The 141,345-nt window shown below is 43.9% G+C and overlaps 5 protein-coding genes across 17 annotated transcripts in view; 4 read left to right on the top strand and 1 right to left on the bottom strand.

Annotated features, from left to right (window-relative positions):
- Positions 1-6,253, top strand: part of KLHL38 (kelch like family member 38) — an 11,726-nt gene extending 5,473 nt beyond the window's left edge. The window contains exon 3 of one of the 2 annotated variants that reach the window (XM_058815869.1): positions 5,951-6,253. In XM_058815869.1, coding sequence (XP_058671852.1) covers positions 5,951-5,982 — 32 coding nt within the window. In that variant the 3' untranslated portion in view covers positions 5,983-6,253. Of the gene's footprint in view, positions 607-5,950 lie in introns of those variants that run through there. The other variant, XM_058815879.1, reaches the window with a different exon arrangement.
- Positions 6,254-29,972: 23,719 nt separating this feature from the next.
- FBXO32 (F-box protein 32) lies at positions 29,973-62,851 on the top strand. Of its 4 annotated transcripts, XR_009274847.1 has the most exons (10): positions 29,973-30,267; positions 33,468-33,580; positions 35,283-35,332; positions 36,003-36,095; positions 42,933-43,026; positions 43,821-44,005; positions 46,940-47,122; positions 48,295-48,438; positions 49,113-49,339; positions 62,683-62,851. XR_009274847.1 is itself a non-coding variant. In XM_058807476.1 (9 exons), exons 1-9 carry the CDS (start codon positions 30,152-30,154, stop codon positions 49,200-49,202), a joined length of 1,068 nt encoding a protein of 355 aa, XP_058663459.1. In that variant the 5' UTR covers positions 29,973-30,151; the 3' UTR covers positions 49,203-54,162. The 4 variants fall into 4 exon arrangements, 3 of the variants coding, with proteins under 3 accessions (XP_058663459.1, XP_058663473.1, XP_058663481.1); XM_058807476.1 differs by lacking the exon at positions 62,683-62,851 and having other exon boundaries at positions 49,113-54,162; XM_058807490.1 differs by lacking the exons at positions 29,973-30,267; positions 62,683-62,851 and adding an exon at positions 30,363-31,115 and having other exon boundaries at positions 49,113-54,162.
- Positions 62,852-67,764: 4,913 nt separating this feature from the next.
- On the bottom strand, positions 67,765-79,960 carry NTAQ1 (N-terminal glutamine amidase 1). Of its 5 annotated transcripts, none has more exons than XM_058804028.1 (7): positions 79,732-79,960; positions 79,463-79,562; positions 78,766-78,816; positions 76,650-76,798; positions 76,162-76,291; positions 74,385-74,429; positions 67,765-68,057 (listed from the first exon to the last, which is right to left on the bottom strand). In XM_058804028.1, exons 1-7 carry the CDS (start codon positions 79,803-79,805, stop codon positions 68,046-68,048), a joined length of 561 nt encoding a protein of 186 aa, XP_058660011.1. In that variant the 5' UTR covers positions 79,806-79,960; the 3' UTR covers positions 67,765-68,045. The 5 variants fall into 5 exon arrangements, with proteins under 5 accessions (XP_058660011.1, XP_058660037.1, XP_058660002.1 ...); XM_058804054.1 differs by lacking the exon at positions 74,385-74,429 and adding an exon at positions 77,235-77,292 and having other exon boundaries at positions 76,167-76,291; positions 79,732-79,867; XM_058804036.1 differs by having other exon boundaries at positions 67,953-68,057; positions 76,167-76,291.
- ATAD2 (ATPase family AAA domain containing 2) lies at positions 79,834-110,261 on the top strand. Of its 3 annotated transcripts, none has more exons than XM_058804008.1 (28): positions 79,834-79,921; positions 84,458-84,597; positions 85,076-85,125; positions 86,465-86,618; positions 87,635-87,731; positions 88,173-88,221; positions 88,522-88,632; positions 89,102-89,180; positions 90,114-90,206; positions 91,132-91,240; positions 91,470-91,585; positions 92,267-92,441; positions 93,071-93,159; positions 93,499-93,658; positions 95,028-95,118; positions 95,540-95,854; positions 96,802-96,907; positions 98,143-98,326; positions 99,829-100,014; positions 101,285-101,420; positions 101,571-101,767; positions 103,012-103,171; positions 103,518-103,640; positions 103,733-103,873; positions 104,979-105,332; positions 106,017-106,141; positions 107,828-107,956; positions 109,359-110,261. In XM_058804008.1, exons 2-28 carry the CDS (start codon positions 84,509-84,511, stop codon positions 109,395-109,397), a joined length of 3,657 nt encoding a protein of 1,218 aa, XP_058659991.1. In that variant the 5' UTR covers positions 79,834-79,921; positions 84,458-84,508; the 3' UTR covers positions 109,398-110,261. The 3 variants fall into 3 exon arrangements, with proteins under 3 accessions (XP_058659991.1, XP_058659982.1, XP_058659976.1); XM_058803999.1 differs by lacking the exon at positions 79,834-79,921 and adding an exon at positions 80,232-80,414 and having other exon boundaries at positions 103,772-103,873; XM_058803993.1 differs by lacking the exon at positions 79,834-79,921 and adding an exon at positions 80,232-80,414.
- An 18,082-nt stretch (positions 110,262-128,343) lies between these two features.
- Positions 128,344-138,956, top strand: ZHX1 (zinc fingers and homeoboxes 1). 3 transcript variants are annotated; one of them, XM_058802912.1, is made up of 2 exons: positions 128,344-130,745; positions 138,132-138,956. In XM_058802912.1, exons 1-2 carry the CDS (start codon positions 128,575-128,577, stop codon positions 138,145-138,147), a joined length of 2,187 nt encoding a protein of 728 aa, XP_058658895.1. In that variant the 5' UTR covers positions 128,344-128,574; the 3' UTR covers positions 138,148-138,956. The 3 variants fall into 3 exon arrangements, with proteins under 3 accessions (XP_058658895.1, XP_058658894.1, XP_058658893.1); XM_058802911.1 differs by having other exon boundaries at positions 128,344-131,745; XM_058802910.1 differs by having other exon boundaries at positions 128,344-131,745; positions 135,973-138,956.
- Positions 138,957-141,345: the final 2,389 nt, after the last annotated feature.

The raw sequence follows: 141,345 nt of genomic DNA, 5'->3' as shown, positions 1-141,345 counted from the left end.
AGCAGAGGACACATAGAGGAAAGGGGATGTAAAAGAGAAGAGGTATTTGGGAGGAACAATTTCTTTTTCCCTTTCTCCTCTCTCCAAACCACTGGAAAAAAGCCCATGAGACAAAGCCAGTGACAGGAAGCCAGCTTTCCAAGAAGAGCAAGTCTAAATCTGCCACTTGGCAAAACAGCTCTGCTCCACCAATATTTTCGTGGGGTTCTGCCACTAAGTGCATACTTTGAAAGGGAGGGGATTAATCATCAGACACTGAAGAGGCTGTGAACTGCTGTTAGGTCACTGGGCTTGGTAAGATTGCTGAGATAGCAAGGAGCTTTACAGATGACCACTATCCAGAGAAAGGCCAGCAGAAACAACACCCCTTTTTCTTCATATTTGAAAAAAAAGTGGAACTTTTCAAAGGATACAGGATGGCACGAGGGAAACCGTGCTCAACTTCCTCTTCACAAAAGGCTGCACAGTCATGTGGTCACCACCACGTTGCAGAAAACCAGCTCCAGACACTAAGATCCCGTCCCATAAATTGAGCAGAAGAGTGACAGAAATAGTTGACAAAGTAGAGGGCTGGAAGGAAGTATTTAGTATCAACTGCTGGTTTAATAATGGAAAATAAAAGGGCTATTATTGTTTGCATGAGCTTTGTGTTCAGGAGTCCCCATTGTTCCCTCCCTTTGTTGATAAAGGGAATTGTTTTTGCACCAGTGGGTATTGCCAGGGTTTCCTTCTAAGGGCCTGAGTAAACCTGTGAAAAATGAGTGGGAACTCAAACTCCTCTCCCACCTCAGAAGCCTTTGGCTAGATTTCTCTTCTGTCCTTCAGTCTATATCATCATCTCCTCCCTGTGCAGAGCAGAACGAAATCATGGCATTTGCCAAATTGAGCGGGAGCAGTGATTCATCCTGTTTCCTCACAGACCAGCTCCAGCTCTCTGGAGAAAGAAGCCTTGTCATGGCCAATTATGGAAAGTCTGCCCCAGGGAGATGTTTATTCCTAACCCTGCAGTGCTGCCTTCCCAAACTCCATCCTGTTGTGACCCTACTCAGCTCCAAACTCCAGGAGACGCCAGTTGCTGCCATGCATTTTAGCTGACACATATTCCTGCCAGGCTCGTGACTGTACCCAAAACTGAGGGGAAAAAAAACTTGACTTGGGGCCATAATCCCATGTTTGCAAACCATTGCCTCAGTCATAGGTTTACACTTAGAAGCAAAGAGATTTTTTTTTAATTCCCATATCATATAACTAGTGATTTTCTCTGTGCTCATGTGGGACCAAGCAGTACCTTGCAGAGCTGGGCAGGAAATGGGGAGTGCAAAAAGAGGCAGGGTTGTGGCAGGATTGAGCACAGCATCTTTCCCCCATCTCTTGGGGAGCCCCCACTCGACCCAGAGGTACTTGGAGATGCCAAGGGCTATGGCCAGCTCTGCTCTGGCTGCAACCTTGTGCTCCTTTCCTTCTCAACCTCTTGCCTCGTGCCCATAATTCAAGGAATTTGGGATTGCTGGGCATTAAATTCAAAACCTGGTTTCTAATGTGCTTTTGTCTTGTGGTGAGTTTTGATGCAGACTCTGCATCAACTTTTGGGGCTCTTTGAAGAAGAGGGGTTGAAATCAGAACACAGTGTTGAGCCTTTCCAAGACAGACAAGGGATAACAAAGTTGCTCAGTCACAGGTGGGGAGAAGCACACACAGTTCCAGGATGGGATACTCAGCTCTGGGTGGGCACGATGGGGAGAAGGGATGTTGCTTTTCTGATCAGGTGCTGAGCACCACCTGGACCAGTACCTAATACCATCCTCACTGCTCTACAATTGTAAAAGCACTCCTAGCAAGGGTTGGCCAAGGTACCTCTTTCTCCATTGTCAGGAAGGGAATGTTTGGAGCAGGATCTGCAAGGTTGTCACCACCTGGTGCACTTTTACATGCTTTTTCAGAGGTCTGATCATCTAAATATTCAAGCATTTGAGTACTCACCTAGATGGGAATCCCCTATGGGAGAGCAGCAAGGTTCTTCACAATGCAATGATTGCCCCATGAAAAGGTGGGAATTTGTTGCTCTTCATTTAATAACCATGGAAGCCATGGAAAAGAGGCTTTTTAAAAAGATTTCTTCTTGCAACTTCTATAAAGGTTGAGCACCTGACACATTTTTTCAAATCAGGGAGTGCTCTAAAAGTTCATAATCTCCAAGGCCTTGTCCTCAGGTACCCTGACACAGTCACTAGATAAAGGAAACTGTAGGACCACATGGCTGAAACCAGTCTGTTCCATGGGACAGTGAGTTACCCAGTCCCTCATGGTACTTGTCCAAAACACTGAAAATCTCCCACGAGATGCTCTCATCCTTCCCCAAGTAACAAACTTGAGGTATTTTGGCCTCAGAGCTTTTAATACTATCTTCTTTGTGCTGTACCTTCTGCCACAGAGATAAAGGGCAATTGATTACCCCTTTTAGATGCGAAATATTTTTTACATCTTTAGAGTTTATTAGAATGTTTCAAAGTCTGTAGACTAAACAAACCCAGCCCTTTCAATCTTTCCTCATAAGTCATGTTTTCTAGACCTCTGATCATTTTTGTTGCTCTCCTCTGGACAATTTTCAGTTTGTCTGTTGGTGGTTTTTATATTTATTTAATTGCAGGTCCATGGCTCAGCTTTGCAGTGCTGAGAAGGGCAATAAACCCTTTCTGCATCTTACCTACAGCATTCCTGCTCTCAGAGCCCAGAAGGATTTTGCTTTTCACAGCAGCAGCACAGTACTAACTGGGGCTCAGCTGTTAAGGAATGTTTGCAAGTTTGGGCAAGGTCACGTGGAAAGACTGCAGGACATCCAGAATCTCCCAGGGTTATTCCCTAACTACATCTTTGCTTTGGCTCATCAGGATCCCAAGTCAGAACCTGTCGAAAACAATGTCTCTCCATGGCTTCAACAAGGGGCTTTGGACATGACCCTAGTTATTGTGTTCACAGCTGGGTTCTTCACTAATTCTATTAATTTTAACAGCAAATATTTAATGGTTGAGTCATTTTTAAAATTTTTTTTTGTTTTTAGTACTAGGGGAAAAGTTTCAGGCAAAAAAAGAAAAGGAAGGGAGGAGATTGCATTTTCTTTTCAACTTTCTTCCCCTTGCCTTGCTGCATACCCAGAGCTGAGTCCTGCTGCACAGGGACCCTGTGGCAGCAACTTTGCTTTGATCTCAGCAAAGAGTCGTAGGTTAAGCCTGTATTTTTTCACTGTAACCATTTATCAAACAATGCAGTCTTTTCCAAGGGCAGCCTTTTTTTCTGCAGTAATATGTTTATAATTATAATGCATTTCCTACTTCTTTCTGATTAAACACACCTGACAAAGTAGGAAAGATGTCAATGCATAAATAAATGGGCACACCAAGTTTATTTCTTTGTCAGTCCTCTTTTTCCAAATGCCAAGGAGTTCATTGCGAGGTGAATCCTGTAGTTGAGAAGGAAACAATTGGTAGAACATATTTGAATAGCATACAGGGTAATTTATCCCTGGCATTGTTCCTTAGCCTGACCTGAGAGCCATTAATAATTGACAGCAGCACAAACAATCCCTTTTTAAAAACATGAACATCCATACTTTTTTCCAGCAGCTTGAATGCTCCCCCAGCAGAAGTTGAAGTCATATTCTCCATGGCACAATGAGCGTGAATTCCTCAGTGCAAAGTTTCACCTGCAAAGGAGCTGAGATCTGCTAATTAGTGGACTGCTAATGATGTTTTCAGTGGCTAAATTCGATGAGTTTGCCCACAGTCCAAATGAAGCAGAGTTCTTATGGACAAACTGATGTCTCAGGCTGCTGGTGCCACCAGTGTCCACAGGGCTCCTCAGAGTTTGTGTTGGAGCCCTGAGAGATTGGTGTGGCCTCTTCTGTTTATTGATGTTTCCAAAATAGTAGCAGGGTAGCGAGGAGCCCAACTGCTCTGTCACTCTGCAAGTCACCCACTGGCTCCAGCTGCTGCCTGTCAGTTCTCTCCCCAGAGCTCTTTGTTTGCCTGCACTTCTTTCATGTTGCAAGAACCCTTTCCCAGAAAAGCAAGCAGCAGCACATCTTGAGCAGCCCTGGGCCAACAGGCACATGTCTTGTGGCTGCTTTAAACACAAGGCATCTCTACAGCTTCTGGAAACTTCTGCCTTAAGAATTGGGGGTGAGCCACGAGGTAAAACCCTGCTGGAGGTGGGAAAAGGCAGAATAATCTGGTCCACTTCTTCATCTGGTCAGGAAGATGCCTGTAACCATCCTCCTATATCTAACCTTCCCATGTCCAGTTCTCTGAAGTTTGTTTCTTGACCAGGCTCTGCCCTCTGATGAATGAGCCATGTCCCTCCACCCCTCCCTAAAGCAGGCATGCTGGGACAAGGACAAAGGCATGTCTGCCTCCTCAGATCCCCCAGTGCCACCTCTGTAATGACATCCCCTGAGTTTTGCCCCGGTCTTGGCACATTTCTGAGTTTTCTCTCTGCTCTTGGGTGCCTTCCTAGGCTCTGCAGTTGCCCTGAACCAACATTTGGAATTGGCAATGACCGCCCAGAGCACCAGGAAGTGACACCAAGGGCTCTCAAGTCCATATTTTCAAACTGATGGGATGCTTCTGGTCTGGAAAATTAGCCCAAATCAATCTGGGCCTCAGAGCTGAACTCTGGCACTTCTCTTTAAGACCTGGGAGACCATAGGGGAATGTGTTCAGCCCCAAGGAGCAGAGAACAAACTTAATGGAGAATGCTGCATGTGAAACTTGGCTACAAAACTTCAGTGCTGGGAAAGGGCAGTGTTTTATCCAGATCAGCAGCAAGCCCTGGAATTAATAGGCTTGATTAAACTATTTTGATGTGCATGGTATGTGGAGATAAGGGCCCAATTCCCTAGGGTTTCCAGTGAAAATCAGATGTTAACATAACAGTACGTGACATTCCCTGACAGGAGTAAGGAACACTGCTGGAAGACAAGAGACAAGTACAGACCAAGGGGCAAAAGAGGCACTTCTGCAGAAAGCAAAGTTGCCATGATCTTGCTGGATCTGTTTCAATGCTGAAATGACGTGGACCCTGGCACCAGGCAGATCGAAAGCAAGGGAACTGTGCCTGCTTTGTGTTGTTATGACACATATATTTCCCTGAAAATGACATTAAAATGTTCCAGAGGCTCAAACATTGTTCTGTTTATCTATTCCCTGGGTAGGATCTTGGAGACAGCCTGAGCACTGCAGAATATAGCCTCTGTGAAGGAAACTTGGCCTCTGGCATGAGGACCATCAGCAGATGTGAAATGGGAAGCCAGCGCGTCCGGGCATACATGACAGTGTCCCACAGCCTGTCAGGGCTGTGTCCCTTGGAGACACACAGGGGGGTGAGCCACGGGAGGACACTCCCTGCCATGCACTGAGGTTTGCCAGAGAGGGAGCAGATGGCACAGAATGATTCCTCCTCATCCCACTGACCCTGAGTTCATCCTGTGCAGAAACATGGAAAGGCTCCTCATCACCCAGGCTGTGTCAACAACACCTCAGTGCTTCAGGGCACATTTCAGCCCTGGCACTCCCTTGCAGTGGAACTTGCAGCTGAATTAATTCATTAACTAATGAATTAATTCACAGTGTGGACTAACTCATGTGTGTGCACGCAGGGCATCCAACAGAGAAGACTCCCAGCAACTTAACAGAGTGCCAGCTCAAACCTTGACCAAGGAGGAAAGCAGAGAGGTCCTATAGATGTTCTTCAAGCTGCTGTGATATTTAATGGCTAATTCATTTAATGGCTAATTTAATGGCTAATTAATGGCTTTTTAAATGAAGGAAGTCTTTGGCCTTGGTAGGTTCTGACTGAAGGCTTGTGGCTGAGAGATGCTGTTTATAGCCTACAAGAGTTGTCTGCTCATAATAACTTGGAACAAATGTCAGTAAATAGAGCCTGTTTTTTCTTCCAGGGGCTCTGGAAATTTTTTCAGGGGAAAAGTAGCAACACACAATGGAAGAAGGGTTGCAGGCAAACTGAACTACAACTGGCAGAGAAGTCAAAAGCATGTTTGTCCTTCCAACCTCGTGCGTATGTTTTTTATGGCATGAAATGTGACATGCACAGTCAATCACGGATATCAAGCTGAGAGTGTGTTATTTGTGATGGCAACATAAAACACACAGGCCCTCACTCCAAAGAGCTTATGAGAAACTGGGAGCTGAGGACACAGATGGCCCTCAGAGCACCATCAGCTGGACTTCCAAAGCATCCAGCTCATTCATTAGGCAAGAGCAACACCTTAAGCTATAACCTTCATAACTGAAGTAGAAGTGAAATAAAATGAAACAAAATGAAATAATAAAATAAAATAAAATATAAAATAAAATAAAATAAAATAAAATAAAATAAAATAAAATAAATAAAATTCAGCTCTTCCATGTGTCTCCCTGGTCCACAAATCAGCACACAAGTATGATCAAATACATGCCAAGGCCCAGGACTTTCTGGAAACTTGGGCAAAACTGGCTGCATCAACCTTTCTATTCCCAGCTACCTCATAGCCAGAAGGGAAGCATTACCCTTCACCTAGAAGAAGAGGTTTTTCCCTTAATTTTCAATGTCAAGATTTTTCCCTTTCCCGGGAAAAGTAGCAGAAGGGGTGGGACAACTGTAGGAATGGGCACACACCTGGGAAATTGGATCCCTTCTGCTTCTAAAAACAAGTGATTTATAGAGTAAGGACCAAACATTCAGACAGCTCAGGGAACTGTGATTTCCAGGAACAAGCTATAAAATAATTTAGATTGTCTGAAAATAATTTGACATTTCTCTTTCAGATTTCCAAAGCAATTTCAAAGGTAAGGTAATAGGTAGTGCAGACCAATCTTCCTAGGACTGCCACTGGTGAAGGGAAATGCAGCTGGGAAAATGATTACATGGATCAATAGGATTTTGCCTTTATCATATTTGTTTGACTCTAGAACACATTTTCCTCTACTGATTTGTGGCTGGACCACTGCAAATGCATGGATTTTCATGTAAGTACAACACACTGATTTGTGGCGTCAGTATGTTGGTGAGGAGCTTGATGAGAAGCAAATCCCTGCCCAGGTTCTAGCAGAAACCTTCAGCCACACTGATACTGCCAGGCTCAGTGGGATAGGCACTTGCAAACAGCATGAGTCATTTGCCCTGAAGCTGTAGGAGCAGGAAAGATCTGAAGATCTAGATCAAATTGGCGAATCTGCAGCATCTGACACAGTTTAAGAGGTTAAGCCTATTTATAGACAAATGAGGGTAATTTTCATAGCTGAAGGGATTGTATTTTTTTTTTAATAAATTCATAATAAACTCTAGGGAGGAGAATACTGAGATCTTTACTCAGATAACTCTTTGGAGATGAGAGGAAGTTTGTGCAAGACAAGGATGAAGGAGTCAGTAACTCAAGAGTGCATTATCCTCTCCCTGGATTAAGTTTTGCTTTCAGGACAGTACAAAGCATCCCTGTGGAGCCAGATCTTGATCTCCCTGCCTGGTGCATAGGTGGGACCTACACAAGTGCATTTGAACAGGGAAACAGGGAGAGACAGAATAGATTTGCATCTGCCAGGAAACAAATAGCTTATTTTCAGAGGCATTTCTATCATCACTTCTTGTCTTACTTCTTCTTTAGTGAAATATAATGTTTATTATTAAAAGGGGACAGCATTTTGCTCTTTTAGTGACATGAAATGAAGTAAACATTCTTGAACAGACAAATTGTGAGCTATTAGCCCTACAGTCCTGTGGTAGATCACACCCCTTTTCATTCTGGTCATGTCATTTGCCTGTGGATTTTGACTGAGGCCACACACCCCCCACCACCCCAGGGAAAAAAAAAAAAAAAAAAAAAAAAAGAAAAGCTAGCAGGGCTGGAGTGCTGAAGTCAGCCCCCATCTCCTTTTCCTAAGATGTAGGGGTTTCAACACTGCTTTCCATAGAAATCGAGGATGTATTGACTATGGACTTGTAGACCCATGGGGAAAACAGGACCTTACCAAAAGGACACAAACACTAGCAGGATTTGCAGGAGGATTGGGCCCATGGACTAGTGATGCTTTCACTTAAACAAAGGCTTTCTTGCTTGGAGGCAAGCTCCAATAAGCTTGAAGATTTGAAAATCATCCCTTGGAGGTCATCTGAAACTTTTTCCAAATTCAGCATAATGATGTATGGATGTATGGAGCACTCCATACACGCAATTAATTCCAGAATCTGCAATTTCTGATCATGCCAAAACATGGCATTTCCATAACATCCATTTCTACATCCCAGGTCTGGAGAACCAGATCCCTGCTTGTCTTCCTGGAAAAAATCAAATTTCTCTGTTTTTTCACTGTTTTTACACCAGCATTTCTGAAATGCCTTCTTATAACATCCTCTCAGTGTCTGTTTTATTTTATAAGGATAAAAATGCATTGAAGTCTCATACATTCTTGCTGCTTTCAAGCTTCTCTAATTATGTTATTTATATGAATTCATTCCCTTTTTTTTGGGGAATTTTTTTTTTGTTTAAATTTCATATACTCAATGGCAAAGACAGAGACCTGCAGGGTGTGTTGTTTTAAAAACCATTTTATTTTGTCTGCTCTGTGATGAAAACATCTCTGCAAATGTAGGATTGCAAAGATGTTTGGGCACCTGCCATCACTCTATTAACTTTAAGCTGATCCTAGGAACTGGCAGTACTCGACTATCCAGTTCCCAAGTAGCATTTGTGAACTGCAGGAGTCCTTCAATCTTGTCTTCCAAGTATGATTCCTTGGGTGCCTGCACTCACCACCTGTCTTGGTAAGCTCAGCTCAGCCTGAAATCTTACAGCTAACATGAGACATCTTCATTCTTTGGCCTCTGCATGTGTGTCTCAGTACAAAAGGGGACACAGTGTGAAGATGCCCAAGCTGGAAACCCAGGGGGCTCAACAGCATAAATTTCGTCAGCGCTTGTGCAAGTCAGAATTCCTACTTTTTGCCCTGCAGCTTGACCTGACAGTAGATAGGTCAAAGGCTTCAAAGCTGCCTTGTGGCCTTGGCTAAGTCTCCCAGAACTAGCATGGGGGTCCATGGATCCCCTGTTTTTCATAACTTCCCAAAAGCAGCTCCAGTCAGTGTGCTTCAAGCAGGGCTAGCAAATCAAGCAACTGCCTTTGAAAACTCTGGCCTTGGTCTTTGTGACCAGATCCTCTTGATAACAGCACTGCCTGGAGTGAGCAAAGAGCTTTCCTTGTTTTCCTCAGTCAGAATTCAAGCAAACTTTTGCTGACCTCTTCATTTTGGCCATTTGATTTCAACGGGAAATGGACTGCACAGGGAACTTGGACCTCAAGCCTTGTATATTTTCTCTAATATTCTTTTATCTTCACTAAAAAACAATTACTAATATATTAAGCTAATGTTTCTCTACAGAGGGTCACACACAGTTCAGCATGCATCTTGCATCCAAGGATTTCTCCAGGTCTCCAGTGTTAAGTTTTTCTAAACAGGTCGGCTATTTACTTGCTGTTACTGAGGGGAACAAGCAGAACCCTTCTAGGTGACATCCAAACTAATGAAAGGAAAACCATATGTAAACCATACTTTCTGGAAATAAACTAACCCTTCTACATTTACAGGGTCAGGGGAGTACGAGTGACCCCATATATCCCCATGTGACTGCCCAAGTTTCTACATAGCAGGAGAAAACAGGTCACACAGATGTAGTTACAGAAGTTGAAATGGGGATGCAGGGAAGATGAGGAAACACTGCCAGATTTAGAGTAACAGGTGGTTCCTCTGTGGCACCCACAAGGAACGAGTGGTGCAGGGTGCTGAGAGCAATCTCTGCTGAGACGCCTGCACAACACGGGGTGGAAAAGTGCAGGGATGGGGCACCATGGAAAATAAACAGAGGAACCTGCACATGGAGCATCAGCCCTTTCCTATAATTGGTCCTGCAAGGAACTTGGGAGAAATCTGACCTACTGATAAAGACTGTACTTTAGGACTTTGGAAAAACGTGATTTAGGCACCTGCTGCCCAGACTATGTCTTACTATCAACAAACAGCTTGGCCACGATGCATGGATCCCAACAAGTGCTTAAATACCTTCACAGACGTGGGTGTTGCTGTCTCAGTTCTCCTGTTTCCATGCTGAGCAGAAAATAGCTGGTCTCTAGTTTGCATGTTGGAGAAGACAAATGCACTCATCTGTATCAAATGCTATTTGAAATGAGGTTCGTATTTTAGGGGCCCACTCAATTCAGAAGAAATAACCCATCCCCATTTCCAGCCCAGCAGAGGCACCTCATGTGACCCTGCAAGTTTCTGCCTAGCAGAGGACAGGTCACACAGAGACTGTGACAGAAACCCAAACAGAGCACTGTGATCCAGAGATTATCAAGGCCTGGCAGCTCTGGGAGTGAACTCAGAGCAGTCAAGAAGAAAACAATTAGCACAAGATTTGAAACAGTCTCTGGGGAAGCTCAGAAAGACTTTTCATAGGCATTTCAGTGTCTCATATGGACACTGAGCTGGGTTCTCCACCATTCCACCCCTCATGTGAGCACTGGCACGTAAAGTAACCACAAAATACTGCAGTCATCATTGACCTCCACTTCATGTTCTGAAGGCTGCCCAAGAGAAGGAAGAGCTGTATTTTAACATACTAAGCTTACAGGATTACACTGCTGCCGTGTATCCAGAGCTTTCAAAAGGTGCAGCCAGACCCTCCCTAGTCCCACTGACCTTTTCCTATTGATGACTAACATCAGGCCTGCCTGTAGGAGTAGAGACCAAACCAGCCCAGAGTGGCAGTTCCTTGTCAGGAACTTTGTTCACCTTTTGGTGCCACATTTAATAACTCTGGGTTGCACTTATTGGAATACATTTTCCAGCAAGTGGCATGCCAAAGCCTTGATGAAATCAGGCCTTCTGTCTCATGTCAATCACCTACCCTTTCCCAGTTCAAAAGTACTATCCATGCTGCAAAGGCAAATCCCAAGGAGTGCTTCAGCCCAGAGCATGCAGATAAACCTGGCCTAGCAATATGCTGTAGTAGAAAGAAGTCATAATCCAAAGCCTTCAACCTGTTTTCCTACACTTTGTGTTGAACTACAGACTCACCAAATTACTGGAGGTACTTCCAAGTGTCCTCCTATCTGTTTTATGGGAAATCTTTCATGGACAGTGGAGCTGGAATGTGCATCCAGGCATGGGTATCTACTAAGGGGCATCAAGCTGGAAGTGCATCCACCACCTTATTTTGCAGATAATACATGGTCGTTACAATAGATTGATCCAAACAGCTGATTACAAAAATATGAAAGATAAATTATGGTGTGGGCAAAGTTAAGCCTCAGCTCATGGCCCAAGGCTATCCCTGCTAAATATGCAAAAGTAGACATTGTTCTCACCCTAGATTAGGTTATACTTTCAGTTCTTGTTGTTCCCTGCTGTCAATGGGAAGTATGTTCTCTGGCATCTGCATCAGGCCCGTTTGCACCAGTCCCCGATGGCTGCAGAGCTGCAGATTCTGCTCGTGGGTGGTGACTTTGCCTCCTGATCCTTTGTTTTCAAAATGCAGCTGCAGAGGAGAGGAACATGGCATCATTATTGCTATGAAAGGTCTTTTCATCCCCTGTGGTTTCCGGGTTAGAGCTGTGTTGGCTGAGGATTCCTCCCCCAGGGTGGAGGAGTAATGGAAACGCAGCCTAAAAGAGGATCAGGAGGAAGATGTGAAAATGAGCACAAATTTACAGTGTATGAGTCAGTGCCACAAGGAATCTCTATCTCCTAAGTCAAGATCACACCTCCTCTTGGTACAGCAGAGCTGTTCCCACACAAGGAGAGGGCATCCTGTGGTGTTCAGCATCTTAAAAAAGACTTATGTCCTGACTGAAAGTTTAATAGTGGGAAAATACTTTCAGGTCAGTAAAACTGCAATTTCCGAGAAGGGTAAGAAAAGCAAGCATGGCATGCTGCATTCATTATCTGCTGTAAAATAATATAGACCAGGCACTGGGGCCAAATCCTCTGCATCTGCAAATCAACAAAGCCTTACTGATGCTAAATTGATGCTGCTCTGATTAATTCTGCTGATGAGCTGGCCTCTGTCATCCAAACCAGCTTGTATTGTACTGTAAGGAGTCCCCCATGGCAAATTATATTTTAAAATTTTCATTAACAGCCTCACTTTAGATTGTTCAGAGGAATCAAACTGTAGCTCTAGAACAAGGAGTAGACAACATGGCCTGAGAAACACCCAAGACAACAGGTCCAGTGCTGAGTGTCTCCAGACTTCCTGGCCCTATAAATTCTGCAGTCCTTGGCAGACTGGGGCTGCCAGTGCCTGGAGCTCCAGCCTGAGCCTGTGGGTTCTCCAAGGCAGATACCAAGTCCTCAGAGTGGGAAGAATTTGTCCTCCAAGGAAAGAGCCATGGCCCAACAGAGAAAGACGTTCTCTTTTAAGTCTTTCTAAGCAGAGTGAAGCTCAAAGAGCAGGGCCAGGATTGAGCCAGGCAGGATTAGGAGGCTGACATTCAAGGCAGCCACAAGGCTGACCAGAGAAGCTGCAGTCTGCTCTGAACCAAAGGTCCAAGTGATTGGCACAATTGTGCTAAAGAAGCAAATGGAAAAAGAGTTATTTTTATTCCTGTATTTGTCTTGAGAATCAAACACTTAGCTAAAGCAGAAATGTGATGTAAGAGGGCAGGTCAGAGCAGAGCAACAGGGGTTGGGACAGCTGGTGGGACTGCTACAAGGACCTGACCATGGGCTGTCCCTCCTGCTTGGCAGCAGCCCATGGCTGCTCCGATGGGCCACACCAGTGCAGAGAGCAGCCTCATGCCACACTGCCTGCTCACCTGTCACATGCAGGCACAGCAATGCACGGGCAGTGCAGCAGCAGTGCTGAGCCTGCCCAGGCAACCTGGCAGCCCAGGGAGGTGCCTCACATTCCTCTGCATTCCTCTGCCATGAGCACAGCTCGTCCGGCCGCACCCAGCTCCTGCCAAGGCACATCTGTCCCAGTGCCAGCCCTCCCACCAGCAGCTCCCCTGCTGGGCAATGCAGGAGGAGCTCCTCCAGGAGAGAAGGTGCTCACAGAGGTGGTGGACAGGTGGTGTTGCTCCCCATCTGTGGGCAGATGGTTTTGAGACAGCTGCTTCCAAGGAATTGCAAGATGAGGATTACTCATGCTCAAACATCTACCAGCCCGGGACACAGCCCAAAAAACCCTGGACAAGGGAGGCCCAGGACTCAGACCAGGACAGAAGCCTGGACCACACCTGTGCCCTTGGCACCCACTTCCCAACCAGGTCCCCAAAGGTGTCTGTGCAGATGTGCACCTGCACAGGCAGAGGGAACACTTGTCACCCCCTGGATCACCAGGACATGACCACAGGCAGGCCCTGAGCCACAGGGGTCCATTCGCCACATCTCCTGTTTTGGGGGGGCTGTGGCACTGTATTATGAAAGCCTGTGTGTAATTTCTCAAGTAGCTCAAGGTCTCTGCTGCTCTCAGTTTATAGGTGCAATGCCTTTTTCCCTAATGCTAGACTGAGAAAATGCTGCTGGCATCCAAGGTTCAGGATGTTCCCAAATAAATATCCTGTTTCCAAGGGCATATGAACATCTTCCATGAATTTGCATGGCTAGAGCCTGGTGAACTGCTGACAATGCACTAGGAAGAGCAGGATCAGGTCATCCTCTGGAATCCATCTGGGCTTATTTGGAAGCAGACATTGTTTCAAATACAAAAAGCTGAGTAGAAAATGCCATTTGTCACTCTTGGGAGCAGATTTTCATTGTAGAGGCCCCAGTCTTATTTAGATTAGATTGCCTCATAATGTGCAGGTGATTTATGCCATTCTTCATCTATAAATTATATTTACATCCACTCCATGGTCTCTTTGTATTGCTAAAGTGTAGTAATGTAACCGTAGGGTAAGTGAAAAGGATAATTTGTGTACAAGAAGAAATTAATCAGAATAAATATTTGCATGAAGAAGAATCTTTTTCATCTTGGAAAATATTCTGCCTGGTTTCCTCATGTGAAAAAACCCATTCACAACACAGATTTGCTCTGCAGGCATTGTTTCCCGTGACCCAAACACCACAGATATGTGCTGCATCTTCCTCTGAAATGGGGTCAGAAATTATGAATCTCTCCTGTAACTAGTGCAATTTTTATTCACAGTATTTATCCAAAGATACCAAGCAGAGAGTAAAGAGCAATCTGAATTGTGAATGAGGATAAATTTGTCGTGCTTGCTTTTTCTTCATTCACTTTTCCAGCATCCGGAAAACACATCTCTTCCTATTCTAAGCTATTTTTCCAGGATGATTTTACTTACAGTCAAAAATGAGCATTGTGAAACCAAATGTTAAATTTAGATCTTCAGGCTGTTTTCATCAGAACAAAAACACAGGGATTTGTAGCTGTCAGCTTCCCTAGAGCTGATTCACACAGAAAGACCAAATCCTGAGCTCAATTAACTTAGGGTGGTTTCCAGTGACACTGGAGACAAAGGCATGAAACCAAGGTGCCTTTGGACCTTAGGATGAGGAATATTTTGAGTGTTTCAGGCAATGCCCAGACTGGGAGAGGTAGCTGGGAGAGAGCCATTTTAGTGGTTTCTCATTGCTAGCTTCCTGCTGAAACTTTTGAAAGAGGAAAATAACATTTCTGCTTTCTCATTTTTCTTTCTATTTTAGGATATTATTTTGGCTACAGTTGGAGCTTTCTAGCTTTGAGAGCCAAATTCTACCATTAGATCAGCAGGGCATTTTATCTGGGAGGGAATGAAAAATATCTGGGACACATAATGGAGGATCAGCAGGATTCTTCTCCAAATACTAAACACTGAGACAATTGGTCTCAGTAGATTGATGCCAATTTTGTATTGGGCATAATGTTATCTCTTCTTTGAGAGGGGACAGTTCTGGTGCTACCTGTACCACTAAAACACACACCATGTTTGCCTGTAATAGGGGCTAAGTCCTCCCATGAGCTGTCTGATGGCTTTTAAGACCAGATTGCTTAATATGCAAAATTGCAGACAATTACCTTATTATTCTGGATAGAGTATTTTTGTCCAACATGTCAGAGAGATGAGCACTGGATATAACACAATGTCTCTGAAGTTTACAGCAGTGTTTTCTGAGAAAAGATGTCCTGGTTCACTGGTAAAAGCAATGTCTTTCCAGAAGAACAAACCAACCTGTTACTGGATAAGCTCCTGCCTTTTGACACTGTACTTTAGTCTTGGAATTTAGCCCAAGAAGTACATTCTAGGCCATAATGTGGTGTCTGACACTTGAGTTTTCATCTCACTCTGTTAGTCCAGCAAACCAGAACGATGGTCTGACTGATACAGTTTATTTGCAGGAATTATTGCATCCTTTAAAACTTTTATGTTCAGGCTCATTTTTTTGTTGTTTTGAATGTCCTTTGCATCAGGTTAGTTTGTCCCAGTCCTGTATGTAATCTCTGTGTAGCTTTTTTTAAGGAAAAAAAACTATAGCCTCCTACCAGACTGACTGCTGCTGATAGCATGATGAAGTAAATTAAAACCATGAAGGTGGTTAGTCAGAAAATTAGATTTCCATGTGAAGAGGCATAATTCCAGGACTACCTTTCAGTGTCCCCATTAAACATTATGGAACCTGTTGTTAATGCATTTTATGCTGCCAGTTGTATGAGCCATTTCACTGGTTAGGAACAAAATCCCCAGGGAGCACTGGAGTTGTCCTCCCAGAGAAGAAAGATGGTATGTTACGAGATGGTATGTTATGCTGGTGCACCATAGACCACTTTAGGTGTCTCATAAGGACAGCCCATAGAAAAGGACAGAAAGGCAGAGAAACAAAAAACCTGCATCCTGGGGCATCCTGACATAACATCACAAGTGTAGCAACCTCTTAATGTTTCTAACCCCAGAGTTTCCCTGGAAAGCAGGTACTTCATGAAAAATGTCATACAGTTGAATGTAGCCTTTTCCTGGTGGAAATATTGCAGCCAGACCTTTTGCCTGCTGAGAGAATGCCCCTTTTCCTTTTCCTTTTCCTTTCTGTTGTTAATGATGGAAATATTTAGGCACATTGTATAGACAACACATAGGCTACAGATGGAGGAAAGAGAAAATCTGGGAGACGATGTCCTCTTCTGCCCTTTGTGATATCCGTGTCTGGGAAACAGGGGGATATTTTTGGAATATTATTTTAAAAAGCAGGGAGGGACTATCAGGTTTCGTTTCATCTGTTGGTTCTGATCTGTGGTGCCAATCACAATTGCTACAATTTTAAATTATAAAATGAAGTCCTGTGTGGTGAGGAGCAATAAGAAGAGACAATGCCCTTCTCCACATCTGGGGTGTACCTGTAGCAATCTGTGCTTTCACCACTAAGCCCATGTTACTGCAATTACTGTCTGCCTCTGAGGTGAAGCCTATTATGTGGGCTTAGTCAGATCAGGCAGGATCCTCTGCTCTCCATATCTCAGTCCCTGCCAGGACAGAAAATGGGCTCCCCTTTCTAGAGGGACTGTGGTTTTCCTAACAGTGTGCAGCAGCTCACAAATTCACAGCACAATTGACATCATCTAAATCCTCAAGGCTTTACCCAAGGCTCCCTCAGGAAGGTCCCTCCGGACCCCATACACCTCAGTAAAGAAGGATCAACATGGAGCACAAATTCCCCCCCAGGCACTCCCCTCCTCTCTGGGAATAGCATCCATCTGTGCTTTGCATTTTGTCCCTTCTTTACTGCCTACAAATCTTTCAGCCATTTTGGTGTTACACTGACTTCTGCTGAAGCAGCTGATGATGGTACAGTGTGACCATGTGGGGAAGATGGCCCAGAGATGCACTGAGCATATCTGTTTATATCCAGATAAGGCTGAGTATTGGGATGGAGAAAGGCTTTGAAGGTCCATCAAGATAAGGGAGTTGAGTGCTATCCCCAGTTGACTTTTCCTGAGAAATACATTTGACTGTGATCTTGCACAAATCCCAGCACCGGGGAAGGTTGAAAAGGGATCAAATGTTCTCATGGGATCAGTCATTCTTTAAGCTTTCAGCTACAGTGAAACCACACCAAAAGATAAGGTGGCTTCCTACTCTGATGACATGAATGCTTTGGGGCTAATCTTGGGTCTGAATATTTTAAATTGAATTTACCTTCCCTTTCTTTCTTCAAATGAAATGCTCTGTATTAAAGACAGCAAGGATGCTTGCTCCAAAGACATTATGAAATTAGTTTTATGGGAAAATGGATAAATTTATGTTCTGGCTTGAGGGGCTGTATATTGTCTACACTGCTACAATGATCTAATTTAGCTGGAGGATATGATGACAAAGGCTGTTTCTGCACAGACTAAACAGTCACAGCTTTGTACAAGGTAAAAGGCAGTGCCTGGGAACTGGGGGGGGGGGGGAACTGGTATCAGGCAGCTTAAGGTAGCTGTCTTATGATGTATCTTTGCATCTTAAATAGCTCAGAGAGATGTAAAACTTCAGCTGTTTAATCAGCTGTCACCTCTTCAAGGTTTCCTAATTCTCCTACATTGCACACTGCCTTGGATGATTCGTATTTTCCACAGACACATGACAGGAGCTCTGTCAGGGCCCATGTGTCTGTCATTACCCTCCCACACCAGAGCTAATGTCCTTCCCATAATGGATATGGATATATAGATACATGCAACACATCCCCTTCCAGAAAAGTTTTCCAGGCTTTTTCTCCATTAAGTTAGCCTCAGTTGTATTACTTCAAACTAGTTTTGCTGCAATTCTTGCTGGATATTCAACCAAAAGATGAATGCTATAAGCACTCACAGGAGTTTCATGTTCAATGGAATAGCTGATCACTAAACCTGGATCCAGAAGTATTTCCCTTCCCTGTGTTCCAGCTGGTGAACTTATAGTGGTCACACTTTAAAAGTCAGCACACACTGCACAGTGCTCAGCACCCTCCAACACATAGCACAATATCTTCTGGGAAATCTTTTTTCTTGACCACCAGCTCTGCCTCAGGCAGCAGGGTTGGAGGAAGGGGACTGCAGCCATCAGCAAAAAGCCTCATTTGACCCACCACAGAGTTTCAAGCTAGAGTATTCTTTAGGGACACACAGAGCAAATTTAAGATCAAAACCTGCTGCACTGATATCAGTGGGAAAGTTGCCAACAGCAGCTGCAGATGCCACATTAGCTGTTCTGGCAGCTGAAGAGGAGAGTGTTTTGAGCTCTCAGATGGATACAGATACTGTGTCCCACCTAGCCTGGGCAAATGCCTCGTGAGTTAGAGCAGGAAAACCACAAAACTAAATGCAAACTTATGAGAACTCACCTTTTTTTGATACAATATGGGTGGGAAATCCAATTAGAGAATATAGCTCTGAAAAAAAAGCTACTCCTGCTCCCAGGAACCTGTAACCTAAAGAGCAGGCTGGGACAGACTCAGCTGATAATTTTGTTCTTGAAGTTAGTTACTGAAATGTAAGAATCTCCATCCTGTGAGCTGATTCAGGATAACTGCCCTAAGAGCAGCCTTCTGACTCCAGTGGAACCAAGGTGCTCTGATTGAGTGGGAGGCTGATTCCATCACTCTACAGCTGGTGCACACAAGAAGCATGGAGCCACAGCATTCCTCCAGCTCTCCTTGTGCCCAGGGACTAGTTAAACCCAGGCCATTTTGCACCTTGGCTATCATAAAACAGAAGAAAAGTCCTCTTCTGGGCCAGATGGTGCATTTTGGATCAGAGGAAAAAAATTTTCTCCTCAACTGGCCTTTAATTGTAATGTGGCAGCTCACATATCTTACCATGAGCAACAAAGAATGACAGGTAACTTTTTCTCCCCTTTAAGATTGGTTTGCAATGGCTGAGTAAAGCACCTAACTGCTTCTGCAGAGCTCAGAGGCTCTTAGTGGGCAGCAGCTCTTGCCAAAATAAAAGCGAAAATCGATGTTCCAGCTATGCAGGTGGCCTGTTTGGACATCTAAGTTACAAACCCACTGAGTTTGCTGAGTTATTAAGAGTCCTGCAGTCCTGTATCACAATTTTATTATGGCCAGAATTAATAATTTTTCCCATCAATCTCAACCCCTGCAGAATATAAAGGGCCTTTTGTGACCTTGAGGTATTATCATGGCTTGTTCCTCAGCCTTTGTGAAAGGAACCTGTGATACTCTCTAAAAAAAGCTTCTGCCCATCATTCAAGTGTTGAGATGAGCAACTCTGCACAAGTCTGTATAATTCTTGTCTTCTGAATGGGAAGACCCTTAAAGCAGCAGGTTTTTTTTATTTCCTGCAGTTTTAGTGATATTTTCAAATTTAAAAAACAAGCCACTAGATATGTATTTATAAGGATAGATCTGGTACTAAGATGTTCCTTCTATTTTACAAGAAGAAGACTTCCTCTTTCTCAGCTAAGTCTTGGAAAAGATTTTGCACCCAAAGAAATACTCTGATTTCATTCCTCCTTTTGCAGGTATCAGTATTGTGCCCTTTCTTTGCAGCTACCAGCTCTGGACTGATGAAAAACATCTTGCAGAGTATCTCCCTTGGGTTATCTCAGGACTGCCTCCCCCTTGCCAGTGTCTTCTAGGAATTGAGTTCCCATTGCATGCAGAAAATCAAAGAGCTCTCAAAAAATGCAGTAGCCACCCATCATCATTTCAGCACAGTGTGTGCTGAAAAATCTATCCTTGTAATAACAGTGACACTGCTGTGACTACTTGGCACTTTGCTCTGCAAATCCACTTGCTTTGTGGAAAAATCAGGCATGTTCAGCTCCGTGCCTGGCCAAGAAAGTCCAGATGCTTTATTGCTTCATTCTCATGCTGTGTTGAGATTTTTAATGCTTTCATAGGAAAACACATGGGGACCCTAAGTTGATACACTATTTATTTCTTCTGTAAAGCCCCTTCATGTTGTGAGAGTTAAGGGTTACAAGGAATGAATGGCTGTTGACTCCAGGGGTTATTCCTAAAAAGCAAACCAACACTGATTTTTATTTCTGTTTGTTTGATGCTTGCAGAACACTGCACACCATGTAAACATCACAGGGTACCAAAGGGGAAGTTGAAAGCAGGGTTTGACCACTGTGGTTGTGTCTGTACACAGCACAGAGAAGCACAAAATAAGTATTTAAATCTGTTGCTGCTGAGCCCTAAAGTCTTTGCCTGTACTGGAGCAATACCAAGTTTGAGATGAAGCCAAAGCCCATAAGTTATGTCTTCAGTACCTACTGGAAGGGGAAAACTCACATGTGCAGTGGGCCTTCAGCAGGAGCTCTGGTAAGAAAAAGCTCCGTTTTACAATTGCTCATAAAAAGAGAAAAGTATTACAAAACTATCTTGTATGTATTTAGATTAGGAGTGCTGGCATTAAGGTTGTCTGTGGGCAGTGAGAAGCAGAGCAAGAGAAAGGACCCAGGCTAGTATGATGCCTCCTATCTGCTCCTCTGAAAGGTCCTGGGCATGAGAGGTAGCCCTCTGAGAAGCTGTGCCCTGCTAAGCATGGCCTAGTAGTGAAGGAAGAGTTTGTCATCTGTTCCAGGCCACCTAAATCTCTGCAGTCCTGGTTCTCAAAATTATGCCTGAACTTCTCCATAACAAAAAGGCCTGATAAACTGGCATCTTTCCCTGAGATTGCCAGTGCCAAATACTCTAGGATCACTGTGCAGCCTTAAAAAACATAATATTCCTTCTTGATTGTCTTCTTAACCAAAATACGGGGTAATTTGCATTTTCTAAGTCATGGGAGCATGCTTGGAAGTTACTGTGTGTCTTCTCTGCAATTGTCAGGGCTCCAAATGTGCATTCTGGATTTAACTGAAAGCTGAGCTGCTCACCCCAAAACTATGCTCCAGATATTGGTGCTGTCAAGAGAAAGCCAGCTATCACAAGGCTTATGATAAAAATCAGAGAGCCAGCAACTCTTTTTCCAGCAAAGCATTCTTTGTGGCTACAAACAGCCAGCTGAATCTCAGCTATGTGGCTTCAGAGACAGAAATTAGTACCTCTGGCTGCACAACAACAAGCCTTAACTATATGAACTCAAGAAGGTGACTCCACCAGTGTCCCTGGTCACTGGCACCCATGTTGCCCAAGGGACAGCCCCATACAGGGCAGTGATACAGAAAACAAAGCTGAAATAGTGGTGCTTATAAGTCATAGATACGAGAGATAAAGAATAGATGGCCTTGGGTAGGAAATGGCAAGAAGACCAGTAATTACAATACTGGTCCTGGTCTGAGTTCAAGCACATGGGCCAAGTGGCCCCATTCAATTAAAGACGTATTTGGGAGAGGTCCCACATGAAGCTGCAGTGCTATTCCTGGACAGACTCTGGGTGAGCTTTGCTGGCAAGGAATGTGTTCTTCAGGAATGTGGCTGGACAGGCTGTGTTTAGGAAAAGTTGTGTATCCTACCAACAGCGTGGAGGATCGGAACTCTCTAATAACCACAGGGTTTTTACACAGCAAATCACCCTGCTGCCCCTTGCAACCAGCTCCTGAGGCTGCACTGGGCCCTGGCCACCCATGAGATGCAGCTACCCCAGATCAAGTTTACACAGAGCTCCTCTCTCAGGCAGGGGTGCTCACTGTGCCCCACTGACACTGCCCAGGTGGTGTTGAGGCAAGCAAAATGCAGAGCAACCCAGGATGGAACTTTCTGCAGAAATAGAGGTGAGCATCCAGATAAACTCCTGTGGGGTCTTCATTGAGACTGAGCAGTTAAGCTCTGGCTTTCATGGAAGCACCTGCTGGTGCAGGAGAGGACTTTCTCACACATGGAAAATGACCAGATCTGTAAAACAGGTAGTTCTGGGTAGAAACATCTAAGGGACAAGAGGTCAGCTAAGGGGCACCTTCAAAGCCAGCCAGGAACAGCTTCTTAGGCTGCTTCCCCCACACCACCTTCTGCAGCATGACCATGAAATGTGCGCTTGCACAGCAAGAGAAACAGCTATTTCCAGAGCCTGTGAGGGAGGGTAAATGTGCTGTGTGGTCTAACAGCAAGGAGTTACCTTTGGATTTTCTCCCTCTTCATGTTGAATGGAGGCCTGGAGCAGGCAGCATGCCTGTAATTCCCGGGCACCTTCCCAGGCCTCACCTGGGGCCACCTCTCACCTTCAGAAACTGCCCTGCCCAGGGATGTCGCTTCACACGATGGAAACAGCTGCTTTCTGCAAGCTGCTGGAGGGACAGAAGGGTGGAGATTTCACACTCCATTCCCTCCATCTGTGTTCCTACCTTCTCTTCCAGGGACATCTGTCCTCTGTAACAGGCTTGCCCTTGGTTTGCACCATCTTTCCACCTCAGAAGGCTCCAAGTCACTTTAAGAGACAGGAAAATGAAGATGCAACAAGGCTGCAAAAGGGAATACTTGACATTAACCACCTCCCTGCAACAGGCAGCCAGAGAACAGAAGCAGTTGAGGTAAAAAATTGAGGATTTGGGTGGACCAAGTTGGGTGCACTGAGGCTGTGGCCAACCAGGCAGCAATGCTTGTTACACAGGGGCCACAAAAGCCACAGAAAACACTGCAGCACCAAGAACAAACTTCAGACTTACTGTAAGAGCCACAGCCCTGATCTGCCAGAGAGAGGACAGAAGAGATGAAAGGCATGGCCACTGTTTGATGTCCCCAGGATAATTAATTTATTCTAGGACATCAATCCTCACTTGCACTACAAAGCCGGGCCAAGCCAACCCCCCTGCTGACTTGATCTCTGCAGGTGTGATAGCCTCGAGCTTAGTGCCTTTCAGTGCCTTCTGCTTTCCCCAGCACTGGCAGTGCAGCACAAACACTGCTGTGGACCTTGGGGAGGCCCTGATGCTGATCCAGCTCTTGGCTTGCTTTGTGGCTGTCCCACAGAGTAACCTGCATCCTGTAGGAATGTTGCCACACTGGTTCAGATGCCACTGGCCTCTTGCCCACTACAGCTCTGTACTCCATATCCTCTGCATTGTGGAACTGAATGTCCACTACTAACAGCTCCTGACTGCAAAATTCTGGGCTTAATGCAGTGAGCAGGGGGTGGAGACACCCTTTCACATGGAAAAATATATATTTTCTATGAAATCATATCCCAAAGCCTGTTGTCAGCTACATCATGCACAGTTTACTCTAAGCAAGGAATAATTCCTAAAATGACAAGATACAAGTCCCTCGGGCTGCTCCTCTTCTCAGTTGGTTTGGTGACATTAATTTGCTGCCAGCCTCCTGCCTCCTTCAGATCTACCTACAGCACGGGGAAGAGGGAGGATGGGCTGGCCCGTTGCACACAACAAACAGAGAAGTTGGCTCTCAGACAACACCCCACTGTTTGTCTTTTGTGCATGGGGAACTGCCAGTACTATTGTGGCTTTCTCCTCTCTATTGTCAGTCCTAAGCACATCACCGTGTGTTTAGGGGTACATTCCTGTGAATCGAGGTTCAGAGAATCATCATTTTACTTCTCCTAAATGTTTTTTATTTTCACACCAAACCCTCTTACAGGTATTTGCCCAGGAAACTGTATTCCTCTCCCTCTGGTTCCCAAGGAGCTGCTGCTCAGCACTGCTCCCATTCCAGTGTGGAGCAGGCTTCTCCCCTGAGATCAGGTAACTCACTCAAGGTACAGCAGCTGCGGACTGCCCTTGGGGCCAGTGTCCTGGCTTAAGTTCCCACTAGTGACTAACACAAATGGCCCTCTCACCCCAATATCAGAGGCCTAGATCCCACCCAGAAAGTTAAAATTTGAAGCTCAGACTTTCAAAGGCAACAAAGAAAAAGTTTGTCATTCTGACCTTGCCCAGAGCTGCCTCCCTCAGCCCTTCAGCATCCTTTACTAAGTGTCCTTGTACTGCCAGACCCTTGGAGTGAGTCGCTGGAGGATGCGTTCAGCGACTCCTCGACCTCACCTAACACTGGAACCTGCTTTCAAAGTTGAGTCATGTCCCAGCACCTCCCTGCAGGCTGTGCAAAGGAGAGGCTGGCTTCTGCACTTCCTTGCATGCCAGCTACCTCCTGGATGAGTACATAAGGGCTAATGGTCATGAGATGGGCAGGCAGGAACTGCTGTGATTTCATCGCAGCTGTGACCTGATTCACCCTTCATCACATCATTTACTCTGCCACTCTGTGGAGCGAGAGTCATGAGACTTGCCTGCCTGGTATGAGGATTAATTCCCAGCAGAAAATGCTTTGAAGATGAGAAGAAGAGCAGACATCGCCGGGTGCCGCTGTTGCTGTTAGACCTGTGCTCAGCCCAGGCCTGGGTAATGCTCACATCAGGATTCCATGGTGAGAGGCATTTGTGCCATTGGTGTCTGTGTGACATCCCTCTCCTGAAAGGATCCCAAAGGAATTCACTGTTGGGTGCCTCAAAGGACTCAGATCTACCAGGAAGTCTCCAGGAGGTTACTGGGCAGGGGCATGAGGGTCGCCTCCCATGCCTAAGGACAAAGGAAGGCCTGACCCAGGGTAGAGCTACTGAATTTTTTGAAAGATAAGGCTCCACAGGACACCTCTGAGCATCCAGAGAGTCTCAGGGTAAAGCCAGTTCCCCTAAATCATCCCTGGAGCACACAGGCCAGTGAGCCAAGCTTATTTCTGGCATTTGCTCTCAGTCAGCGAGTTGTTACTTTCAGGGACAAAGAGGTGTGGTAAAATAAAGCTTGGGCCTACCATGACTCACTGACTCAAGGTGAGATGCCATTCATCATCACTGCATGGCTTTCCCAGATGGCAAAACCTCCCACAGCACTGTGAGCCACAGCACACTGGGAATGACATGGGCATGGAGGCCACCAGACCTGCCTCTTTAAGGAAGTATCTGTCAACTGGATCATTTTTAAGGAAGAGGAATGGGTATGTTTCTGAGGTTTGAGAGCACAGGCTGCCACAGCCAAACATGGCTTCCCCACCTCTCTGTGTCAGATGGTGGGAGCACACTTGGGATGGCCGGAGTCCTGAATGGGCAGGATCCTGTGAGGTGTAGCAAGTGAGGGTTTGCTGCCCAGAGTTTGTTCTGAATAAATGTTTCTGTCTTTATTCTCATAAGGGTAATGCATCCTTTAATGCATACATTGATAATGTGATGACACATCAATAATTCTCCCGATGTCCACTTACCTGTGGGAACCCACATGGGTCACAGCATCACCCATGGCCCTTCTGCAAGCCAGTGCTGCCAGGTTTTGTTCTGCACTGCCCAGTGCAGCACCCTTCACCCCCAGCCTCAGCCCATTTTTGCAACCAGAGCTGATTTGCACTGTTAGCTTTCCCCTGTGGTATCTGTATGTGCTGACCATAGAGGTTGATGTTGAGATACTGCTGGAATAAAGTCCTCACCACCCTCCCATGCAGACTGGCAGCACCGGGACTGCATGCACCACCACAGCTGCAACCTGAGACCACTTTGCAATGCCACCCTGAACCAGCTTGTCCCCAAAAAACAGGGATAGGGTTTTTTTCTGAAACTCTGGTGTGGTGAATTCCCCCTGGTTCCAACCAGCACTGGGCAATGGCAGAGCCACCCTGAGCCGTTCCATGTTTATCCTGAGATAAAACTCATTCCTTGGCAAGAGGAGCCCAGCCTTGAAGGGGTTCAAGGTGGGGGAAGTGGGTTGAAGGCTGGACTCCAGGAGGGCATGTAAGGGGCTGCTTTGATGTCTGTGCAACATTTGATGTCTGCGCACACACATGCACAGCAGGCAGCTCATGCAGCTGGCTTCCACAGCTGCCAGCTGTGATGGACATGCTGCAGCAAGGGACCCACAGGAACCACCACACTGCTGTAGGATGGGGATGTTCTTTCACAGCAAAACATTCTGCTTTTAATCCTTCTGCTGCTGATACCCAGGTCTGTAAATACGGGGCCATGACTGGATACAGGTGTATCAGCTTTGGGCAAAAACTGAGGGTGATGCCTCCACCAGCTCCTTTACAAATCCCTGCACCTTCCCAGGTCAGCACATGGGTTTGGCCCGGCTCACTAACCCCTGCATACCAATGGTCTGTGGAGAACTGAGGGCAGTGTTCAAGCACCTGTGGTAGCTGCTAAGTAAAGGCTGAAGTAAATAAAGGAGGCTGCCCTACAACACACCAGTGTGGAAGCACACTGCCGGAGACGCCCTCGAGAAAGCCACCCCTCCATGACCTGCTCCTTGCAGACCATTGCTGCTGTGCCCCACAGGAGGAGGAGGAGCAGAGCAGCTCAGCCACGACAGGATCCATTCTGGCCTGCAGGAAAAGGGTCTCCAATTTCCTTCTGTGACACCATTTCTACAACATCAGTACCTGCAGTGGGCCCAGCCTGGCCAGCCCTGGCTCTGCACCTGTATGTCTGCACAGTGAGCTTCACTCTGGGCTTTTTTCAGTCATAAACATTTTTTACCATTGAGTCAGGCTGCACTACAGTGCCAGTGGTGGCAGCTCTCCTGCCACAGCATGTTCAAATCTCTAAAGGTTTTAACACACTACCTGCTCTGTTGAACCTGTGGCTCTCACTGGGTGCTGGTCTGACACGGTGCCTTCAGTCAGCAGCTGACTGCCTGTTGCAGCTCCCTGGCTGCTCACAAGGGCTGATGGTGTTTGTGGTTACTGTGACAGACCACAATGGCTTTTTAAAAGGCAGGAGAAATTAAACCTTGCATCTGCCTTTCCTAGCACTCACTTCTCTCCTCACCCCCTTCTGCAGATCAGACCCAACTGCACTTCAGAGTTGCCAAGTGATCCACATTTTTATGATGTGTATTTTCAGTGACAGTGACATGTGACAATATTTTCAGTGACATGGATCTGCCTGGCTGAACCCACTGTCATGGTTTCATCCTAGACAGCAACCAAGCCCCAGGCAGCTGCTCACTACTCCCCCACCAGCAGCATCAGGGAGAGGATTAGAAGGGTAAAAGCCAGAAAACTTGTGGATTGAGACAGAGACATTTTAATAAGGAAAGCAAAAGCCAATTACACAAGCAAAGTAAAACCAAGAATTAATTCACTGTTTCCAATAGGCAGCCAGGCGTTCAGCCATCTCAAGGAGAGCATGAAGATGGTTCCATCACACAAAACAATTATTTGGGAAAACAAACACCATCACTCTAAACACCTCCCCCTTCCTCCTTCTTCCCTCCACTTTATTTACTGATCCTGAGCATACGGTTTGGAATATCCTTTTGGTCAGTTTGGGTCACCTGGCTATGTTTCCTCCCAGCCTCCCCTGTACACCCAGCTTCCTCACCAGCATGGCCATAGGAAAAGCAGGAACAGCCTCGGATCTGTCTAAGTCCTGCTCAGCAATAACAAAAACATCACTACATGATCAACCCTGTGTTCAGCACTAATCCAGAACACAGCCCCAGACTAGCTGCTGTGAAGGAAATTAACTCTAGCCCAGCCAAAACCACACACCCACTCTGCAGGTTAGGGTGTGGTGATAGCTGACAACCGACATTCAGGACACAAGAGATGGTCTCACCCCAAGCACCTCCACTGTTGCAGATCTGGTCTCCTCTGGAGTCTCCTGATGTGTGGAGGGTGGTGTGACCTGCAGTGATGCTGTTGAAAGATGCTTAGGGTATTTAAACTGCAGAACAAAAAAGCCAGAGATTATTTTGCAGCTCAAAACGCTCTTGCAGCTCAGGTATCTCCTGACACTCAAGAAACAGCTGGCACTGCCTGAAAGAGAAGGTGAGACCACTTCTCTGTAGAAGTGGATTAGCTGGGCAGAAGGAAGAGGCCTCAGCCCCAGGGCCTTCATATCTGGATTTTAACTTCACATGCACTGTGGCTCACCACTGCTCTCAAACACCCTCTGTACCACGGGGCTGCCAGAACCCTTCAGATATGGCTGCTTTCAGCTGCTGGCTTTTCACTCATCCTGCCGCTGAGCTATTTAACACCCACACAGGTGAGCCACAGCAGGATGGGACATGGGGTGGCCGGGGCAGCCAACACCCTGGGGTGAAGCTCCCAGCATCAGTGGATTCAGCCTTCTCCACACCTCCAGGGCTTGTTTTTATTGGTGTTTTTCTGGGTTTTTGAGGGTAAATATGTAACACTGTCACTTGTGAGCAGCAGATGTTGCCAAAGGCCCCGCGGCGGCGGCACAGGCAGAGCGGCCGCAGCAGGCAGAGCGGCCGCAGCAGGACCGGATTAGCAGAGCTTATCCCCCTGGCCCTGCCGCCCTCAGCCTCAGCCCTCAGCCCTCAGCCCTCAGCCTCAGCCCTGAGCCCTCAGCCCTCAGGCCTAAGCCCTCAGCCCTGAGCCCTCAGCCCTCAGCCCTGAGCCCTCAGCCCTGAGCCCTGAGCCTCGGCCCTCAGCCTCAGCCCTCAGCCCTCAGCCCTCAGCCCTGAGCCCTCAGCCCTGAGCCCTGAGCCTCGGCCCTCAGCCTCAGCCCTCAGCCCTCAGCCTCAGCCCTCAGCCCTCAGCCCTCAGCCCTCAGCCCTGAGCCTCGGCCCTCAGCCTCAACCCTCAGCCCTCAGCCCTCAGCCTCAGCCCTGAGCCCTCAGCCCTGAGCCCTCAGCCCTCAGGCCTGAGCCCTCAGCCCTGAGCCCTGAGCCTCGGCCCTCAGCCTCAACCCTCAGCCCTCAGCCTCAGCCCACAGCCCTCAGCCTCAGCACAGCCCAGGCCAGGCCTGTCCCCACAGCCACCCAGCCCTTCCTGGGGACTGGAGCTGCTCCAGCCACCCAGAACACCCTGTGCACACCATCCCCAAGAAACACTGGCTTTTAAAAACCAAAATGTATGTATTGAGAGACATGCACCATAGCACAGGGCAAATAGGTCACCATCCTAATACAAAATGTCCTCTATTTACGGACTGTGCAGTAGCATATTCTTAGCTGGGAAGGTACTCCCTTAGCCTGGGCTTGGATACAAAAAACTCTGTGTTTTTGACATTCAATAAATAACAGTTTTACTAAAAAGTGCTGGTACATGCATCAAATAAACTATGCGTAAACAGCATGTATATTTCACACATAACACTGTCATATATATTTATATAGCTTTCAGTCATACATATTTATCTATGAAATATGAAAATAAACAGCATGAAAATAAACATATGCATATAAATAATAGCATATGAAAATAAATATACATGAACCATTACAAGTATAATATAAATATAAATATAAATACCTATAAAGCATACGTTATATGCTTTTAAATATACATTTAGAAAACATTTCCTAATATAATTTTTTATGTAGCATTCTTTATATAGAACAAATATGTAACATTATATTTATTCTGTTTTTCACAAGGTTCTAAATTGATGTCTTCTTTTAAAAGAGACAGGAGAAATTCTGTGCCTGCCTTCCCTAGCATTTGTTTCTCTCTTTATCTGCTCCTGCAGATCGAACCCAACTGTGCTGCAGAGCTGCCCAGTGATCCTCATTAAAAGGATGACGGTATTTCCAGTGACATGGATCTGCCTGGTTTAACCCCCTTTGCAGAGCAGGATTCCAATTCCGTGTGCTTCTTTAAAGATAACTTTGCAATACTTATATTACATATTACACTAATATATACCTTTATATGGTGCAATATTGCAACACGTAAATAGCTAAAGTATATTTATGAGCCTAAGAAAACATGCCTGCATAAGTATTTATTTCTTTTGTACCAATAACTCGAATATGGGAGCCACGTATGGCATTCAGATACACTAAAACACTGTTTTTTCCGTTTGTTTGTATTCCGCACTCGACGCTTTCTACACACAACACTGAACGCTGACAGCGCGAAGGCGCCGCGCACGCGCGCGAGGCTCGGGGGCGCGCTCAGCCGGCCACGCCCAGCGCCGCTGGCCCCGCCCCCACCCGCCCCGCCCCCACCTCGCGGGCGGGGCCTGCCCCGATAAACACGGCCACGTGCGGGGGGGCGGGGCCTGCCCGCGCTTCCGGCAACACGCGCCCGCCGCCGCCACATAAATAGCGCGGAGCGCGCCCGCAGCCACCGCACCGCTCCAGCCGTCGCTCCGGGTACGGCCCCGCGCCGCTCAGGGTACTGCCCTGCTCCGCCCCGGTCTGTCCCGCACCGCTCCGGGTACTGTCCTGCTCTGCCCCGCACCGGGTTCTGCCCAGGTCTGCTACGCACCGCTCCAGTCGCCGCCGCCGCTCCCAGTCCCGGTGTTGGTCCCGCTCTGTGCCGTCGCCATGCCGTTCCTGGGGCAGGACTGGCGCTCCCCCGGGCAGAGCTGGGTGAAGACGGCCGACGGCTGGACGCGCTTCCTGGACGAGAAGAGCGGCGGCTTCGTGGGCGACATCAGCAGGTAGCGGCGGCGGCGCGGTCCGGACCCGCTGCCGGGCGGTGCCGCCAGGGGGCGCGGTGCCGGGGCGGGGGGGCTGTGAGGGGCGGACGGGGCCTCTCACCCCGGGCAGGCTCGGGGGCCGCCCCGGTGTCGGCGGAGCGGGGTCGTTGTCTGGGTGACCCCGGCCCTGCCGGCCGAAGCGGTCGGCGGCCCCTCCGGGCCTATAGAAAGCTCCGAGCTGGGGTCCCTCAGCCCCCGGCGGGGTCCCCACGTCCCTACGGAGGCTGTTCCTCTCCGGGAGGCCGGGCCGTCCTTATGGCTGTGGAGTGCGGCGAAAAATCGAGGAGAAGACGAAACCTTGCCCTTCCCCGCGGGCACAGGGCCGTGCCCCCGGGGAGCATCGCCGGGCGTCTCCTGGGGGCCCTGGGGTGGCTGCCCACCCTCCCCCTCCCCACAAATGCTTGGGGCTTCCTGGGCTCAGGCTCGGAAGGATGATGTGTCTGAAGCCATAAATCCTCCCCAGGCCCTGAGTAATGTACCTTACGTGCTGCTTGACTAATCTGGCTGCAAAACATCAACAAACCCCCAAGATGGTGCGGGCAGGAAGCTTTGCAGAGCGTGGGTGTCGTGGGCTCCGGCAAGATCGCTCCTGTCAAAAGCAAACTTTTCTCACAGAACTCCATCTTCTCCTCAGCTGTGCGCTGCCAGGGCTAGGGTTACTGCCACGTTCCCACTGCTAGGGAAGGGTCAGGAATGCCCATGACAAAGGGACTTGGAGTAAGAGGGGATTTGCTCTGAGCCGCTCCTGAGACGCTATGGTGCAAGGAGGCTTATGTAGCAGGTATCTCCTGCTCTCTTTCACGTCAGCAGTAAGTAAAAATCAAGTTTAGGTTTGTAATTTGTAAATAGGTAGAAAAGTGTCTGGCTGATGGTAGTATGTTGGGAATACTGAATTTAGCATGGGTTTATACCTTCCTTTTCCCATTTAAAAGCAAGGAGGTGACATATTGACCCCGGGCTGAGGTCCTTGCTCAGGTCCAGATGCTCAACCTGTCAAGATGCTATGAAGAATTGTGTGGAAACCTGGCAGTACATAAACAGGGTAATAATCTGCCTCCCATCCTGGAGCTCGTCCACTGCTGCTGTTATGGTGGTTTCAGATTACAGAGTCATTCAGTAGGAAGTCAACAGGCAAGCGTGTGCTGTTGACATGTGAGATTTAAAGCAGATCCATCTTGTGCTCTTGGGCTCAGATTCTGCCACTGCATGGGGCGTGTTAACCTGACCCCCTATTGATTTTGTGCAACCATGATAAAACATGAGCTTGGATATTCCAAAACAACTTCTTCCTTGCTGCCATATTCTGTTCTCAGCTTTTGATTCCCCCCAGCAGGAAGCAGCATGGATGGGGGTACATGAGCAGCTGAGATGTTCTGCTCTCAGGTTTAGGTGGTTCTGAGCCAGCTGCAGCTGGCAGAAGTGTCTGGTTCCCCAATTTGTTGTTTCTGTGAATATTGTTCACCTTCAATGCTGCTGCTCTTCCCCTTCTGCAGTGCTGTGGTGGAGCCCATGGCAGTGGTGCCTCCCCAGAGCTCGGATGCCCTGCCAGGGGGATGCAGAGTAGGAGGAGGGTCAGAGTGCTCTGAAACTGGGAGAGGTTTCTTCTGCCTCTGGGGCCATGTGCAGGTGCCAAACCAGAACACCCATCTGGATCATGCCACAGGGGATTTGGGTCTCTCCTGGCACTGAAACTCTGACTTGGTCACTTGACTTTTGCATATGCTGGTGGTGTGGCCACACAGACAGCCAGTAAACAAAGGAAACAAGAAGTCTTGTCCCACAGGTTTAATTCCTTTACAGGAGGCCATGCTGAATAGCTGTCAGAGGTGTGTTTGGTATGGTGCTTGTGTTTGGGTTTTGTTTGAGATTAAGCAGTGTAAACACATAGCCTGTACAGGAAGCTTCCTGGCTGTGCAAGGGTCCTTGTGGCTGTCTCAGAGGAAGCTTCCCAGGGGCTGAAGCAGCAGCACCATGTTTTGGCACCTGTCAGAGCTCCAGGGCTGTCTGAGCCACAGTGGCTGAGAGGTGCTTGGGACCCTTCTTTGAGTTTAGGCCTGCATGCAGCCATGCTTCATCCCTTGCAAACTGCTAGAGCAGTGGGGATGGCTCTGTTTTGTTCTCCTGGATACATGGCCTATCTTCTTGGCACCTGTGAGGCACCCAGCACGGGCAGCAGGCTGTGTGCTGGGCCTCTGCTGAGAGCCCCTGGTGCTGCTGCCCTCCCCTGCCACCCCCAGGGATCTGCTGAGAGCCCCTGGTGCTGCTGCCCTCCCCTGCCACCCCCAGGGATCTGCTGGGAGCCCCTGGTGCTGCTGCCCTCCCCTGCCACCCCCAGGGATTTGCTGGGAGCCCCTGGTGCTGCTGCCCTCCCCTGCCACCCCAGGGATCTCTGCAGCAGTGCTGTGGCTGCCCAGGGGCTTCTTAATTTCAAGTTGTGGCTTGGATCTGCTGATTTGCAGGTCTGCAGTATGTGGGGGTGTTGATGCACAGCCTCTTTATAGCTAACCTTTCATTGCCCTTGAAGGAAATGAGGGGTTATAGCTCCCTTCCCTAATAATACAGCTACAGCAGAGCTCCAGCAGAAGCAGGCAATGGGCAGTCTTGGCCAAGAGATCCTAGCTGTTAACTTGTGTAGTCACTGCTATGCAGGGTCTGGAAAACCATCGGGAAAGTCTGAACCTCAGCTAAGCTTTTCCTGTAAGCTTGAAATAGTATTTTGTGGGAACTCTTTTGTTAATAAATATTTTGAGTACATATATATGTCTTCAGGGATGTCTAAATATGTCCTTCTGTAGCAGACTAACTGGCTCAGAGCAATCTGCTACCTACACTGGGAGGATATGGTGTTACTTAAGGATAGAAATAGGTTAAAGAGTGGAAAAGAACATTGCTCAGCAGTGTCCCAGCATGAACTGTGTAATCTCTGTTACCTGCTCCTGTCATGGGTATCTTGGCTAGCCCAGAACTGAGGCACCAGAGGTTCCTTTGAAAATACCAATACTGGATGTTAAAACTATGCAGATTACTTCTCAGGGGCAGCCTGCAAGAAGGCAGCTTTGGAGGCCACAATAAAAACCTATCTTTTTTTTTCTCCATGCAGGAAACATAGTGTTCAACAGAATGCAGAACTAAACAGAATCCTTGCTTTGTGTCATTCACAGCTTTTGTAAAAAAGATGATCACAACAAAGAGAATCTCTTCAACAGCATAAACTATGATGTTGCTGCCAAGAAGAGAAAAAAAGATCTGCTGAATAACAAAGCCAAGACTCAATGTAAGACATCTTTTTGGACTTTTATTTTAAAAAAGTTGCTGCAGAAGAATGGAAAATGCTCCATATCTATGTTTTTAGCACAGTGCACGAAGAGCCTTCTAGAGCCTTGAAGGGCTTTGCGCCCATGTTTGACCTAAGTAGAGAACTTGGATTCAGTTTAACATGAAGATTTATGCCCCTGTTAGTAATCCCTGTTCTGAGGAGTTGTGCTTGTTGTGTTCAGATTTTTGTCATTTGTTTGTCAGGAGGGTAATTTTTTCCTATGGTACATTCAAATGAACCAGTTCCAGTATTTTCCCCCTGTAGACTTCCTTGTGCACAACAGGCTAAATTTATTCTTCCTTCCATATGCATGTTGAGCACTAATCTACATTACCGGAGGCTACAAGCCTGAATGTAAGCTTTGATCCCATCTCTGTGTGCGGAGTGCATGAAAAATGAAATAAGATTTCAGCTCACTCAAAACAATAGAAGGCTTGAAATCTTTCTGTGTGCACAGCGAGCAGCCGGGGTCTCAGCTGGGGCAGCACCCGGGGGAGCCTGCAGGGACAGCACGGCCTGAGTTGGGCTGACTGCAAGATAGGTACTGCAGTTACATGTGAAGGCTACAAATGTAAACATAGCCAGAGGAAATGACTTGCAATTCCCACACTGCTATTAACTCATTGTGTATCCCCCAGGATTTTGGAAACTGTTGCCAAAAGTTGGCCCCTCAGTGTATTCAGTTCTCAGAACAAACAAATGTAACCATGACAGTTTTTGGCTGGATTCTGCTGTGACCTACCATTGAAAAGGGCTTGATGCAGGGTCAGCATGCCTGTAACTGAGACTGGGTCTGTCCTTGGACTTACAGTACCAGGCAGGAGTACATTCCATAGCTCCAGTTCATTAATTTGCAGGTTGCTTTAGGAGTTCAATAATTTTCTTTATGGAAAGGAGTCCAGCAGGGTGGGGAGGAGAATTTTTTTAATACTAACAGTTAAATTGCCAGTGTGTGGTGGAAGTAGGGTCAAAAGCCCATGTGAAAATGGAGTGGGAGAGGGACTGAGCAGCATAACTGCTTATAGTACAGGCTCTTCTGCAAACAGAGTTAGCTGTGTGTGCTGGGTATTGGGAAGTTATTTTGGGGAATGGATGGGACAACTCCCATTCTGAGGGAAGGGAGGGGCAATTAGAAATAGGAAAATTTTGGTCCCACATAGGTTTTTCTTTTTTAGCAAGTTAGCTGCAAGTATAAGCATGCTCCTCTGAGTCTGACCTCACTGCTGAAAGCTCTCTTACATGCCTGGTGTCTCATGACATTTTTGCTCAACTTCAAATTTGACATACAATCCCAAGCCTGTAACCAAGATAATAAATAGTTAATAAAATCAATAACACCAAAACCTGGCTGTCAGCCACACTTACTGTCTGGGACCAAAGAGGAGGTGCTATGGTATATCTGTGGCTGGGAGATTAAACATTTACAGTCTTGAGCTGTGTCAATGAAACAGAAGCCTTTTCTGAGGCTTAGGGCTACAGTCTCAAATGAAGCTGTACAGAAACAAAGCAGCTCAGCAAGTTGCTAGATTTGGTTTCAAGTGTGGTGGTGTAAACAAAATAATTTAATTTATAGTAAAAGACAGTGGATGTTATGAGCGGAACAGGGATACAGCTCTCTGAGGTGGAAGATTAACTGAGTGAAATGTCTTTGTTTAAACAGATTTTCACCAGGAGAAGTGGATCTATGTTCACAAGGGAAGCACAAAAGAGGTGAGTGCCTCTCCAGGTTCTTTGTTCTCTTTTCTACTGATTTTTACGAGCAGTGGAAGATCCTGTGCTGATGTAAATCAGCAGAAGCTCTTAAGAGATAAGTGGAAGATCTGGCTTGTGGCTGGAATTTCAGTAATGATTTTAAGCCCCTATCAGGGATCCAGGGCTTGATGTACAAGGCTTTGTACATGTGTTTAAAATATGACTTGTTTGCTTCCTTCATTTAAAAAAAACCAGCCATTTGCAGGCCAAGCCATAATACTGTTCTTGGCTTTCACCCAGTACAGTCCTAACATGGAAAATCATTAGAATTTATCACAAGGGCTCGCTTGCACTCATGGAGAGAAGCTGCTGTAGGAGGCTGCTCTGAGCTCACACTGTGTATTGAACCCCAGGAATGTGTGGCTCATTCTCCCATGTAAATTCATGGGTCATGAGCAGAGCATGGGTCTCTCTTGGGAAACCACCATAGTCTACACTGGGCCGTGCCCACTCTTGATGTCAGTAAGAGCAGCTCAGCAGGAGCTAGGCCTGCCTCCTCTGGCTGTGAGCTGCTCCCATGGTCTGTACCCATCAGCTTGCTAAAATGAGTGGCTCTGGGTCAGGTCTGCCTGGTGCTGGCTGGACTCAAGTGTGCCAAAACATGATCCAGAGTGTTTCTTCTTCTCAGCGCCATGGTTACTGCACCCTGGGAGAGGCCTTCAACCGCCTTGACTTCTCCAGTGCCATCCTGGACTCCAGGAGATTCAACTACGTCGTCAGGGTGAGTCCAAGGCCAGGGCTTGTTGTGATGTGATGGAGGCTCTGCACTGAGCACTAGTTGGGTAATGGGAAGCACTGGCAAAGAAGAGATGTCTGAGCATGCAAGTGGGTGTGTTAGGCTTTTCTGCATGAAGTATGGAAGTTTTGTGTATGGATAGATGCACAAATCTTGTCTTTAGTTTATTAAATGGAAAGAAAGGAAAGTGGTGATAATGTGGAAGATGAGTTGTCCTTACCCTAGAATTCCTACTACTTTTCAATTGTGTCATTCACTTTTGAAACCCAAAAGGCTTGGCTTCTAATTCCTGAGTTGTCAGTTCAGTTTCTGAAAAAGAACATGGGCTGTCTGCAGATGCCAGAGGGCACTGGAGACCTCTTTGCTCCAGAAGCTCCACTCTGAGGTGTGTGGAGCCTTGTCTCCATTGATGTGGTACAGGAGAGACTCAGGAGAGCTGAGCATTTTTGGAATGAGAGGATGGGCTGAACCTTTTGGTGGCACTGATCTTAACTTCTCTGTTAAGGATCACAGTTGCTCTTAGTCCTTTGTGACTGGCGGTGGTTTCAGTGGGTGAAACATTTGTTTAGTCCTGACAACATTGGTTAATAAAGGAGTCATCAGCTTCAAGTTTCCCATGCTCTGGCTTTGCAGAATAGGTCAGGGCTTGGTGTGGCCAAGGAAGGAGGTGGTAGTGGTTGGGGGACCTACTGTCCTGAGAGCTGTGTATACTTGTATGTTTATCTGCATGTGATCTGCAAATTGATCTTGAATTTCAGAATGCTTAGCAAGATTTGGAATTCAATAAGGTTTTAAAGAGTTATTAACTTGAGGCTGTTTATGAGCAGCTCCTTTTCATGCCTTGTGAGCAGCTGATCACTGGTGAGGCAACAGCTGCTCAGGTGTTAGGTTCTGGAGCAAGCAGCAGTGGTATTGCTTTCCCTTTGAGTCCAGTGTCATGAAAAGTGTCTAAGGAAGAAATTATCTGAACAGGCTCCCCTTGATTTGTTCACCTAGGTTGTCCAGGTGACAAGTCACCTGTGGGAACTTCTGTCACTCTGGGAAGGGTACAGGCATTGGGATGATGACCCACTGGCTGGATAGGAAGGGCAGTCACTTGGATGTCCCACAACAGGAGTGGTGGCAGGGAGTGGGGACTCTGGGGGAGGCAAAGCAGGATCCAAGTCATGTAAACTCAGGCTCTCCTAACTCTGCTGATTTTGGGACAACTTGTTTTCCTGCCTGTGCAGAAGTGCTCACCAGTGCTGAGGTAGTGGAGTTTCCTGATCTTGGAGAGATATATATACACACACAGCCGTGTCATCTTCAGGGGGATTACTGGAGAAGGAACACTTCATGCCAAGGCCATAACCCTTTAGTCAAATATAAAGAAGGAATGTAAAATAAAACTTGTTTAGTGCTGCAGATATCCCTTTGGCAGACTTTCTTATGACAGCGAAGAACTCCAAAGACCTCTGCTAAGCATGACCTCAGGTCGTGCTGTGCCACATGATGGGCCTCTGCTGCTTGGCCCAATGTGATAGGTGTCTCATGTGGGACTGCAAAGGTGGAGCACAAGTCCCACTAAATTTTTTGAAGAGCAAATTTAAATTTCACTTAAGTCAGTGGGGTCTGGTGGGGGAGCTCAGGCTGACCTTCTTCTGTCTTTTTCTCATGAGGACTACATACACAGCACATTTGGGATGCTTTTATAAAAACAACAGTTTTGAAAGCTATGGAAGCTGACATGTGTCCTTGTTTCTACAAATTACCTCTCTTCTGAGCTTTTAAGAGTAGCTTTCCCCCAGTAGTTTTACAGATACAGAGAAGTATGAAGGTTTCTAATTGAGGTTGACTTGTGGTTTGGCAGTTTAAAGAAGATCTTAAACCTGGTACCATGGATCAAACTGTAAAATTGACTTCTTAAAATGAAAGGCTTGTATCAGCCAAGTCTCCAGTGGATAGTAGCTCATAAAATGCCTTTTATGCCAGATTTACTCATGAAAAGCTCTGCCTAGATGTGGATCATGTTTATGGTCTTTGCAAGTCACAGGCCTCCTAAAGCACATGGATGGGCAATCTGTCACATGGAAAATGCCTTGAATATTGGCAGGCAAAACAATTTTCCTTCCCTCTCCTTGTTCTCTCTAGTTCCACTCCTTGCTCAGGGTACCTGATACTAATGTCATGCTACTTAATTCATCAAGCAAATGCTTTTCAAAGAGGGGAGTTTGGTTTTGGAATTGGAGGCTGGGAAAGAATATGACAATGTCTGTAGGGGAAGAAAGGAGAGAAACAGCTGCAGGTTTGAGGTTCTGCTGGCTACACCCAAGCTTGCCCTATAGAGACATAAGCTGCATCACTTGCTGGTAGCAAAATGGGCTCTCAGGCTTAGCATGAACTTACCTTTCTGAGCTTCTCCAAACTTAAGTGAACAGTCCTTAGTGTCTTCAGTACTTGCTTTCTTGTTACAGGAGTTTCTGCTTTAGATACAGCCAAACCAAGTTCTTGGAGTTTCTAATGGTGCCCAGATGAAACGGGCACCTCCTTCAAGTGGGGTGGAGGTATGCTGCAAGAAACTTAGCAGGTATTTTTCATGGCCAAATACCATCAGCTGGAGCCAGTAAGTCCATGTAAGTGAAGCAGAAGAAATTTTCTTCGAACATCAGTCTTATCCTGATGGTCTGCTGGTACAGCTCTGGAAGTGCCAAGTTACAGGTGTTGGTGTCATGACTTGGTCCTTGCTGATCCTTCAAATTAGTGCATCTGCTTCCATGTTACAGAACAGTCAGTGTTCCCTTTTCAGGGCTAATAAGGAAGTGTGTGATTGACCCAGAGGACCCAAACTGTTTTTGGTCTGAAGTAGCCCTGGTTTCTCAAAGCCCTGGTGTTAGAGGTTTAATGAAAAGACTGGAAGCATTCTGTAGGCATAATTAATGGGAGCAGAGATAAAGGTGCCTGCAGCCCAGAAGTTGGTTTTCCTTCAGGAACACTGTGTTCAAAGACAGGTTTTGCAGCCTGCTTCTTCAGAAAGGGATTTCTCATATGATGATTGTGTAGTCTCAAGGAAAGGTGCTGTTTCTGGTCATAAAAGCTTAGGTCATGTTAAGCAGCCTGGGCACAACTCTTGTAAAATAACATGATCTAGGTTGTGTGCAGCCTTCTAAAGTAGTCTCTTAAATTTGTTTCTTAAGTTTTAATAGAGGTTAGCTCCAGGAGTCCTGGATTTGTGCTGTCCTGAAGGAATATCAGCTGGATGCTGTCTCATGGAGATCTGTCAGCGCCTGCACTGTAAATCATTATAACTCGCCTTGCCCTGGCTCCACCTGTCAGCTGACAGCCAATGTGACATTGCAGCCACCAAAAGTGAAGGACTAGGAGAGCAAGGTGGGGCTAGAGGAGGAATTTTTCATTTTTTCTGAGCAGTCCAGATGTGAGGAGTCACATCCCCAACCATCAGGAACTTATGGATCCCCACAAGGTGCAGTCCAGCTTTCATATAGCTGGCTTGAGGTATTCAGTGTGGAATTTGCACTTCAGTAGTTTGAGACTTGTGATTTTAATCACTGCAGAGCCCTTCCCTTTTTCAGTCAAGGTTGTACTCTCCTGCTCAGCACAGCAGGATTTTTGGCTCTTTGTGCTGTAAGCCCCAGCAGTGCTTATTTGGGGTGTGGATTGCCTGCACACCCCTGGGTTGAACCAAGACTGTGGCCAAAGTGCCATCTGGCTGTAGCAGGTCTGAGCAATGCTGCACACAGTAGTCATGGGTGCACAGCAGTGTTTTCATGGCCCTGAAGCAGGAGCCCTAGTTCCCTGCCACATGGCACTGTTCTGTTCGCTTTTTTCTATCTTGTGCTTATGGGAGGAGAAGGATCTGCTCTGCTGCTGAAGCTGAGAGACTTTGTTGTGCTGCTGCTCCAGATGGATGGCTGGTGGGTTTGAGCAGGAGCCCCACTGCACTCAGGGGAAGTGAGCAGGTTCCTGCCATGCTGGGTGGGCTTTGGGATAGCCTACTGTATCTCTTGCCTTTTCTCTATAGTTCTGGCAAACCTCTAATAGCAAATAAAATAGGGAGGATTTTTTTTGTGGAGCTACCAGGTCAGTTTTCTCAAATTCTGAGGAGCTGAAAGAGTGAATTTGGATCTAATGCCCTCTTTTCCAGAGGTGTTGCAGACTTCTCAGCTCCAGTTAAAACTGGCTGGAATGCAATTACTTAGTGTATTTGAAAAGCAGACCTTTTAAAATTGCTCTTAACCTTTCCCTGTGCACTCTCTCCTACCATCTGTCCCTCTCAGTTGAGCGTGGGCTGGACTTAATGCAGCCACATCATAACACAGGCTTGCAGCTCTCTGGTCTTTTTACCCTACTCAGCATTAATCTGAATTCATCTGTCTGCTTTAGTCTGTATTATGCAAGTGGCAACATTAATTTATTTTTTTTATACTGCTGTAAACCCCAATTTGGTAATCCATTAACTGAGGTCGTACTTGGGGACTGTGCCAACACTAAAAGACCCCCCAATGCACTGGAGCATTTGGGGCACAGATGAACTGTACTGCTTACCTGGTTTTTGTGTATTATATGAGCACAGAAGAACAAAATATCTTTTGATTTGGAGGACTAGCTAGTTGTTTCAGTCAGTGGTCTCTGGGGAGTGGAGTAGCCCTAGAAGTATTCACAACATAGTTTTCATATGGAATTTCATCCTGTGTTTATTGCTGTAGGAGAAGGGAGGTGACACATGATATCTGAGCTGGTTCACTGAACATAAATTGAACCTTGGTAAACACAGACAGGGCAAATTTGAATCTGTTCCTTTGGCTAAATTAATTTTGTACCAATTTAGTGTTCCTCAAGGAACTGAGATTTTTATCCTCATTGTTCTAAAAGAACAGCCCTGGTGTCCAGCTCCTCTGCTATTACATTACATGATGCTTATCGCTGTGTGCATTTTGGTGTTTTTAGTAAGGGGCACAATGTTGCTAACACCCAGCGTGGAGGAAACTGTCTCTGTGCCAGCTCCAGAACAGTGCAATCTGGAGACAGCAGTTGTTTGTGCACAGACAAGCTGATCTGGGTGCATGTGTGGCCACTGTACAGATGGAGTCTGGCAAATTGATCACTATAATCAAAGGTCTGAAGGCTAAACAGTTTAGGGTAACAGAGTACTACAGACTACTGTGGGACATTGGTTGAGTTTTTTTCCTACTTATTAATCCAGTATTTAAAAAAATAAGGACCTTTTATAAACTTTTCAAACATCATGCAAGCTGCCTTGTATTTAGTTATTGTGGTCTCATTTAGCTGATACAGCCAGAAAATCCACTGATGCTTGTGCACCAAATATTCCCCAACTCTCCTGCATCTTCCATTTCCTCCAAACAAGCCAAGAAAACAAGCAGCCTGTCCTTGACAGGACTTAGTGCAGGTCTTTTTTCATCTTGGAGTTTTTTTTGGTCATGTGAGGTGCAAGATATTAATAGAATGTAAACTCAAAGCCATCTGATGGTGGTGTTGGCCTGGATATTAAACAGAAGAAGAGATAGGAGCAGTGAAGTCGCCTCAGTGACCAAAGTGGCAGTCACATGCCAGTGCCCCAGATGAGCAGGGCAAGCTGCAGTAATACCTCTCCCTCAGCTCCCACTTCATGGCAAGCTGCCGGTGACTTTTTGGATGCATTCCTGTCATTCTTACAGCAGGGCAAACAGTTCAGCTCATGACTTATCAAGTCTAGTCAAAAGCCATCTTAGTTACTTGACACAAGTAGTTGCACCTTCTCTGGACTCTCTGTGGTGCCAGCAACGGATACTGGAGCTGCAGATGATAAAGGATTAATAAGCTGGTCATGTGGCAATGTGTTGATTGATTTGTAGCATAAAAGGTTTTTCCTTTCCTTTCTAAATTAAAACAGAAGTCTATGTACATCCAAAACAAATGGACTGACACGTGGGCAGGCTGTGCATTTATATAATGTTGGGGGAAGGGAGAAAGGCTTGTAAGATCACAGGCCACATGTTCTGCAGAGCATGTTCCATAGGAAATTTCCCCAGCTGTCTTGTGGCAGCAATAGGGAAGAGAGAGTATCCTTCTGTTAACAACTGCAACCCAAATTCACTGCTCAGCTTGCCCAAGAGTCACGAGGTCAATGATGGGAAGTAAATTCTAATTGAAAGTAAAAGCAAGATTTCCATTAGGGAGGTTAACCAGTAAACAGGGCAGACAGGGAAAGGTGGTTTGTTACTGTGGTTGTTAGAGCTAAACAAGGAAGGAGACTTTGGGAGGGAAGGGGTTTGTTGTGGGGAGGATTTTTGTTCTTCCTACAGTACTGAACCTTTCTGTCGTGGCGACAGCGCCCTGACAAAGCCCATGCAACCAGCAGGTGACGTAAATTGTGGAGTCTGATTCTCATTAATGGTCTGTCAATAATGTGCCCATGCACACAGGCATTTGCTCGTGCTCCCTTATGACACTGCTTGTTTGTGCCCCGGTGTGGGATCGTGATGCTGGCTGAGGTTGTTCCCTTGGTGTCAATAGTGGCTGCCAGTCCAAGCACCACTGTGGTTTCTCTGCATCTCTGATCCATGAAATCAAGTTCCCTCTCCCCCTACAGTGAAGATAATTAAAATGCCTTTTTCCCCCCCTACCTCTTTTGATGTGAGTTTAATTATTTGGCCTCTGCTCTCCTTCCCTTTTTGCATTACGTTGCTCTGTTGTTCTGTCTCCTTTTTATTTTTAAGCAGCAAACAAGTCTCTGGACTGTTTTGCTGTGTCATGTGACTAGGAGTCAAGATTAGAAAGGTATCTCTGTGCTCTAAGGCTTGCAACTTCTATTTTTATCCACAGCTGTTGGAGCTGATAGCAAAGTCTCAGCTGACGTCACTGAGTGGCATTGCCCAGAAAAACTACATGAACATTTTGGAAAAAGTGGTTCAGAAAGGTAAGAAATGGAAATGGTGAGGAGGAGTCTGATTTAATCTGGTGTACTTTGGTGAACCACATCCTTAACAATAGTCAGGCAATGCAAAATGGGTGAAGAGGGGCTCCACTGTTTATTTCTGTAGTGCACTTCTGCTTTTCCTCAATGAAGGGCTTGGTGGGAGGGGAAGGAATTTCTGTGGTCTGGTAGGTGTCTGAGAGTTGACTCCTCCTTTCCCAGCTTTGCTCACTGCCACCCCTTCTGCATCCTACTGAGTCGAATGTCTGGCTGCTCATGCCCTTGGCCAGGCATATCTGCAGTCCCTGCTGCTGCCTTGCTGGCATTGTGCTGTACCTGCTGCTCCCACTGCTCTGGAGGGGTCTTCACCTTCACCTGTTCAGGGGAATGAAGTGTGCTTGAGATGTAGCACTTCCCTCATGATGTTTAGCTGTCCCTAAAGCCTGGGCATTGACAGCAGCCTGTTGTTATACATAATGAGAAATGTGCATTAGATGGGGAAGAGGTGCACATAGATAACTTCTTGCACAGTATCAGAGGGGAAAACTGGCTGGTTGCCAGAGGCTGGAAATGGGAAGTGCAACAGATCTCATCTGCTTATCCTGGGAGGCTCTCTTTCCACCTGCTGTCTAACCTGCTCTGACTGGCTAAGGTTTAAGTGCTTTCCTCTAAAAAGAAAAGCACAGGCTGGCCCTCTTGGCCTGTGAAATTACAGCAAATAAGTTGCCTGAGAAACATGTAGATTCAGAGAAGGATTTTGACAATTCCTATTTTTAACCTTTCCTGTTCTTCCAAAGTCCTTGAAGATCAGCAGAACATCAGGCTAATAAGGGAATTGCTGCAGACCCTCTACACATCCCTCTGCACGTTGGTTCAACGCGTTGGCAAGTCTGTCCTGGTCGGAAACATCAACATGTGGGTGCACAGGATGGAGAGCATTCTTCACTGGCAGCAGCAACTGAACAACATTCAGATCACCAGGGTAAGCACAAATCCTGAAAGCTAAAGATATTTTCTCCATCATGAAACTTTTTTTTTTGTCAACGGCTCTCATTTGGGTGACTGCTTCCCACTCTACTCTCAGTGAAAGCACAGACTTGGAAGGGCCTGGAGTTGCCAAAATAACTGGATGCTTTCCTAGCATTACTTGACTCCCTTAATTCAAACTCAATGTACATAACCCAGGATCATGCTTGAGGTTACTGGTCACAGACTGGCTTGAGTCCATAATGGCTTTGAAGTACTGTGTGAACAGAGCTGGACAAAAAACCGTCTTCCCCTCCTCAGTCCTCAGAGGCCAGGCCTCAGTGTGAAAAGTCAACTCAGGCTTTCTCAAATTGAGCAATTGCCTTCAAAACTTGTTTACCAGACAGCCAAGGTTTTTAGATTTGTTTAATCTGTAAATTAAATACAAATTTTCAAATAGCTGCATAACTTCATACTTCCTGGCTGAAAATACCAATGATTCTTCCAGTAGTCCGGAGTTACCTGTTCCAGCTGGATGAGTCCTGCTTTTACAACATCTGTTTTTTCAACAGCATCTGTGGGGATGGGAAGGATGTTTTAGATGATAAATTTCTAGACTGGCTTTACATGGGAATCAAATCTGAACTTGTTTCCTGTCACATAATCACAGCAGGTTTGATGTTGGACTAGACCTCTGGATGTCATCTGGTCAAACCCCTCTGCTCAAGCAGGGATACAACAATAAGTTGCCCAGGACTATATGTACATTCTTTACTCCACTGAAATGCTACAGCTTTCCCCCCATGCTGACATCTGTTGATGTTCTCCTTGTAATCTCGAAGAACTCTGCCTATTCAGGCAAAAATGATCAAAATATTGCTTGTGAAAGGAACTGTCTTTTATACATAGTTGTGTAGGTTTGCAGACTCTTTAGAAAAAGTAAATAAAATACATGTAGAGCATGGAAAAAAAAAATTCACACCACTGAAGATAACTTCAGTTCAAGCTGGAACAAAACCAAATTAATTCAGAGAAGGGAAGAAGCTCAGCTCTGTGCAGCCAGTTACTTATGGTGCAGTGAACTTGTGGTGTTTCTGAAAGGGAAAATGTCTTGCAACACCCAAGACCTAAATATTTTTTTTAAAAAACCCAGAAAATGTAAAACCAACCTTGAAAAAGGTTGTATGTGCTATAGCTGCTTCAAAAAAAAGACAAACTTCTGCCCAGAAAATGACAGCTTACTGATCTGTTCTGGTCTAATCTATGTTCTTTCTGCAAAAAGAAGTAATGCTTGAAAAGTTCTGGAAAAGAGTACTGAGGGAAAACTAGTAGCAGATAAGCTTTTGGCCTGATCCAGAAAACCTGTAAGGATTTGCTTGAGTCACACAAGCTTTTGGATTTTTTTTAGAAAAAGATATACAAGTGTGAGCTTTCTTTGGTTTTTGGTGTTTTTTTTTTTTTTAACCCAAGTCTCTGAGCTTACTCTTGCCTGTTGTGCCTTAGCAAAGCTTATATGCAGCCATAGTTCAGAAGAATGCAAAATACAGCCTGGCAAGGAAGACCAGTGGGACATGATCCAGGGATCCAGTGCATTCGTCCTCCCCCAAAAAATGTGCCAGGCTGTCATGGAAAGGAATGTCCTCCAGACACTGCAGGGACAGTTGACTCCTCCTGGAGTGACTGTCAGCTCTGCCTGGCAGGTGGTGCTGCAGAAATGGATGTTTTGGCTGAGGAGCTCAGGTCCTTGCAGGTCCCAGCAGTGTCGCTGCTCGGGGCAGGCCGGCACTGAGGGAAGGCAGGAGCTGCTGCTGTGCTGACATACTTATTGTTCCTTGGAGTCTCCCATGCCGTGGGATGGCTGGGGATGGGACCACATGATTAAAAGCAGCCTTATGCAGTGTCTCTGCTGCTGGTGGGCTGAGTGCTGCTTGTTTGAAACAGTTAATAGCTCTGCCAGAGATGAGGTGGGTGCTGTGACTCTGCAACTTAAAATAGCAGCCTCTCTGTGCAGGGTAAAGGATGAACTTGGCACATCTGTCTAACATTGTTTCTTTGTTGGAGCCCAATCCTAGAAGCTGCTGTTTGCCTTAATAAGGCTGGGGCTGGTTTTGAAGCTGCAGCTGGTGCCCAGGTTGTGGTCCTTGCTGACGCCTTGCTCCTGTGTATAGCTTGGATTTGCCCTGAGTGTAGGACATGCCGATCTCCTGTGGTCAATTTGCCCTGGAGCTGTACCCCAGGTGGACTTGCAAAATAATCCTGGACCCTGTAGAGGCTAAGCAGAGGTGAATGGGGCTGCCTTTTGTGTCTTTAGGCTAGGATCTGCTTTTGTGTGGCTGAACAGCCTGGAAAACCAGGGCTGTGGGAAAGGGGCAGGTCCTTCAAGTGTTCCCAGAGGAAAAGCTAACCCTGCCAGCAGTGACCTGGGAACCCGTGCTGTGAGTGCTCACCAGCCACTGCTGTGGTTGCAGCAAGACCCTGTGATGATATAAGCTAAAACCCATGTCAGAAGAGCATGGGATTCCCAGCAGTGTAACCAGAGCTGAACTTGAGAAGCAATGCCCATCTGCCTGGAGGTGGAGAGGCCTGGATGGACAGTAGCTGATACCACAATACAGCCAATGTCCTGCTGTAGTGAAAGCTGATGGTGATACTTCAGGGAGCAGTCTCACAAATATGGATGTAGGGTGGACAAAAAGGAGAGAAGGAGGCTTGGACTGCAACTCTCCTAATTACTGTACTACAGATAAATGTCCTCTTCCTTGAGATTATCCCAAACAGTTATGGGGCAGAAGATCCAATATTTCCATGTTAAATGTCTCCTTTATTTAGAAGAGGGAACTGCTGCTTTGTTCTCTGTGTGAAGGAGTTTTAAAAAAGCAGCAGTTATGCTGCAAGCTAGGATTTCTTAGGTTTCCATCTTCCTGGGAGCTCAGCTCTGTGTCTCTTGCAGCCTGCCTTTAAAGGAACCACGCTCACGGACCTGCCCCTGTGTTTGCAACTGAACATCATGCAGCGACTGAGCGATGGCAGGGACCTGGTCAGCCTGGGCCAGGTGGCTCCTGACCTCCAGGTGCTCAGTGAGGACAGGCTGCTGTGGAAGAAACTGTGCCAGTACCACTTCACAGACAGACAGGTATGAGGAGAGGTGCAAACTGCCATCAGTTTTTGGTGTACCCCCCCCTCCCCAGAGTGTCTTACCTGCATGTTCTCTTACTTGGCTGGCTCTTGGATCTGAGGACTGTGCAGCAAGCTGATAATATAAGCTGGCATGGAAATGGCTGTGAAGATGATTTATATAGAGGGTTTTATATGCCACAGCAATGATTCCTGAAATAGGAGCTTGGGGAATTAATCATACACTGAATTTCAATCCTAATCCAGGTGGGAACAACTGCATGACTTGCAGTTGCTCCTTGCCCCACGTGTGCAGGGAAAACGTGCAGGCAAGCTCCAGCAATCACCCTGACGTCCCAGGGACTGACACCCTTGCAGAGAATCTTTGTGGATGTGTCCATGAGCTGTACTCCCTTGCCCTTTAGAGCAAGAAATCCCCTCTGAGCTGTTCTGTGAGTGATGGGATGATATGTGGAAAACAGCCCTGCTGCTGCCCACTTTGTACCTGTGTAAACATCTCTGGCAGGCTGGGAGTCATCAGGGATCATCTAAACTTAAAAGCAAACAAACAAAAATCACTCTCTGTTTATAGGTGAATGTCAGGGGTGTTTATGCTAGACCTCTGCACTTCAGAAACCATGTGCCAGCTTTCTCTGCTGACCTGGCTTTATTTACTCACTCTGAATCTGACTTTGGAAGTGACTCTGGAGGAGTTATTTCTTTTATTAAGTAAATTCAAATCCAGTCTCTGCAACTAATGAACCCTAAAAGAGAAATGGGTGTCTCCCAAACTAATATGATAAATCACTGTCTCTTACAGAAAAATACCTCAACTTTTACAGCTATTAAATGCAACTCTACTTGCTGTGCTGCCTGCCAGAAACAGTGGTCAGAGCAGTATGAGAGAGCTCCCAGGGTTTCAGGCTTCCTATAGTGAGGTTGATGAAGGCAGAACAGACCCTCATAATGGTATTGAGTGAGGCTGTTCCCATCAGGAAAATGCTTATACCTTTTTCAGTTATAAGTAGAAAGTAAGAAGCTGAGAAGTGTTCAAAGTAAGAGCTTTCTCAATGTTGCAAGAGAACTGTTATCGCACTGGCAGGGTTGACATGTGAGGGAGGGAACACCATGAGCTGAACAGACCAAATCAGTTTTTTGACCTGCTATAATTGTGTGCATCTTTTCTTTAAGATTCGCAAACGTCTGATCTTATCTGACAAAGGACAGCTGGATTGGAAGAAGATGTACTTCAAGCTCATAAGGTGTTACCCACGGAAGGAGCAGTATGGTGACACACTGCAGCTGTGCAGGCACTGCCACATCCTTTCCTGGAAGGTATGAGGTGCTGGTGGGACAGACTTGACTGGGGCAGGAGCCGTGGGGCATCCAGTGCTTCTCTGAGTGCAGCTGGCTTAGGTTGTGGCAGTTCATTTGCCTGCATAGCCTAATGAATCCCTACATCTTAATTCTCCCTCAGCTATTAAGGCCCTTTCTTCTCTGTTTTTAAGAGATCCCAGCTTTATCTTGAACATGAGCAGTGTCCATTGGGGCCAGAGGGTTGGGAAATGGGGGGCATGTTTTAGGGCTGCCTTCAAGAAATCATTTTAGCACTGCCAGCAGCTTCCTCTACCCATTATATGCAAATGGAGGTCTTGGCAACAGGATTAGCTGGAATGAAAGCTGATGGCTGCAAAACAGCTCAGGACAAAAATCTGCTGACCACTGTGGTGATATGCAAGGCATGTCTCTGGAGTTAAATTCCAGTAGCTGATGGTAGGCTCTAGCCTCTCTTCCCTCAGAAGGGGGGAACAGAATTAATTGGATCCTTGCTGCATTTTTTGATGACTTGCCCCTAAGATATTAATTCCAGTTCTGAGCTGTCTGCTATTCTGGACTCTGCTCTACCTATTTGCACATGGGATGTCTGGCAGAGGGGCAGTGCTAAGTTGGCTGATGCTTTGGCAGCCTTTCTGCAGCCTCTCTAAATAGAATTGTTTTCTCTTTCCCAGGGTACTGATCACCCCTGCACAGCCAACAACCCAGAGACTTGCTCCACCTCTCTTTCACCACAAGAGTTTATCAACTTGTTCAGGTTCTGAACTTGGGTCAGCGCAGCCTATGCAATTCCTACAGGACACTGTCACAGAGCTTGGACACTCCATTTGTAAATAGTGTAAATATTCATGTTTGCTTGAAGCTCTTGAGTCAAGGAACAAGAGGATCTCGGAGAAGAAAGGTGAAGTTGCTCACTGACAAGCAGCACTTAAGGAATACAGACTTCCATAGGAATGATGTATAAATACAGCATGTTGTACAGAGTCCCTTTTTTATCATCAGAGTACAAGATACAGGGCAAAAAGACCTTCATTTTTTGTTTTTAGAAGTTAAAAATGAATTTGCCCCGCATCCATTTGAGAACTCTTTTGGTTTGTTTCTAATAGAGAGAAAGCAATATGAGGCTAGGACTGTTGAACTGTTCCTCCATCTGGTTTTATTTAGCATACATATTTATAAGTATGACATTTTAGAAATATTTATGAAAAATATCCCTGTGACAAGTATAATAATACTTTTGTGTTTTTAAAAGGACACATTGTGAAATACTTAGGATAGAAATCTAGCCTACTTGCAAGACAGAATCGCAACACACCACTTTCTACCTCCAACAGATTGAGTACCTTTCAAACAAAACTCCAGTGTACAATGTGAACTTTTGTATTTTGTACAATGATTTAAAGGGAAATGTTTGTGATAGTAAGCATCTTTTCCTGTATTAATGCTTACCTCTTTACATTAGTTTTCTTGCTCTACTCAGTGCTTGAATGCCTAGATGATAGGCACCATATGAATACCTAAGAATTTACTCCATCCTCTTTTGATTTGTTGGTTTCATGAAAGACCATGCAAATGTGACAAGAGAAGACAAAAGGATGAGCATTATCTATAAGGGAGGAAGTTCTATGATAGGGGAACAAAGGACTGGATTTAATCTCACAAGGTAAATTTTTATCTGCTTCATTAGGTTAATTGCACTAGTTGAAATCCTAAGTGAGGTTAGAATCTGTTTTTTCGAGCCTATGTTTTCCAACATATACACTGCTCTGTATTCCTACTGCTGTCAAGTGAATTCAGTCATCTTGGAGCTGGCAAAATATGGGGGAGCTGGGCCACTGAATCTGGTTAAATGATGCGGTTTTTATTCCCTGCAAGACTGGCAGCAAATGTTTTGTGTCAGAGCCCTGGAGCTTAGGGAGTGATTGGTACTTAGCAGTCAGGGCTTGGCTAAGCAAGGGATTTCCAACATACTGATATCTTTGGTTCTTTGTACATGCCAGGGGCAAAGACCCAAGGACCCTAGTCCCTTCTGCTTCCAGTGCTGAGCTGCTTGTGGGATCCTCTGACCCTAACCCAGAGCTAAATTTTCAGTCCTATAGAGTAAGTGGCCACTTCACCATGGCTGTGATCTGGTTCACTGTCTCCTCTGTTGCATGCAGTGCTTCACTTTTCTCTAGAGTGGAGCTTGAAGAATCCAGCTCCTACATAGCAGTCTGAAAACCTGCAGTGGAAAGTTTTTGCTGTTTGCTAGTGGATTTCCTGTATAGCACTTTCTCTGTGTTTGATGTAAGCAGGAGACCTTGTAAGGGTAAATACTTAGTGGGTTGTGTGTGACTATGTACAAAAATTTTGAGGAAAAGGAGTACTCAGGACAATTCAGGAAGAACTACTTGAGTTAATTATTGTTAAATATGCTGTTCCTTTTTTTACATTTTTATAACTGACTTTGAACACTTTTCTGCAGCTGTTTGTATTTGAAAATGACAGTATTTGCATTTTTGCAAACTAAATCACTTTGCATATTCTTGGAAGAGATGTGAAAAGGGAAAAAAACTGCCTCTAGATGGAGTAGTGGGAAGAGGGGAAGAAAACATGGAAAATGCTGTCAAGAACTGCCCTTCTCCAGCCACCTAACAGCAAATCCCAAGTTTTTGCTCTTCCAGAGAGTTCTGTGAGCCTGCACCACCCTTAGCCCAGAGCTTGTCACTCTCCAGAGATGAGGGGAAAGCACATGCAGGATAGCAAGCTTTATCTTGGTGTTGATGCCCCATTCATCAGTTTGACTGCTGGTGGAAAGCATAAGCCTCCTGATCATACCCATGTCAACTGAAACTGCTACCTTGGAAAAACACACTTGTGCTTGTTTGGGGGATGTTTGTGAGTAAAGGAGGCCAGTTTCTCTTTTTCCTTCCTGCGTTGATGGCAGTGGGTAGACAAGGCTGAAATCTGGCTTCAATGAGTGAGGACATAAAGGAGTGAAACTTGCAAGTGAAGTGAGTGAAGCATTGCCACTGAGTTTGGAGAGTCCTGTAGCTCCTTTTTCCAGCAGTGAGAAGATCTGTCCCTTTGGCATCTTTTGTTTCCAGCTCTGACTTGGGGTTGGTTTGTTTTCTAGTTTTGCCTCCGCCACCCATGGTGAGCCAGCCTGTTGAATTGGGGAGGGAACAGTATTTTGGTATGAAATGCTGCAGCATTCTGCCTACTCTGCATCTGTGCTCAGCCCTTACCCTCTGGGAGATTGGGACACTGAGTGCATTTTAAGCTCAGATTTGAATCTGGCCTACTGCATTCCTTGTGTAAGAAGATGGGAATTCTCAGCATTGAGCTGTGATTTGGGAAGGTCTTGGCTCCAGCCATTGCCTCTATCAACCCTTCACTGGCCTCCTCTACCCAGAGACCATGGGTCATGCTGACAACAGATTTAATGTGCAACTGAGGCTCCTAGTTTTAAAACTTACTTCAATTACTGTGTGTTTTATTTTTTAGCACTGTAAGGGTCAAAGTGCTGAAGATGATTTGTAATACATAGACACTTGGCTGTTGCTTGTGTGAGGTCTTGGAATATTGCTGTCAGTGTCCAAACCAGCAGCAAACCAAGCAGCTACTGTACAGAACAAAACAGAGTAAACAGAAAGAAACAGAATAAGCCTTATTCAGTTATGCCTCAGTCATTGCCCTCCTGCTGCAGCAATTGTCAAAGATGGCCTTGCTCTCTTTGGGGACCCATTGTTTCTTGAGTGGCTGGTACAGGGAGATGTTGCAGTGAATTCAAGACTCTTGGTTTGTATTTAAAACAAAATGCTGTTGCAGCCAAATACCTTACTCATTCACAAACAAAGCAATCAGTATTTTAGGGGTGCAAAGGCATCTGCCTGGCTGAGGGTGGCAGAGTTACAGAACTGACAGTGATATCAGGGGCTTCCAGGTGGGATGGTTTAAGACTGCTCTCCGGCAAAAAGGACTTCTTCATTTTAAGACAATTGTGGCAAAGCTGTTGTGAAGGGAAAAACAGACTTTTGCTTGTGTTTTGGAAATGGAATGTTGTTTTCAAATGATGTTTCACTTTCCAGTTAGTTGATGCATTTCCATTAGATATGCATCAGTTCTTATACTAGGAAAGGAGAGTTTTTCCTCTCTTTGGGGTTTTCTCTTGCCAGCATCTCCAGGGAAATCTCATTGTCTTTAGAGGATGTATTAACTAGTGCAACAGCATAGACCATGGTGCTGTGAAGAGGAAAAATAGATCCATGCAAGGGAGGAGGCTTAGAAGGGGAGAGATCCTGGAGATCTCTGTTTCAGCTTTCCAGAAGAGGCCAGTTTTTGATGTGGTGGCCATTTCAAGAGGCACGATTTCAGCTGTACATACCTTAAGCCATTTACACTAACTATGGTATGCTGAAGTTTGATCATAAAGTGTGTGTACCTCCTCTTATGTTTTTGGGTTTCTTTTTTTTAACTGTGGGAGTTGCTAGATCCTTCATTATGTAAAGTGATTAGGAAAATGTGTATTGCTCTGAAGACATTGCTTTGTATGTAAACATTTAATTGCACCCTGCCACTTTCTGTATATGGGAATATATTTTATATTGTTTTTCTTTGCCCCAGGTTTTAAACTGTTTGTATTCCCATTTGTTTGACTTCAATTACTTTTGGGAAGCTGTCACCTTCTAGAATATGCACAGGTACTAAACCAGCTTTTCTTGCCCAAAAAATTCCTTGGCCCTTAGTTGCTAGAATTTCATTTAGAGCAGGAACATTTCAAATCCTGTTGTGTAGCAAACAAATCAGATGTGCTTTTCACACTGAGCTCCTGCTTGGTACGGCAAAGCAGCGTTGTCCTCTGCGGTTGTCCTTACAAACATGTTGCACATCTTCCCTGTAGATCAGCACCTTGCCAAAAAGACTTAGCTTTAAATTAAAATGCCCCTCTTTGTAGCTGGCTTGTTTGCACAACCCAGGCCCTGTGCAGCTGATGGCTGATCAGGCTGGTGCAGACTCCCTCCCTCCTTCAAGGGTTGGGACTCTGGTGTTCTGCTTGTGCTGCTTTCTCAGCTCTTCGCTTGTACTGATGCTGGTTCCGGGCTCTAAGCTGTGGTCAGCCCTTCCACACAGCTGTCAGTCTGTGGCTGCTGGCTCTGAGTCTTTACCAGCACCCAACTTCTATCCAGTGTCTTCCTCCAGTGATTTTGTTGGTAGCAAATCAGCTTTGCAGGAGAACAAATCCATCTTGTCCTTGACACATGCAGTCAAATATAAAGGTACTCTTGACACCAGAGAAATTCCCTCTCTATTGACCAAGTGTTGCTGCTTCTTCTCCTGGGAGGGCAACTGAGGGTGGAATTTGCATTTCTTTAGCCATCCTGTGCTGCACAGAATGCTAACGTGTCAGCTACCAAGAGAACATTTTAATTTGAAATAGAAAATATGCTCATCTTTAGGAACTAATCTACAGTAATTATAAATACTTATATATGGAAGAGAGCGAGTGTTCTGTTTTATTTTTCCTTGAAGTTTTAACTAGAGATGATATGAAATGAAAGGCATCCCTTATATAAGACTTCTGTTTAATATTATTGTGTGGTTAAAATCCTTCCATTATAAATTTGCACACTTTTCTCCTCTTTCCTTGCATGTTCAACTGATTTTTATAGCTGTTCTGTGCGGACAGTATTTTTGTAAAACATTTTTGACACTGAATTGCAATAAATGTTCAAACAATGTGAACCACAGAGTTGGTTGTCTCATTGCTTCCAAGGTGGTGACCTTATCAGCCTTGAGCTCCTGATGACTGTAAGCAAAGACTGCTCTGCAGGAACATCCAGAACTTGGCTCGTTGTCACAGCAGAAGATCCCAGATAGAGCTATTGCTTCATCCCATCTCAAAGGGAAATGAGCCCTGGCCTCCAGCAGAACCCGTGCTCACAGGGAGCCTTGTGCTCATCAGTCTGCCCACAGCCAGGAGTGAGGCTGCCCCAAAAGAGATCAGTAGTGCTCCCACTCATGTGAGACCTTCAGCTCCACCTTATGGCTTAGAAAATACTGGGGTTTTTCCAGTCATATTGCCTGAGTGATTATTTTTAAATCTTTTTTGGGGGGTAGGGAATGATTGCATCTTGTTAGTGTCAGGACTGCAAACAGTCTGCCCTAGGCTCTTGCTCAGAGGGAATGTGAGTGGGAGCCCATTGAAGTGACTCCTAATAAACTGGGGAAAAGCAGTTGAGAAGGCAAATGAAACATGCCTCTGGTTGGAACAGCAGCTATCATGATAAAACAGGATCACTTGCCTCATGAAAGCTCTGCCAGCTATGGAAAGAAGCACAAAATGCAGCTGTTTTGTTTTCAGTCTCATTTGCACTGTCATATAAGGTATGTTTGAGAGGTTTCCTAAGTCTCTGTAGTGAGGCTGTGGCTCGGATCTGCAGTTAGAGGGTTGTACTCAGACAAGTCTCTGGAAACACAGTGTGGGACAAGATCACAAAGCCTTTTAAACAAGAGAAAGCTCTTGTTAAGACATAGTCCTTATTCAAAATTTTTAAAAATAGAAAGCTCTAGTTATTTTAATAGGCTAAATGTGCAAAGACTAAATCCTTTAAGGGGAATACTGGACCTTTTTAGGAGTATGTTGGGCCCCATTTTCATGTTATTGCTGCTACCACCTCCACCCTTTTAGGTGCAGTCAGGGATAGGAGAGGCATCCTGAAACCTGGATGAGGGTTTGTTACTTGTTACCTTGATCAATGGTAACAAGTCACCCTGTACACTTCCTTGGAGTGCCCTCTCTGTCTGTCTTAGAGCCTGATAAAAGAAGTTCAGCCAAAAAACATTTTGAAAATTTCTTATACAAAGAATATTAAAATTGTGACTCTACTTTGCCCCAGCTTTCCCTAATCCTCATTTCTGCTTCTCTGCTTTACAGGGGTGAACCCCAGTGAGCCATATAGGGATTTGCTTTATTTTTGACAAAACCTGAACTGTTCCTGGGATCAAAATTGCAGAACTTGGAAAGAGCTGCTTTCCAAAAGGCTCTATAAATAACTCATGTGGGTTCAAAGGCCTTCCCTAAGCTGGAAGGACACCAGTTCACTCCTCACCATTCTTGATGCACAATATACTGCACTTTTTAGTTGAAAACAAGCAAATGTCTTTTTAATATGTTTTCCTTGGATAATTTCAGTTCTGGTCAGAACAGACCTTGAACACAGCAGCACACAGGTTGCAGCTGAGGTGCCAGGTCCAGTCCAGAGCTCCTGATGGTGCTGCTGCTTTCATGCAGAGGCTGGAGGTGGGTGGTGGGACAGGAAAGACACCCACTCCCAGCTTCACAGGATAAATAAACAAACCACCCCATGGGATTTGTGTTTGTAGACAGAGAAATGCAGTCAGTGCAGGAAATGTGAGTCCCTCCTTGTCACAACCCACCAGGAATTTTGACTTATTTTAGCAGGGTTTTTAAGAATTGAGTTAAGCTAATTCTTACCAGTATTTATTTTTATTCTTGAAGTTCATAAAATATGATGTCTCTGTGGGTAATCTTTGATGTGAAAGGTGTGTGTAACAAACTGTCAGCCAAGGAGCTGCCTCACTCCCTGTCTGCACTCTGTGCCAAGCTGGGGTGGGCTACGGTTTTGCTTTTTCTTGCTTTCCCTCCACAAGCAAAACTCACTTTTGTGAGGGATTTAGCTCATGTTTCCAGCCAGAAACCTCTTTCTCTCCTTCCTCCCACTGCAGTGTGGCAGCCCAGCTGGTGGGCAGTGTCAGAGAGGCTGCACACCCACGGGGGGCAATGGCTCAGCCTGGGGCCAGCCTCCTGCCCAAACACGATCCAGCCTAAGCTGCTGGAGCCCCTCTGGCTCTGGTCATGGCTGCAGGAATTCCAGGGCTGAGCCAGCCTGGGCCCCAGCACTCTGTGGCCTTGCCTTCCCAGCAGGAGCTGTCTCTTGGTACCAGACCCGTCACTTTTTCCCCTGGAGTTTGGGGCACCCTCCTCAGCTGGGCCTGGGGCACATTTTGTCTATGGGTCTCCCACCAGAAGCTGACCAAGGTTTGCAATATTGGTCCTCTCTTAAATTACTTTCTCCCAATCTTTTTATAGCTCTCCAACTGAAGTGGAATTTATTCTTTCTTTTTTTAATATAGCTGGAGGTGTAAATCCAGACAAATATAACTCCTGAGGGGGAATCAACCTGTCCATGCCACAGCTCAGCAGGGCCTGTGTTACTGCTGGTGTATATAAAGCAACCAGGAGCCTTTTTAAACCTCTGAAGTAATTTTTTTTGTTACCTATAGCTAATTAAATGGTTCTCATTCAAAAGCACTGTCTCCTGGTGGTAGGTAGAAACCTACAATCTTACTTTTACCACACACTTTTTATATTTCAAGCCTCTATTTTTAACCCAATCGTGGGATTCAGGGTTAATGCTTGTTAGATCTGTGTCTAGACAGTTGTGAAAAACAGGAAATGAATTACATTATAGTAGGAAAGGAGAATTTAACCTTTTCTCTCCTCACTAACACATGTGACTGAGGAAAATATGCTACAGCAGAGTATTTTGGAAAGTTTAAGGAAGTAGAAAAATGAGAAGAAAAAAAAAAAAAAAAAGCTGGTTTTCCACAGGGCCTCGTAGGAATTATTACACAGAAAATAATGCACCAGACTCTGCCCTCAGCTACACCCGGGCAGGAATTTGTTTCCTCTGGTCCCTGTGGAAAAATTGCATTTCATTATTCCCTGCTTATGCTGAACATTCAGAGGAAGGAAAAGCCAAGTTAGCCCATTTCACACACATGCACCAGCACGTGTGGCAGCTGCAGGACAGCAGCCACTACACCACACCCATCCTGCAGCACCCTGAGCCAGGCAGGGCTCTGTAACACTCCTGGGCAAACAGCACCTTGCACCCCTTCTCCTCAGGCTGCCCAAGGCCTCACAGTAATTTTGAAAGATTTACTAAGGTTTTTTTGTTTTTTTGGATTAGACGCTGAAAAAAATGCAAAATTCTGTTGCTTGGCCCTCGAGGGAAGTAAGAGCCCAAAGGCTCATTGCCCTGGGCAGCAGCACAGGGATATTGCTGTGGCCGAGCATGTACAGGGTAAGGCTTTAAAAAATTGCTGTAATGAACCCAGAGCATGAATTAAGGCTGAACCAGTGTGGACAGCTGGCTGGGGTGCTCCTTACCCCCTTATTGCCCCCATTCCCTGCAAACTGGATGCTGTTCTGATGCAAAACACACCGCGGCCAAGAGTGGTGCTGTCAGCACCCTCCAGAGGCTCGGAGCGCTTTCCCGGTCCCCTCATGAGGTTTCTTACCCCTCCCTGGACCCGGGAGGCTGCAGAAGCATCCAGCAAGTGCCTGCTCTGCTGCAGGAGCGCTGTCCCTCCCTGATGGCATCTCCCTGTGTCCCTGTGTCCCTGCCCTCTCTGCTGCAGGAGCACTGTCCCTCCCTGATGGCCTCTCCCTGTGTCCCTGCCCACTCTGCTGCAGGAGCACTGTCCCTCCCTGATGGCCTCTCCCTGTGTCCCTGCCCACTCTGCTGCAGGAGCGCTGTCCCTCCCTGATGGCCTCTCCCTGTGTCCCTGCCTGTGCCCACTCTGCTGCAGGAGCACTGTCCCTCCCTGATGGCCTCTCCCTGTGTCCCTGCCTGTGCCCACTCTGCTGCAGGAGCACTGTCCCTCCCTGATGGCCTCTCCCTGTGCCCCTGCCCCTCCTCCCTGCGGGCCGTGAGCAGCCGGGCCTGCCGCAGGGACCCTTCTCATGGTGTGCACAGCCCAGCTTTGCCTCCCCCGTCCACGGCTCTGCTGGAGCCAGATGTTTACGTTCTCTGATGTGCTGTCAGCTGGCCAGGAACACGAATATCCCTAGAGCAGAGCAACAAAGCCTTCCCAAGGATCCTCCGCACCGCTCAGCCCGGGCTCTGCCATTCCTGCCCTCCTGGGATCCCACTGCCTTTGGTGGCTGCTGAGAGTATGGAAGAAAGGGATTAGTCCTCTCCAGACTATTTATTTGCTTAGTTTTATCATGATTCCTTTTAATTTTGAAGGCACATGAGCGTGCTGTGTACAAATCACTGGAATAATAGTGTAGTTAATTTTATGGCGTCTTTAGCACCGTCCAAAGTGGAAAAAAAAATACCAACCCAACCAGCAAACAACTGTCCCTGCAATGGAGCAATCTAAATAAAGTTCTTTAAGCAATACAATATTTCCCTGTATAGCTGTCAATGTTTCCACTGCCAGTTTGTCTTCATAGAGGAACCAAGCTTTGGCACAGCTTATATCAGAAAAAAAATCTTTTAAGTGTTTCCAAGGGGTTGTGGGGTAAGGGGGATTATAGAAGTTCAACTTGCTAGAAGAGCAGTAGAATGTTGGCCTAAGGGTCTCAGCAAGGAAGGAAATGCCTCCATTTATCCAGATTTACTTGCCCAGGCTTGTGCAAGGGAGGGAGGCAGTGGAGCAGGAGGCCTTGCAGCATTTGCACCGGGCCAGGCAGCAGCAGCCAAGGTGGGGATCCTCCCCAGGAAGAGCCAGCTGCCAAGGGGAGTGCTGAGGAAATAATTCAATGTTGCCCATTGCTAATGCCAAAGGAAGCTCAGGAGCCAGCACCCACTGCCAGATGAGCTGCTGTGGAAGGAGATGTCTGTACCTCTGTGTGCCTGGGGAGGCCCAGGGGCACGAGCATGCACATGGACACACAGAGTAAAAGCTGCCTTTCAGAAATCTCGCTCTGCAGGGGAAGGAAGGTCAATAACTTCTTGTCAGCAGCAGCTTTGCTTGAAGGAGAAGCTTTAGGACATGGCTCATCCTGGGGTGGAGGCTGGGAGGGAGTTTCTGCATTAATCACTAATCTCTTTTCTGCTTTTTTCATTAGTATCTTCTGCTTGATATCAGTGTAACCTGCTTGACAGTACTGCTGCCAGAAATGGTGTTTGATTTACAGAAGAGGTGAAAAGCTAAATAGAAGAGGATACAGGTATTCCAAGGATCCTCATTTTGGTGTCTCTCCATGGCCACACCTGCCACCCCTGAGGTCTCCTGGCACTGGAGACTGATGGACAAACCCCAGAGCTCCTCTTGCTGGCAAGGATGGGTTGCTGTAGTACCCTCTCAGGCATCTAGGAAGGCACATTTACCTCAGCCCATCCTCAGGTTACCACATGAACTGCATGCACTGAGATCCTGCATCCCACTTAATATTTAATCACCCTTTGCCCTCATTTTCTTAAGTGGGCAGTGAAACCCTAGCTAGGCTGTGTGCCCCAGCAGCATGGTATTTGATTACAGAAAACTCAAAACAAAGCTTCCATTTGCTAATCCAGCCATGTGCCAGTGGCCATAGCCCTGGAGCTCCATGGATCACTCTCCCAATGGCCCTGAGCAGCAGCAAGGAGCAGCTCTAACAGTGTTTGGGAGCAGGCTCTCTTCCACTGAGCAGGCCAGGCAGGTGACCTTACTGTGAGACACAACAGTGCCAGCTCAGAGGACAACAAGTGAAATTGGTGACAGCTCTTTTGGACCCCACACATGTACTACTGTCACATTGTCAGGCTTCAGAGCTCCTCAGCACTGGGCAGTCTCCATGTGTGATTTTTTGGACTCAATGTGCTAAGCCAGGGCATTTTCTTTTTGAATGACCACAAATAATCCCCATTTCTGAAGATGTCTGTTAGCCCAGCAAGCATCCTTGCCAGGTTGGATGGGGATCTGAGCAACCTGGTCTAGTGGAAGGTGTCTCTCCCACAGCAGTGGGGTAGGAATTAGATTATTTAAGGTCCCTTCCAACCCAAACCATTCTATGGTTCTGTGGTCATGAGTGGGGTGGTAATGTCCTGCACGTCCACTGTCTGCACTGCCCCTGCAGGCAGTGAGCAGAGGGGACCCCATGGTCCCTGCCAAGGGCTGGGACCTGCACCCATGTGGCCAGGACCAGGCTGAGCTGTTCCACAGCCCTGCATGTCCACAGCAGCTCAAGGCAGTAGGGCCACAGAGAACATTGGCAGAAAGGCTCCATCAGGCTCTGTGCTTGGAAAGGTGCCCCTGCTCACACAGCACCAGCTCAGAGGAGGCTGCAGCTTTGCCTCTGCATGGATCTGACCTCCATGCACCATGAGAGCATGGAAAGGCTGGCAAGCAGGAGATGCTGGGAATGTGAGTGGGTCTTTGCTAGCAATAAAGTCTCTCACTTAGTCTTTCAGTTCTCAAAAGCACCTAACCTGGGGTGCTTTATTTAATAATTATCAAATAAGTTAAATGAGAATGACATTAAGTAAACAATGTACCCTGCAAAGGATCTCTGACAAATATGGCAGGCAGGGCACTGCAATCCCAGCCTCCTGCTGGGAGCAAGGCAGGGGGAGCACCCTGCTGGTGGCACAGCAAGGAGAACAGCTGGGCCCCACAGCTCTGCTTATTCTGCATCTCAGGACGGAGCGTATCGATCCCTGTGTACTTTATGGGAACTCCATGGACAATGCATTTGAAAACAACTCCTGGGCAGACACAAACTGTAGCATATTAAAAGGTATTTTTAGTACTTCTGGCAAAGCAGATTGAGCTCTGCTTTTAGCTGTGCTAAGACAACGCCATGGAGTTTGCTGGCAGCCCCACATATTCATACTGAGGTAGAGGTTACTTGACTAAATAGTTGCATTTCCTTCATGCAAGACAAAAACACAAGTGCAGAGAAATACTGGTGGGCTCCTGACTTACAGTGGGATGTATTTTCTTCCTATTTTCTGCCTGAAAGAAGTTTGAATTGCCAAAGAAACATTGTCACATAGCAAGGAAAAATGACTCTGAATGTCACCGCCTCGATTTGTGACGCCTTTGTTTTTGTACTGGTATAAATATAACTGTGACCATTTCATATAGCAAAGTGCTCTGTGATGAGTACAGTATAAATAGTGGAACTGATTACACTTGCTGTAAACAAGGACTGGCAAGCCTTGCTTCACCCCAGCAGTTAGAATGGTGGAAGCAGCAGGAGCTTTACAGCTAAATGCTTAAAAGCCACAGCAGAACATTTTCTCGGGAAGGCTCCAAGCGTGGAGCTGGTGTGCTGCCATTTCAGCAGCCAGGCTGAGACAGGGGGAAGCACACCACCACAATTGCATACTAAAAAGAAGGGAAGGCTGAGATAACTACCATCTTCTTACTGTGTAGGCTGTTTGAAAAAAAATAACATATAATGATTCCTGCCTTATTGCAGTGTTTGGGTTCCAGATATAGCCTTGCATGGGAAGGCTGGTATGATGCTGAACCAAGCAAAATGAGCATTTCCTGCTTTTAAGTAATATAATGTCAGGAATCCAGCTCACTGCAAACATCCTGTTCATCTTCCAGAGCAGGAAGCAGACATTCAGGTGAATAATGTCACTCCAGTTGGACATTGTGAGTGGCAGCTCACAGCCCAGGTCCTTAATGCTTATTTTTAGGACTATAAAATGAAGCCTGGTACACTGTCGGTTTCTCAGCTGTTTAGGTGACCTGGAAAGGCCCAGGGTGGCCTTGGGCAGCCCGCGCTCCAAAGGACGAAAAGAGGCTTCAGAGTTTTTCTCGGTCTCGGTGTTTATTAATTGTTTATCTAAAAGATTTTCTCTCGGCCCGACAGAGGTCTGCACAGCAAGTCAGCCATGGGCACACTGCGAGCCCCCCGGGTGGTCACCTATCTTTATACTCAAAGTTACATATACAATATTTATCAATTTTCCCCAATGCCTTTTACCCTTATTAACCAGTGCACTTTTAGTAATAACCAATCGCAAAGTGCCAACATCACCACAGAAGATGGAGGCCAAGAAGAAGAAGAAGAAGAACAGGACACGCCCCAATTCCTCCATCTTACTTCTTTAGACCCCCCTGTACAGAAATCCTAAACCCTGTGTCTCACACTCTAATTAACTTATCCCTTCACCATTCACCCAGTGAATTCCTCCCAGTCCTCATACAGGTCTCATCTCCTGTGTAGGATCAAAGTCCAGCCACCAGACACTTCTGGCAACATTCCAGGACTCCCGAGCCCCCCAAGGGTGGTCTCGGTCACTCTGCACCTCAGTCCTGAGGTGCTGAGATCCCACAGTACACCTCATGCCTAGGAAGTGGCTTCGCTCGCTCAGAAACCCAGGGACTTGCCAGAGGCCTTAGATAACTAAGTAAGATTTGTTTTAACTGCCCTCAGTATCCAAGGTATTTCCTACTGTAAGTATAAGGAAACATTGAGGATACTTAAACAACCCTATTTGTTTATCTTAGGTCAAACTGAAGAGATTTTCCAGAACCACTACTGCAGCTGCACTTAACTGGCTGAAAGGCTGCATTTGTATAGAGTGCTTCACTTCTGACTCCATGATCATAAAGGAAAAGAGGTGAGATCCACAGGGAAGTGTGCACAAACCTGGGCAGATGTCTCTAGACACTCCCTCCTTGGGTGTGCTCCATTAACCTTGGCCTCAACTGGGCCAAGTGCTGAGGAAGGAGGAAGCCAGAAGGCAGAAGAAAATCCCCAGCATTCTCTCCCTCAAGTTTCTGAGACAGTAATTACCTGAAGAGAGACAGATGTTTCTCCTCAAGAGGAGATGAAGTTCTCCAAGCCTGAGAATCCAAAGTGTCATAGGAGGGCAAGCCCAGCAAAGCTGGAGCCATCTGCTCTGCTGGGTGACATGTGAAGTGAAGCTCTGCAGGTCCTCCCCCCCAGCAGTGTGGCTCATGCCAGGTGTGGGGGACAGCCACCACCTGGGTCAGGGACAGTGTCTCAGTAATGGTTCTGCAAGGCACCCAGTGCAAGGTAACTGGGGCTACTGAAGGGACACGGTGGTATTTTCACACCTCATTCTTACTCCCTGGTACAGTTTTCTCAAGTCATTTAGCCTACAACCCTTGTTTCCTAAAAAGGTAGGGGAAAGAAGTGTGAAAAATGAGAAAATTTGGATCAAACTTGTTGTAACAAGGAAAACCTGACCAACCAGAGATGGTCATTTTACAGTGGAAGCTTGAAGAGCAATGGTGCTTCAGAGCATGCATGAGGCTCTGGCTGGACAATGAGAGTATGAAGAGGCCACACATGTCAAAATGCCCTGACCAAGGCTCTCATCCTGGAATTTGATTCATACAAATGCACCCCAATGCCCCTTTGCTTCCTGAATAGCCCAGGTCAGATTGCAGCATCCCTGGGTATCTAAATATAAACTGATAGCAAACCAATTGCTCTGACACCCTAAGGTGTCACAGGCCTGTTTTGGTAGGAACTGTGACCAGATATATTTGGGGGATCTGCTGACCAGGTCCCTCAAACTGGCACATGGTGTGACACTGCTGCCACTTAGCCCCTGGGGTGCAGGATGGGCTTGCACTGCCATGACAGGCTCGGGCAGTCGAGGGCAGTACCTCAGCCTTCAGCCAGAACCTTGCAAGGTACAGATCACCCCTGCAATGCTGTCAGAGTGACTCATTTCTAACTGTAACAGCTACTGGCAGGGCTCAGTGTGCAGGGGACCACCTCTGTCCCTGTCCCAACCTGCACTTCCACTGAATGCTGACTGCTCTCTGCTGGCCAACCAAGAAATGGGATTTTCTCAAGGCAGACCTGGTCACATACAAGTTTGCAAAAGTGCACTGACCAAACAAATGCGTGTCAGAAAAAAGTGTCTATTTTTTTAAAAGCCACAAACAGCTGAATAAAAAAGGTTATTTATCAGATAAACTATATTCTTAGGTAGAAAGCAGCAGCAAAGAAGAGAAAAAGGCAGGAGAGATGTGGGTGTTCCATCTGGTGCTGCAGCTTACTGCTGCAATAGCCTGCTGGAGATGGGAAATGCCCCCATTATAAGGCTATCAGAGTCTCACCCTATGATGTGTAGAAATAAAAGGCTTGGAGAATTTCCAGTGATCAACAGAATACAGAAGCTGGGAGACCATGGGATTGTGAGTAACTGACTGAGAGCAGGAAGGTTTCCCTTGCTTTCTTCAATACCTTACTCAAGGATCACCCAGTTCAAAAAGCCACCACTTAGGGGCTCTAAGCTCACAAAAACTGTAATAACTGGACAAAAGAAAGACATCACATGGAAAAGGACAAGGTAAAGAAGGCTGAAAGGGAATGGGGAGCTAAGATACACTAGGACATCATTGTACTGAAAGTGCATAGGCAGCACATCCTGGTCCTGGACACAGTGGGAAAGCATCTGACACAGTAAAGATCCAGAGTCTCAAGGGGTACAGACAGCATGGAGTGTAAGTGAGCACAGGCTGACCCTGCTGTGACAGTGCACCCCAGACAATCAGCCATCAGTGCTTTCCTGTTATTTCCTATCTCCCAGTGGCATGAGCCCAGTTCCCCTGCACCAAGGAGTGAGGCTCTCCGTCAGCACCCCCTCAGCTGGGTGGCTGCACTGGCCAGCCTGGAGCTGCACCTGAGGAGCAGCAGCTGTGCTCTGCCATACAATGTACCCCACACAGGAACCTATCACTGTGGGGTGAACTTGTTTGAATCTCAGGTGTTTAAATACACCACTGGTCACAGAGCTGACAATTAGGGATGTCTGGCAATGAAGTTGCCTCCTTGCCATCAGATTTACAGTGGAAGGTCTTTGCTTGTACTTCTGCAGGTACATGGCAAAGTGGCTCTCAGCAAACTTTGCTTTTCTGTCTGCAACTTACTGTGGTGTTCCGTGGGGAAACCACACTGGTGGGGCCACCTCATGCATCAAATATGGGTTGACAGCAGAGGTTAAACACAGCAAGTTCCACAAAATAGTCAGAACTATTTGACTAACTCCAGTCAGGGTTATCTAGAGAAAGGACCAAAGAGGGGAGGGAAGTCACTTGGTCCCTGTGATGAGACACTAGGACTAATCAGCACCAGAAAAGAGCTGGTTTCTGGTAAGTACAGTGAAGTGAGTAGCTTTTCTTTGTCTTTTGGGCTCTAAAGGAGCACTTGATATATTCCTGAATTCTTTCCTTCTGATATCATGCCCACCTGAAAGGAGATTAAATGTCCCAACACTTGATGAGCTAGAGAGACAGTACCACACTATTACCATCCTCAGCACTGAGTTAAATAATTCTCTGGCTTCTACTGATCCCTCTGGAATGACAACTTTTTACAAGAGCCACACAAAGGTGCTTAATTATAGAAAAGCTATAATCACACACACCCAGCCTGCTACATGTAAAATTAAGCACCTGTTCAGAATGATTACAGAGAAAAAGGACTAACTCTTCATGTTGGGTTTTTTTTTTAAACTTGCATAGTCTGAATAATGGTTGTGACTGTTCTTCTTTACAGCCTTGATGCTAAAACTAGATTAAACCAGGCAGGCTCTCGTGTCTTGACCCCCACTAAAGGGAGTGTGTCACAGATTTCATGCACCGGAAACCAGCTGAGGTTAAATCAAATGACATACTCAAGTAGGGAGGGATGAGAACCTCATGTTCTGTAACAACCTAAAGGGCCTGTTGAGCAATGCACAGGAACTCTGTGTCTGTGACACTCAGCCACTCAAAGGGTAAGAAGTGCTTAACACGACCCGTTCATCTGAAAGGAGGATCTTGGCATTCCCACCTGTGCTGTGTCTGACCCAGTGCCCTGGCAGCTACAGGAGCAGAGCAGGCAAACTGCTGCTGCTCTGCACTGCCACAACCAGCCTGAACATCACTCAGAACCATCAGTACCATCATCTGCATTCCCCCAGTGTGCCTGCTACATCAGCATCAAGAGCTGCCATTTCATCCAAACATGGACACATCAGACCTTTTACACAGGAGTGAGTATCTGGTTAAATCCAGCTGTCCCCTCTTGGCAGGGTTTGTGCATCAGTTTATCAGGAATCCCAAGTTTCATCTCAGTTTCTTCTGGTGACACTGATTCAGAGTGACAGAAACTGCAGAAGAACTGTCCCACTCCAGAGGGGAGTGTCCCTACAACTGGCCTCCCAACCAGTGCATGCTGGCCTCAAGGAATATGTGTAGTAGCAGCCTGTCTGCACAGGCAACCAGCTGTGCTGCATCTGGCAACAGAAAGTTGAAGCTCCTATATTCAGCAGCCTTTATGATATGGAAAGAGATGTCTGCATGAAGTGAATCAATCCCACAGTTGTTCAAGTGGCTGTCTCTGCTGTTATTATGCTGAGTCAATTCTCTAGAACTGATGAGAGATACAGTAATACACTATGTATGTAACAATAAACCTGGGTAAAACATACAAGATTCTTACAAGTTTTGATATTTTTCTTTACTTACAAATAAAATGACCCCTTAATACTTAAAATCTTTACTGTGCTTTTCTTCACAGGAATGAAATATATCACAAATGTTTATTGTAGTCTCAATCCCAGCAGGTTTCCAAGGCCTGACTGGCTAAAGCCCTGAGCAGCCTGGTCTGATCTCATTGGACCAGGGACTGCCTGACCCTTATAACCTGTGTTCTTCTACCAGTCTGTGAGTCCGTGATGTGCTAGGGTATAAAGTAGAACAAGTCCAGAGCTGAGAATTAAAGACCTCATTTTAGCCTGGTTCTGCAATTCCACACTAAGAAGTGTGAGACTGCTCCAAGCCCTCAGTCAGCACGAGGCTTTCCTGGGATGCCCTGCAGGGATGCAGCTTGGCATCACCTCTGAGGATATTCAGCAGCAGGCAGCCCTGAACAGGGAGGCTTTCTCACTCCCTTCCCCCCAGCCATATGGCCCTGCTGATTTCCTTACACCAGCAGGAGCAGCTGTCTGACCGCAAGGCAGGCCAGCTCAAGGAACCAAGAAACAAAAAAAAAAAACCTCAACAAAACTTCCTTCTTTCTGTCAGAATTACCCTGAATTATCACAAGGCCAAACAAACACCGTGTGCAAGAAGATGGGAGCAGGTGAGAATGCACAGCCAGCATGACAAGCAAAAATAGCAACTGCATCTTCCAGGAACTTTCAGCACTAGAACACTTCACTGAAATGGCAGGATTTAATTCTCCCCTGGTACAGCACACAAACCTGGATACTCACCTGGTTTTACACAGTGCATAGGAGTTCACAGCTTAACTACTAAATCAATTTTCCCTTTACACTTCTGCTAAACAAGGACTAATCAGTAAAGCTAGTGAGGAAACTGAGATGCCCTGTCTGTTTACATATAATTGACAGCAATCACAACAGGAAGAAAACCATATCCCACTTTTAAAATGTGACAACTTGTAGCAATTTAGGCTACAATATTCAGTATTTTATGCACATATTTTTCCAAAAGCGTTTTTTGCAGCTCTTTTCAGTTTAGGCACAGTAGCTGGAAAAGCAATATGCTTATGGTGGCATGTCAGCCTTTGATTTGACATTAAAAACCAAGCGCATTCTTACATAATTAAAATAAATATTTTTATTCAGTTCATGATATTTCTGTCTGGGTGTTCTATTTTTCCAAATACCTATTGCATGTACAGAAATGTAAACCATAAATACAATGTAAGAGCAGCAAAACAAAACACATCCACTCAGAACCAGAGGAACTCTGCTCACTTCACTGTCCTTCCAAGGCATAGCTGTAATCAGTCTGACTGCCAAATCGATGCACAAAGTCTGAAAGGGAGAACACTGAGCCCCATCCCACTTCAGGATTCATACTGATGAAATCATCCAAGTTCATCTTGGAATCTAAAAAAGGACCAGAAAATGGAAATATCTGAGTTCCAGATGCAGGTTCTGTAGCACAGGTATACATACATCTTTCAAGAAAACATTCCAAACCCCTCTTCAACAGCTTGTTCACTCCAGCAAGATTCTGCAAATGGTAGGGTGGTACAGAAACATCAATTTCCAGTCTCTGAAACATCACTTTTGCCCCCATTCCCCTCTCTGCCCAAGGCAAAAATCACATTACAGGATCAGAAAGCAGCCAGCAGTAGAAACTAGCATATGTGGGTAAGGTTTTTCCCTACAGCAGCAGCCTAGAAGGGTTGAGTAGTGTCAGAGAACTGGAGTGCAAACAACAACCAACACAGGGAAGGGCAATGCAGTCTTCCTGCATTCACACAAATGGGTTGACTTAAAGGCAGGGGAGGTATTCTTCACCCATTTAAGTTCTGAACCAAAGTCAATGGAGTTCCCTTTTGCACTGAGCACAGAGAATGGGCTCACAGCAGCAGTCAGAACTGCAAGTTGTCTCTCAGAAGTGACTGGCCCCTTGGCAAAGCTGCAGTTTGTTACTCTCCAGATTACAGTATTTGTGTTCCCTCCAGCCCCGAACTTTTTCCTCACCGAACATAGGCTCACTGCAGGGCCAGAATATGCAGAGGGGAGGAGATGTGTGACCTAACCCAGTCCCAGCCTAGAGGGATGCTCAGGTGAAGAGGAGCACAAACTAGGCTGGGGGAAAATACTTATTTTTTTGTGAATCCTGAATGACAGAATTAAGTCAGGGGAAAAGTTTAACTGGCATAGTTTCAAGAGAAAAGTAACCATGACTGCTCTTTGCCAGGATTTAATTTGCTCTGTTTCCTGCAGGAGGGGTGGAAATCATTCTGTCCCATTCATGCATCCCAGAGAGCTCACTGCAAAAGTGCTGGTGTGCAGTTTTGGGTTTAGGTGCCTTATACTTTCTTTTTCCAGAGCTGGCCTGGTACAAGCTTTGCTGACTCAGAACTGTGCTGATCAGAGGTTCAGTTCTGATGACAAACATCTGTGGGCTTGTTGTTTTGACTTCTTACCAATGATGAGCACAAATAATCTTTTAAAACGACCATTAAAGAAAACTGGCTGAGAATGAGTTTAAGGAACAGAGTGGTAAAGCCACTGTTACAGTTTTACTTTACAGATTTACTGTTAACAGCTCTTCCACTGTATTAAGTATTTACCAGGGATGATTCATGTGTGCATTTAAGGATTAAGAATCAAACAAGAGGAGGCTCTAATGAATAGATTATAAAATCCAAAGGATGGAATTTGCTTCAGCTGCAAAATGTTTGTGTAACTAGGCTTACCATTATGGACAGTGTAAGCAAGGAAAGGAAGATGATTCAGGAACCCCAGACCCAGGAGTGCCAGGCCCTGAAGGCCTCTGTTGCACTACATCTACTCAACAGCACAGCTTTGTGATTTGCCTAATCCCAACTCTCACCCCTTCTGAGGTCTGGCCCCTAAATCCTTTCTTGTTAACCTGTTTGAACTCTGTATACAGAAATTCCTTATGTCCAGCCAAGCATGCTCCTACTGCTGAAGTGAGTCTGCCAGAACAGGGATCATTTCTGCCTGTGTGGGAATTTAAAATAGCACAAGCTCAGCAATTTGCTGTCATAGCTCAAGAACAAATTAGTAGTGGGTAACAGCTCTTGCTTGCTGGAGCTGTTACCCACTGTTAAATCTGTTACCCACTGTTAAATCTGTTAAATCTGTTTTCCAGTTTCAAACTGCTCTTTTCCTCCCAGATGCTTTTTCAAAACTAATGTGATTCTTCATATACATTAAGATTAAATAAATAAATAAATCTCTGCTTTATGTGCATTGAGCATACTAAAATAATTCATAAAACTGTTCTGTGAATTGGAAAGCAGTCCAAAGGAGATTGTTCCAGTAGTTACAAACACAGCTGCTGTTTGCAACTTGGAAGTTGCTGCCACAATGCCTGCAGGAAATGAAATTTTCTCTAACTTCGGAAGGATTGTGGCAGATTGTTTTACCAAAGCAAACAAGTCCATTCCGGCGAAGAGCGACGGCCTAAGAAGCTGTCGGTAGATGGCACTGGAGCAGCACGGGAGGTACCCGTAGGGAAAACCTTAGTGAGACCTCTCCCGTTTGATCCGTGTAATAACAGCCCCTCTCTGCTGCTCCTTCCTATCTGAACGCCGGGCGTGCCGTGTTAGGCCTTACAGCGTTGGGAAACAGCTCGGCAAAAATGCATGAGAATACCACAAAGTCCTCTTCCCGAAGCAGGTAAGAGTGACAAACATCAGAATTTTAAAAAGATACACCTGGACGCTACAGCTGGCAAACCAAGATGGAGATGATCTCTCCACAAAAGCACAGAGCATGTATCCTACAACATTTTTACAAGACCAACAGCAGCAGAATTATTTTGTTTTAAGATTTACATTACCCTTGCAGGCCCCCTCAGGTGCTGTGACTGTTATAGCAGCTTGCATTTGTGCAATGCCTACAGCTCCATCCTCCTCTTTGACCAAACTTTGTTACACACACACCCCACAAATGAGACCTATCTGGCCCTCCTGCATAACTTTATTTTTGTTTAAATCAAGTCTGCCACTTTTACCCCAAGCAGGGATGAAATAAAAGGCCACTCACTATCTCAGGCATTGTTAGCCATGATACTTGTGGCTTCTGCCAACAATAGTTAGAAAGCAATGTTTAAGCCAAGCCTCAGCTTGGCTCACAGACCCTGGACTATCTCAGTGTAACCACAGCTGCCCAAGGGCTGCTGGAAGCAGGGAAGTCTGGAACAAAACCTCCAAGATCAGTTCTGCTAATGCTGAAAACCTTGGGGGCAACTAAACGAAAGTTGGACTCGTCACAGACTTGCGGAGGTGTTTACAGCTCTCCTCAGATCTCCTCCCTCGTCTGAGCAGGGAGATAAGTCAGGACTCTTCCCACTCTCAGCTGGGAGGCTGCTGTCTCCACCCCTAAGATAAAACTGACTGTGCAAACCATCTCAATGTAAAACACAGCTCACCACTATAAATTGTATTTTATAGAAAGTGGTGTAACTTCAACAAGCCAATCTGGTTATTAACATGCTTCTTAGTTGTGTCTTTATTGTATCTATCTGACTCGATTCATTACTTCCACCAAAGCTTATGAAGTAAGGACCTAACTTTACAGACTGGAATTTTATTCTCACACAAGAGCAGCAGAAGGTTCCCATGGAGTGCATAGGAGCTGCTTGTATCCCTATCAGTGCAGTTTCACTCTCACTGGGATCCTGCTGCCACTTCAGAGAGGAGATACAGAGCAACTGCAGACATCTGCTGGGTCTGTCTGAGAGATTTCCTGTTACACATATGTTTGATACACAGTGTCTCCAGAATTTCTCAGCTGTCCTATTCATGCTCTTCTAAATAAATTTTAAAAAACCTCCAAGTAAAACCCCATTATTATTGACTACCAGGGATTTTATTAATAATAAAAAGAACAAAAAGCTTTTACAAATCCATCCAGCAAGTGTGTTACTGAACACCTTGGGAGAACTGAAATTCAGACCAGTGCTTTTCAGTGTTAGAGCTGCTGCTAACACTTGCACATAAGCCACACAACCATCTGTCTGGAGTAATTTTGGAATGCACTGTGCAAGCTGCATTTTACACAGGCTTGCAGTAAGGAGGGCTGATCTCATCCTAAGTCATAAACTAAACAGAATCAGACCTCATTAATTTGTGGAAAGAAGATTTAAAAGAAAACCAAAGGTTGGGCTCACCTGCTCTAGAATAATGACTCTGTTCACTAAATCTCATTTTTTTATTATTTTAACAAAATATCCTGTTTCTTTCAACAGGAGGTCAGTGGCAAACAGGTGGGACCAGGGGACAGCTCTGCAGCTCAGGTATGTTTATTCCAGCAGAGCAGCTCTGAGGACAGGGCAGGGTGAGAAAGCACTGTGCAGCCAGTTAGGCTGGCCAGCCCCTCCTGCAATCCATGGCAGCAGAGCAGAACAGAGGCCAGAGCAATGCCAGTAAAAGGCACAGAGGCCTAACTGGGAAACAGCTAGAGCAGAGCCAGAGCCAAGGGGCTAATGCCTAGCATGTGAGTTCTGATGAGATACTGAGGAGTCTGAGAGGGTTTGGGTTTTTTTTTATTGTTGTTTTATCGGTTGGACTGGAGTTGTTTGTCTTTTAGAAAAATGCTTTTAAAAATCACCTTGTGCCAGCTTAAATTTTTTTAGGCATAGACTGGAATTTATGACTCCATGTAAGCTTATTTTTGATGATTTATTTTGCAACCCTATGAGCAGGACAAATACAGTTTAAGATTTATTCCCTTTGAGTTACTAGTAGGAGAAAAATGCTTAATTTGTTAATGATCAAGATTGCTCAATTCAATTCCAAGAGTTTTTGGTAGCAGGGAGGATTGTAGGGCTGGCTCCTCCAGAAGCTTCCCCCATGTCCAACAGAGCCAGTGCCAGCCAGCTCCAGGATGGACCCACCTCTGGCAAAGGCTGAACCCATCAGTGACTGTTGTAGCACCTCTTCCTTTAAGAAACTTAAAGAAAGCTACTGCACAGAAGCAATTGTGGCCAGAGAAGAGTGAGAATATGTGGGTGAAACACCTCTGCAGACACCAAGGTCAGTGAAGGATAAGGGGCAGGAGGTGCTCCAGGCACCAGAGCAGGTATTCCCCTGCAGCCCATGGTGAAGATGATGCTGAGGCAGCTGTGCCCCTGCAGCACTGGGAGGAGCCTCAGGCTGGAGCAGGTGGATGCCTGAAAGGAGGCTGTGACCCTGTGGGAAGCCCATCCTGGAGCAGGTTTGGTGGCAGGGACCTGCACACCTGTGGAGAGAGGAGCCCAGGCTGGAGCAGGTTTGGTGCCAGGACTTGTGACCCCGTGGGGGATCCATGCAGGAACAGCCTGATCCTGAAGGACTGCACCCTGTGGAAAGGGAGCCACACTGGAGCAGTTCATGAAGATCTGCAGCCCATGGGATGGACTCACATTGGAGAAGTTCATGAAGGACTGCATGAGAGGAGCCCCACACTGGAGCAAGGGAAGGACTCCTGTCCCTGAGCAGCAGCAGCAGAAACAACCTGTGATGAACTGTGATCCCCATTCCACAGAGAGTGGGGGGAGGAGGTAGAGAATTGGGAATAAAGCTAAGACTGGTAAAGAGAGAGGGGTGGAGTAAAGGTGTTTTTAGGACTTGTTTTGATCCTCATTATCCTGCTCTGATTTTGATTGGTAATAAATTGAAGTAATTTCCCTAAGTTGAGTCTGTTTTGCCTATAACAGTTATTGGTGAGTGATCTCTCTCCATCCTTAACTCACGAGTTTTCATTGCATTTTCTCTCCTCTGTACAGCTGTGGGTGAGAGTGACTGAGCAACTCTGGTGGGCACCTGGCATCCAGGCAGGGTCAAACTGCCACAAATATCAAAGAACACATATAAGAAACAGAAGGAATATAAAAACCTTGCATCTTCTCAAAAGCTTAGGAATTTGGTTATTCTAAATAACAGCAAAAAAAAAACCAAAAAACAAAACAAACCCCCCTCTGTGCCTCACAAATAAATTGGTATTAAACAATATGGGGTCAGTTCTGTCAGCCATCATATTACAGTCACCTCTAACATGAAATATATAAGTAATTTAATCTTATGCAAACACAAATCAACATGGAAAGCAGACTGGTCTATCAAAGTGAAACGGCAGGGAGAAAAAAGTTATCTGCAATGGGATTTGGCATGGACATGAACATTAATACCCCAGGCTCTTTTATGATAACAAAAGGTCTGCCACCCAGTTTCACATCAAGTTCAAAATAAGGCAGCTTTATGCCTGATAAAACTGTGCTGAGACATTACAGTTGGACTCCTCACAGACTCACAGCACTGTGCACATTGAAGCATGCATCATTACAAAGTATCTCAGTAAATACAAAGGAAAGACAAAGAGGAAAGCTGGAGGAACTGGTACTAAACAAACCAAAACTTGATCTGAGACAATCTAGTCCTGCTCTGACTCAGACCTTGAAGCTCCCTAGAGAATGACTTTTCACCTTCAGTGGGTGCAGGGTAACAAGTTTCTTTCAGCCAGCTGACAGGAGAGCAGAGCACATCAGCACATTGCTGCAATGCTGTGTCCACTTGGAGCTCCTCAGCACAAAAAAACCCTCCAAAATATGGACATACTGGAGCGGGCCCAGAAGGGGAAATCAAGTTGTTTGGTGCAGGACATTTATTCAAGGACAGGGTCAGAGAACTGGGACTCTTCAGTCTTAAAAAGAGAAGATGAAGGGGAGACATCACTACTGCCCACATCTACCTGATCAGAGGTAGGACAGTGGAGCCAGAGTCTTCTTGGAGGAGCCTGGCAACAGGACAAGAAATGAAAAATGCAAGTTGGAACATCTGAAATTCAGATTATATACTAGGATTTTTTATTCATTGTTTGTTTACCATGACAGTGGTCAAACATTGGAACACTGTCCAGAAAGTGGTGGAATCACCATCTCTGGAGGTGTTCAAGACCAGACTGGACAGAGCCCTGAGGAATACCTGTTTTGGGCAGATGTTGGACTGGACGACCTATGGACATTTCATTCAGCATGCCAAGGTACAGAGCAAAGAATGAAAGCACAGGAGAAAGTAAGAGCTACATATCCTTCACTATCTACCAGCCCCACTGAGAACCTGGAGGCTGCCTGAGGCCTGTGGCTGCTGCTCACCAGTGAGGGAAAGCTCAGCCAGACACCAGGCAAGGGGAGAGTTACAGGTCTGCAGCTATGGAGTCAGGTACACATCTGCAACTGAGTCATTATGTAACCTACTACCCACAAGTAATGGGTTTTTACTCTTTTGATTTGAATAGAATTTTTTGCTTTCCTGGTCTGACCTCATCTATATTCCTCACACCTTCATTAGCTCTCAGCTATCAAAACAACAAGGTTTCCACAGACAAAAAAGTTCTCAGCACCTACGAGGCTCCAGCTAACAGAGAACCATTCACTGTAGTTCAGGAATCCTACACTCCCTACAATACCTGTGCATAAAACTCTGCTGAAAATAATAACCATGACTTAGAAGTCAAGGTGCTTCATAACCTGGATTGTCTAGAAAACACCTAAAGCCTCATAACAAAGACTACATCTGTGTTCAAAGTCACATCTGTGTTCCTGCTCACTCCCACAATTCATTTCTACTCTCATGTGAAACACCAAGCTTCCTTAGAAGCCAAAGCAAAGACTGAGAATTAATTTCCCAGCAACTTAAAACCATTTGGACCTAAAGACAGAGCTATGTTTCATTGACCTTCCCTTCTCTAACATAAACACACAGCAGTACTGCATTATTAAAAATCAACAAAACCAAACACGCAGAACAGTAACATGAAAACTCTTTCAAACTCTTTCAAAGCAAAACGTCACCATGCTTTCCTTGGAAGAAAATGAGAGTACAAACAAACACACACATGGCAAATGTTACTCAGCTTGCAAAACAGATGATTAGAATAAGCTGAAGTGCTGTGTGATAAGAATGCTTTAAGCAGCTCTACAGAATAGGTGGCAAGTCAGCCTCTGGGCCAGGCAGAGAGAGGTAATCACTTACAGAGGCTTAAGGCTTAGGAAGAACTTGCCAGTGACTTAAAATATCCTGGGGTCCCCTCACCTGGTACAGAAACTTCAAACATTTCATGCAGGCAAACCCACCACACTCAGCAGAGTGAAAACTTCCTCCTGCCAACACTGCTTTGCCAGAATGGGATCTGTGTGCTAGAGTATGGTATAATCACTGTGTGAAAAATTTTGTGATCCCTAAGCAAGTTATTTGGCCTGTCTGCTTCAGTTCCTGCTGGAACAGTCTTACTTACTTCACTCTCTGCTCAGTTTATGAATATCAGTAACTAATGTTTGATACCAGTAAATGCCAGAAGGCATGCTGGATTGTGTGTCCAAAAAAGGGAGTACCAAATGCTTCATAGCCCTATTTTTTCCCATATGAAATGATAAACTGGCTGGACAAATGTGATAGAAGTTACTTATTTCCCATGTGCATCCTGGACTACTTCATTCAGCACTGTAAGCAGGAAGGAGTTCTGGGACCTCACCTGCAGTTTCAATGCAAGGATATGGAGGAGGAGGTTTCTGCCATTTTCCATTTGCATCCTTCATGTGAGATCTGTCTGAAGCAAATGTCTTCAAGTACAAATCTGCTCGAACCATTCTGATTTTCCTAAAACAAAATGCAAAATTGTATTAAAAGATAAATGTACACAATACTGCACTAATCACTCAGAATAAGAGCACTTGCCTCTCATCAAGGAGCACTAATGTTATTAAATACACAAACCAGCAATGTTGGGCCAAGTTGTTAATATGAAGCTACAGTAGGAAAGAAAAGTTTTTGATGACTAAGGTGAAGAGCTCTAGAAAAGTAACACAATGCATTTATTTTACTGAAGTACAGTAAAGAAACCTCTGTCACTATGCATAATGAGACAGAGTAGAGATCCATTGTAAATTAAGTGAAGAGAACTTCAACTTTGATTCCATGAAATAACATCCATAGTCTCTATATTTCATGTCATCACCTGTGAAACTCTGGCCGAAGGCTGTCATCCAACCTGAAGGCCTCCACACTGTACACATGGAAAGGACAGGGAAAGGGCAACACTGTGTCCAGATCATAAATGAAGCTCTGCTCCCCGCTGCAAAGATGAAGCAGAATAACATGGTAGTCCTGGGAAGAAGGGGAGTTGCCATTAGTTCAACAGCAATTAATAAGAAACTGTTAAAGAAAATGGAAAAAAAAGATCTTCCTAAAAGTAAAAGTTCAGATCCATTTTTTAAAGCCTGCTTGCTGTCCTTGAATATTAAGCCTGTAAAATTTCTGGCAACAGGAGAGAGATTTCCTAATGTCCATCTTGTCCATCTGCTCTTCCAGAAACTTTGCTATTCTCCCCATTTCTCTGCAGCCTCCTTTAAGCCAAGACAGCAAACTAAAGTGTACACTACTCCTAAGAAAACAGAAAATCTCCCTCATGTTCCACACCAAACCACAAAAGTTGTTCGGTTATCACTTTTTATTAGACTCAGTCATAAATAAACTCACAAGATAAAATGATAGGTTAACATTAAATTTACCTAGTGATCTCTTCTAATAAGAGACTTTGTACCTGTTGCAGTAACACGGGCTGTGAATTTGAGTGTCGAGTGTTCAGCTGCCAGAAGCACCTGAAAAACCAGCACACCACTGAAAAACCAGCAAACAGCTCAGATCAGGAGGACCACAGGAGTGAGACAATTTCCTCTAGCAGCTCTTGAAGCTGGGAAAAAATATCTACATCACACTTTTTCAAGGCAACTATTTTATCAAGGGGTTATGCAGTGCAGTTTTACTCCTTACCTTGTAAGAAACACAGGAGGAGATTGGAGGACACTGCAGTTACTGACATTACATATCAGGTGTGTGCACTGCTGTTTTCCAAAATTAAATTGAAGGTAGCCCTTAACAACTTACTTAAATTTACATTGAATCCCCTCACAAAAAGGGTTGAGCACTGTCTTTTGACACTTTCAATATTAAAACCACAAAGAAATTTGAATGAAAAAGATTTGGGCAATCTACTTCACCAGAACAATATACATACACAATTGTATTCAACAATATTTAGAAAAACCTATTAGAGAGTATAAGAAAAATTAGTTTACAGGGTTTATACAGCCTATGATCCATTGAACTGTCAAAGTTAAAAGACCTTTGAATCCATGAATTTTTGGGAGAAATCCACATTCTGCCATGGCCTTTCCTGACTCTGCTATTCCCTTTTAGGTCTTCTCTGTAGCACTCAGATCTCTTTTTAAACCAAACCTTTTTTTTTGTACTGTAAAGCTACCAATACTTTGGAAGAAAGTGAATGATTCAGAAATCAGAAAACTTCACAAGTTTGCAGATGACTCTGCAGAATTTCAGAAACAGAAACTGCCACAAGAAATAGTTTTTTTCTGTGCCAGATAACTGAAAGGACCTTATAATGATACCAAGGAATTCTGCACCAGCAATTACTGAACTACATTAACTGATCAAATGGCATTTCAAAGCCACTGTTTATGGGTCAGTTTAACCTGAATACACACATAACTTACACTTTTTTATCCTCTGGCAGGCCTACATAAATATATTCATCCATCTACTTACAAATACAGTCATCTACCCATAACACTACAGAGCTGGCAGCCTCAATACCCAGATAATAATTTTCACAAATCTATTATGCATTCTTACTATAATTAAGACTCGTCACCTATTGGTCTTACTGACTGTCCTGCTATTAATTTATGAGGGATGGTGCAAAGGAGCATTGGATTTAGGCTAATTATAAATGTGTTGTAAAGGAATTATACATATTAATGCAAAACTATGCAATGTGTGGAGTTGGAAGGGACTTTAAAAGGTCCAACCTGTTGCTCAATGAGATTCTCCTAAAGCCAACTGCCCAGGACTGTGTCTGCATAGCTTCTAAACATCTCCAAGGATGGAGATTCCACAACCCCTCTGTGCAACCTGCTCCAGTGCTCCACCACCCTCAGTAGAATATGCTCCTTTATGTTCAGATGGAAGAGATTTTTAGATGCCCATGTGTGATCATGCAGCTATCAACTATAGAGGCACACACTCAAAATTATTGAGAGTAATGAATGCCTTACCCAGACAACAGGCTCATCTCCATGTCCAGATTTCTGCTTCCAGAGTGGAATCTGAAAGTTATAAATTAACCTGAAGTGAATAAAATCTTTCAGATTAATACAGATTAATTTAAGGTAAATTGGTTCATTTTTTGCTAACCTATCTGTTTCCTCAGCTTACATCTGTGCTGCAGTAAGAAAGTTTTTCTAGTTTCTCTCTCAGGAGGATGAAATTGGAGATACTATCTGGGCCACATTAAAAAGAAGTGTGATGGAATCACCATCCCTGGAAACATCCAAACGACTTGAGGATGTGGTTTAGTGGTGAACATGGTGGTGTCAGGTTAACAGTTGGACTTGATGGTCTTAGAGGTCTTCTCCAACCTTACGGTTATTATGGTTATTATGATGGTTCTATGATTTTATAAAGATAACTATTCTCCTAAATTGACACATTACAGACAGAATTACTCCAACAGCTCACATGCTTCATTCCACCGTTCTGAATGCAGTGCATAATTAAAACATCTCACGTGGTGCGGCTGGCACACCTCTGAGCCAAAGCGAGCTGCAGGACGGGTTTGGACTGAATCTCACCTACAGGCTGGGCTAAAGGCTCACTCCCCGGCATGGGCTGGGACCATTCTCACCCACACCAGGCTGCGGTCTGCAGGCCGAGCCTTTCCACAGCTGTCTCTGACCAATCCCATTGACTCACCATCCTCCTATCATTGGATATGAAAACAGCGTAAAATTCTTCTAAAGGGTACCGATCCTGACTCCTGATGTAGTCACAAAGCTTCCAAACATTTTCTTCGCTGCAAAACACAAATAAACAGTTATTTAATTTGTTTTCCTCCAACTTCATTTTTTGAGCCGAGAAACGAGCCCAGGAGTGTGACCAGCCATTCCCGCGGTGGCCGCGGCTGTCCCGGCGCCTCACGGTAGTGTGAGGAGCACCGGCCCTCCCGTCCCCGTCTCCCTTACCAGTAGCAGCTGGTGTAGGTGCAGGCGGGGCGGGGCGGCACCGCCGCTTCATAACCGGCCTCGGGCCGCGCCATGACCGGTCTGAGCGGGGCTGAGGGCGGCGCAGGAAGCGCTGGGCCCGGCGGGAGCAGCCGCTACGCCATCCCCGAGGAAACCGCGGCCATCCCGGCCGGGCGCGGGCTCTCCGCGGGTACGGCCGGGGCAGCGGCGGGAGGCGCAGGGTCCCCTCAGGCGGGCGGGACAGGACGGGGCGGAGCCGCGAGCCAGCCCCGCCCCCCGCCGCCGGCGCAGCGCTCCGAGTTTTGGGCGCCAAACGGCTGCGGCGCGCGGGGCCGCAGTGCGCCGCGTGCCCTTCCGCAGCGCGCGCGGCCGGGAGTAGCGGCCGCAGGGGCGAGCGGAGCGCGAGGGAGGGAGCGCGGCGGAGGGATCCGGGCGGCGCGCGCGGGCGGCGGGCGCGAGGCCGCGTCCCCCTCGCCATGGTGGTCCTGCGGAGCAGCGCTGCCCGCCCGCCCCGCATGGCTGCCCGCGACAGCCGCTGCCGGCGGCCCCCCTTCGACCTCCTGGACTCCAGCTCCGAGTTCATCTCCCTGGAGGCCCCCGCTCTCCGAAGCCACCGCGTATGGACGCGCTCCGGGTCCGCCAGGGCCGCGGTGTCCAGGGGCGCCAGGAGAGCCGAGGAGGCCGTGAGTGGCGGGTGGGGGCGGGGTGAGCACGGCCTGGCGGGCAGCGCTGGGCTGCGGGCCCGGAGAGGCGGCGGGGGGAGCCGGGGCTGGCCGGGAGCTGCTGGGAGGAGCGCAGAAAGCGCTGCCGAGTGTGCTCCGTGGAGGAAAATGAGGGGAGAACCGAGGGTTTGGGGCAGCAGCTGCGGTTGGGGGTGTGTGAAGAAGCAGCCGGCCCGCCCTCCGTTCCCGGCCGCCCCCGGTAAAGGGGGCTCGGCACAAGCCCTGCTCCGGGGCTGTGGCACAGTGCGGAGAGCCGGCCTTAGGGAATACAAACCTGCATAGCCTCACGGTTTGCTGTGTTGTATGTCATTCCCCATCCTCGTTTATTTTGGTTCAGTTCCTTATCTGAAAAAGTTACCTTGAGAAGATCTTCGAAAGCTCTTTGCTTTAGCTGCAGTAATGCTTATGGGGCGCTCTCTGTTTCGATGACAGAAATGCATCAAAACCGGCGCGACACCAAATACATGGGAGCTCTGAGGGCGCTCTGGTTGGCCCGAAGGGCCTGCTAAACACTCCTTAGTCAAGTGTGTCCAGATAGTACTTTGCATGCTCTAAAAAAGAAAATGTGTAGAAATCGGGGTTCATTTGTACTTAATTAAAGTACATAACCTAAAGCAGTGAAAATGTAACTTGAGCTTTCTATAATCTTGATCTGCCCTAATAGAAGAGAGACAACTTGCACGATGGTAAAGGATAGCTGTCAAGTGGCCTGTGCTCTCTACATCTCAGCATTGCAGCTGTAATAAGTGAATCATTTCACTTTCCATTGTTTTTAACATGGCTTTCAAAAAACTAAAACTTTCCTCTGCTATTTCCAAGTCAGGCTCTACTCTGCAGGCTGTCCTCCGTTTCTGTGACAAATAAAGGCAGATCAGATCCCACTCAGAAGTGGTCTGCTCTTCAGGGGAGCCCTGCCCTGGAGTAATGCTTCTCAAAGACTCTGTTTCCTTCCACAGAAGTCTTTTGGGAGTCTCAGCTGTATGAATTAATTTTATATGTTTATATTTTGTGCCATTATATTCAAGACTACTGAACTGAAAAGGGAAAAGTCCTTGCAGTGGTGGGGTTTTTTACCCCCATTACAAAGAGTCATGGAATCTTGTTAAAGATCACTGCTTTGTTTTTGCAGTCTCCACTAGAAATGGTTGTTGGGGGCTCGTTCAGCCTTTGCTCAGGAGGGAAGGCTGTGAAGCATTAGGCAAATAATCCTCCTGGCATGTGTTCTCCGTGTGGAAAACAGGAATGAGGAAGCTAAATGTAAAGTCATTCCTGAAACCAAAGCAGAATCATTGTTATGAAACTGGTTGCAAGGTTGTTCTTTGGTTTGGGTTTGTTTGTTTTTTGGGTTTTTTTCCCCTTTTTGTAGACCTTTCCTGTGCTTTGAGCATGAAGTCATCACCTCATTTGTAGGATGCTGGGCTCTGCTGGGGGTTTTATGTGTAGAGATAATGTAGAAGTGCTTCATCTGACAGAGATCATGAGAACTGATGCTAGCTTCATGTTCAAGTCCTGATGCCTCTTTCCTGTCTTGTTGATGTGCAAGGACGTGGTGGCAGCTCTTGCTTTTTTTTTCTGATATCAGCATATGGTTTATCTTAAGTTATACAGCTCATTTCATCCATAGACAGTAAGAACCATACAACAGGAGATCTAAGGTAAACAGATATCTGCTGGGTTTATTCCAGGTTTCCAATCCCAGTAAGTTTCATGAGTGAGTGTCCCAGTGAGATATAAAGTGGCTGCTATCCCTTTGGAAGCTGTGTATCTCCAGGTCTATAACCCTAGTTACAGGGTTATAATTCCCAAAGCTGAACAAGTTTGTTCTTGTGGCCTGTATTTGAGGGCAGTGTGCTCCAGAGTTCCCTTTTTGTCTGGGCATTCTGACCTGTATCAGAAACAATGGGGCCAGCAGGACCAGGGCAGCGATTGCTGTGCTCAGCAATGGTGAGGCCACACCTTGAATCCTGTGTGTGGTTCTGGCCTCTTGTGACAAGAAAGACATTGAGGTGTTAGGATGTGTCCTGAGAAAGACAGCAGAGCTGGGAAAGGTCTAGGAAGTAAGCAATGTGAGGAGCAGATGAGAGAGCTGGGGGTGTTTAACCTGGAGAACAGGAGACTCAGGGAAGACCTTATCACCTTCAACAACTACCTGAAAGGAGGTTGTAGGTGGTCATCCTCTTGTCTCAGGTAACCTGTGACAGGCCAAGAGGACAGCCTCTGACTGCACCAGGGAAGGTTCCGGTTGGACATCAGGAAGAAATTTTTCACAAAAAGGGTGGTAAAGTCTTGGAGCAGGCTGTGCAGGGAAGTGTGGAGTCACCACCCTGGAAGTGTTCAAGAAATAACTGGATGTGGCACTTAGTGCTGTGGTTTTCTTCACAAAGTGATGATCATTCCAAGGTTGGACTTGATCTTGGAGGTCTTTTCCAGCCTTGGTGGTTCTATGGAAGTGAATTGGCAAGCTCCTCTGCCAGCTCCCTCTGTACCTCGGGTGGGATCCCATGGGGCCTGTGTTAGTGTGGGTGTCCAGGTGGTGTAGCAGGTCACTGGCTGTTTCCTCCTGGGTTATGGGGGCTTCATTCTGCTCTCTGTCCCTGTCTGGGTACCATGAGGACTGTTGCTCTCACTGTTAAACACTGAGGCAGGATACTTCTGCCTTTTCCTCATCCATTGTCATATATTTGCCTGTGCATCAAGTGAAGGATTGAGATTCTTTTTTAGTCTTCCTTTTCTTGCTGATATATTTGTAAAAATATTTTGCGTCATCTTTTATGGCAGTAGTCACATTAAATTCTGTTTGGGCTGTAGCCCTTGTAATTTTCTCCCTGCATGACCTCTTGACATCCTTGTGGTCCTTCTTCCTTCATCTCCATCAATCAGTGGAGTTACCTCTTGTAACATCAGTGTGAGAAGCAGAGTAATCCAGTCTGGTTTCTGCCCTTCTTAGTTTGAGATTTAGTTTGGCATACTCACAGCGAGACCTTGGGTTGTGAATGGAACAAGTGCTTCCCATGGTCATTGCAGCTTTCCTCACACTGTAAAGGTCAGTAGCATTCTCCTTGCAGAAACACCAATGTGAACAACGTGAACATCCATGAAGAACTGTATGCTGAGTTCCCTTTGGTTTTCCCTGGATAAATGCTACCCTCTGGAAGGGAAGTCTTTTTATATCCCTCTGAATGTCATTATAAATGGAACAGAGGCAGGAGGAAAACTCTTCCAAAAAGATTTTAATCCCAATACTAGGAAATTTTCTGTTGCATTAAAGATCTAGAAATCTAGCAGAAAAGGAACCCCCTTAGCTTCCAGCTGCTCCTCAGAGATCAGAAGAGCTGGGTGCAGCTGGGTCTGAGTTCTGTTTATAGCCCATTGGACATTGTCTGCCTGGCTGAGTTCTGTAGGAACTTAAAGGATTCAGATTCACAAACAGTGCAGGTAATTGAAGTGACAGGAAAGCAAATTCTGAATTGCTGGTGGCAAATGCAGCAGCTACAGAGTGTTAATATGTGCTGTTACTGAAGGAATAGTGACAGAGATCTATTAGCAGTAGATCTAAGTAAATATTCCCAGGTCTGTTGCAAGACAGTTGGGAGGCACAGACCTCACCTAAAGGTGTCCCTTCAGGGACTAGGAGTGACACAGTCCATCAGCTGATCCAAAGCAAGCAGAGGGGCTTTCCTCTTTATTGTTTTGCTTGTTTGTTTGGTGGTTGTTGTTTTTTGCCCCAAACCCCCAAAGTAGTGTAATTTTTGGCTCTTCCCAAAGGAGTGGAACAATTGCTCATTATAGGTGAGATTTTGATTATTTGGGTCACTGAACCAATTCTGAAAGGAAAGATTTCAGGTTTTTTCTTTGAAGTCCGGTGTGGTTTTTTCATCAGAGCTGCTTCTTGGTGCAGAAGTGGTTCAAGGCTTCCCTGCCATTGGTTGCAAGGAGCGTAACAGAATAAACTTGATCAAATGAAGCAATAGATGGTTCAGATAAATACATTCTTCTTTTCCTAGAAATTTTCCTCTGGCAACATTGAATGTTTCAATGGACACTGTTTAAGATCGATGAGAAAAAACATGCAGCGCTGCTCAGAGTCAAGCTTTGACAAAAGCATGGAAATCCTAAGTGAAAACGTCAATCGACACTTCTCAAGGTATTGTATTTCTGGTGTTCAGTCTCTGTTGAAGTCATAGAATGAAAAGCAAAAGTGAAAGCATGCTCAGTGAGTCACATCATGATAAAGGCACAGCTAAAAACCCACAAGGGAATGTGGCTGTGTTAATGTGCCAGTGTCTTAGAACTAGAAACACTCTTCTTAGTGAAAGAAAAGGCATGTATCTCCTCTGAGGTCCTTTGAGATCTCTCCTTCACTTTGGTTACTGAGGTATTACCTGCCCTGTTGAGACATCAAGATGAGCATGCTGGGAAATAATCTGTCCTTAGAGAGCTGTGTGCATATGGTACACAGCAGACTCGGGATCCAGATCTTCCCTGGAGTCTACAGGCTTTTCTTTGCATGACATGGAGCACCAGATTGAAGTTCCCCAGTGCTGAGAGGGAAATGTGCAATGCAATGTGATTCAATAGTTCTAATACAATTCTGTTCTCCTTCCTTCTCTTTCTTAATGTAGACAGTTGCCAAAGTCAAAATCAGGCCCAAAAAAGGAAGACTATAAAGAAGGTAAGTAGTGATAATCCCTTAGGATTCCTTTTTAGCCAGATTTCTGAGAAGGATTGCATTTGTCACTTTATCCATTTAACTTGGCCCCAAAAACTTCTGAACTCATCAGCCAAAATCACCTGAAATTGTGAGACTAGATAGAACAAAGAAAGGAATTTCCAGTGAGTTTTATGAAAAGAGGTAGGTGCATATAGGAGGGAAGAATGCAGTGTGAATTCCTGAATTTTTAGGCCTTAAAGAGTCTGTTCCTTAGCTCATGTTTCTTTGTGTCAGTGATTTTCTGGGATCTGCAGAGCTGGTTAACTGTACATCAGTTAACTGTAAATCAGTCTTTCAGGTAGGAGGGGATGTTGCAGTACTGTACACAAGTCAGTTATAAAGTAATTCAGTGATGAGATGCTCACTGACATGGGGAAGGTGTCCCTGAAGTTGAGCATTTCACCTTTGAACCACCTTGCCATGTTGAGTTCACAAGCAGGTTTGGTGCTGTGAGGCCACTTTGTGGCAGCTGGGAAAATCCTTTAGCTCCAGGCAGCATTGTGCCAGCTATAGGCTGACCATGGGAAGGGACCCAAAATGCACTTTGTGTGTAGTAACCCAAGTTCCTCTTGGGCAATGTAAATTATTATTTACTGAGCTCAAAGTTAGTTTTATAGTTGGTGATGATGAGCTCAAACCAACCTGTGTTTAAAATGACATGGTGATACATCTGTTACTCTCTCACTGTCCTTTTAACAGTTACAATGAAATCATAGCAGAGGATGCTGTCTGGTAAATACTGGGCAGATCTCTTTCAAAGCAAGCAAAGTTCTTGCTTTAGTTTGTGTGGTTTTGAGTTCTTTATATTTGGGAGTTTATCTTGAGGCATTTCTTGTGTTCTTGGGTTTTTGTCATGGTGCAGAAAATGAAAATGATGCATGCTTAGTGTACCAAAACCAGGCATCTTTAGAACAGACCTCTCACACAGGCAATTTTTAGAAAGAAACTATTAGATACAATTTTACATGAATAGAGGGAAAACACCTTGGAGGTAGGCATTTGTTGTTTTCACTTTCCCAGAGAGAGCTAACTGGGATAAATTTGCCTCCTACGTGGAACAAAAGCTGGGTGTTTGTTTTCATCAGCTTGGCTTTCCAGTCTACTAAAAAGCTGCTCTACAAATCAGACTTTTAAATATGTAATTTTAAGTTGAATGCTGTGATCACAAAAATAACTTTCAATTCAGTATTTACATTTTTAAAATAAAAGGTGGGAGGTTATACATTTTCCTAGAGCAAGAGTGAACTAAAGGGACTGACATTTTCCACCACAGAAAGTTTTGTGTATTATTGCATTTCAGTGTCCAGAACACTGAAGACCAGAGCTGATGCCAAGGCTGCAGAGCCAGTCCATGAGGAGAGCGGGGATCTGGAGGTTCGCCGCAGCTGCCGGCTCCGGCAAAGCCGTTACGCCACTACCAATGAATCTGTTCTGTTTGACAAGCTTATAACAAAGTAAGGGCTTTCTCATCATCTTGCAAAGCTACCTTGAGCCTTATTAGTAACCCTTTGTACTATGGCAAAATATTGGCTAGGGACTCTCTCCTTGTGACAGCAGGAAAAGGTATTGTTTTTCCTGGCAGCAAGAGCTATTTGCATTCACTGGTCAGGCTGAGACTTCCTATGAGCTGCTATATATGTGCTGTATCTGAGTGATCAGATGTTAGGAAGAAATTATTTACTGTGGGGGTGCTGAGGCACTTTAATAGGTTGCCTGGAGTAGCTGTGAATGCCCCCTCCCTGGAAGTGTTCAAGGTCAGGTTGGGGCTTTGAGCCACCTGGTCTGATATGTATGGGCTGGGCAGGTTGTATGTTGTGAACCAAAACAATCAGTTTACATTGTGACTTTTAGTAGATTTAACTTAAGATACTAAGGAAAGCTGGATACTGGCAAAGTGAGGCAATCCAAGTGTTTCTGCCTGTCTGTGGCTTAATTCCCTTTGTGAAGCCCAAACTCAAATTTGTTTTCTGAAAGGTTTGCAAAGTGTAACAGCGGTAAGATGTTGTGTCTAGCATAAGTAGTCATTGAAAATCAATGTGAAATTTAAATAGCAGTGTAGAGAAGCAATCTGTTGTCTGAAGAAGGCTGTGAACCAAGTGACTCAATGCTATCATGCAGAGCAACCTAAGTGCTATGAAAAACTGCCATAATTTCTTTGTTACTTTACTGTGATATTCAGAATTCTTTTTTCCAACTACTAAAATAGTTGGAGTTTTTTACTGTGTTCATCAAGAGGGGGAAAATAAACCTGAAAACAATGTATGTTTGCATATACTCATACATTTGTTCTTAATTCTCTCTATAAAAAGTAAACATTTGACCTAATTTTTAAGTAGCATTGAAAAATTTGGCTTTCAGTGCCTTGCATTGTGCACACTGTATTAAAATATGATGGTTATGTGTGCTGTTCTAAATGGGCTTTTTCTGTACTTGCCTATTTTTGCTTTCATATGTCAACTTTGTATTTTAGTACTGCAGAAGCAGTCTTGCAAAAAATGGATGACATGGAGAAGATGCGTAGACGGCGAAGGATGGGAGACCTGGAGGAGTTCCACGACACAGAAGAAGTAGATACTAATTTATTTTGCTGGTTTTGTATAAGTAGGATATTTAACACAGGGAGATGATTTCCCTTCCCCAAGAGGAACTCGTGGTTAAATGATAGACAGCAATCACATTTCTTCTCTTTTAGTTTTGCTTTATTAAATTTAGTCCACTGTCCTTTTGAATGGCGGTGACTTTGTTTTCTAAACGTTGTCATAGCCTGCTTTCATAGATTTTTTTTGTTTGGATCTGCATTCCATTGTAGAGTGGAAACCCTTATTATTAATCTTCTTAATAATGGGTTCCAGAATGATGTTCCTGTTCTCTCTTGCTGTACAATAATTAAATCTTCTGTGTATATGGAATGCCTTGATAATGATACTGTATAGGCACCAAATATGCCCACAGGTTTTCTGCTTATTTGTGAATTGTCTTACATGACTTTTTTTTTTGTTTTTTTTAAGGAAAGCCTTGATATGGAAAGGACTGATGAAGAAATAGCTGATAATCAAGGTAGCATTGTTGGATAAGTCTGTTTTAAGTTTTCTTGACTATGCTCTAGCCAAAAGCTTTGTCTTAATTGAGATGGGATGAACTACTGGGTATTTTTCGTCTCTTGAAAAGAATTTGTGCTGCTACTGACATTACAAGCCACAGTCACAGACTCTAGGGCTGTACTATAGTGAGAAAACAGGTTTTCAGAGGAAAAGAGAAGTTGTTTGTCCAAAGCTCTTAGAGCAGGGAAGGTTGTAGATATGGTGCATTTTGAATTGAATACAATCTGAAGCAGTGCAATGTCGTGTTGGTGTGCAGGGGGCTCCTCAGAGGAAAGCGAAGCCAAAGAAGACGATGGTGAGGACAATCGGAAGCGTTACTCCTTTCGGCAGAGGAAAACTGTCGAGCGCTATCAGGCTCCATTGCAGAGTAGGTTACAGGCACAGCTTCTCTTAAACACTGATTTCTTGCATGCAAGTGAGAGTGTTATGGGGTTTTTTTAAGAATGAAAGTACGTACACACACCCAACTTCCATTCAGATATCTTACCTGCAGTTTTGTTAAATGCATATATCCTCTGCACATTCTATTTCTTTGCTTTTTGGCATCCTTATAGTTATTTTTCAATAAAAATACTACCTGTTTATCCTTGAAAGAGCAGTAAGTAAACAGACTTGATGAACTTACTCTTGTGGTTTTCAGTTCTTAAAACTCGGGTGTGTGTGTTTTTGCTTTTATTGTGCACTGATAATAAAAAACAACCTCTTCCTCCCTACCCTTGAAACTTCCCTAGAACTTAGAGATGGGTGATATACATCCCATTTCCCTGCCTCTTTTAGTATCCTGCTTTCTCTTAAACTTATTTGTAACCTTGTTCCAATTTTTTTACTTTGAACAGAACCAAGACAACGTAAGATGTATTTTTCAGACAGGTCTTCACCTGTCAGACAGAGAGATTCATGCAAGGGAACTAACAGGTATGAGTTTGGTTAGTGATAATTCTTTCTCAGTAGTGCTGTCAGTCCCATGACTGAATACTGCTTTCAAGGGTTTTTGGACTCTTGGTAATTAGATGTTAACAGTATGGTTATTGCTGTGGTAGTCTGAGGGAATACAGAAAGCAAATATTAGAGGAAAGCCCATCTGCTTCATTGACCATTAGATTTTATTAGAAAATGCAGTTTTTGTGGTGGTGATGAGAGTTATGGCTGAGATTGTATAACTCAATTAATTTGTTTTGGAATTGAAGCCAAAATCTCCCTCTGAAAATCTCAGACTGTTTTATCTTGAAGGATGCAAATTATTTTCTTAAAACTAAAACCAATTTAGAGAGAGGATGGACGTTTTAATGATTTTTTTTTAATCACTTAGGTACTGATTCTGGTTTCTCTTTGGAATCAGTTCCTGTATGAAACTATTCTTAAAGCAAGAAAAATAAGTGAAATTCTAAATTACAAATTTCAATAGTAATGACAAATAGGTTTAGCATCCTGCAAGTGTTGAATGCCATTCCTTGCTAGATAGGAATGCTTTATTTAGCATCCTTGAAATTAGGCAGTTATGGAAGGAGGGAGTTCTGAAACCAGATTTTGAAATTAAGAGGTTGGTGTTTCACAGAGTAGATACATAATGCTAAGTGACACTTGATTTGTGGGTGAGAGCATGTGAACAAAAAGAGTAAGTTGGTTAAGAAATTTCTTTGCACACTGGTTCAACATTTTACCTTCCTATTAAAAATGAAATTTTGCTGTCACTAGGGAAATCACATAATGTAGTTTGAAATCAGATTCATATGGAGTACAATAATCTGGAAATTTACTAGATATCAAGGTAAACTGAGACAGTGTTCACTTCAATTTTGAAATTACTGTTTATTTTAATTTTTTAATTGTTTGTTTGAATGTTTGCAGACAGAGACACACAGTCCCCAGCAGTGATTCCTCTTCCTCATCTGATGATGAAGAGGATTTCGAGAGGCAGAGGAAGAACAGAAATTTAAGAAGGTTAATGCAATTGGAGATCTGGGGAGGAAGGAGACTACTTGGGGGGACTTTACATCTTCCTAACTGTGTAGTGTTACCATCTTCATCTTGTTCAGTTTCTAAATTCTGGCAATCCTATCTGTTGATACAACTGTAACTGGACTCTACAACTGGATTTTTAGAATGGATTTTAATGAGCAATTTGATTTCTAGATGGGATGGGGGGGGTAGCAACACTGATGAAATTTCTTAGTGTAAAATTCTGCTGCTCCTGTGCTTTACAGCAGCTGATTCAGAGAGAAAGCCACTATAACAGGGGATGTTATAAATAGAGGAAATGACGGGGATTTGGTTTCTTAACAAATGCTCTAGAAAAACTATTTTAGTAACAGTCTAACAGATATGTTTTCAGCCTGATGTCTCAGATTTCTTTCAGAGTAGTATGTTGGCACACAGGTTCCAGGGCCTTGGGAAGGACTGGCAGTGATAGGCAGCCTTTATAATGTTAAAACCAACTGAAATAAGTATTGGCTTGGGCGGTAACTTCTTGAATATAGGAGTTAAAATTATTTGAGAAGTGTCAGTGTGACTGGGGGCTGGAGGGGCAGTTTTCTTCCTCACATTAATCACTGTCAGCCCAAGGTCTGCAAACAAGGAATACCTTGCTTTAAGCTTGTATTCCTACAGAGGATCTGTTGACTGGCATGTATATTTATAAGTGCTGAGAGCTGTTAAAATAATTAACTCAGTTTAATATCTGGAGTGACCATTTTCCTTTCTTTACTCACAGACATTAAACATAAAACAACTGTAACTAATATTTAATAATTCAGGAAGTTTACACTCATTTATAAGATCTCCTGCATTCACTTACTATTATTAGAAAATCAAAAATCAACATTGTAAGTTAGAAAGCACCTTTCTTTTTCTCCTTAATTCAAATCAGGTCTCTTCCTGTCAACTTTCGGAAAAGTGACTTAAAGGGAGTTCACAAAGACCGCATGAAAATCGGAGCGAGTCTGGCTGATGTTGATCCAGTGCAAATAGATTGTTCAGTAAGTGTTTTTACTTCATTGTCTCACTGAGACATCTTCAGTAATTATGAATCCTTATAAACAGCACAGTAATGTGCTGTCTATAACTGCCTTGGCTTACAGTTTTGTTTCAAGCAGTTTAAAAATTGGCATGAATTGTTTCCTTTGTGCTGACATCTAATTTCTGATGGAACTTTATGGAGGTTGCAGCTTTAACATCTAAAATGTGTTCTGTTGTCTCCATCTTTAGGTACGATTTGATGGTGTTGGTGGTCTTGCTGACCACATTTCTGCTTTAAAAGAGATGGTTGTTTTTCCATTGCTTTATCCAGAAGTCTTTGAGAGGTTCAAAATTCAACCTCCAAGGTAAGGGTTGCCATTTAAAACTGTCAATTCTAATTCACCTATTTTCAGGAAAATATTCAACTGAGGTATTGTTATGTTTCCATGCTTCAGAATTTTAAGTGTTGATGATTTTGGGTTCTTTTAGCAGTAGGAAAAAGTAACTTCTTAAAAAAAGATAGAATGCAGCATACACATAGGTTCCAAGATGTTCAGTGTGGTGAGACTGCCTTATAAGTGTCTTGCCTACAAAAAGGGGATGGTGGAGAGGTTTTGAGTTCTGCCTGTAAGTGGTAGTCAACTGCAGTTTTGTTTAGGGGAAGTCCAGTTGTCTGTCCCACCAACTCTTTTTTTCAAGAGTTCCAGTATCACCTTTACAATTGTGTGGACTTCTAACCAGAACCTTGGAGTGCTGGCTGTGCTTGGGCTAAAAATGCATCTGTCCACTTTTTACACAGCTGAATGGGTTCTGTGTTATGAAATGAAATTATTAGCGATTTAATTGTTAGATTTATATATTCTAGGCTATCAACACTGTCATGTTATATTGAAATAGGTTCTTTGTTTTCAGTAACTTTTAAAGTATAACAAACAATGAAGAGAGCTTTGTTTAAGAGAGAACACTTGTGTGCTTCAGGGATGAGGGTGATCACAGGTACTTTTCTATATATTTCTCTTATGTGAATTTTTTTTTTTTAATTGCAGAGGCTGTCTGTTCTATGGCCCACCAGGGACTGGAAAGACATTGGTTGCTCGTGCACTTGCTAATGAATGTAGCCAAGGTGACAGGAGAGTAGCCTTTTTTATGAGAAAAGGTGCTGACTGCCTGAGTAAATGGGTTGGGGAGTCAGAACGACAGCTTCGTTTGTTATTTGATCAGGTACAGTTGAAACATGAATTATGTTCTGTCTGAGTTGTAACTCACTTTCTGTGGTCAAGAACAATTTTTTTTCTCAACTCCTTCCATTGAAGTGGGATTGTCAGTGTTTCATTTTTCAGTAACATTTTTAGAGGCTGGAAGTCTTGAGATCAATTAGGAAAAATTAGTAAAGCAGTCAAGAGAACCTTGCAAAGAAACGCACACCACCAACTCCTTGCCTCAGGAAAGAAAAATCCAAACAGCTGCAAAAAAGTTTTCAGGAAGTGGTGACTTCTGATCAGAGGGAAACAAATGCGAGCTGAAAGCATGGTTATTTTGAAATTGGTAACAAAGGTTGCTTCCAGAGCCTGTAATACAATTAAGTCCAGGCTCTGTTCTTGGTAGTTGCTAAATAGCTGTAAAAACCAGTGGTGTGATTTGTTTCCTGTCACCCAACTCAGTGGGTTGACCTATGTTCCTGCCTTCTGTTACTCACAACACTTGACTACCTTAGATCAATGAGTAGAAATCCCTGATGCTGGTCTGAAAAATCTACTTCCAGTGACTTTGCAACCCCAGTGTTGTTTGTGCATTTCTCCTCCAAACAGTGCTGTTTTCCTGATGTCAATATTCCTGTGTTTTCACTGTAGGCCTACCAGATGCGACCTTCAATTATTTTCTTTGATGAGATTGATGGTCTTGCTCCTGTACGCTCCAGTAAACAAGACCAAGTTCATAGGTAGGGCATGTTTTCTATCAACATGGAAACTGCTTGATCTCTGTGAAAAGAAGACCAAAATCTGTTTAACTTGATGTGACACATTCATTTATCCTGAAAACTAGTAATTCAGTACTACTTAATTTCAGATAATCTTTAAATATTAATTAAAAACAATTCACTGAACTTGATACCACCACGAGGTCTGTGTTACCTTATCTATTTTGTTATGTCTTAAAATGATTTGTTTTTTTCTAGTCAGCATTTTATTAAAAATAGCTTGCCCTTTGAGTGAGCATTGGTGATGATGTGGAACTGAAGAAAATTAACTGCTGAGTAAAAACTGTATTCTTCTCTTAGCTCTGTTGTATCAACACTTCTGGCACTTATGGATGGCTTGGACAGCAGAGGAGAGGTTGTGGTAATTGGAGCCACCAACAGGCTGGATTCTATAGATCCTGCTTTACGAAGACCAGGACGCTTTGATCGAGAGTTTCTCTTCAGCTTGCCAAACAAAGAGGTCAGAACTTCAACTCAAACTCAGTGCTTAATGTGGCAGAGTCCATCTTTGTAACAAACCCCTGCAGCACAGCAGGATTGTGGAGCAGTGAAAGTCTCCTCAGTATTGTACTGCTTGGACAAAAGAGGGCTCACTGGAGAGACTGTGCTGTGCTGTGGAGGGCAGACCTGGCACTGAGTATATCATTAAGATGATTGTAATGGGTAATTAGTCCTCTAATTATTAGTTTTGGTTTCTCTGCAACCAGTGAAGAAGATGGGGTGCTGCTACTCACAGAAATGTTTAAAAGTGACTTTATGAATTAGTTAAGAAGAACTGCTGTAGTGTTGTGAAATTGAAAGAAATTGTGTGCAGACAAGAATTCTTTTTAGTAACAAAAGCTTTGATCCAGGCTGGTGCTGGAACCAATTAAGTATGTTAGCAACTGCTGTTCTTACTGGTACTCAGTAATAGGGACTTGGACAAAAATGTGAAGTCACTGCACAGGTGCAGGGCTAGGGAAGCTTCTAGTTCAATGACAATAGGCAATGAAAAAAATATTGTGGGTGGGTGTAGCAAGCACAACTGGGATGCAGTTTTTGTGTTTTCTTTCTGGCTGTCACTGTTCTTTTTCTTAGCACTTTCCAGAAAGTGCTGAATTGAATGCTGGTAAAAGTGCACTAAACAGTGCATTTAACACATTTTTCTCCAGTTTTTATCTGCTGTCAGGAACAGGAGAGGAGGTGCTATGAAACAGATCTAATACACACTTCCCCACTGTGGAAGAATTTTAGAAATCTGCCATAGTTAGTCCGTGTGCCACAAAATAATTCAACGAAAATCCTGCTAAGATCAGAGATTAGGGATCAGGGATAGGCAACATTTTACATTTTCTGGATGAGTGACAGTAATTTCAGTCATAATTATTGTTCTACTTGATAGTAACAGTAGCAACTTGGAATGAAGTGCTAAGACTGTTTTCCTTGCATGACCTGTCAGAAAAGCAAATTTGATGAACTAATGAGACTACAACCATGAAATTTTGCTGAATTTGAGAGAATTTTCTGTAAGAATCTGTTTAAAGTTAAGTTTGGTGGTTTTTACTACAGTCTTTTCTTCTGGATCTCACACTTGTGAAAACTCACTTTTTTATGGAAGATGTAAATTGCCTTTTACTTCACTACAGCCCCCCAGCAAAATTTTAATATAACAAATTTAGAACTAGGAAATTTCCTGCTTGAAAAAACAGCATGTTAACTGACCCTTAAAATACTTCAGAGTTTAGCAGATAAGAAAGGTATTTTTACTAGTGTGAGAGTTTTGGGGGTTTTGTGTTGTGGTTGTTTTGAGACAATTTAGGGCAAACTGAAATGCAATGTTTTGTTTTCAGGCGAGAAAAGAGATTTTCAAAATTCACACACGAGACTGGACCCTGAAGCCATTGGATAAGTTTCTTGAAGAGCTGGCTGAGAAATGTGTTGGTGAGTTTGAAAACACTGTAGGTTGCTGCGTGGCTGGGTCATGGGGACCCAGAACTTGTTCCAGGCAGTACTTGAGCTCTGGTGCCTCTCTATAGAGTGAGGCAATAATGCTTCTGGCATGTCTTGGGAGCAAACCAAGGCAGATGCTGCTTTCCGTTTTCTTTTTCCTTAAAACACTGAATGGGTTTAGGCCCTCTTTCCCAGGAGTGAAGTTTTGACATGGGGCTGCTTCCTTAGTGCAAGCTGTCAGGCTGTGAGTCACATATCAGAACTTCTCTGCAGTGCAGTAATTTAAATTACCTCTTACCCTGTTAATTTTTGGCTGCATGCAAAGTCTTTCATTGTTGCAGTTTAGAATTCTTGGCCTTGACTTAGGTGTTTCCTGATGCTGACAACATCTGATTCTTGTTTTGCTCATCAGGGTACTGTGGTGCTGATATCAAAGCCTTGTGTGCTGAAGCTGCTCTCTGCGCTCTGCGGCGCCGCTATCCTCAGATCTATGAAAGGAGTGAGAAGCTGCAGTTGGACATTGCTTCCATTAAAATAACAGCAAAGGATTTTGTCATGGCCATGCAGAAGACTGTTCCAGCTTCACAGAGGGCTGTGGCTTCACCTGGGCGAGCACTATCACCTATTTTAAAACCACTGTTAGAAAACACATTGGAAAGAATTTTACAAGCCTTACAGAGAGTATTTCCCCATGCAGAGCTTGCACTGAAGAAGGACCAACAGCAAGGTACAACAACATCCACCTGTTTAAAATTCTGCCAAAGCAAAAGCTCCTGATACATGCAATAACACACATAAACCCCTCAGCCATAATGACAGTTCAGTTTTATAGCCTGGATGTGCAGAGTGCTGGATGGCAGCTGTGAGTGACCTGCAATACACAGTGTTTTAGTTGTTGTATTTTAGGGCTTGGCTTCCATAGCATAGGTGAGCTCATGCTCCTTACTGCATCACCCTTAATCAGGTTTAGTCAGTTGGTGAGAAAAAATCAATATTGATACACTCTCTCTTGATTAATGGAGGTCTGTGAATAGTTAGTTACTGTGTTGATCTCTGGAGAATGTTCTCCCAGTATCACTCCTGGTAGAGTTGGGATTGTGTGTGCTGATGAAACAGAGGCAGAGACCCACCAACACAATGAAAGCACTGGGGCTGGGAGATGGATAATTGCTCCCCCTCTCTGTCCACCTCCCATTATCTCCCCTTTTGTGATCTTTGAGAAGCCTCACTTAGAAGTTGTGTGGGTCTTTATACTCTGACTAGTTCTGGACAAATGGAAGGCTGTGGTCATTACATTCACTTAATTTCCTCACACCTGGTGGGAAAACCTGTTTCAAAAAGCAGTGGCCTCATTGGGTTTTTCAGGTGTCTAGGAAGTACAGACACTGCTCCTAATCAAATTTATTCCAAGGGAAGAAAAAAAACTCCCAAGTTTTTGTCAACAGGGAAACCTGATGCAAATTGTGGCACATAGGACAGCTTTGTAGAAGCTGTGCAATCTCCTTACATCTATGATAGAATGAACCCTTCAGAAAATACCATTCAGTGTATGTCCTCAAACAAAATAGAAGAGAATGATTTCCTGCCCTGATTTCAAAGGTGTATTAATGCAAGAGTGAGATTTGAACTATTCAGGAAAGTCAACAAAGCTCTCACCTTTAAATCCTATTTTAGGAAATGATGTGATTGACAGTGAAGAGGAGTCACCATCAATCTTTGAAGAGAATCCAGCTCACAAAGTACCTGATCGTGAAAAGGCAGAATTCCTCACTTTAAACAGGTTTTGTTTGTCCCCTTTATGTTTATATTTTTAAGATGGCTGGGTCTGTAAACTGTTTTCTTGTGAGGGGTGCTAGATGGAGTGATGGGTGTGGGGGGGGTTGGTCAATATTTGCAAGAAGTAAGTGTGAAATCCACCTGGATCTAAATGTTCTAACTAAATAAACTGCCCTGGCCCATCAAACTGACTGGCCCTGCCCTCTTTGCCTAAGTCAGTGATCCACAGATTATCAGAACATGTTGATTTAATCCAAAGGTTCAACACCCAAAAAATGTGCTGTCTGCCCTTTTAGCTTAAAAGAACCATAAGGATTTGTGAAGCCATCTTCTTCCCTTCTGCCTTCCAAGATTGTTAAATGAGAAATCAAATTGAGAAATAACTTGTTAAAACTGTGAGAAAAATAACGTCTGCATTTTGTACCTTTAACCTACAGAGTTTGTTAATTTTTTGATGTTTCATTGTGGAAGTTGTGTAAATCAACAGCTGAAGCAGTAGATTATTGTTGTCACTGTTGGGTCAGTTATTCTTCTAAGATCTTTGACTTTAGCAAGTAAAGGTACAACAGTCTTGAGGTAGAAAAACCCACAAACCTCTTCACAAGTTTTTCATGCTCATAAAACAAGATGATTAGGAAATTAATAGACAATTCAGAGAGGAAACCATAGAAGTAATTTAACCAATCCAATTGTGTGCTTCTTCAGATACAGCTAACGTGTTTCAGTGCCCACATTAATTTTTTTCCTAGAAATGTTGGTATGCTTCTTCCTTACCACCATCTCCAGTCACTACAGCCAAATTTTAGCTAAACTTGGCAGGTGTAGAGATCTCAGTTACCTAAAGTCAAGACCCATTGAAAATAGTGGTGTACATGGAGTGAAGAGACCCAGATTGGTTTGTGCTTAGAAAAGAAAGAGTTGTTGTTCTGCCCCTATCAGGTCACAGACCAGTTTTGTGTGAGCATTTGGCTGGACAGCTTCCCTGAAGGATTTAAGAGCTCTTACTTAAGCCAGCTAAAGGAATGGCAGACATACTGGGGCCTGGCAGGATTTCTTAGTGGAAATGGTACCAGTTCTTGAGAAAATAGGCTTTGGTAGTCTTCCTGATCAGTCTGGCTTATTATTTCATGGAACAAGGAGTATATTTACCAAAAAAAAAAAAGCATATAGGAAAAACTTCAACATCTGTGTGCCTATTAATCACTTGTTTTTAAACTTGTTTTCTTCTTACTGTTGTAGAAATCCTCGTTGCCAGCCAACATCTTTCAGGCCACGGTTCCTATTAGTTGAAGATCCAGGGTGTGGGCAGGCTTTTCATCTGGCACCTGCAGTAATCCATGCCCTGGAGAAGTTCCCTGTTTATACACTAGACCTGCCTGCTTTGTTTGTTAGCATCACATCCCCAGAAGAAACATGTGCACAGGTATCTTTTTTTCTCATTAATCTGGTATGACTCATAAACTGAATATAAACTGTATGTAAATTTGTGAAATAAGCAAAATTCATTTTTAATGGAGGAGGCCTGGTTGGGATAGGCTTTTATGTTTACTTCTGTCTGAAAATCCACTTTTTTTTCTAGATGGAATGATATTGTATAAGGATGGTATACATAGTCATGTTTTCCTTTTGAAAGGAAGCAGTGAGGTTGTTGCTAGCAGCTCTGGAAGATGGGAGATGCTGCTAATAAAGCACTCTCTGTGGCCAAAAAATCCTGCTGGTCTGTGTTGCATCCAGGAAATTTTCATTGCTTCTTAAGCCTCTGTGCTCTCAGTAGATGGCTCTGCATCAGCCTGATGGCATCATGCACTTTCTGAAGCCCTGTTTGTTATTACATTCATAGGACAGTCAAGGTTTGGGGGAAAAGGGTTTCTTCTTGTACATATACAGCTTGTTTGTAGTACATGCAGTAAAGAAATTAAAATTCATATAACACTAAGATTGTTAGACTGGTGTGCTTTCCTTCACTAGGAAAATTAAATATAACCAGATTAGTGCTGGTTTCCTTCTTCTTTAGTTTTAGGCAGGGAATACATGGTGTTGTTTGGCATTTCTGTATTAAAAGATTTTTACCTTCACAGAATTCACAATTCACAGAATTTAGTAGCAGTGTTGGAGAGCTGTAGGAGTCAGGACAGACACATTCCACGGCTCTTTTGTCACACAGGAGGAGCAATTTTCCTTTTGTTCTGTGATGGTTGCATCTGTGGATGAGTAACTACCCTGTGTAGTGACTGCCTGGATATACCATGTGTGCTTCCCCACCTTTTGACAGGAACTCTCTAAATATTGTTAATCTGAGAGGGCACATGGAGAAATTTGTCACTTCCCTCTGGCAGTAGATGCATTTTGTCTCCTGTGATTGAGGTGCCATCTGTAAGCAGTGGCTTGTGCTCTTCCAAAGCATATCATCTGCTCTGATGGATCCTCTGGTAGTAAGAAGTTGTGATTTAGCTCTTCAGGCAGACAAAAGAATGGTTACCTCTTATAAAATGTGCTTGAAATTATGCATTGTAAGCAGGCTTCTCACATAGGTCTTTGAGTCTGTGTGTGTGCTCTGAACTGAAATGGGTGTAGTTGCACTTGTGTGGCAATTTCTCCAGGCTAATACATCTTGCTGAAGGGCTGTTGTGTTTTTTTGGGTGCACCACCAGATTGGCTGAGTGCTGAGGCTCTTCAGGAGTTCTCTTACACATAAGAAGTTTTGAAATTGGGCAGAGATTCAAGTCTGTTTCTGTCTGTGTAGCCATGTCTGTGTTTGAATAAAACTGAAAATTTTACCTTGTTGTTAAGGAGTAGTTAATTTATTGATTTGTCCTGATGTTTTAGCTTCATGTACTCCTATTTCATAAGAGAGTTTGATGTGTGGTTATTTAGTATCCTGTTCTACAGGATGTCGTTTTCTTACCTGAGCTTTCATTTTGCCAGTTGATGCGAGAAGCTCAGAGAACAGCACCAAGCATCATTTATGTGCCACAGATCCCTTTGTGGTGGGACACTGTTGGACCCACAGTGAAAGCTGTTTTTACAACACTACTGCAGAACATTCCAACATTTGCTCCAGTTCTGCTCCTTGCAACAACTGATGTAAAGCATGGAGATCTCCCAGAAGAGGTATTTATCAATACTTCTTTTACTCTTCCTTTTTTGTTTGTTAGTTTATAGTTCCTTTAAGCATGGGAATGCTGTACCACTCTAAAGCAAATTCATGCTGTTACTATTTGGGCACTCAAACACTCTTAAAAGTCTCTTAAAATTTGCTTAGACAAAACAGTGGTGTGAAAGCATTTGTCTAAAGTGTTTTCTGAGTAAAAGGATTGACTTTAACCCAAATGTTTCACCCTTCTCACACACTGATGCTTATTAGACAGATGTACAAATTTGCTTCAGGCAGTCATTTTGGTGACTGCAAGATGGTGAGGTGTGTGCTTAGTGAAGAATATACAGTGCTTGAGATAGGAAAAAGATTGTTTTACTGAAAAGTGGAAGCTATTTTTACTGGAAAAGTACAGTGGTCACACTGTTATTGATGGAATGTCATTTCAAATTTCAATAATTTCATTATTATTTCCATTTCTTTTTACAACTGGTAGGTGAACACTTGACATACTGGAAAGATAAAGTCCAACTTCCATTTAAGTAACTTAGAAATCAATTTTTAGTTGTATTCCTTAACAAAATTCAGTAAGATTATCTGCTGAGCTTTCTGGACATTTGTGGTGGTAAAATTACCTCCCCAGTCCCCTCAAGCTGCACTGGGATTTCAGAAACAACATCAGAGAGTGTTAAAGGAAGGTGTTCAAAATGTGAATATGATGCTCTGATTATTTTGTCTTAGTAGCAGAACTTACTGTGATGTTGTTAAATGCTTCCTAAAATAAGGAATGAAATTATTTCCATACCCTTTGGTAATAGAGATGGAAAAACAGACTACAGCCTGGAAATAATGCAAGTTTAGACACTTCATTTAAATTTATTAAAAACAAAATTTTAAAAGCCACTTTAACAACAAGCTGGCACTCGCCCGTTCCCTCCATAGCTGCCATAAAGATTCAAGCTAAAGAACAGAAAGGCAGGTAAATACAAAGTATACAAAGTAACCAACCTTGGAAGTGGTGACTCTCCAATCAGTGGTTTATCACATCTTTTTTTCATGGAGCCTAAACTCTAGATGGTATAATTCCTCCGAGCAAGTGTTTTAATTTGCCATTCTATGAAAATTTAGCCTTTTACAGCCAAGAAGACAACTTTACAAAGCTTATCTTACCCAGATGAATATTCAGTTTAGTTTAGAAAGGCACTCAGCTTTTTGGAATAGAATATTAAAAAATACAAAAAATGTGCATGGCCTTATATATGAAATTTTTTTCTCTTCATGCTTTAGATAAAAGCTTTATTTAATAACGATTGTGAAGAAGTTTTCAAAATCCAGTGGCCTACCTGTGCTGAAAGAAGAAGTTTTTTTGAGGATTTAGTTATGAAGCAAGCTGCTGAACCTCCTGCATCAAAAAACAACTCAGGTGAGGATATTCAAAACATAACATAAAACTTGGCTAGCAGTAAGTTAACAGCTAATACAATACAGTGTTTCCTTTGGGGTAATTTTCTATCAATTATTTTTCATGTGCCTGTATTTGAGTACCATTCATTGACTGAAATTTTCATTTCAGCTCGGCAGCCCCTGGAAGTGCTGCCTGTGGCACCGCCCCCAAAGCCTCGGCAGCTGTCGGAGGAGGAGCTCAAACAGCTGGAGGAGCAGGAGGAGGACACGCTGCGGGAGCTGAGGATTTACCTGCGGGATGTGACCCACAGGCTCGTCATTGACAGGCGTTTCAGGGCATTCACAAAGCCTGTTGACCCACAGGAGGTAAATATGGTGTTGATCTGCAGTATCATTATATCTGTGTGTATTCACAATTTCTGTGTGTGTGTATTCCTCAGTGTTTGTGTGTTCTTTCTAGGAAGGTTTATCTTTGTCTTTAGGATCATAGTGTTATGAATCTCCAGGATATGGGAGGTGAAGTTTTGTTTTGCTTTCACTTTTTTTGATTCTGGGTTACTTGAATGTCTGTTATTTGAGTGTTCACTAAGTCCCTATCTTCCTTTTAAAACCTCTTTAAAACTTGGATGACCCTTCTAATGGAATCATCTCAACAAGGATCATCTAGTCCAGGTGCCAGTTATATCAAATGCTAAGACAGTTGGCTTGTGAAAAGGCTTTGATATGTAGGTGTATTACAGCACTAAAAAGAAGAGATTTGTCTTTTTCTCTGTAATTATAAACAGTACTTCCAGGGCTGTTTTAATAAAGTGTAAAGCTCTTTAATTGTCTGTCCATAGTTTCTGCAAGAACAAGAGTAGAAGCAGCAGTTTGTCAGATTTTCAGATTCTGTTCTCAGGGGGCTTTCCCTGCTATAAGATCAACCATAAAGGCTGTGTGATTTTTTTTTTTTCTTCCTCCCATATGCTTCTCATTTAATTCATTAAATAATTGTAGGCTGGGGCACATATTTCCAAGTCAGCTGGAAATTTGAGATAGCTTTGCATTTCCACAAGGTCCTATTTCCCCACATGTCCACTGACTTCTTTCCTTTACTTGTAATTTCCAGATCTGAATAATCTAAACAAACATAGATGTCCTCATCTGAACTAGTCATTAGGTTCCTTCTATTGTCAGAATAAAGAAATTGGCACCCCTGGGTCCAGCTATCTCATTCTAGGTCCCCAGGACAGGTACTTCAAAGGTGCAATTCCTGCATCCTTTTTCTTGCTGCCAAAACCAAAGACAATTTCTGGTGACTTTACTGAGAAATTGTTTTTTTGCTGTTATTTTCCAAAAGGAAGTGAAACAAGTTCCACTCTGGATGCTGGTTCCTTCTCTGCCCCACACATTCTTCTCACCTCCCTGCTCCTTTGTTTTCCCCTCTTCTAGCCTGTCTCTTCAAAACCAGCTGAAATAGTCTTTCTGTTTTCAAGAAGCTGCTTGGGTAATTTCCACATCTTTGGATGCATCATATTGGGAATTTTAACAAGTCAAATAAAAGACTTCATGAAAATAATTATTTTTGGTGGCTGCTGTGTTAAACCTCTGAGCATGTATTTCTTTTGTAGGTACCTGATTACAATGCTGTTATTAAACAACCCATGGACCTCTCCACAGTTCTGTCCAAGATTGACATGCACCAGTACCCAACTGCAAGAGACTTTCTAAAAGACATTGATCTAATCTGTAGCAATGCTTTAGAGTACAACCCAGCTAAAGATCCTGGAGGTGAGGATGTGGTTTTATCACTAATTTGTAAACATTTTAAATTTACATGTCATTGGTGTACAGTAGATGTAAGATCAGATTATTTAAAAGATCCCTAGAGAGCATTTCTGGCCAGGTTGTGAATGTTGCAGTATCAAATAAACTTATTTGGGCATGAAATTGTGGTAGATATGTTGATTGGAAGCTACTGCTTTTGCTTTAAAGTTATCAGTTCGCATGCTGAAAAGATTGACTGAGATAACCTTTCAGAACCTACCTATGACAAGCGAAAAACCTTTCTAAGTAAACAAAACTAAGGGTTTCATTGGCTGGAAGAAAGCACTCAGTTGTGGCTGTAACATTTCAGATCGCCTCCTCAGGCACAGGGCCTGTGCTCTGAGAGACACTGCCTATTCCATAGTGAGGGAGGAGATGGATGAGGATTTCGAACGCCGCTGCCAAGAAATCAAAGAGTCTCGTAAGCAGAGAGGTATGTTCTTTGGCACTGAGGAATGAAAGACTTAGCTCAGTATCTGTAACCAGCCATGCAAGACACCCTGCTTTGCTCTCCTTTATTGCAAGGTTCAGACTGTGCTTCCTCTTCCTTCTGTGAAATGCCAGAGGAGGACTCTGTTCCTGGGTGTAAGAAAACAGATCCAAAGTGTAATGAAAAACTGAAGATCTTAGCAGTGCCTGTGGATGTCAGTACCCCCTGCTCTAAAGGCAAGTTGTGTTTTACTCAGACTTTCCTGGAGAAGTTGCTGAAGCTGCTGTTCTTGTGACTTAACAGGTTCCTATGATGCCTGGTTCTTCATGCCAGAGGCATTACATATTTTAATATGCTGCAAAACTTGGGGTAAATCCAGAGGTCATTCATTCAGTATGGTTGTAAAGTCCAAGTACAATGGCTAGTTGACATTGTAAGACACTGCCCTTAGTGGCCCACTGCTATTTAATGGCTCCTACATTGCTACCTCTTAATAAAGTTGTACATGGCAGTTTCTGAATGCTTACCTAGTTTTTACTTGTATGCAACAGTGTTTTCCCCGTCCCTGCCCTCAAACATTAAACTCTATTCCTGTGATTTTCAATTGAAGGAGAAAAGGTTAAAAAAGGGGAGCAATAATAATAGACATATAAAGGGAAGATAATTATTTTGTTCAGTTTTACCATGAATATGACACGGGGGGAAAAAAGGGTTTAAAACACCTGATTTGATGTGACATTTCCTGGTCTTGCTGGCGTATCTGGGAATTTTGCCACTGACTTGACCAACAGGTACTCTGTGGTACTCTCTGAGTACAAAGGGTGGTGGGGTTTTCTGGAAGGGAAAATGGCAAGTTTGTATTGAACAAGGTTAACTGAATCAGAAAGCTTATGAGGTGGAAATCTCTATGGAGGTTTTTTTTCTCCAGCAAATACTTCCTTAAAAGTGCCTCTTCAGCTTTTCCCAATGTGTCTCTAACTTTTGTGAGATTTACAGATTCTGAGGGTTCATCTCCAAATACGTTTCTATTCACAAATATTAGATTACTAAGTCACTTGATAATCTTGCTTTCCAGTAAGACTTCCTGTCTAAAGTAAGACTTCTGTTTTCATAGCCTCTTGAAGCTGTTGGTTTTGTGAATTAAATTCTGTAGCTGGATCTTTTAAAATCTAGTAGCTACCTGACTCTAATAAATACCAATTTTTTCTCTAGACACATGTCTGGGGAGATGGGCAGTGGTATTTAAGCTCATTTGGTCATTTTCCTTGTCAGACAAGTAAGATGAACATGCTTCTTGTTTTAGTATTGTTTTGGATTACTTTTGCTTGTATCTCTTTGTAGAGAAGTCAAAAAGAAAACGCAAAAGGAATAGAGAGTCTTCAAGTATTGCAGCAAAGAAGAGGAATGTTCAGTTCAATAAAGAGAATAAAATTCCTGAAGACCAAAATGAAGTGGAGAGCAATGAAGAGTCTGGCACAGACTGCACTGAATTTACATCCTCTCAGGATACTCTTGAAGAACATGAAAATGTACTTCAAGAACGACAGAAAAATGGGACAGAAAATGAAAGAGAGAGAGTTCCCCTTGTGGGCAAATCTCCTTCTGGAAAAAGGAGAGAACATTCAGACCTAAGAGAACAGAGTGAGATGCCAGACTGTCAAAAAGCTGGAACTTCTGAAGATGGACGTTCAGATGGTAAGTGAGAGATCAAACAGGTCATTCACCCCCTGATTCCTCCTCAGGAGGGTTACACTACCTGCCAGGTTTTAGCCTTCCTGATTTCTGTTCTCACTTGTCTCTCAAATTGGTGCACAGTTTCTTGCATAATGGTGCTGCCCCTCGAGTTATGCCAGCCAAACTCGTGTATTTCTGCAGCTGCTGAGTTTCTGATTCTGCAGTTTATTTTTCAAATAGTACCTAACTGAAAAACAAACAATGGCTTTCTTTTATTGCATGAGGATCTTTCCAGCAATAAGAAACTTAAGTTAAAAAGCTGTGCTTCAAACAGTGTGCACCCAGGCTCATGTGTGGAATAGAAGAGTTATGTCCTGGTGTTTGCAGTGTAAGATGTGTTTTCTAACCTAACTTACTTTGGAGTTTTACAGCACAATACTGTAATGGCAACAGGATTTTTTCTCCTGGTTTTTCCCCTGCCTTTTTGTCTAGTATTGGGGTTTTTTTTGTGTTCAAGTCTCTAGTTTTCATGGAGCAGAGATTTTTGCCAGAAAGGAGGTAAAAGTGTTAAGCATTTATCAGTGAAAAATGGTAACAGTTGTCTGTTGTTGCAGAGAGGTTCTCTTCTCCAAGTACAGGGTACTTCACTCTTACTGTGTTTCAGAGAGAGAGAAATCCTGACTTAAGAAATTTGTGTTGTTCCAGATTTGTGGGTACACCGTATGACTCGTGCAAGATCATCTCAGGTGGAAGAGAAACAGCTGGGATGTGTTGGGAAGGCAGTGAAAATTGGCACACAGAGAGTGTTTGTGGATTACTGTGAGCTCAAAGTAAGTTTAAATTTTAATTTTGTTAATACCAAAGTAGGACATTTTCTTGCTACATACAGAGTTGTAAATTAAGTCAGTTGTTAACCGGTCAATTCAGACAAAGTATGGGAGGAATAAATAGCTGGTGAAATAACTCAGCCTATAATGGACTATGACTTGTTTCCACAGCTAGTGTAGGCTGCTGTTCTTGCTTTTGGTGAACTAAAATTTTAGGAGACTGGATTATCTCCTATTGTTAATGTAAAAGGGCTTGTTAGATTTTAAAATAGCACACTGGCAAACTGGTAATGCTGTTGGTTATTAGTGTCTTGGCAGTTTTTATGATGGACTGGGGGGTTGTTTTGGCTTGCTGTTTGCATGTTTTCATTTATTAGGAACTGAAAGATTACATTGATTTTTAGCAGAGATGACTTTAGGACTTTGAAGTTAGCAGGTTGACTTAAAGGTCATTCTGGATAAAATACTAATATCTTCTCAAACACTTTCAAAATCCAGTGATAGAATTTTACATTCATATAGGTACCGTGTTACAAGGTTTTTCCAGTCCCTATAGGAGAGAAGTTGTTACCCTACAATACAGTTCCTGAAAGGGTCAAAAATATGCCTAGCTGCAGGGGGTCAAAGAAATTCCTTTGCATGAGAGGGTAGAGGGTAGATGGACCTGGCCTTTTTCTGGAGATGTTGCAGTGAGGAGAATTCAGGAAATTGAGGTTGAGGTCCTGGAGGTGGGTCAAACCAGAGGAGGCTGCTGTTTATCTGCCATGAAAAGAAATGGAGTGAGAAGAGAGAAATTAACTTTTCAAGACAGGCTTCCTAAGCAAGGAAATGTTACGGGTTTGTGTTCATAGAATGATAGAATATCCTGAGTTGGAAGGGATCTAGGAAGGATAGAGTCCAACTCCTGGCCCTGCCCAGGGCACTCCCAACAATCCTACCATGAGCTTGAGAACATTGTCTAAATGTTTCTTGAGCTCTGTCAATCTTGGTGCTGTAGCCACTTTCCTGAGGAGCCTGTTCTACTGCCTGACCACCCTCTGGGTGAAGAACTTCTTCCTTATATGCAGCCTAAATTCCCCTGACACAGCTCCATGCTGTTCCCTTGGGTCCTGTCAGTGGCCACCAAAGAGCAGAGATGGCTCAGTGCCTGCCCCTGCACTTCCCCTGGTGAGGAAGATGGTGTTCATGTCTGTCTCTGTAGGCAATGCACATGGGTTTCTCTGGAGTCAGGGTGCCAGCAGTGTGTGCTCTGAAGGTACTGCCCACTGCAGAGATGGTACCACAGAGCCCTTCCAGAGCTCTCAGCTGTGAGGACAGAGCTACAGTCATCAAATGCATCTTTTAGAAAACTTGAGTCCTTAACAAGAGTGCCACTGGAATTTGCTGTGTGTGTTAGGCTCTTTGGAATTCACTTGTAGACAATAAGCTGAGTGACCTTCCAAACTGTAACTGCTTGGTTTTGTTTAGGCTTGGGGTTTTTTTGTTTTTTTTTTAGGGGTTTTGAGTTTTTTCATTTATTTGCTTGATAATAGGGCTAGAACTCAACACATACAAGAGCATGCACTCACTTCTTTGGCAGCAATTAAAAAGTTTCACATGGGAAGTTGGCCATACACCTGTCCTACCTTTTCTGTTTGCTGCTTATCTTGTGCTATTCTGAACTCTGGTTTCCATTTTTTTTTTCTTCAGCAAGTGCTGCATTCTATTGCCGTGGTAACTGAGAACGTCAGTATATTTCGCATGGAGAAACTGTATGCTGTCCTTAGCCAGTGCATTTACCAGCACCGGGAAGATGGTGACAAAAACGAATTAGTGAAGGTAATTTTTTTTGTCTTGTTGCACTTTCTGACATTATTATAAGTCTGTGTGTTATGCCTATGTACATGTGCCCCGTGAATGTCGTGGTTATTTGGTATTACTCATTGCTGCTTAGTTGCCTGTGTTACAAGATTTGTTCATTACAATCTGGAAGACATTTCTCCGTATTGTAAAACTATTGTTGCATTTGGCTTAGCTGCTGGCAGTTTCAGCAGGAAAAGGTTTGAAGATGATGGGTGCCCCCAGAGCCCTCTCAAGGCAGTTGAGCTCAGTCTGTCACCACTCCTGCTCCAGTACCTCTTCAGTCCTGGGGGGGCTGTGAAAGGAGGCTGCGTTTCTCAGTCTGTCACTTCCTCGTTCTCCTCTTGTGGGCACTCACACGTGGTAACACTTGTATAGCAGTCACTCCATTCCTGAAAAGAAACTAAGTATGAGGCATAACAAGAAGAGACTTTAGTCTCACCAGACTTGCTTTTTAGCTAGAATGGCTCAAGCAGCTTTCATTTCATATATGGGAGCTTCCTGCCTATGGAGGTTTAATGCTAATGAGTCAGGTTCTGTAATCTCTTCCTGTAAGAGAGGATTTCCATGTTGTCAGAACTTGGCAGAAATACTCCACAGTAACCCATGGTCCCAGTCTGACATTCCCAATGTTGAGTTGATTTAGATAGGTTGGATATTCAGTCTTCAGCTTCAAAGTCCTTGAATCCATTTGTCTTCCAGGTGGTCATGCATAAGAATAGATAAAATTTTTTTATGCATCTCAGTTTTCCTTAAAAAAAAACAGGAAGCCTCTTCTCTTGGATTCTGATCATCTTGATCTCTCCTTCCACATCTGATAGAGAGTCAGATGCTCTTGCTCTGATTGTGCAACAGTGAGGACTAGTTGGATGCAGGATGCCATTCCTGAAAAATGCACCCTCCTATCTATCATAAATTACATGATTTAGCATGTTTGTTATCCTGGTGTTTTCTGCTTCTTTGACCTTTGACCAAAGAATATTTCCTATTCAAAGAGATTGCACAAATCAGTCCAGGAGTAAGTTCTACTGTATGAAAACAGAGACTTTAACAAGTATTTATTCAGAGTGCAGAAAAGAACAGTTCAGCTTTTAGCTGTGACTCTTTGGGAACTGTCTCCTCTCTAATTGCTGAAAGCACCATTGATCCATGGTCCCCTGATACAGATCCCTGCAGTTTTCCTAGCCTGCTCTCTGTTTTGGGTGCATAAGGGTGTGTTGGAGCCAGTGAGTACAGAACAGTGGTGGTGGTAGCACATGCATTGGCTAAATCATTGCTAACAATTGTGTGTACACATTCTCACTTCTTTTGATGAAGTAGCAAACAGGTTTCTTAAGTTTGTATTCACACTGACTCCTAATTGGTCTTTTTTTCTTCTTAGGCAATGAAGAAAGAAATTACAGCCTTCAGTTATACATGATACTTGATTTCAGCATACTTGACACACTCTGTAATGTTTTCTTTTTACTGCATGCTGTTTTTTCTTTGCATTGTTCAATAAATACTACATCTACATATATATTTATACAGATATATCTTAAAATTTATTAAGAAAGCTCAAAGAAAGTCATTTAATGACTTTGATATTTCCCTTCTAGATATGTATATTTTAATGTGACATACTGCTGTGATTGCCTTTTGAACTCAGCAGATCTGAATAGATAATTTCAGTACCTCTCTTTAAAAGAAAACCTAACTTGAAACAAAGCAAGATTTACTACTGTAACTTTCTAAGGTAAAGTTCAATCGTGCTTGAAATAATGACAATCTTAATACTGGAGAAAAGCATTTTACCACAAATTGTTAATTCATCAGATGGCTTGTAGTTGAATTCAGTTGTAAATAGTTTTCTAGTCACCTGGGAAGAATCATATCTGTTTATTACATAAAAGTGAATATATTGTTGGTGATAAATATATTGAAGTAAAGCAAAGTAGTACCCTGTTTTGAAGAAGTATTTCTCTTCAAACCAGCAGAGAAAATTTATCTGTTAATTTGATATTTAAAAAATAGGACAAAGTTTAACTATATGAAAATAAAATTTTATATAAATCATGATAAAATGTGGCATGACCCTTCACTCTGCTGTTCTGTCACCTCATGTACACAACGTGTGGCGGTACTGAACGCCAAACTGTGCAATCCTTCTCTGTGTTTGGTTTCTTACCTCTGTCAGTAGTGGTCTCTTTTTGTGTCCTTCTACTGTGTTTGTTCAAACATTAGTGTGCTATGTAGATTTTGTGTATTGTTTGGTGGGTATTAATAAAAAATTCATCTCTTTTTAGTGGTGGGTTGTCTGCTCTATTTTAATCACAGAACAATTTTGATCATTGATAATCTTGCATTTAAGACACAAGGACAAATACTATGGTTTTAAAATAACAACTGCATGTGATCAGCTTCCTCTCCACTCAGTGTATGGATTATAGAGTAAAGACAAGCTCAGGAGAAGGAAAAAAAAGAAAATTTACATTTTAATGCAGTTTATAACATTGACAATGTAATAAATGAACTAATGTCCTTAACTCGATCTCCTTCTTGGCTGCCATCGCCAATTTCAATGTGACTCGGGGCAGGCAGCCTGTTGAGTGCATCTACTAAGAGCACTATTTTGAAAACTGACAGTGTGGAATTAAGGAACCAGAAATATTCCTGGGATCAAAACTTGTGTTTTGAGCACTGTCAACTAGGCTCGACAGGGTTCTGTACCTAGGCAGATCTTTAAAAAGCTTCCCCATTGTGTAAATCTTCCATCTTTTGTGTCCACCTGTCAACAGTTAAGCGCTCCCTATATATTTCTTTTTTCTTTCTTGAGGAAAGTGTCACGTTTAAGCATCTGACCCAGAATAGCACACAGTGATGAGAAAAATAGTGTAGGGAAACAACATTTTTGAGAACTGGTAGAATGAGAGTTAAACCCAAATACTGATTAAAAGATTTTGTACGTAGTAAAGGGAGAGCGGTCTCCTTTCTCCAAGTTCTCTAACTAACAAAAAAACCCAACAACCCAAGGTGTGGGAAATGTCTTTTTCGTTAGAGCCGCTCCTTCTGTCCTCACTCGCGCTGGTTTGGGTGCCGGGACCCTGCGGCCGTGTTGTCCCTCGGCGGCAGCTCCGGGCGGGAGCGGCAGCAAAGCCCTTCCCGGGCTGGGGGCGCCGCTGTCCCTCAGCCCGTCCCGGCCGCGGCGGGAGGCCCGAGCGCGGAGCCGAAGTTTGCCAGCGGGGGCGCGGCTGCCGCCCGGAGCTCCCACCCCGCCACCCCCGCTCGTGCCCGGGCCGCCCAGGAGCCGCCGGTGTCCCTGGGCTGCGGCGCTGCGGTGCCGGGGCAGCCCCCGCGCCCGGTGTCCGCCGCCTGACGGGCGGGGCGGCGGGAGCGGCTCCGCCCCCGCTCGCTGCCAGGGCGGCTGAGGCAGCGGCCGCGCCGTCCGCGTTCGCCGCGCTCCCGCCCCGGGGCAGCGCCGCGCCGGGAGGATGCGAGTGGGCGCCGCGGGGCGAGGCGAGGGCGCGGGCGGCCGCGGCGTTGGGAGCTCCCGGCCCATCCGCCGCCCCCCCGCCCCGAAAGAAGTGCAGTAGTTTGTGAAGCGCAAGATGGCGGCGCGGCCGTGAGCGCAGGCGGCGGGCGGGCGGCGGCGCGGGCTGAGGGGGCGAGGCGGAGCGGCGCCGGCAGGTAGGGACTCGCTCGGGGGGCTCTCGGCGCCGGGAGGCGGGAGGGTGACCCCGCTGCCCGGGGAGGCGCGCCCTGCCCCCGCCTCCGCTTCCCCCGGGAGCGGGCCGGGCGCTCCTCCGGTAGGGACGGGACAGCGCTGCCGCCCCGGGGCGGGGGCGGCTCCCGGGCGGCGGGGGCGGGCGGGCCGGGCCCCACGGGGACGGAGCCCGCGGGGTGGGCGCGGTGGGGCGGCCGCGCCCTCCCGCCTCCCCATTGTCTGGCGGAGGCGCTGCCCCCGCGGCCGGGGGTCATCGCCCGTCGGGGGCGGCGGGCTCCGGGCGGGCTGCGGGAGGCAGAGCCGGCATCCCTTGGACGCGGACTGTGCGTGCCCCCCGACCCGACCCGCAGTGGGGTCAGACCCCTCCGAGAACGAGCCCCTCTCCCCTTTCTTCTTCCTCCACCCCGTGCCGGGAGCCTGCACGGGGCTTTGCTCGCCTCAGGGCGGAGGAAAATCCGTCTGACTTGTCAGTCAGAAAGGAGAATCAAGAAGTTCAATCCCGGTGCGCCCGGAGGAGCCGGCGAGTTCCTGCCCACTGTCACCGCTGGCGTTCCGGAGGACGGACGGACTGACAGACTGACGGCAGGCAGCGAGCCATGAAGTTCTGGCTCCAGAGTTATCTTGCATCCCGTGGCGTTGCGGTGCGGGGGCGAGCATGAAGGAGCAGTACAGTGTGTGTGCAGGCAAAGTTGGGGAAGATGTCTGGTTTGCTCCTCTGGGGGTGCCTGGGTTTTGGGGTGCGTTCTGATGCTCAGCTCTCCCCTATACCAGGATGTGCAGCACTGGAAACCAACACCAACTTCAATAAACCATGTAATGGAGGCAGTTCTGGATCTCTGAAAGGGCTCAGAGTATCTGCAGTAGTGATTATTATCTGGTAGGTACTTACACTTTATTTCTGAGCTGCTTGGTAGGTTAAATAGTTAATGGAAAGATGGGCAAGTTTACTGTGTAGAAAGAGTCATGTCAAATAGCAAAGGCTGAGATGTCTCGGTCTGCAAGCTGACATAGGTGCCACTTACTCGTAAAATAAGACATACAGAGAGAGTTTATTGAGCATTTCAAAGGACATATAAGCGTTGTGTAAATAAAAAGTGGATTTCGTTATGAAACTTGGTACATGAAAACAAATATTCCTTCAAACATAGGAATGAGAGGGGAATTTTAAAAGCTGTGCTGTTGGTTTTCACCGGTGGTCTGTTTTTTGTTTTTATTCAGAAGGATTTCATGCCAAAAAAAAGAACGCTTGTGAGTACTTACAGAAACCCTGTTTAAAACAACCTGTGTGATGTAGACTAGAGAACTGCCCTAAATTAAGACCTCTTGGAGCAAAAATGCATAATTTAGAAACCCTTTTGTTACTTTCTTTAAACATTGCCAGCAAGGCAGTCAATTCCACTGGTGGTGTTAAATGAATTCCCCTGAGCCGATTAGAAGTAGATGCCATTTTGTATAACTGAAATTATTTGCTTTTAAATTGAGGCTGGTGCTTCTTGTTTCTTGGCTAGACAGAAGAGCTCTCTGCTCTGATATTTGGATAACATTTACTGTGATTGTCCCCAAACTTGGCCTGGTGAGACACAGTACTTTGAGGTAGAGGTTTCCTTTGTGAGGCTTTCTTTTCTACTTTCCTAATGTTTCTTATGACTCTCTTCTGGATTATTTAATCTCTTACAACACCTTTCTTCATGTGAATGCTTTAGCTGGATCCAGTGTCCTGATATCTACCCTTAATTGCTGTTTATAACTGTAGTTTATTACAGGAATAGACAATATTTATCACAAACTTTGTCATAATACTTACCTTTGGAGACTTAGAGCTATGTGTTGAACGGTTCTCCCTTGTGTAGATTCTCCACACTGAAGAATTTCTGTCCAATAATGGACTTTGTAATACTGCTAGAATTCCTTTTGTTCCTAATGTACCCAGAAGGCTGGTTTTTGTGTCTTTTGCTTCACTGGGCCCTCTGTAGCATTTCAGTTGAGCTTATTGCTGTGGCTGAGATTTTCCCCTGGGTTTCCCATGATTTGTTTATATGTAGTCTGAGGGAAAGGTTTAAATTTTGGGTAACTTTCTCATCTAGTTGTGTTTGGTGACCGGTTTGTTTGTATGTAACTTTAGAAGAGTCTTATTTGAAAAACAGTCGTTCATCTTTGAAGTCAGATTCTTTCCTTAAGTCTGAGTTCAGGACTTTTTGCAGCCTGGAATTTTTAAAGAACCAAGTACACATTACCTGTGGGTTTTTTTGTTTGTGAATAATAAATACAGCCGAGGCACAATCACTTGCAGCTAAGCTATGGCTAATTTTTATTTTGGTGATCAGTTTCTTTTTACCATCAAGCTGAGGTCTAGTAAAGATTTAACAGTATCAAATTCAGAATTTTATGTTTTCTAATTTTTATAAATCCTGAGCTTGCTGTAAATTTTTCAGAATGATCAGTTAAAATCCTGTGTGATAACAGTTGTGGAGTCATGGCATGAGGGAGTGTTCTGAATGTTTTTATCTGAGTGCATGGACATGCTGTTCTCTTCTGCATGTAAATGGTCAATATTCCCTCTCCTTGTGCTTTAGATGCAGGGTCATTGATCCATAAATGTCCAAGATGGTTTGCTTCTGAGTTGTCAGGGACTTGTAAACAAGTGATGCAATTTTCAGTTTAGTCCCATTTTCCCTTTTGTTTGCTTCCTATTTCCTAAATAGGCAGCAGTAGTGAGTGTAGTGTTCTACTTGTGTAGCTCCCCACTACCTGTCAGTCCTGTCACCTTTGCTGAATATACACCTCTAAGAATACAATTTTCTGTTATTATTTAAGTTTCTAATATTGTCAAATCAGGCATTAAAGGGATGTGACTACTTATGTTTTCAGCATTACTAGTTCTATTAATTCGAATTTACTGTCTTTTATTTCAATTCATCTTTTCTCTTTTTTCTCTCTTTTCTCTTTTTTCTATTTTTTTTTTTTAATTTTCATGGCTAGTTGAGGACTTTCCCAAATAGTCAAACCATTTTGCTGCATAAACAGTTCTTTATTTTTCTGTGGAGGTGGAAGCCACCAAAATGATACATTTCCTTATCCTGTACCAACCAGATGGCATTTCATAATTCTGTGCCTTGCACCACTTTCACTGATGGTTCATTTCCAGTTCTGTGGTCTTTCTGTCAGGAACTGGATGGCACTTCAGGGGGTCCACTCAGGTCTTTTCATATCCTTCAGAGTTCAGTGAGCTGTAATGCATTTCTTAGAACAGTGCCTGTACTACCAGTGGCTTCTTTCTAACCAGCTTCAGAGATCAGCACAAACTGAGCAAAAGTTGGCTATTGTCACTTGCTAGAAGGTGTGCACCACTCTTTTATCCTTTAGAGCTTTGAGATCATAGGAAATGTTACAGTTCAGTATAATTCACTGTAAAACAGTATAATCTGAAGGGGCAGAACATAGCCTACATTTATTGTGCCATTGAGATTATAAGACGCATTGTCATGCTAAAGCACAGAGGACAGGAAAATTGCTGACGACTAAAGCGTGGTTGGAGAACCTTCAGGAAAAATTGTAAAGAACTTTCAATATTGCTGCTGTTTGCACTTCTTAAAAGATCTAAAAGGTAGCAAAGAACTTCATGTTGCAAACATTCTTTAGCATAATCTCTGCTTGTGCCTGACAGGTGTAAAGGAACTTTATGTATTCTACTTCAAAAGAACAGCTTCTGCATCGTGTTTGGAGCCATTTAAGAAAGTGACTTTGGTATTCCGGGCTCACTGAATGCACCTTGGCCTTCCCTGGTGGTGTTTTGCAGTATGTTGCTCACGTTCCTTGTCTAATGGTCTCTCTAGGATTAGGAGGAGCCTCACATGCCTTGAGGGGAGCCCCAGTGTGAGAGCATTGCTCAAGGATTGAGGGCTGACAGTTGTGTGTGAGGAGGGGGCAGCCAGAGCTGTGTAATGAGGAGTGTGTAACCCCAGCCCTGCTGCTTGGCACAGCCAGCCTTGGTCTGGGAGCACCAAATGCAAGGACACAAATGAACTTTTGAACTTTCTAATGGTTGTGGTAAAAGCTCCACGTGTTCAGTACTCTGAACCTTCAAAGCCATCTTCAAACCATGTTTGTTAGATGGAAAATAGCTCACAGTGAATTCTGTGAATGGGTAAACATAGAGATTTTAGGGCTTGAATCACTGTTTATAGGTTAGGACTGGGATTATTTTAACATTGTTTCAGTTTAGAAAGGTGCTAAGGACTTCATAGATGGAAGTGCATGTTTGTATAGTCGAAGGCAATCTTGGTAGAGGTCTCTAAGCTTGCCTTTCTTAAAGCTATGAAATAGATTAATGTACACAAAATATGGTATTAATGAGATTACTTTCCTCTCTGTGTTACAATGGAAAAACTTGGTTTGTATGTCAAAATACTGTTGATTTTAAAACTCTCTTACTGGCTCTGTGCATGGGTGTAAGGCTCTGTCTTGGTAATTAGGTTAGTTGAGATCTAGACATGCTGTATGTCTGAAAAAGAGTAGAGGAGAGACAATGGGGAAGGAGTTAGAAAAGAACAATTATTAACTACCTGAGTGTGGAAGGCTGGAAGTAAAATGTTAGTTACAGCTGTAGGCTTCCTCAAATACTCCAGATTTCCAGTCAGTCTTTGGAATACCTTCAAAGTAGAAAGATACTGCCTTTTTATACATGGACCAGATGCCCTCAGGAAATCTATGGAAGCTGAGAGTGCTCTGCAAATCCAAGTTGTCTCAGGAGGAGTTGGGCACTTGGCAGCAGTTGCCAAGTGAATTAGATGGAGCAGGCATGAAAGCTCAGGAGTTTCTGTTTCTCAGCAGGATTTCAGCAAGGTAAAATGCATTTGTAGGTGCAGTGGAATTTTTGGAGGGTTCAGCACTGCACAGTGTTCAGCCTTGTTTGCTGTGTTGAATACTTGATGGTTCTCTGTCCTCCAGACTTCTCAGGGGGATCTGGTCTGACAAAAGGCTCACCACACTCAGAGTGTCTTGTGAGTTTGGGTTTTTTGCTCATGGATCAGTTTGAGGAATTGGTGCCCATACAAGGTCCCTGCTGGCATTGTAGGTATCTGCTTAAATATGATGCAAACACACAGAGCTTCACTACTTGTAGCTTATGAGTGTTTTTCAAATTTGACTTATTAATACATTTTACTTAAAATTTTTGGAGGAATTAGTTGGTGAAAAGAGAACTATTGCATTAAAAGTAGTAATTTAGCATGGAAGAGACTACTTTTGGTGAGGTTTTTTGTGAGATGCCTACAACTTGGGGTGTTTATCAGTCCAAAACCATTCATTTTAACTCTGATTCTTGACATGTAGCTTTTTTTTTTTTAAACTCTCTATTTCCTTGGTTCCTCCATGGGAAATATAAGGCCTTGCTAATATCAGCTGTTTGTTTCTTTAGGGGGAAAGGAGGGAAGAGATGGGAGAAAAGAGTGGTATTGAAGAAGAGTAAGTTTACTCTTTCTACATATAGTAAGAATTAATCACAAGCACACACCCTTAGAAAGATATATTAATAATTGTCCATAAAGTCCAGAGAGGGAAAAGTTTTACATCACTCTGTACACTGAAATTCAGATTCCTTTGTGTTGAAAGCTGTCCAGTATATTGATATTTGCATGGATGATGACAGTGTGAGCACCATACCCTGATGCCACACTCATTGACAAAGAGTGAGGAATACTTTGACTGCAGTTTAAACCAGATACATATAGGCACAAGGTAGTTCTAAGTTTAGGATTTGCAGCTATGTGCTGCTTTATATGAGTGACTATCCTATTTCCAGATGTAATGTCAATTACAGCCAGTAATTACTGTCTGTGAATTACTGAACAGGAGCCCTCTCCTTCAGCAGGCAGTGTTTGAGCCTGTTGCTGCAGGGACAGAGGCTGAGGGTGAGAGCTCCCTGGAGGGTTAAGGCTGAACATTGCTTTGCACCAGAGCAGCTTCAGCACTACTTTGTGTACAAAGATTCAGGCATTTCCATCCAAAGCAATGAAGTAAAAAGCTCAGTCAGCCATTTCATCTTGAGATACCCCGCCCTCCGAAACAAATATTAAAAGGGAAATGTAGGTTTTGGTCTGTGCATATCCCACTGATTTTCACTGATTAAGTTGATGCTTGTAGTTGGGGTCTAGACAGGCTGTGTTTTGCAAAATATAAGTATCTTTTTAAAATTTCTATAGAGAGAGTTACAAGATTTATGTAATCCCTTTGATATTATATTTAACCCAATAACAGCTTGAAAAGGAGTCTGATTAGCTTACCTTTGTCCTAGATTCAGTTTTAATATCTAATGTTTAAATGGAGGGGGGACTGATCTTTATTCTTAATGATTCGTGCAGCCTCAAAGCACAGTGGTTTCTAGTTGTGTGCTGCCTTTCCCACTGGGGGATGCAAACAAAAGAACAATAATTTCAGACTCCTCCTTCAGTTTCCAAGAGAACCTTAGCTGCTCAGGGATAGCTTTGAATTTTAAAAGCATCTTTCTTCCAAATTATGTATTGATTGCACACAAAATAGCAGTGCTCTAATATGCAATTTAAAACAAATGCATGATGGTGCTTATTTGTTTTTAATGCTGCTTTTTCCAGCAGAAAAACAAAAAGAGGGTTCTATTCCCATAAACCAGTCTTGCAAAATCCTTACAAACATTTATTAGTCTAGACACAAAATATTCTCACCCAGCCTCAGCTTGACGATGACAAAAAAAACCGCAAGCTAATATTGTACTTGGCTGTCAAAAAAGGAAAGGAGGGAAAAAAAGAAAAAGCTTGCCCCAGGCTAGTGAACCAGTAACATTTTTCTGGGGCTGCTTACAACAACAGATGCATCTTATTCCCGTGGGGTTTCCAGCCCTGCCTATTTTCTATGCTAAACTTGGGCACTCTTATAAACATTCTCTTTGAGCACCACACCCCAGTTGTATCCTGGGCTCTTCTGATTTGGTTGATTTAATAACCAGACATGTTCATCTTACCTCTCCTGACCTGCCTTTGTATTTCCCTGTCTTGCCCAGGTATCATTTAACTAATGCATTAATTCAAAAGCAGTCCTAATGTATGGAACCCAGAATAATGGGATAGGTGATTTGATCAGAGCTTCAATCTGAATGTAGGGAACTCTGATATAAACAATTTCTCCTAATTTTGAGTTGAATTTATGCTTTCATAACTTTCGTAAATGGCAAGTGATTCTCATTGTTTGATATTGTGGTGGTTTGCAGAGATTTCTTTGTAAAGCAATAAATTACATCAGGGATTGTTACTTTATCTCAACATACACTCAGATTATTAATTTTTACTTCTGTCCTTTTCCTAGAAAACAGTGAGTTATGCATATCTTGTTTTTCAATTAATGATTAGTTTCTGTTTTTCTAAATTTATGTCTAAAATACATTTGATTTGGAAATTAAAATTTAACTTAATATGCACCTAAATGGCATAATGTCTGTATTATTAAACTGCTGTAAATATGTAGCATATCCAAGAGTACATTTATTTAAACATTACTTTTTTTTTTTTTAAACCTACTGATTTGAGAGACAAATTATGATACTGTTTTAGTACTCCCTAGAGTGAATTTTTTGTTTCTATGATGATGTATCCATGTCTGTTAAGATTTTTCCCCTGGCAGAGTTGATCCTTAAGCCTGAATTGGAGATCTTCTACAGAAAAAATAAGCTGTCCTGCTTTTTAAAGTTTGAGGCAGGAACTTCTGTCATTCAGGAAATAATTTCTACCTTCACTCAGTGCAGATGTCTACAAAGTGAATTTCTGTGTATAAGGTTAGTTGTTAACTGCCAATAATTCAGTGTTTTCACTGAGAATTTCCACCTTAGTTAAGTAAAAAAGTAATGACATGAACAAAAACTACCCATTATAATACTGATTTTTTTTATATTCCATTAGTAAAAACTTAGCTGTTTGCAATTAGAACAGAACTTCCAGCAGTAACAGGTGCTTTTAATGATTATGTCTGGTTTATTGTCAGTAAATAAGATAGGTGTTTGTCCTGTGAGGGAATGTGTTCAGTGTGTTCTTGAAACATTAATGTAAATTAACAAAATCTTTCTGTTTAAAACTTACAGTCTAAATAATAGGTGTTTTAAACATAATACTGATTCTTCTCTTCCTTTCCCCCCCCAGCTGTCATGCTGTTTTGTGCTGCGTAATGTTTTTTAGGCTTTTCTGTTACCTCTTACATGTGTTATCAACACATACAGTATTCCTTTAAAAATTTTACTGCTCATTCTCATTTAAATCACTGAGAGTATGATTTTGACCCTAGGATATTTATGCAGCTTTAAACTACCTATATTTTTTAAAACAGAACTAATCTGTTTTTCTTACGGTGTTAAAATCTAATGCAAAAAAAAGAAAAAAGCAGCTCCACAGCTACTAAAATACAGTGTTTTAGTTAATTCCATATTTTCCACTTAAATCATGTTGTGCTAATTTTCCACCATTATACTTGAGAGACACAAAGTGAGAGAGGGCAGTCTGTTTTGGGTGACCCTGTCTCTTACTTCCCTGGCAGGATGAGCATGGGAGGTTTGTGTTTCTCCTGCAGGGGTGGCTCCCATGGCAGGCAGCTCCAGCAGGGCAGAAGGTGCAGCCTCCAGCTTTCCTCAGCCAGTGCCTCCCAAACTGGGGATTGTCCTCTCCAGGGCGCTGGGAGTGACCAGAGGGGGCACATGTCTGGCACAGAGTTAGTCACAGAGGTCAGGTTCACAGTCAGAGTTTAGGAAATCAGCCTGGGAAGCAGTGGAGCAGGGAGCCAGCCTGGTGAAAGACCTGTTGATTTCTGGTGCTGCATTGAAGCCTTTGTTCAGGTGAGCTGGGAGCAGTGTGGGACTGCCAGGTGCAGCAGGGCCTGGGAAATGCTGGAGCTGCAAACTCCTGTTCTGTGCCACGGTGAGATCCTTGTTCTGATCTGCTGACTGTTCAGTACCCCAGGGTAACCTGAGTACACAGTCACCTCTCAGACCTCTGCAGGAACTGTACTTGAGATTCATCTTTCCAATCCACACGTTGTACTTGAAAGCCTCTGTAATCCCCTTTTACCTTTCTTGTCACTGGGCTGATAGGCAGTGAACAATGTTTATCCACTCTCTGGATGAATGATAGGGGCATGGGGTGGGGGTGAGGGAATTGGTCTTGTCACACATAGAACAAGACATTATCTCCCACAGAAATCAGCAGGAGTGTCTGAGGAGTACAGTACAGTGCTCAGCAGGGGCGTGGAGTCACGTCACTGTTGCAAATAAAAATGCTTTGCTTTTCACAAAGGTTAGCTTGGTACACAGTGGTATTTTACTAGATAATTGAGACCTGCAGAGAGTGTTTATGCAGGCAGCTTGGACTATCCTCTTTTTTCTTTGTTATATGATTGAACACCTCAAAATCTTGAGGAGAAGCATTAGAGTAGAAGGGACTTTTGAAGATTATCTAGTTAAGCATCCTGCTCAAAGCAAAGTTATCTGTGATGGTAGGTAGGGTTGTTCAGGGTCTTGCCAAGTTTTAAAACTTGCAAGGGTGGAAATTCCTTAAAAATCCCAAGCAGATTTTTACAAACTCTCCAGACAACTGGTTACAGTTCCTCACCAGTGCTGAAGTGCTGTTGCTCCACCATCTCTATGCCTCTAAAGGGATCTGCAGCAGTCACAGAGGATGTTGGTGTTGCAAGAAAAGACAGGCCTGAGTGAGCTTGATAGTCTCACCCTGGTCCTGGCAGTAATTTAGTGCTGCACTGAGAATACTTGCACTTACACCAAGTACTGTGAATACACAGGCAGGAACTTACATGTTTGTTTTGACTTGTGAATGTGCTGTTCTGTGACCAGCATTGCTTGGATCAGGTCAGAGGACAGCATCCTGGAGAACTTCTGTAAGATCAGCTGTACTTGCAAGCATGGACATAAAATTCTTCTGCATTTTCCCCCTATGGAGGAGTCTGCCAGTAGGGAGTGGGTCAGTTCTTTGTTGTGTCTGTTCTTATGTGATTTGGTTTACAGTTCTAAAGCTGTTATATTATACTGGAAACATTCTGGAGCACCTTAAAAAGAACCTTATAAAATACCAGACCTCAAGTAAAAATTTTTGCATCCAAAGTGGAGATGCAAATCACATGCCATTGAACATAAAGGAGTTTTTATGCATTCTGCACTCCTTGGCCTTCTCACAAAGTGGAAGCAGACCTGCAAGGCTGGGGGAGGCTTTAAGGAGGACATGGGGTAGGAAGCAAGCAGGTGGATCCAAGGCACACAGGAAGGGTTCTGAGCAAGCACATTTGAGCAAAAGCTCGTAGTGGACCAAGTGGTAGAGAAGATTCTAAAGAGCGGGTGAAACCTTGAAAATGTGCCTTGCAGTCTTCACCTTGACATGGGATTACAAAGGTTCATGCAGTAAAATTGATCTTTTTTGCTTTTCAATTGACACTCCCAGGTCCTTGTTTTTTCCTCATTCATAGAACACTGGTTCATACAAACACTGTGTTTATACATTTGTTTCAAGTTTTTTGGGACCCTTTACAAGTTATTTAAATTATGGGTCTGTGTTCTGGTGTATGCATGTGTGGAGCATGTAGCAGTGTGTATTAGTGTCACCTGGTCAGTTCAGTCCCTGTTTTCAGTTTCTTACAATAGATGGAATGAGAAATTTTCACATTGTTTCTGTCTTGATGCTGCTTTTATTCCCTGTTCATTGAGTTTTGGGGGAACATTAGCTGGTTCTAGAGTAAAATTAACAGAGTGAGGAGGGAAGCGGGGAGAGGAAGAAAGGCAATCTCCATGTAAAAGCCATATTATCTTTCTTTTTCTGAGCAGCTCTGTGCCTCAGGGATTTGACACAGGAACTTGAAATTTGGCATGGATCTGGCCTTGAGGTCTGAGAAGTGCATTCCACTGTTTAAAAAAAAGGCAGAATTGAGTCACAATGTATCACTACCTTTTTGTATCCAAGGTAGAATTTGCAGGATGTTTTATCACCTGCTCTTGATCATGCTTTTATTCCTGTCCTGCACATCTGCAGACTGCTTTAAACCACCTGTATTTAATGGATCCTCCTACTCTGTTTATCTAGGTTCTTGTATTGTCATGCATCAGGGTAGTCCTTGACCTGCTGCTGCTCCTTGGGCTCCTGCAAATGCCCCTGGCCTAGCAAAAGGTGCAGAAGCATTGGGAGCTGTCAGCCCTGAGACCCAGTCCTACTTTTAAGGGTAGAGTGCTCCTAAGACTCTTATTTGCTGTTGAGAAGTGCCATTTTGAGTGGTGACAGCCAAACATTACTGAAAGCAGAAAGCAGCCCATGTGAATCTGGTTTCCAGTGTGACGAGGGCTCGTGCAGTTGGTTGGAATGGGTGGAGGAGAGGAGAGAAGAGCAAGACAATCTGTCCTGGGCTGTGAAATCACCTCAAAATCGTGGGGGCTCCTGCTCAGCACCAGCCATGACTCAGGAGTGAGCTGGGCTGTCTGTGAGGAGACATCTGCAGGGTGCAGCTTGGGTCTCTGGAGGAGCTGAGGGTGTCAGGGACACGAACTCCAGGAAGTCAAGGGAAGGGCTTGTTCTTGCAGCACTGGACTAGGGCCTGGGAAAAAGAATGGCTCTAGAAATTTTTCATCTGGAAGAAAAAAAAAAAAAAGGCAGAATGAAGTTGAAAGGAGCATTTTGTGAAGTTGTATGTGTGCCAGATTGTTTCATTTTAAAGAAGGAAATCCCATGATAATAAAACCTTTTGGTTTGGTGTTTTAAGGAGAAACTTTTTTGATAAACAGTTTTTTGAATTAATAATTTCTTACTGTTCTACTTTTTTTTAAGCCAACATGAAAAATTTGGAGGGTTGAATTAAATGTTTATTCAATGCAGATTAAAATTTGTCTTCATGTCAGTAATTTATTTCTTCATCCTTTCTGTTTTGTATGTAACAGCACAGCAATTAAAATAAAATAGAGCTGTAACTATGCAAAGAAAAAAAAATTCCCTGACTCTGCTGCCATTTTATTGGGTATGATAAGCATTTACACAAGTCTGATACTCACTTTCAAAAACAGTCATGCAGAGATGTCTGACATTAGAAGTACTGAGTGCTCACAGTTTGAATTGGGCACTTCAGAGTCAATAAAATCAAGGTCTGCCTGTGTGAGTGTAGCTGCCAAGGGGTCTGTGTCACACAGCAAATACCTGCCCGTGTCACACAGCAAATACCTGCCCGTGTCACACAGCAAATACCTGTGTGTGTGACTGAGGAGCAGAGACATGCACCATTCATGCTAAAGGTGCCTCTTGGTCAGTGTACCCTGGTTTTCGAGATATTTGGTCATTAGCTTTATATGGCCAGACACAGAACCTGGTTATGGCTTTCTGTGTCAAAAGCAGGGCACAGGTTCCTGTGCTCTCTGCAGGTACCTGGAGAATGTGCTGCAACAGAGAAAGGGAATGTTGGTCATGGAGCAGTCACTTCTGGCATGGAGTTCTGACATTCACTGTGGTGAAGCTGTTTGTTACCCATTAAAACCAGCACTGAGGGGAGGTAACTGGGAAAGCCCAGTCACATGTCCCTGTGGCAGGCTCCCTTCAGCCCTTGCTGGGCTCTGTGTCAGCTTCCCAGTGCTCCATCCTGCCTTTGGCACAGCCTGCAGCTCTGCTGGGCACTACAGCAGCCTTTGGTACTTGCCTTCCCCATTGCCAGTCTAATGCAGCAAGGACCTAAGTGGGCCTTATCTTTGTAATACGTGAGGACTTCTGCTGAAATCAGTTTGATAAGTTTCACTCCCATGTTGGATTAGTACCAGACCTTATTTTAAAAGAGGAATTAAATGTAAATATTGCAGGATTAACAGAGATGTGGCTTTATTTTGGAGTCATAAGCAGTAAGGCTCTCTGAACTTTGCAGATAAGGAACAAGTGAAGAAAATGGCACTGCAACAAAGTCCTTCACCCTTCTCCCTGAGAGGCAGCACAGATCAGAGTGTATTAGCCTACACTGAGCTCTGCAGAATAGTTTCTGACTATAGATACATCTACTCTGATAAAGGGTAGTAGAAAGAGGCTAAACAAAGGATCAACCACTGCATATTGTCATGGGTTCTAAGAAGGCAGCATTTTCTGTGTGAAGTGGCAGGCAATTTGTAATCTAGGTGGATTTAAAAGTTAGAAGCAGGTTCTATTGCTTCATCTTCTCCTGAGCTGCTCTCTGCATATCCTTAAAATCACATTACATAGGGCTGGATTTTTTTTGGCATGCTTTTCCTGCAGACTGGATGGAAGTGTCATACAACAGGCAGGGAGCAATGCCTTTTCAGAAAGCATACACCCTGAACACGCAGTGAAAGTTTTATGTAAACTCGTTTCTTTTTCTTGCTGCATCAGGTACTCCTGTTGGGGGGAGGGAAGGAGGAAGTGAGTAAAAAAATTTTTTTAAGCAGGTTCTTTCATGTCTGTCTTCTGTGGTCAGCTCTGTTTTTTCCTTTTCAAACTGTAATCAAAGGGGCAGAAGGTTTCTGCCTCCATTTAGAAAATATTTATATGTCTTCATACAAATCTGCTATCAAGACAACTTTAAATGTTGAATTCCACTCTGGAATGAATCTGTCTTAATATAATTATTAATTAATTGGGATTGCTAACTGTTCATGTTTCTGAAGAACAGTGTCCTGAGAAATTGCCTGCTGAAATATAAAATATCAGATTCTGGACTTTCAAAAAGTATGCCTGCACTTGGTGGCTTATGTTCCTAGAAAAACATCTGTTTTGTGGGCTGATTGGCTAGGAATGTTAATTCTGTGAAAATCTGAGGTGAAATTACAGAAGGGGATGCAGTGTAAATAAAGTTTTTCTTCAGATTCCTTTATTTAAAAATGCTGCTTTTGACATAAAATAAACACCTGTATTATTTAATTGCAAACCAAATTACACAATACAATGTCAATATTCACAAGGAGGGATAAAAAGAGAAAATCTTTCACAATATTTTGTCATATATTTGACTTTAAGGTGTGTAAGGGACAAGCAGAACCTTTCACTGAAGTGATGACCTTCAGGAATTCATGGAACATGAGGGAGGTCTCAGTGGCCTAGAGACAGGCAAGCACAGACTGGCACAGGAGTGCCCAGCCTTAACCAGGGGAAATGCTTGAGCAGAGGAGAACACATAGTGAGTCTCAGGTCAGTTAGAGGGATCTTCATTCCCAGCTCAATACAGGAAGAACTTACTAAAAAACAGTCTGTAAGAACCTGGAGAATTGTAACAAGGGCTTACAACAATTGTAACTAATTGTGGCAAACCCACATTGTTACTTCATTTTTTTGAAGTCATAGCGCAGAATCTTGCAGACCTTACTGAAGTCAAGCTATGTGGCAAGGTCCCACACATTCCTGTAAGCAGAACAGGAGAGGTATTTTAGAGGAAATGAAGAGTCCAGGGATGATGCATAATTGTTTGGATAAACTGCTCAAATGTGAGTTTTCATAATCCCCTGTTAAATTGAGAGAACATGTCAAGCAGCGTGCTACAGGTGGAATAATCACATATAGCTCCAGGGAGGAGGGAATGGAGGTTTCTGTAAAGTCTGTAGAGGCAAGAAGGCTGGGAAGGGTTGCAGGCATCTCATTTTTTGAGATTTTACTGAATGCTGTTACAGCTCTTCATAGCCATGAGTTAAACAGGGTTTTGACATCACAACATCCTTTAAAAAAAATTACACAGTGTAGTCAGAAGAACAGAGATGCAGCTTTTGTTTTCTGAGACCTGTTTGCATCAAAGAAAAGTGTTGCTATCATGGTAAACAGAGGAGGGACACAATAATCTCCTTATGCACCATAAGCAAAACTGCAGCACAGCAGAGATGTGATACAGATTTAGCTAAAAGCCTGCAGGTGCTGCAAATGCACGTGGACCTGTTGGCTCACAGGCACTGTGAACAGCATTGGGTACACAAGGAGACTGGAGAAGAACATTTATTGATTTGTTGAACAGGGTTTTCATTCCTTATTTCCAGCCTTTCCTTCAGCATGCTTCAATATTGCTTTCACTTGCACTCCAGGCCATCCCAGAAGGGGACCCTTGGCAGGCACCTAAGCTCACTCAGACTGCCCTGTGTATAGATCCTATGTGCTGTGCTAGAGATGAGGTACTGCAGAGTACCACAGTCCCTTCTCAAAACACAACTTCAGCCAGCAAAACTAGCTGTTAAGTTGCTTTTTAAAATAGGCATTTCTGGCATTTCTGAAATTTTACTCAAAATCGCAGAAACATTAGGTAATACCACCCAGCTCTTCCCCCAGAGCATTGCTCAACGTTGTCTTGGCAGTCGTCTTCCCTTTTGTCAAGAGCCCTCCAGCCCCACAGAGAAGCAGCACAGTTAATAATGCTCTACCTCCTGTCCCTTGAGACTCCAGACAAATGGATCTGTTCAGCTTTGCTTCATGGTTCTCTCTCTGCAAAGAGAAATGAGGTTGCCTGCAGTAGGTACTTTGTACATACATGAAAATAATTATCTTTTGCACTTCTGTGCTCAGTTTTACAGACTGCCACTATTAGCTTATGGAAGAAGGATATCTTTCTACTCCAGTGCCATTAAATAATTGTCATCCTGGAATGATGATTACCCAAGGTTTATTGAGCATTTTCAGTGTCCTTAATGCCATGTAACCATATCCTTGGCATAAAAGCATGTCATGTGAGGCTCTGCACTTTGGATGTAGTCACAGATGTAGTGCAGAAGGTGGCTGTTTAGAACATTCAAGGAGGATATTTATGAAGCAGTAAGGTGACACACAATTTCAAAAACAGAGCTTACCAAGCAGCACTGGGTGAACTGGGAGGAACACTTTGGTCTTTTGCCTAAAGAAAAAAATGTGTAGCTAAGACTTCTGCTTGGGATATCAGTCTTTAATGCTTTTTCTCTCTGTGTTACAGTTTACACAATCAGTCATGTCTCTGTTAGTGCATAGAGGCATGAAAACAGATTTTAGTTTATTGCCAAGTGCTAGCAATCAATTGGGATTGGTCTTCAATTGGAGAATGACATTTGGGAAACTAGGAAGAAAGGATAGTTGTCTTTTGTCTGTCAGAGTGCCTTAAAAAGACACTGTTTTGCCTGTTTTCAGACCTGGAAAAAAGGTCCTGCATATGATTGTGCTTGCATGTATAATGCAATAGAAAAATACTGTAAACCTGCCTTTTCTGGGACACTTCACAGCCTGTGACATGAAATACATGACAGAGCCAGTAGTGGAGATTTTGTACTGGGCTCAAGTTAGTGACAGGAAGGACTTGAGCTCACAGAACAGTCAAGGGATGTTGTCATAGCTTAGGCAGAGCAGTCCAAGGGCAAGACTGGCCTCGGCAGTGTGCCGAGAAAAAGGCTTCTGAAGCAAGGGAAACAGTCAGGAAGTTACCTGTTTTACACCATCCTGTTGTTTCATGAACTGAAACAAATCTCAGTCTGTAATAAGTGGTTCAGATTTTGCCTTTCTTATCATAGCTTCAGTTATCTCTTCTTGGAATGGGTCTGCTGGTTTCAGGGGATGAGCAGTGGCACACTGAACGCCAAAGGACTGAATTACCTTAAACTGTAATATGTAGCAAAAATAGAAATTATTATTTAAATTAAACTAATTCCACTGTCTCTTCTTTACTACAGGTGGTGGATGTGGACTTTAAAACAGTGTGTCTCAACATCTCATCCTCAACTATTTTTAATCTGATTGCACTACGAAAGAAAAGCTGCTAATGGGAGAAATGTTGAGACTTTACAAGAACTGACTTGAAGTACCGAAAGCCATTATTATTATTATTTTATTATTACTATTATTAATCAAGAAGAGCTTGAAGCTAAGTCTGTATCTGACCAGTCGTTATCATTTTCACAGTAACAGTCATGGCAAGTAAACGAAAATCAACAACACCCTGCATGGTCTTAGCCAATGAGCAGGATCCAGATCTAGAAATGGTGTCAGACTTGGAGGAAGGACCACCTGTGCTCACACCAGCAGATAACCCTACAGCAGAGGGTGTGACAAGTGATGAGGATGCTCATGAGTATGTGGATTCAGACAATAAGAAAAACACAAATAAAGTAGAAGGTGGTTATGAGTGTAAATACTGTACTTTTCAGACTCCAGATCTCAATATGTTTACCTTTCATGTGGATTCAGAACACCCCAACGTAGTGTTAAATTCATCCTACGTTTGTTTAGAATGTAATTTCCTTACCAAAAGATATGATGCCCTCTCAGAGCATAATTTGAAGCACCACCCTGGAGAGGAGAATTTTAAATTGACTATGGTGAAACGTAACAACCAGACAATCTTTGAACAGACAGTAAATGATCTCACTTTTGATGGGAGTTTTGTTAGAGAAGAAAATGCTGGACAGGCTGACTCTTCTGAGGTCCCCTCATCAGGGATCTCCATTAGCAAAACTCCTATCATGAAAATGATGAAAAGCAAACCCGAGGCTAAACGTATTGCTGTTTTCCACAATGTAGTTGATGACATTCCTGGTGAAGAAAAAGGAACTGAAAATGAGCCAAACTCTGAAGAAGTAGTAGAAAACTCCCCAGCAGCAGTTTCTGAATCCAAACCAAGCCATTCAGTTGTGTGCAGTGCAGCAGATGTGGCTGGGGCAGTAGTGACCCCAGCACCAGTGCTTCAGCCTGGGGTGGCACAGGTTATAACAGCTGTCACAGCTCCACAGAACTCCAACCTGATTCCCAAAGTCCTAATACCTGTGAATAGCATTCCAGCCTATAACACTGCTTTGGATAACAATCCTCTTTTGCTTAACACCTACAACAAATTCCCATATCCAACCATGTCAGAAATCACTGTTCTTTCCTCTCAAGCCAAGTACACAGAGGAGCAGATTAAAATCTGGTTTTCTGCTCAGCGTCTGAAACACGGAGTGAGCTGGACGCCAGAGGAAGTGGAGGAAGCAAGGAGGAAACAATTTAATGGCACAGTGCACACTGTGCCCCAGACCATTACCGTTATTCCAGCACACATTTCAGCCACTAGCAATGGCTTACCTTCCATTTTACAGACATGCCAAATCGTTGGTCAGCCAGGACTTGTTCTCACTCAAGTTGCAGGTACAAATACGTTACCAGTAACAGCCCCAATAGCTTTGACTGTAGCAGGAGTCCCAAACCAAACACAGTTACAGAAGAGTCAGATTCACAGTGCTCAGCCTATTGCAGAAACCAAACAAGTAGCTGCCATTCCAGCCCCTCAGCCTATCAAAAATGAATCCACCCTGATGAATCCCGACTCCTTTGGCATCCGAGCAAAAAAAACTAAGGAACAGCTGGCAGAATTGAAAGTCAGCTACCTTAAAAACCAGTTTCCTCAAGACTCAGAAATTGTTAGACTTATGAAAATAACAGGGCTCACTAAAGGAGAGATCAAAAAGTGGTTCAGTGATACACGCTACAATCAGAGAAACTCAAAGAATAATCATGGAATTCATCTCAACAGTGATTCATGTGCCACCATTGTTATTGATTCAAGTGATGAAATGAATGAATCTCCAACAGGAGTCACTCCACAGAGCAAGCCGTCTTGGGCTACTTTTCCTGATTTCACCCCACAGAAATTCAAAGAGAAGACTTCTGAACAGCTGCAAGTTCTCCAAGCAAGTTTTCTTAATAACCCTGTCCTTACTGAAGAAGAGATGAATAGATTAAGAGCCCAAACAAAACTGACCAGGAGAGAGATTGATGCCTGGTTTGCAGAAAAAAGGAAATCAAATGTCTTGAAAGAAGAGGGAGCTGACATGAATGAAAGCAATGCTGGCAGCTCAAAAGAGGAGTCTGGAGAAACATCTGTGGGAGATGGAGCAGCAGCAACAAAATCAGGGTGTTCTTCAAGCAAAATAGGCAAAAAATCACCAGAGCAGTTGCACATGCTCAAAAGTTCCTTTGTCCGTACTCAGTGGCCATCTCCACAAGAATACAACAAGCTGGCAGAAGAAACTGGGCTTCCAAGATCAGAAATTGTGAGCTGGTTTGGAGATACTCGCTATGCCTGGAAAAATGGTGGATTGAAATGGTATTACTATTACCAGAGTGCCAGTGCAAACAGCCTGAATGGCCAAGGCTTTGCAAGGAAGAGAGGGAGAGGAAGACCAAAAGGGAGGGGGAGAGGAAGGCCTCGGGGGAGGCCTCGGGGAAGCAAGAGGTTAAATTGCTGGGACAGAGGTGTCTCTGTCATAAAGTTTAAAACTGGAACAGCAATCCTGAAGGACTATTATATGAAGCACAAATTCCTTAATGAGCAAGACCTTGATGAACTGGTAGCCAAATCTCACATGGGATATGAGCAGGTCAGAGAATGGTTTGCAGAAAGGCAAAGAAGATTAGAACTTGGAATGGAGCTGTTTGATGAGAATGAGGAGGAAGATGAAATGCTGGATGATCAGGAGGATGAGGAAGAAACAGATGATAGTGATACTTGGGAACCCCCCAGACATGTTAAACGTAAACTTTCAAAAACAGACTGATGTACAATTTGGAATTTGGGGGCCAAAAACCTATGAATTAGGTTTGATGTTATGATGAAGAGCCAAATGATTTTTTCATGGCCTTCAGTTTAGCAAGCAGCTGCTCAGCATCTTCCTTCCACCTCCATGGAAGAGTACATGGGCAAGATGCTACCTGTGCAGGCAAGAACTGTTTGCTTTGTTGCTCCAAGAGATGAACATCCTCAGGCCTGGCCTGGGACAGGGGGTCACAAACCAGATCAAGTTCAGCTCCTTTTCCACACTACCGATGGGAAGGTTCATGTTCATCATACACCGACTGCTTCTCAATATTTAATTGCCTTATGTTGTTTAATTCCAAAAAATCCACAGACACTTTTTTTGTTGTTGTTGTTGCTGTAAGAGAACATTGCCTGCTTGTGAAGGAGGAAAACACAAAAACATTAGATGTCTTTTTGCAAACATCACTTCATCTGAAAGGTTTCAAAGCCTGGGTTTATTTCTTAAGGAAAGCATTGAAAACAAAAGAGAAGGGGAAAAGTGTGACAAAAGGAACCAATGAACCTAGGGGTGAGGATTGATTGGTTTCAGAACATAAGGTGACATCTGCACCTTTTGCATATCTTCAGATCAGAGTGTTTTGGGTTTACAGAACTTGGACTGAAGTGTTCCTTGTTGATAATTATGAGCTAACTGAATGAGTCTGATGCTAGAAGATGCTTTTTGTTACAGTCAGTGTAATCAGTGTATCCCACATCAATCTAATTTAAATGCCTGACAGACTTGATGCAGTTAATAGAACACTCACTTCTACCTTGTGCATTCTTTCCTTTGTTGGAAATAGTAAAAGAAGTACTTATATTTCAAAAAAAAAAAGTAATTTCTTGAAATCAGACACTGAGTTTAAGGATAGCAAAAGACAAAAACTGCCATAAAGTTGTTCAGAGTTGCTTAGGGGTTTTTAAAAATACACAAATACAGAGATGAAAAACATCTTTTGGTACTAGTAAGAAAGATTGTCAAGTAAATTGTGGCAATGGCATGGTGTTTAATTTACAAACAGAATGAGCTATATGGCTTTTGGATGCTTAGTAATTACAAACATGTTAGTGTTGAATTGTTCTTCAGTGGTAGCCCAGTTGAGTGATGTGTGTGCAGGGTTAACTGTCAGACATCCTAACTGAACTCACACTGTGCTGACTGCTCACAGGACTGCTGGGTGAACACACCAATTTCTGGAGGTGGTTTGATCTTCTTGAACTGAACTCCAGAAGTAGTTTAATCTGATATAAAACATTCCCATCTTAAATAAGTGTATATAAACTAATAATTTAAAAAAGCTATTTGGTCTCAATACTGTGAAGTTATAGTGCCGTTTGAATTAGCACTTTAAAACAATGGGCCAAATTCACACAGATTTTGTTTAGGCAGATGTTTGGCATTCTAGAGAACTCTTACTCTGAGGAAGAGTAGTTTGTATTTTTGCTACTGCCAGCCTGCATTTTTAGGGATAAGTTACTTCATATTTAGATGTCAAAAGATGGTGATGAATTGGTGCTGCTGTCACCAGCACTGTCTGCTTTTACATTGGCACTAATGGATACTAGCAATCTCCTTTTGCACATCTGACAGCATCTTCTCTGTAGGCTTCTGCATCTGATGACTAATGAGGACAGATTAGTGCAGAGAAAATGGGACCTAATGTCTCCCCATCTCCAAGAACCTATGCTAGAATTTTAGAATTAGTCTTTCTTCTGGACTGTGATAACTCAAAAAAACCAAGAAAGCCCTTTTAGTCATGATTTTGTGAAGCAGAGGAGTCCATGTTGGATCTGGTTTTCATATATGATTGTGGGTGAAGCCCAGGCTAAAGTAAGAAAGGGAGTAATGTCTGACAAAAAATGTTGTTAACCTCCCAGACCTTCCTCTCTGGACTCTTGTAGCTGCCCTTCTGCTCACAGTTTGAATAAGCTCCCTGTGCCCCAGGAGGATGTTTCATAGAAAAGCCATTTACTGGGTTACCTCTTCTGACTGTTTTAAGATTATTGGGGAGAAAAAGGCAATAGCTTTGGTATGTGTCATGAATTTGATGATGAAACTATTCCCTGGCTTCCAAGGCTCAGGTTGGTGGGACACAAAGTGGCCAGCATTGCCAGAGAGGAATAGCCAAGAATCCTCATTTTAACTTTGGAGAGGGGCAGAAGGAACCCCATGTTGTCAGCAGATTTCACAGGAGTGTTTATGACTCTGCATGTGAGGTGGTACAGGAGAGATCAAGGTCTGGCCTTTCCAGCATGGGGTTGGGAGGGATTCTCATGTGTCAGTAGTGTGGATGATGGTAATAGTGTGCTGTTGTAGATGCCAGCGGATACAAGAAAGACTCACGCTAGCTTCAAGCTCTGTTGGGAATACAGGGTCAAAAATCTGTGCTTGCTGAGTAGGAAAGAACAAAGCTAGAAGGAAAAGATGCTATTTTTAAGTTTCCAAAAATATTAAACCAAATCCTTGGGAATATGCCTCTAGCAAGCAAAATCTGGAGTTGCCTTAATCCTTGAAGCTGACCCAGAATTAATTTTCTTTTAAAAAAACCCAAAAACCCAAAACAACCAAGCAGCTTGTCCAAATAAATATCTCCATTTTTGTTAGCAGAGACTTATCTAGGTTAGCTAGGAATTCTGTATTTAAAAAATGGGGGAAGATACAAAGATCCAAGTTAATTACGTGATTGAACTGGGATATTTTCCACTTTGGCAGTGTTCTATTAAATAACACTCAGCTACAAAGGTAGGCCTTAGCCCATCTGGTCTGAAAAACACAGGAAGAGGAAATACATTGTTTATCAGACTAAATATAGTTGGATTGGAGGTCTTCTTTCAGTAGAATGGTCAGAGACAGTGGCTGATGCATACTGGGCTAGATTTTCTGTTGTAAATGTTAAAGTTCCATGTATTCCACTGGTTATACCAGTATTTACAGCCCAATGAGAAAATTATCTCTTTGCAGAATATAAAATTTAGATTAAACCACGTGCTGTGGATCAGCTAATGAGAGATGCAGAGTCCACACATAACATGTTGGGCTACGTGCACATTTTAAGCCCTTCAGTTGTGCCAAGGATGAGGAAAATCTGGGTGTGTTCAGCCTGGAGACAGAAGTTGTGTGCATTCATTATTGCCCATAGTCTGACAGTTATTTCTGTTTGTAGAGTCCATTAATTCCCTGTGTGTTTCATGTTTACAGCATGTGTATATTTGCACTGGGAGAGAGGCAAACTCCTTCCAGAGGCCTCCTGTGTCAAGGCTGACAGGGGAAGTGTTGCAAAGTGCTATAGTCAGTTGTATCTGTGATTTGTGGTCATGGCTGGTGGGAGCTCAAAGCTGCTGGTGGCAGTGGTTTAGCCCAGATTCAGCTCAGCCATCCTTAGGCTGCTGTGGGCACTGTGCAGTCACCAAGAGAAACAGAGATGGCCTGGTGGGTGCAAAGGATGTGGCACCTTCTCATTCTGCCAATCCCCTGGAAACTCCCTGAACTCAAGCACATCAGCAAGAGTCTTAATTTATTGATTCTGAGCACCTCTGTGTTCATCAGCAGTGCATCCCTGCAAGCCTGGCTCCCTCCTATAGTTTATGCACACTTCCAAGGTGTTTTGGAAGCTCTTTGGGCTGAGTTATGCTGGCAGTGGGAAAGGAAGGGGAAAGAAAGTACATCTGCCCAGGGGTGAGTGTCCCTGTGACTTTATTGATTTTCCTGCATGGTAAGAACTGTGTCTAGATGAACCTGTGGTATGTTTTCTGTATTTCTGTTGAGTTCATCTCTTAGGTTTGAGCTCATTGTGAGCCAGGCTTCAGTGATTGTCACTGACACTGAGACAGAGAAGCTCTGATCTTGCTTAGATCTTACCTCTGGGTGCTGGTTTCTCAGTCTTTGTTGGGAACCACTACATCAGAATTCAGTTGTGAACATCAGTTCCTTTAGAGCTAAGCTAGTGCATTTCTCTTCATCTACTGTTTCTGCCAGGACTGCCTGCCCTCATGATGCCAATTGTGCTGTCTCTGGAATTCAGCTGAAGAGAGAATACAGATAATCCTGTGCCAGAATGGAGAGGGAAAAGAGCTGAAAGACAGAAAGCAGGGTTACAGTCAGGGATGACAGCCACCATCACGATATCGTCCTGCTTCATGTTTTGCTCTCACTTCCTAGTGCACTGAAAGAGCACAGTTCCATCTTAAACAGTTCTCTCTTCCCAGCATCACCTCTCAATGACCCCAAATTAGTGTTGGAAAAAAGAAAGTCAGGCCTATATTCCCCTGGAGGTTTGAATGAACTAACAGTGCTGGCTTGTAAGAAGTGAACAGAAGGGAAAACGCAGAAGCTTGAAGGCTCTGAGTTTTGCTTGCCCTGCAGAATTTACTTTTCTAGAAGATGATAAGCAAAACAAGTTTAACTCCTTCTGTTCTGACAGGAGTAAATTATTACAGTCACTCCTTTTTAGCACATAGAAATCTCTTTGTCTGAAAGCAAAGAAGAGGAAAGATACCTAGTACCTGATTATTAGAATTTAGTATATTGTCTCTAATACACTGTAGTAAGTGAGGCCAAGCCTTTTTTAACCTTGTCTGGTACCATGTGAAAACTGCTTTTTCATTGCATTATGAATTGTAATTCATAATTCAAAGTTACTGACTGTAACTTTGATTATTGAGAAACTCAAGCATTGTCCACACATGACATGAAATCATTTTCTAATGGATGATTTGCTCACCTTGAACAAAAGCAGATTTTCTTTTTCTCTCCAAGAAATGCTTGAGGCAGGCAGATGCACTCCCTTCCCCTCTCCAGAGCAAAGGAAGGATTTTTGGATCCCATACAAAGTGATTCATGGCTGTACACGGTCCCCGTAGGCCAGCAAACCCAAAGATGCAGACATTCTCCTCCTCCGTTTTCCTCTGAAATGAGAGCACAGCAGTAACTCTGACAACTGATCTGTGGCTGCTGAGTAACCAGGCTGTGGTTTAAGGTGGGGAGTGTTTTCCCTTTTGCACTTAATGGAGTACTGTGTATTCAGGCTGGATGTCAGTGTTTGCTTCTGTAAATATGGTCGTAGCGGTTTGCGTCCTCCACCTGAGTCCAATACCTGTCTATATTCATATCTCCCAAGGAGAGAAGATAATCTTTAAACTTCTGTAGTGTTAAATACCCCTGCCCTAACCTGAAGGCACAAAAGTAGAGTGCAATTAAATATAGCTATTTTCTTTAATTTATTTTTTGCTTTGAAACAATTTTGCTTGCATTTAGTAGTAATAGAGAGATAGTATCAATGACCAGAGAACAGTAGAACTTTGAGAATTGTTTATAATACCTGGAATGATGGTGTAAATTAAAGATGGAAAGGGCTAGTAGAGGATTCAGTTCCCTACACTGAACAGTGCAGGGTTAAATCTGTATTCTCCATCCAGTTTGGGATATTCTAGGATAAGTAGATTTACCAAGAAGCATGACACAAACTTATCAGGTCAAGTTACTTGAGGTTTGCTGATGTGTTAAAATTCTGTAGGAAAATATTTGGAAATAAGAATTTCAACAGAAATTGGAAAATCCCCTTAATGGCTACTAACACACAATAACTCAAATTTCTGCATTTTTCCCTACTTCTAAAAAGGGATATTTTGAAGCACAGGTGGGTTATAGCCAGTATTTCCAAGTTTAATGGTTGGAGTTCTTGGGGATTTTTCTCTTTCTGTGGTGAAGAGCATCTGCACCTTTTCAGTGAACAGTTGTTGCAAAACCAACTCACACAATGTTATGAAATGTAGAGGGATAACTGAGCATTCTGTAGCACTTTTCATGAATTAAGGTGGGATTTGTCTGATGCATGTTGATGTCTGCACTGGGGCAAGACACTGTAGGTATGCAGCAGAACAAGGAATTGCAAACCTGCTCATCCTGCATGCCTGGAGTGGCTCAGAGGAACTGCACCCAGCTCCACTGACTTACCCTGACCTGCAGGCAGCTGCTGATACTGCAGACATCTGACATTACTGAGGGATCTTCTGGCTGGATTGCAGCACTGATCTTTGTGTTGTGCTTAGCAGTGGTACTGACCTCTGCTTCCAACTTGATGCTTGTTGGGAAATGAGGTGGGTTTTTTTTTCCTTTTATAGACCAGGTAGCACTACAGTGGTGGATAAAGTAACTGATCCTTGGTTATAATACTGTGGCATAAAAATGCTTTGGGTTTTCTCAAGTATTTTAGAGATAAGGTTACTGTGTGAACATTGGACTGTCCATAACCTAGAATGTGTTAGGACACATAATATTTGTGTCCTGGTTGATGAAAGTATTTCCTTATGCTTATTCAATACTAGATACCTGTCATGAAACTGTCCCTAAAGAATCTCCTAGAATGACAGAAGAGTCAATTCCTCATCTGTGCTATGAGATGATCAACCACAAGAGCTCTGCTGTGATTTCAGAATGTTCCCCATCTTCCAGCTTATTTACAAAAGTATTTCCAACCCTACATAGTTGGCTATCTGCATGTATGCTTACAGTCTGTACAGAAATGCACTAAAATGAGTTGCCCTACCTGGGAAGGCTTTATATTGTACAGAAAATGTGGCACTAGGTACTGCTCTTCATGTGCACAGGAGAGTTAACAGGTGTCAGTCTCGTTTACAGAAATGATGGCGCTTTGCAATTTTCTATAATATATTGCAATATATTTAAATGTCCTGTTTGACATGTGAAATGAAATTAAGTTAATGCATTGTTATGTATTTGAAGTATGAGGAAGATGATTCACTAACGACCAGCAAGGTTTTTAGAAAGGTGTCCAGTATGTAGCTGTCTGTGTGATCTGTCTGGTGTACGTGATATTAAAGGAAGCAACTGTCACTGTTTAGAATGAAGAGTTTCTTTTGAATGATGCAATAGCTTACAATGTCTTTCCTTTGTAGCTGCCCAGTGTGGTGAAGGGGAAGCAATTCTTGAAAAATTTCAAGATAACTGGTTAACTGTGAATGGGCCTAATCTTTCGTGAAACCAAGAAAATTTTTGGACACACACAGGACTTGAATACTCAAAAGGATTGGAACTTAGTGTTGTGCCAAAGTTAAACTACTGCAGTTGGCAGTTCTGCACTGTAAATAGAAGACTGATTAAAAGACAGCTTGTAATAAAAAAAAATCAAATTTTAATACAGTACGTTTTTATTCTGATACATGATGAAAACATTCTGTTTTAAACCTTTTTTGAAGAGGCTTCAGTGACCACTAGATTTTGTCCTCTTATATTTTGTTTGGCCTAATACTATATGTTTTAGTAAGATGGGCTCTATTGCCTGTGTTCTTTGATATGTGATTAAGCTTATAGCTTTGAGTGACCAAACATTTTACAGAGTAAAAGTTCTTAGAAACAGTATAATGTAACTGATATTTCTGTGTCTTATTTATCAGGCTCTGCACAAACTTGGAAAGTTGTGCTGGGTTTGTACAACTCGTATATGGGAACGCAGCATACTTCTGGATATTACAAACCTAAGCCTTTGTGGCTGTATGGATCTTGTCTTTGGATTTATTTTTGTTATTTTTTTGAGGCAAAGAAACGAATGGATGCTGCTGTAAAATATTTGTAATATTGCCATTATTTCTTTCTGTAGCAATTATTGCTTTTGCTTCAACAGATAAAGAAAATAAATCAGAGATAGAAAAATCCTAAAGACGCTGGTAGAAGAAAGGATCATGTGAGAACTTCTGAAAATAAACTTTGTAGCAAAAATTTGAAAACAGAAATAATGGAATAAATGTCTCCTTACTGAGTGTGTGTGGTTTTAAGAGGTGGTGTGGAAACCAGGAATCATGTCTGTATGAAAATGTCACAAACCAGACCTTCTCAAATGTCATTTTCCCTGTTACACAAAACGGAATTTCACCAATTCCTCAGATGCACTGAATTGGGAGAACTGGCTTGGCTGAGCAGGCAGTGTGAGGTCAGCTCCAGTGTGAGTCAGTTCAGCTGCTGCTGCTGAGCTGTTCTGCCGTGTCAGCCGCCCAGGGACGTTCACGTGATTTCTCCCATTAGGGCAGATGCTTTTTATTGTGGCATTTTAAATATTCAGGGTGGGAAGAGTAGGGATGACAATGAACCACCTCCTTACTGAAGTCCCTGTCAGCTGGACAGGCTGCTGTAGCACATGTCTTTTCCTGAGATGGGGAAAGAGCTGCTGAGCTCTGTCCTTCCAGGAGCCCAAGGTGCCGCAGCCACAGCCGCTCCCTGCTGGAGGCAGTGCCACTGTCTCGCTTTGCTGTGGGCCATCACACCTCTATTCCAGCTGCTGAGCTGCAGCTGGAGCAACTCAAGCCTGGGGTTTTCCTGCAGGACCTGGCATTGTGCTTACACATGTATCCCCAGCGAAGAAAAGGTGTTTAAAGTGAGAGAGTTGCTCCTGTGCTGTAGCTAACTTTAGTCTGAAAAATGACATCTCCAGCTGAAGTAGTGACCTAAGCACAGGACCAGAGATGAGCACGAGTTGTCCCCACAGCTTGATGTTTGGCCAAATAGTTTTACTTGTTTGGGTAAGAAAAAATGTTTTTTCAAGAATCCATCAGCTAATGAGGGAGTTAGAAGGAGCAGCAGATTATGCATGCAATCACCTTTTCCTAAAGGTATCTTTTTTGTTTACAGTGTTATCAGCAATTCCAAAATGCTGCAGTTCAGTAGATATTTTCACAAGAGATCAGCTGGCCTTGTGAGTTGTTTCCCCTTTCCATGCCCCTTCTTCCCAGCAACTTTCAGCTTACATTTGGCCACAACAATACTATCAGCTACTATTTTTGCAAATTTAAAATACCGAGCCACTTAGGGTACTGCCTTTTTTCCTTTGTATGCCAGAAAGTGCCCTCTCTAAATTGTTCCCGGTGGGCTTGGTGTTACTTTGAAATACTGCTGATGGAGGTCCCTAGTATCAGATAGATGGTGGTTTCTAACATTTTTGGTGGTTAAATGACTTGTTGTACTTCAAATACTCTAAAATGAAATATCTGAATATATGTTTCTACTGCTATTATTTGACCTACTAGCATTGTGACTAATTTCTCCCCCCTGTGTGTTTCTTTACAGGCTCAGTGCTGAGCTGATCTTCATTACCTTAAAATATTTGGTAGAAGAAAGAAAAGATGGAAAAAGGGAATGAAAGTGTGTGTCACACCTAGTTGATTTGTGTCTTTGGGTGAAAATAAAGGTCAGTGTTGGCAGTAATTCTGCTCTTAGTGATCTTCAGTTTTCCTAAATGAGAGCCAAAAAGCCGTAACTGCAGCAAAGCCTGTCCTAAGGGACTGACAAGGAAGAGAGCCCGCAGAACAGCCTGTAATAATGATGTGTTCTGAACCAGAGATGGTACAAACAGCCTTGCAATTGTAACTGCTCTCAGTTCTGGAGTTTCCAGCAGCTGGCCAGAGCTTCCAGGTGAAGTCCAGCTGCAAGAATTTCTGTGCAATTTCTGGGCACCCACAATTTGCAGAACTGGAGCCCCACAAATCCCCTGTTGGGGAAGGGGTTCATCATTTTTCCTGAAGATACCACAGTGTTAAAAACTGCATCATGGATGTATGTTTTACAGTTTTATTTGCTCTAAATGCATTTCATGTGCAATTACTGGGGGAGGGGAGCAATTGTGGGCAAAGTCCATCCTGGATTTCTGCATTTTGTTTGCATGTGTTCATTGAGCAGTGCTTTCCCTCTGCTGTGACTCACTTTCTGCAGGCACTGCTATTTGTCTAAGGCAATAAGAAGACACAGAAGCTAAATTTAATAGCAATTTCCACTAGTTCTCTCCAGCAATGCAACAGCTGGATGGGAAATGAGGCACTGCAGGACCAACAGTTTGGTTGTTTCTCATGTGGAGCAGTGTCCATATGGAAAAATAGAGCAAGGCCAGAAAAAACCTGTGAGTTGTGAGGGTGACTGAAGGGCAGGCCTGAAGCCCTGGGTCTATTTCTTCAGTATAGCTTTTTTATTTTTTTAATTATTTTGATTTGTTTCTCTTTGTTCTTGCTAGACAGCAATATTGTAGTAAGATCAGTTTATTCAGTGTTGTTAGCAAAAAGGTCTTAAATGGTGTCCTAGAGGAGTTGCCACCAGTGTTGCTTGGTCCTGCCCAGTCCTGAAAACTGC

The sequence above is a fragment of the Ammospiza caudacuta genome, chromosome 1, assembly GCF_027887145.1.
Source record: "Ammospiza caudacuta isolate bAmmCau1 chromosome 1, bAmmCau1.pri, whole genome shotgun sequence".
NCBI classification, from domain to species: domain Eukaryota; kingdom Metazoa; phylum Chordata; class Aves; order Passeriformes; family Passerellidae; genus Ammospiza; species Ammospiza caudacuta.
The sequence above is the reverse complement of the archived record's forward strand: the minus strand, read 5'-3'. Positions and strand labels throughout refer to the sequence as shown.

Excerpts from the sequence above, each read along its gene's own strand:
- FBXO32 (XM_058807476.1), top strand. The coding sequence starts at position 30,152 with ATGCCGTTCCTGGGGCAGGACTGGCGCTCCCCCGGGCAGAGCTGGGTG. Across the intron at positions 35,333-36,002 it reads ACAAGGGAAGCACAAAAGAG|CGCCATGGTTACTGCACCCT; the intron begins GTGAGTGCCTCT and ends TCTTCTTCTCAG. Across the intron at positions 43,027-43,820 it reads GGAAAAAGTGGTTCAGAAAG|TCCTTGAAGATCAGCAGAAC; the intron begins GTAAGAAATGGA and ends GTTCTTCCAAAG.
- NTAQ1 (XM_058804019.1), bottom strand. The coding sequence starts at position 79,805 with ATGGCGCGGCCCGAGGCCGGTTATGAAGCGGCGGTGCCGCCCCGCCCC. Across the intron at positions 79,563-79,731 it reads ACCTACACCAGCTGCTACTG|CGAAGAAAATGTTTGGAAGC; the intron begins GTAAGGGAGACG and ends TGTGTTTTGCAG. Across the intron at positions 76,799-78,765 it reads GAGATGAGCCTGTTGTCTGG|GACTACCATGTTATTCTGCT; the intron begins GTAAGGCATTCA and ends CCTTCTTCCCAG.
- ATAD2 (XM_058803993.1), top strand. The coding sequence starts at position 80,247 with ATGGCTGCCCGCGACAGCCGCTGCCGGCGGCCCCCCTTCGACCTCCTG. Across the intron at positions 90,207-91,131 it reads AAGAACAGAAATTTAAGAAG|GTCTCTTCCTGTCAACTTTC; the intron begins GTTAATGCAATT and ends AATTCAAATCAG. Across the intron at positions 103,874-104,978 it reads CAGTACCCCCTGCTCTAAAG|AGAAGTCAAAAAGAAAACGC; the intron begins GCAAGTTGTGTT and ends ATCTCTTTGTAG.
- ZHX1 (XM_058802911.1), top strand. The coding sequence starts at position 128,575 with ATGGCAAGTAAACGAAAATCAACAACACCCTGCATGGTCTTAGCCAAT.